This window comes from Toxotes jaculatrix, chromosome 18 (assembly GCF_017976425.1).
Source record: "Toxotes jaculatrix isolate fToxJac2 chromosome 18, fToxJac2.pri, whole genome shotgun sequence".
In the NCBI taxonomy this organism is placed as follows: domain Eukaryota; kingdom Metazoa; phylum Chordata; class Actinopteri; family Toxotidae; genus Toxotes; species Toxotes jaculatrix.
This window is the reverse complement of record NC_054411.1, coordinates 1,611,171-1,755,349: the sequence shown is the minus strand read 5'-3', so window position 1 is coordinate 1,755,349 and position 144,179 is coordinate 1,611,171. Positions and strand designations below refer to the sequence as shown.

At 42.5% G+C, this 144,179-nt stretch overlaps 1 protein-coding gene across 2 annotated transcripts; it reads left to right on the top strand.

Moving 5' to 3' along the window:
- Nucleotides 1-39,645: 39,645 nt before the first annotated feature.
- Nucleotides 39,646-113,498, top strand: LOC121198956 (RNA binding protein fox-1 homolog 3-like). Of its 2 annotated transcripts, XM_041063357.1 has the most exons (12): nucleotides 39,646-39,735; nucleotides 83,356-83,607; nucleotides 91,392-91,535; nucleotides 96,177-96,230; nucleotides 98,598-98,690; nucleotides 99,494-99,554; nucleotides 99,645-99,698; nucleotides 104,841-104,973; nucleotides 105,957-105,996; nucleotides 108,336-108,394; nucleotides 111,097-111,175; nucleotides 113,424-113,498. In XM_041063357.1, the coding sequence occupies exons 1-12, from the start codon at nucleotides 39,646-39,648 to the stop codon at nucleotides 113,466-113,468; spliced, it is 1,104 nt and encodes a 367-aa protein (XP_040919291.1). In that variant the 3' UTR covers nucleotides 113,469-113,498. The 2 variants fall into 2 exon arrangements, with proteins under 2 accessions (XP_040919291.1, XP_040919290.1); XM_041063356.1 differs by lacking the exon at nucleotides 39,646-39,735 and having other exon boundaries at nucleotides 83,374-83,613.
- Nucleotides 113,499-144,179: the final 30,681 nt, after the last annotated feature.

Genomic DNA, 144,179 nt, shown 5'->3' with positions numbered 1-144,179 from the left:
ACAGTACCATCATGCGTCCATCAGTGCCACTGTGAACACTATTATATTACTCAATTTGATTCCATACAAGGTTCATTCCCCACATTTTTTATGCATCGTGGGCTTAGCTCAGGCAGAAAATAATCTGGACACTGAGCGCTCTGTATTACGGTTCAAACAGGATAAAGGGCTGACAAATTTCGGACCAGAGGACTAGTGAGCGGGGAGGACAGGGAGAAAGAGAGATTAAGAGCTACACCATTGTTTACCTCCTCCTCTAAGGTGCAGGATACTCTGTCGTTTATAAATGTTGGTAACTGTTATTGGATACCTCGCAGGCTTTTGGGGAAAGAGGAAAGGAAAATGAAAAAAAAAAAAAAAACTTTGGGAAAGACCCAGGAGGGGGTTCGATACAACTTTAATAATGCGTAGCAGGAGCTAAATGAGCCATTCTGCGGTACTTTAAGACATCTTCCCTCCACCCATCCCCCCACCACCACCCTCCACCTCACCCCCCTCACGGTCTCAGGGCCTGAATTATTAAAAGTGTTGTTTTCCCTTATTGCATTGCAGCAATGTGCCTCGTTGCTAGAAATGAGCTGCACATTCTGGAGTTTGAATGCTTAGAGCCACCCACCTCCAACGGCAGAGCCAGGGGAGGAGGCCGGAGAGCAGGCAGCTGGGGGCACACACACACGCACGCACGCGCGCGCGCGCACACACACACACACGCACGCACACACGCACGCACACACACACACGTATCTAACCACAGTCACCTTTAACGTTGACACCAAAGAGAAGCAGCAAAGACTCACGGGTTAAACATAATGAATATTTGTTAAAATTACTCACATGTTATCAGAACTGTTTACTGTCGACCCACTAACAGATTAATCAACTAATCATTTCAGATTTGATCTTATTTTAATTTCATTTTTTTAATTGTTTTGTTTTGTTTGTTCAGATAACTACATCTCTAACAGCCAGAAAGTTTGTTGTTAGATCAACTTGGATGAACTGGGTCACATTTCAACTCATATTCCAGTAAATTCGGGCTTTCTCTCAGCCTTTTATGTAAAAGAAAAAAAAAACACACACATACTGGCCTCACTGCACAAATCTTATCAAGTTGTTTTTGTCTGTAGTTTAGTTCTCAACTTTTGATTTTTCTAAAACAAGTTAAACGAATGTGCCATCCTGTTCATCTCTGAAGCACATCAAACACTTTCAGCTATTTTCTTAAACCATTTTTCTCTATTCACCGGCAGAAATTTTCTGGATTCTTTTGCGTTTAGATGCCGACTCTTATACATAGAAAGCTCAGTGAAACACAGTGATTTCTATTGGAAACAGGTCAAACTGTTCTCACTGAACTGGCAGATTTTTTTCACTTTTAGAAACTTAAGAAAAAAAAATTATAGACAGAAATTATTTCAATAGATCAAGAGTGTTGCAGTGCAGTCAGTGCATCATAATAGAAATGATGCCTTTTCTTGATTGCACACGCACAGTTTGTGATGCAGAAATAATAAATAGTGCACTGTTTGTGCAAAGGGCTGAACTGATTCTAATTTTACAAGTTCCCATTTATGTTTATATCTTTGGAAAAGTTAGAAAAATGTTGAAGTTTAAGGTTGAATCTTGGCATTTCGAATAATTTATAAGCAGATTCAATCCTGAAATATTGGTAGCAGCATCAGCCTTGAAATCTATGTTGGCCAAACTCCCCATGTACATCTGCACTGAGATAAAAAAAAAAAAAAAAAAAAAAGCAGCTCTGACTCGCAGCCAAAAGAAAACTGAGCCAGACTCAACTAGGCATCACTCACTTAATAAAACAATACCCTCTCCTTCCCTTCTTCTGCTCTTGTTATTGTTGTACATGCCCGATGATTTAGGTATTAAATAATATGATGCCTGTAGTTAAACGCTTTAATCTGAAATGCACGTTTCCAAAAAAAAAACTCTGAATGAAGGAAAAGACGTTTCTTTATTGTCCCACAGGAAATTTGTTTTCACAGACTCTACAGCTGCAAGAACATACGTTCATTCCCACACAGTTTTCCAGCACATATACACAAATACACATGTGCACAAATACACACCTCACACTCCGACGCTAGCATGACATAACAGACATGACAGACTGTGCCAGAGGAGCACGCACCGGAGCGCACAAAAAGTTCGAGTTGGAGCTGTAGATAATGCAAAGTGGAACTGCAGGTTACATTCCCCCAGCCCTCCCTGCAAGCCACACACACACACACACACACACACACACCAACACACAGTTTAATCACACAATTAATAATTAATCAGAGGTTGAGCTCAATACTGTCGAGTCTGCAGATGAGAGAACACCCAACTGCTGAGAAGGGTCCTAAAAAAGCAAGAACGATATCAACAGTTCACTGAGCAAAATGCAATAAGTTTATGTCTGACTTTATGAAATGGAAGAAAAACACAGACGCTGCAGAGGTGCAAACATGCAGCGTCGGATCATCCATTTTTATAACCAAAAATAAAATAATAAATAAATAAAAGCCCACTGGCTCTACAGTGCTGCAGAGTCAGTGAGGGGAAAATTAAGCTGTCTCTTCTATGTGACATTTTCTACATGCAAATATGGGAAATTTGATTATGTGCTCTGCTCACTGCATGTAAACACCATTAATAACACCATAACAAACTGGTTGCAGAGGAATAGGTCAGGGATGTGTCTTTGTTTGTCCACTGCGTTATCCAACAGTAAAAACACACCTTGCATTAATTTTAATGTGTTACATTCCTCTGGAGTTAATCATCATCACAGACACCAATGATCATTTTCTTCAATTTATTTATTCCCAGCGACGTATTAAATATTTTCTGATGCTGTTAAGCAGAGAGTCAGGAGATGTATACTGTTCTGTTTTTCCTTTATTAGCCTGCAGTCCCTCTGCATGCTCTCTGTGTTTCCAGTGTTGCAGCAGAAAGCACAGTGTTTACCCAGCTGTAATTACAACATGCACAATGACCTCATTCTGCTGTGTCAGTAGCGGTAATGTATAGCCCTCGATCTTAAACTGCAAAGAAAAATGGTATGCACTTATTTTCAATATGCTGACTACATTCCCGGCATTTTTTAGACATGGCCGTGACGGCAGATCAGAATTTGATATAAGCACTGGTGCTCCTGTTCGTCTGACAAGGTCTCTCTGCCTTAATATGCATTCAATAATGTGAAATGATATTTGCTGTAGGAGCTCATTGAGTGTGCACTCAGGGTCTTATGGTGTATCTCCGTCTCTGTCTGTATCATGCTCTTTATCTGTTCCTCTTCCTCACACACACATGCACACACACACACACACACACACACACACGCGCGCGCACACACACAGAAGAAATGGAAAAAAGGTTGGAGGCTTGGACCGTGGATAGCAACAGCAGCAGAGCAATCACACCGAAGCAATGCCCCCCACGCCTGGCCCATTAATAACAGTAATACGCACACCGCACCCAAGCCAGCACTGCCGAAAGCACCACTGACACTTTAATGGGCATTTTTTACTTTTGTTTTTAAATAATGCATGTGCTGCTTGTCAGCACTGCTTCGCTCCACCCCTGGTGTGCCTTTGCAGCATTCCTTTGTGCAGAAATTACAATGGGGACCTGTGTTTTCTGTGCTTGCTCCATAAGCTGCATTCATCACATACATGGGGACGTCAGTGCGCAGTACATCACCCTCTTGGGGACGTGTGTGTGTGGGCATGCGTGCATGTGTGTTTTTGTTTGTCGAGGCCGCTCATTGGCACTGAGCTAATTACGAGTGTCTTTGAGAGGATGAGCCGCGTGCTGAGGCGCGGTGGCAGTGGACACCACTTACACAGGAGGGCTGATGCTACACCTTTCACAGCAGGCTGGACAGTATGCCACGGCCGCTGTGTGGTGGTGTGCTACTGTTAGATTTAGTTTGTTAGCTTATCATTTTTGTGGTTAGCACCTTTAAGAAGCACCGTTTCCCACAAACCCCCAAGACCTTTGCAGGTTAAAGGTCTGCTGAAGCCGGCTGAGTGGAGAGCTGTGGGAGTCCAAAGATGTTTGTCTCTGAATATTTATAGTAAACCTCAGAAAAACCAATGTACTGATGACTGATGACTTTATGCATTCAGTGACAGACGTGCGTCCTGACTGAGACAAGCAGCAACAACGAGTTACAGACACAACACAAAACATTTGTAAAATCATAAGTTAATCACGGGGGGGGGGGGGGGTGGGGGGGGGGTGGGGGCATCTTAAATACGGGCAGGAGGGCAGTTTGTTACCTTGTTTGCGGAGGCATCAGGTTAAAACCCTCAGTCAATCCCAGGAAACTACAAATCGTATAATACTCGAAGCCCTGAGATTCTTCCTGCGTAAATAATTTTAAGATCCTAATATCACAGCAGAAACAGTCGCTCCTCTTGTAACATTGAGTGCGTAAAAAACTAAACGATAAAACGTTTTCATGTTAGATTTTTACTGTTGTGTTTGTGCCTCTGTAAAGTTGGTTTACTGTCACTTAGGCTAATTGTGAGTGCGAGTGATGGTAAACCCTGAAGTGTTACTGTCAGTTTTGGGCTTGTTGAGAGGTTTTAAATGATCCAACACTTGTGATGTGACGATGAGGGACGTAAAAAGGTTGAGACACTGTCACATCTGAAGATTCTTTTCTCCCCATCATCTTACTGCATGCCACAGTTTTGCTGTTTGCACTGTGTTGTTAGTGCGGCTTCACTCAGTTGTGCAACTTTATTGATTCCAGACAAGCTACCTATCTGTATTCGTCATTACATGTAAGGTCAATAAACCTCCGAAATCAATATTTATAACAATCGATGCTGCATTCTCTATTATTTCTCTTCCTGTGCAATGATTTCCTTTGATTGAATTTGCCTTTTTTTTTTTTTCTCCTCAGCTCAGAGTGTCTTGCTGCTGGAGTGCATGCACTTGCCCCTTGCTGCTTCCTGTCCGTTTCAATGACGCCCGGCTGTGTTTCTTTGTGTCCCTGCAGGAAACACGTTGTGTAAGTCAGGAAGCATTGCTGTCTTCGGGAACGTGGTGTACAGCGGACTGCTGAACGATCACCTCTGGCATTTGGGAGTGCCCCTCTTTACAAGACTGGTAAGAGCAGCAGGCCCCTCTGTGCACACTTACCTCCATTTTGTCGGAAGTGTTTCGCGCGGTTCTGTTGAACCCAAACAGGGTTCAGGTGCGTTATTCCCCAAAGTCTCTAATGGGCTGCTTTTGATGCCTGCTCTGTTGACATGCGTTGGTTGAAGTTATGCTCAGCGTACAGGATGTGACAGTCGTCTGCTGTGGATGTAAGACGAGGGAATCCCTCCACATCTTAGCATCCTGCTTCATATCAGACTTTTTCTAAAGGTTCCCGTGCTCTCTGAAGGCGTGAGCTTCAGGTAGAAAAGTCCCACGTGAGGCAAACAAAGATGTGTGTTCTTTAGCCCTAAAACACAGGTGAAGTCCTGCTGTTCATGGATTCATTTTTTCCCCGTTGAGGCCGGACTGGTGTCCGGTTTGCACTGGAAAAAAAGGCCGACTAAATAATTCATAAAATTTAGTTTTATGGCAACCGCTTGAAAAAATTACAAGGTTTTAATTTAGCGCTGGATTAGTTGAAGTCTGTGTTAAGAATTAATGATAAATGTCTATCTCTAATTGTCAAAGGGAAACTGAATGTTTGTTTTACATTCCTCTCTTTGAATCCTCCAATAAAAGCCTTTGAATCTCTCTGGTGCTGGAATGTGAGCTGCAGCTCAGCAGAGATTCTTGTGAACGGCATAAACCACAAGGATCACAGAGCAATTTTCCTAAAGAAAAAAGAAATTCAGCACAGCACTTTTTCTTCCTGTTAATTACCCTCTTTCTAAGCGGGTCGCAAGTTTTCATCAATGTTTATTATTGATTAAATCTGTCGCTGTAGCTGTCATTTATGAGTCGGGAATTACTGTTGATTGGTGCACAAGGGTTGCATATAATTGGGTTACATTAAATAGATAATTCAGCTGATCTCATAAATGTCTAATGTGAAGGCTTGTTTGATTATCAATTAATGTCAAACGGAGATGCAAGAGGCTGTTATGGTTTCCAGTTGGGTTTACTTGTGTTGTGTTGTATGTGGCAAAGCAACTGAATCTCTCTCTTCGTGACTGTAACAGCCTGCAGCTTGTACAGTGAAATATATATATAATTTTTTTTTTTTTTGTATAATATATGCACTAATGAATTCAAAGTAAAAGTCAAGCGTGCATGCACCGACACGTATCATACACTGCAGCCAATAAACAAGTCTGTGAAAGATCTAACAAATGATAAAGACATCAGACATGACAGCTCACAGAGATTTCAATTAAAGAGAAATTGTTCTGTTTTTTTTTTTTTCCATGCCCACCTGTGCTCGTGAAGAGCATGCAGAAGCAGGGAGGGAAAAAACAGAACTGATATTTTCATGGTTCAAAAGTCAGCACACTGCAGCTCTTTGAACCTCAGTGCTCAGTGTGTGATATCTCACAGAGCTTTGTCAGGTCTGAGAACATGGCCTTAATGATGTAATCAGGGTTTTAAACACGTGGAGCAGATACTGCAACTTATGTTCAAACTGGTCTCAGAGTTTCTGCTGCACCACGGTGCCAAAATGCAAACAAACATTAAAGGGTTAATATAAACGTGTGCACGAACACATGGACCACACACGCTACTCGTGTTGTGAAGACAGCTAACGACCGCTGTCGAGGCATTAACGTCCTCTGCCTCCCGCCGTGGGCCGCTGAGTAACGCCCGAGCTCGCAGGCTGCCGCCGCGCTTGTCGAAGTGAAAGGTGCGACTTCCTGCTGTGACGAAAAGGTGTGGCCTTGTGTAGCACTCGGCGAGCCTGCTGCTGACACACCGGGTCCGCCCGGCAGTGGTATCAGCGTGATATGCAGCAAGCCTTCACATCCCCAACACACAGCCCCTAATTACTGCACAGCCCTGCCAGTTTGCAGCCCTGGGCCAGTATTGCCTGCTCAGTGCCAAGATGTAAACACTGCATTATTAACACTACATACAGTCTGTGCACACGGCTATGTTTAATACACCCGACGTATGTCTACACGGAGGCGTTACTTTAGTGAGATTCTTTACGTGGAGCCGTACAATAGATTTATTGTTTCCCAGACAGTGAGCTCCAAAATCACCAGATGGGCGATTTGCTGCGTATAGTGTAATGTATGCTTACAAATGATGTTTAATGATGTCTTCCAGGGCTGGGGGAGCAAAACATTACCGTTTTCAAGGCTAAATATGCCGGCTATGTCAGGAAGCTGGAGTTAAATGAAATAAGTAACACTGTGAATTTTTCTGGTTATTTTATGCATATTTAGTGGCTGTCAGGATGTATGACGGTACGGCACACCTTGCTTTCTCAAGAGCAGAACCTGTGAATCCTTTATGGATTTGTCTTGTTGCTTTAAAGATTTGAATATATTGAATCTATAAATACCTAAATACCAGCCATGTTTATTTATTTATTTTTTACTGTGAAACTAGTCCAGGTGGCTAAAACTTTTCGGTTTATGTAGGAATAATAATAATAAGACGTGGCCTTCGTGTTCTCATAGCGCTGGCTATGATATGCGAAATGGAGCTAACATGCAGACAGACACTCATCACTCAGCAGCAGGAAATCATGCCCCAAAATAAAAACGCTGCAAAAAAAAAATTACTATACTTTAACTTTTTATTTTATTCTATTTTTGGTTGTTTTTGTTTTTATGTTAAGCAGCTCGTGACCATTTTTAGCCGAGTGCTACGTATTTAGCCGCAGCAATTCATACAACGTCCTGTCACGTGAAGTTAAACTGAAACATAATCTGAAAAACGCTCTAATTTCATGACCACAAAAATACGCTCATACGCTGTGGGGGTTGCTTCAGACGGGACAGAGAGAGAAGGAAGAGACAAAGCTTACAGGACCTCGCATTCTCCTGTTGTTTGAGTGTCGTATTTCCAGCAGTATCACTCTGCACAGCCTTACTTTCATTATGAGCTGTATTTAGTATTGAAATGTCAATACCTACCTGTGGAGCCGATGAAGACAGATAAAACGAGCAGAGCTGTGGATCCTTGTCAGCCAGTTGTAAAACGGGGTCACTCCATAAACTGAAGTGTGCGATTAAAGAAAACTAACCTGGGAGACTCAGGATGGAGCTGCGTCTCTTCCTGTCTTCAGCCAACCAACCGGGTCTCTCGCCAACTGAGACCAGACAGCATAAAGCCCAGTGTTTTGATGAATGAGGACGAAAGGCCCAACTGGTTATAACTACAGCCCAGAACTCCACGGGGAGATCGAGGGGCTGAGAGCGAGAACTCAGGGGAAGTGCGGCTCATTGTCTCCTCTGGAGTCTTTCTAATGACAAGATCTGAGTGTAGTCTGACAGAGGACGCTCTGTAAGTAGCAGTTCACTACAGAACTGAGGTGAGATCATCATAAAATATTAAGACAACAGATTTCGAGTCAGTGAGGGTCTGAGACAGACGGACATTTTAGGCAGAACAAGCTCTGTGTGAGGCCTTCACTTCCTCATCTCTTTGAAAGCTCTATCTTTATAATGGATGGCAGAGTCTCCGGGGAGTGTCTAGACTATGGTGGGAAATCTAAATGGTCGGGAAAGCCATTCGCATCCTGGGTAAGCAGTGTGGAGCATGGGAGAAATGCCGCTCAACGAGGAGACAGGAAGCTGGGAAGGCTAGGTCTGCACGCTGAGCAACGCCATCTTAACCCGAATTCCATTTTTCATCTCTAATTGAAGGAGATTCCTGGAAAGGAGACGTGGGGATTATATGATGCTAAAATGCCCTCAAATTCTTATTTTCTACCTTCTTTCCTAATCCCTCCAACCCCAAGTGCCCTTAGCTTCAGACCATGATGTTCTCTGTCTACATCCACATCACCCCCGCCTGTCTGCCGCTTCCCCTCCGGTCGCTCCTTCTTATTTTTTTTTTTGCCCCCACCCTTTTTCTTTTCCTCCCTCTCTCCCCTCAGTTATTTATGAGCAGGACTTGAAATAGACTTCAGTATTTGATAAAAGCGTGATCCTTAATCCAAGTTGCCTGAGAAGTGCATTTCATTTTTATTTCCCATCAGAGATTGATGTAGGAATGGGGCGGTTACCCACTCTGTGATTGCTAATGTAAATCCATTGGGTTCTGGTGGACATGTAGAAAGATATGGAGGAGTTGTATGTGCCACCAAAGAAGAGATTGTGTGTGTGCGAAGTAATGGAAAGGCTGGATCGTGGTGTGTGTGTGTGTGTGTGTGTGAGAGAGCTGTAAGGAAAGAGGAGCGGTCCGACACTCACATGATGTATCTCTTGGTTTTAAAGTGCATCGTCCTGATAAAACATCACAATATTTGCAAAATCACCGATTGTGATCCTTTCACTGCCAGTCAGCCGTTTCATATTCCACCGTTCACCTGTGCCTTTCTGAAGGAGGCGGAAAAATAAAATGGGTGATAAATTTAAGATGACAGTTACGCCATATGAATGAGGCCCCTTGTGTATCAATTCGCTCAAAGCCAGCTGCAAATTTAACTCAGCCTCCTTATGTGGCAATTACTGATGGGCAACATAACCTGAATGTATCTGCTCTGTTCATTACGCCAATGTTCTCTATAGCTGGCAAATGTTCTTTAGGATCCTACAGCAAATTAGCTCATCCCCCAGGACGTCTTTTGTTTTATTGGATGATCCAGCACGAGAGGATGCCGCAAAACCACGGAGCTCTCCGCAGCCTGCCCCGGTTGCCACAGGGTTAATATTTAAAAGCGCGAGCTCCCAGTCGTGTATTGATGATATGTTTTGAAAATTGCTGAGGCAGGCTCATTGTTACAGTGCTGTCTAGAATATAGCCAAGACCCCCCCCCCACCCTCTCCTCCCCCTCCCGATTCCCCTCCCCCTTTACAGCCGCCAGATGGAAAACACACTAAAGCATGTAATGTAATATAGCTTGGCACACAAAGGTGTTTCACACCAACTTCATCTGGCCTCTGATCTGCCACAAAAAGGGCTTTTACCAAACACACTCGTGGTCAGCAGCCTGTGAGTCTGGTTGCTTGCACTGAGGGAAAAAAAGAAAATGCACAGGCACACGTGAAGACAGTGAAGCTCAGCAGCTAAAAGTAGAAAACAAGTGGAAAAAATAGGCTGTGCCTCCCAATTGCCTGTGGCATTCTTTAAGGTTTTCTCTGAGATCCCCCAGTTTTCTTTTTTTTTTTTGCATTGTCTTCTTCTTCTTCTTCAATGAACTAAAACTGCCACAACTTCAGTGCAACGTATCAGTCACAGACAGTGAAAAGAAGAAAGAGGAACGATCTGTTAGTCCTCCACTATCACCAGCATCATCACCAACACAAGCTGCCCCCCTCCCACCCCCGCAGAGCTCTCCACCACGACTCCGAGCTTCCTGCCTCCCCCCTTCCTCCCTCACCGCCCCCCCAACCCCCCCCCCCACCCTCCCCAGGACGCTGAATTTTACAGTACCGTCTGCAGGATCCCGGTTTGTTCGGCGCACTCCTCTATGCAGAGCAACACAGCTCCGGTGGAGGAACGCTGGAGGCAGCTGTCAAGCGCAGGCTGCTGCTGCTGCTGCTGCTCTAGTTGAGCCTCGGTGCCGTACCGACTGATTTCACATTCACCAATAAGAGACAGCACAGGGGGGAGAGAGAGGGAGAGAGCAGAGAGACAGAGGGAGAGTCTCGGAGTGAGTGGTGTGGAGAGGCAAGTAGAGTGGAAGAGTGTCAAAAGAAAAAAGAGGTTACAACACCTCCCCAGCTCTTTTTCTTTTTTCCCCCCCATCTGCTTTTTTCCCCCTCTTTCTTGTGTTGGCTCTGAAGAAGAAGAAGAAGAAGAAGAGGAGAGAGAAGGGGGGCTTTTAAAAATTAACTGAAGAACAAGCTGCTTGTAGAGAAAGAAGCGAGAGAAGAAGGGGTGGGGGGGGACCTCAAGTCAAGCCCCATTGAACAGTTTAGAGGGAGGGCTGCCTCAGTGGAACAGGGATCAGTAAAGCTCTCTGTCCAAACGCTCGGACTCTTCTTGACACCCACACTGGCTGGACTGGTCCCGGTGCTCGGCCCCGCTCTCGTCTGTCCGTCTGCCCACACCTGTCCCGCTTCCACCATGATGATGTACTTTTGGGTGAGTACCCGATCACAAAGTGTGGATCTCTGATGTGCTCACGCTGCTCCGGCATGGGCAGAGAGCTGGTGTGTGTGTATGTGTGTGTGTGTGTGTGTGTGTGTGTGTGTGTGTGTGTGTGGGGCATATGCGTCAGAGTGTGTTTCATCCCCTACAGTATGTACAGTGTGAGCTTGTGTGTGTGTGTGTAGTGTTGCACCTCCCACATGCATGAACAGAGCTGATGCTTTTCCACTTCCATGTGTTTTATTGATGCTGGATGCTGCAGCCAGATGCTATAGAGGCCTGCGTGTACGTGTCGGATTTATTCAGCCTTTAAATGAGAGAGGATGTTGGAGTGTGATTATTACCCACACTAATACCTTTACAAGTATTGTTATTCAACTTCCACTGACAGTCAAACTACCCAGCATGCAGTATGTCTGTCATTTGAAACTGCATCTCTCCAGTTTAATGCCGGCATCTCAGAATGAACTGCTCAGGTTCTTCTCGGGACACGTTTTGATTTCCTTGTCTGCGTCTGTGTTTCAAACGCTTTTGTGATGTTGTTGTTTTTGTTGCCCACATATCGAAGTCAGCCAGAATTCCTCCTATTTTTGTCTTTTCATAAATTAAGCGACATTAAGCACAGAATGAGGATGATTACAGACTGTCAACTGGAGCTGCTGATTAATTCTGTTTGAGATCATGTGCGATTAGTCAGATTGGTTTTGTCTCTACAGTGGTTTGTATTCTCACCACAACAATACCCGCCCAGCGCTCGCTGCTTCTGCATTTACACTCTTATTTTTTTTTTATTTCTTACCAGTGCACATCGCAGAGCATTTTACTCCCCCACTGTTTTGCTAACTTGTATTTTGTACCTTCACAGAAATACAAAGTAAATGAAATTATTTTCTAATGCAACACATATTTCCAGCATTGCCACTGTGAACAGTCTGAGCTGTAATGCAGTTACAGAAGTGTCTCCTGCAGACTGTGTGTGTGTGTGTGTGTGTGTATAGCTATTGATCGTGAGTTCAGATTTCTGGGGAGAGAGCATCTTTTTCGGGGGGAAAGTTACTTTACATGGACGACTCCATTATAAATGACTTAATACTTGAACCACATTTTTTCCATATTTTTGGAAGTGAGGGTAAAAGATGAAAAACAAAAGCATGCTAAACATGCTATGAATGAAACAGCGGTGTGTATTGATTTAGAGCTCGGATTTCCGGAGAGAGAGAGAGAGGATGTTTTGGGGCCAAAGTTGCTCTAAGTGGAGAAATGAGCTCATGTTTGAACCACACGAAAAGTTTTCTTTTTGTCTGCAAGTAGAGTGGAAGTGACAGGAAGGTGTACGGTTTCCAAATTATGTCATAACTCAAAGAAAATAATCCAGCGTGTAGTGCTGTGCGATTTTTGAGGCCTCTCTCCAGCACAGGCCTCCCTGCTACTCAAAGCCTTTCTCCTGGGTATTGATGCTTATTGAAGGAGTCTCGTTACTGTCTTCTGGCCTCTTTGAAGGTTTGCTGTGAGGCTGCAGCTCACCTTTCTCCACCCCCAGTTTCATCACTAATTCTCCCTCCAGCCATTCGGAGCGATGACCACACACAGATGTAAGCTGAACAGAGCGGAGCAGTAATGCTGACAGTTTGCAGCCCTGCGGGCTCATCGGTGTAACGCTTAAATATTTAACCACTTTCACTTTTCACTCACATGAGAAGTAACGTTATTATTTTGCTCTCTGCATTAGTTCAATACACGACTCCTTATTCTATCATTCACCTCTAAAACTCCCAAAGTCTGTTTTACCTGACGTATGAGGAGACAAATGTCCAGTGATCATTTTTTACTGAAAAATAAAAGCTGGTCAGTAATTCCACAGCGAAAACAGGGAACTTTTCTGCCATTTTGGATTCTGCCTGGCTACAGTTACATGGAAGATCAGATGCCAGGTAAAAAAAAAAAAGAAGGATGAGAAATACTGCATCAAATTTCAGATAATTCAGTGTGAAAATTAAATGGTCACAGTGTGGAAATTATGAAATGGAGTCAGTTATTAGATTGTGACCGGACATCAGTTTAGGTAAAACAGTTGGGAAATAGATTCTTTGCTAAAGTCAGAAACAGTTGTGATGATCAATAGAAAACAATTCAGATTAATCATCATTTATCAAAAAAAAAAAAAAGAAAGACAAATATTCTCTGGTCAGTTCTGAGTGTTGGTGTGAAAATGCTGTTTGTACCAATCAGATGTCTCAGTTGTCCTGTATTGTTTTTAACTATTTGGACAATAAAGTTCTTAACTAACCAACAAAACAAGCCACATGAACCCAAAGCAGTAGAAACTGGATCTTTTCACAGTTCTCTGACATTTTGTAGATTAAATAATTTATTGATTAAACTGTAAAATGATCATATGCAACAGATTAATAGACCTGAACATTAACTGTTGTTGGTGCTCTGATGTTAAAACAGAGGCGGTAAGCCAGTAAGCCCGGAGGAGCAGGAGTTAGACGATTTTCTCAGAACACTGCAGGAAGTAAAGTTGTAGAAAAATGGAGATCTTCTTACCTTCTCAGGTTTTTATGTTTTTCAGCAAACCCCTAAAATCAACATCTACTCAGCAGCAGAACATTCGCTCGGAAACATGAAAAGTGAAACTGTAAGAGCGTTGTATTGCACTTGTCACTCCTGAGAGAAGTAACATCATAACCGGTGCATGATCAATGATTTACCATCTATCCCTGGTATCTACAGTGTGTGTGCGTGTGTGTGCGTGTGTGTGTGTGTGTGTGTGTTAGCCGGCCAGCGTTTAGCTGCGTGAGGAGGATGGGACCGCCTCCTGTTTGAACTGCAGGTGGTGAGCATTACCTGCGGTCCCTCCGGAGGCCTGTCAGCCGTGCATCAGTCTGGGGAACCTGCAAGCTCACCTCATTAGAATATTTATTCACCAAGCAGATGTTCTTATCCAGGGCAATTACCTTTGGCTTACATTTCCCTGTTGCCCACTGATATAGATGAATGTGTATACAAAGACGTCCCAGGTTATGCATGGGGCCCCTGGGTGCCACCCACCTTTCTCCCCCATATGTACGGCGGGCAAGCCAACGACCGTCTGGTCTGCCACAGTGCGCAACCCAAACCCAACCTCAGCTCCGCTGTGGTAATTGGAGGAAGTGGAGGCACATCTTCTGCGATGGCCACACAGTGATGGAGAGATGGCCTGTATATCATTCTCTCCACCCGGCTGTTCCTTTGTATTAGAGACAGAGAGAAAAAGGGAAGAGGCATGGAGTGGAGAAACCATGCATGCTTCTGTCCTCCCCTCAGTGTGATGAATAATTTAGCAGTGCAGGGCCCTCGCTGTCGAGTGGAGATGGTGGTAATGGGGAGACTGGATATATATGGCATGGCAAGGAGCAATGGTTTACGTTAGACTTCCCCGACCAACGCAGTCAAGTGTGCTGCAGGCTGCTCACATGGTGTGTTTGGCCTGCGTTAATGTTTTGTGGGTTGGTTGTTTTTTGTTTTTTTTTTCAAATAAAAACAGAGACGTCTACAAATACCAGCTTAAAAATGAGGAAGGAGTCACTTTGAGGCTTTGGATCAGGGGTCATTAGCAGGAGTGGATTCCCTGTGGGCACACGCTCAGTCAGAGCTGATGGGATTTGGTCATGTATGGTGCATTATACTGCCGACTGTTTCAGTAGCTTGGATTTTCCTAGATGAAGAATAGCTAGTTATTGCACACACTACATACACACTGACCCCTCCACTTCTGTCACAGTGTTTTGTTGCAGCCTGATGTTAAAGCCCCATAATGACAAAGCAAAATTTAGCTAAATTATAAAAAATAAATAAATAAATAACATGACCAAACTATGATTGAACTGTTTGGCTTCAGTTTTAAGCAACATGTCTGGACGAAACCAGGCATCGCTCCCCACCTGCTCAACACCATCCTCACGGTGAAGCATGGTGGTGGCAGCACGGTGCTGTGGGGGTGTGGAGACTGGCCAGGGTGGAGGGAAAGGTGAACGGAGCACGGTACAGAGATTTCCAAAGCGCTCAGGACCTCAGACTAGGCCGGAAATTCACCTTCCAACAGGATAATGACCACAAGCACGCAGCCAGGACGATGCAGGAGTTGCTTAAGGACGACTCTGATAATGTCCCTGACATGAACCCAATCAAACATCTCTGCAGAGACCTGAAAATGGCTGTCCACCGACGGTCCCCATCCAACCTGAGAGAGATTAAGAGGATCTGCAGAGAAGAAGGGCAGATTTTTTTTTTTGATTCCTAAATTGAAGTGAGGAGAGCGTGTGGCATCATATCCAAGAAGATAGAAGACTCCAAGTGCAAAGGTGCTTCAACTTAGGGGTCCAAATACTTATGTCACTAGAATATTTCAGTTTTTAATTAAACTTTCACTTTGTCACTATGAGGTATTGAGTATGATTTTAACATCAAGCTGCAACATAAAGGAAGGTGAAAGGAGTGAATGCAATGTACGTAGAGCAGGTGTTGTGGTTACAACGCACACACATGGTCTCAGTCTCTGCTGAGACATCACAGAGCCACACAGTGAGGTCTGCAGCCAAACCGGCAGAGGATGTTGAAATTCTTGGCGGTCGGCGTATAGAGGCAGAGCTGATCAGCCATTCTGGGTGGGAGGGCAGCGAGTCCAGGCCGCTGGTTTCATATTGCAAGATGAAGTGCTTGCAATCGTTTGTTAATGTATTAATTGATCTGTGTCCTCAGACGGGCGAATCAGGAGTAGTGTCACGTCGACTCTTTAGTACTCCCCGAGACGCCTTCATTAGATGCTGCTGGCCGGCTCTCCACCCCCATTACAGGGCCGCGTTGCCACACACTTTACCTGACTGCTGTAATAACTTTAGACATTTCTATCTTCCCGGCAAGTCCTCCGACAGCCAGAACAGTTTGGGGGCTTAACATCAAATGTGAGGAGCTTCTTTGAAAGGCTTATACTGCAGGTGATTCACTGTGAGGTGGGGGGGGGGGCACGTGGCGTTGTTTTGTCTGCATTGTTGCTCTCCTTCTCTTACAAGTTTCAGTATTGGCTGTTGCAATCAGTCATTAACTTCCAGTTTAATGTTTTATAATCTGGAAGGCACACGTGCCTTTGTAGCTGAGCTGATGTAACCGCTCAGCTACAAAGCTAAGGAAGCAGCAGAGTTAGTACATCCAGGAAACATGTTATCTGTTGAACCACTAATACCAACCAGATTCAAACAACTTCATCTGGTTGTGAACTGAATATTTTTTTAATGCAAATCTGAAAACATAGAAAATAATTTTTTGTTTTGTTTTGGAAACCCAGTCCCGCCCTTTGCATTCTGTGGGATCATTAAGTACCTTTCACAATAATTCTGTCAGCTTTTGGTTTCTTCCCCTCGGGGCTAATGGGTCTAGAGCCCAGCTAATTGTGATTAGGCTCTGACAGCAGGTTTTACTTGCAGGATTTTCACACCACAGTCCTCTTTGATATTAGCTGCACAGCTGATAAAGAGATTAGATACAGGGAGAGAGAGGATGGAGAGGAGGAGGGAGGAGGGGGGAGGTGTTCTTAAACTACAGAAAGACACCTACACTGGGGAAATCACTGGCGAGTTTAGCAGAGGAAAATAGATCCGGACGCAGTAAAAGCCTTGCGCTCGCTTATTGCACCTGCTATCATTAGCGCTTTTGTACACATGGTCAGCCTCCCAGGGAAAAGTCATTATCCAGCTGTGCCGTTATTTTTCTGCTGTTTTCTCCTAGTGGAGTGTGACTTCAGGGCTATAGCCAGAGCACCATTTAATGCCTCCAACACAATAAAGGACTCTAGCCTTAATGATGTGGGATTGGATGGCCATGCCTCAGGTTGTCCAGGGGCTTGTGAGCTGTTACTACGAGCAGCCATTTTGCCGCGCCGCAGTTGAGGCTCCATGTCAATTCAACTCTAGCCATTCCAGAGGAGGCAAAAATAAAAATCCGATTCAATGATTAACGGCGGCGGCGTTGTTTAAAGGGTTCTCGCTCTCTCCTCAGTGGAATGAGAGAGTAAAGAGGGAGTGCAGCTTGAGCAGCAAAACAATGAGGAGTGGAAGAGCCGGTGGAGTAGTAGGATGGAAAGTTGCCAACGCGCACCAACTTGCCAAAACACGAGGTGATATAGTCTGTTTTTCACTCGTGACTGAGCGAGCAAACCCGAATGAGTGAATCACATGCAGAGGGATGTGTGATTATTCAGAATAATGTTTTAAACTAAAGCAAATCAGACATTTTACATCTTACTGACTCTGAAGATTAAATATTAAGATTATGGCTTCTCCAACAAATGACGAGCCAAAGAAACTGGAGCAAAAGTTCAAAGATTTTGCCCCAAATTTCATGACGTCTTAAACCTAAAAATAGACAAAGACATCATTTGAGCATTGACAGTAGGACCAAAAGTATGTCTCAGGATCATAGCATGTGTCATTTAACCCTGGGAGAAGTGGGAAAAGTGTTTCTTGGCAATTTAAATGCTTTGGCCTAAAAATGTCCTGCTTCAGCTGATCCAAGGAAAGAAAGAGCATCTCTCAGCACTGATTCATTTGCAGAAGTTCCCTTTCCTCTCTCTTTTCAGCTCAAAATCTATTTGAACAAAAGTATCTGTATCTGCCAAACACCTTATTCTGGTAATTATTTTTTGCAGTTATTTATTTATTTTACTTTTTGCAGTCAGCCTGTTGCTCTGCCAGTAAGCTCCAGAAGCCTCTGATGGCAGTGCTTCATCCTCCTTCTGCAGCGTTGCAGCAGAAGGTGTGTGCATCGCTAACACGCCTGTGCCATAGATATGCCCTGAAGTGTCAGCTCTCACATACGGAAAAGATTGGAGGAGCGGCCCCTGTGAGAGCGGCAGCAACGTATCCATCGGCAACCTGCCACGCATGATAAGAAAACCACTTCTGCCCTCTCTCTCAAAGCAACAAATCTAATTTGTGCGCTTTTCACCATTTTATGCTCAGTTATTTAAATAGACTCATCAAGTCGTACTCTTTAAAATTCAGAAACAGAAATTGCTGGCAGTAGGTTTTTGCGGTTCTTACTTTATCCCTCTGACCAACTGTTTTTGAGATTTAGGGCTTTATGGAGTAAAAGGATGATTTTTGCAGCTACATTCATACAAAGGTGGAGGAGAAAATATTTCACTCAACCTAAAACAGAAACAGAGCCGTGGTACCTGTGAGCAGTGTCCAACTCTTGCAAGTACACCAAAATCTTTTGGAATACACGCTGAAATCTTTCCCTCTGTGTAAAATACACGAACACCAGCAACGCTCTTTGTTCAGTGTACAGTGGTCTCAGCAGGTGTATCAGCTGGCTTAGATAAGTGTCCACTGGGACTCCTAATTTTCTACCTACAGATCATGTAACCTTGTGTCCCTGTCCACATAGAAACGTTGGCAATGCTGGCAGCATGTGTTTCATGATACATGGTTCATATGATATATGATGCTTAAAAGTACGACCTGCAGGATCATAGCTACCATTCAGAACACCGAGGTCATGTCCACAGTCGTTTTAACAACCCGAGGGCTTCGAGCACATTCTACAGTACAATTTCAAAAATAACACGGTGGTTATTTGATTTGAGTCCAGCATTTTTTACAGTCAATATAAAAATGAAGTGAGGCCTTCACATTTATCCACCAGAGTCTTAGTATGGAGAAATCTTTAAAGCGTTTACATTAATGCTGAGAGAGAAAATGTTCAGAAAATAGAATGAAACAGTTAAATGAATTTAAAAAAGAGAAAAAGATAAATTGAATGTTGAATGTTAGACTTTGGTGATGGAGTTTGTGTTGGAGACACTTGGACTCAGTGTCATTCCATGTATGAGTAAACACCTTTACATAATATTAACATTTGCTTACATGACCTGTGTGGGAATATAAACAGTTATTCATAACTATGAACCAATATAGTATAAACAAGTCTGTGGTGCGTCTGTGATAATATCAGGGCAAAGCAAAGGTTGTTTAGGTTGTTTCAGAACTGATATTAAAAGTGTATAGGAAATGTGATCTGACCGTACATAGGTGTAATCTCACAGTCACATCCAGTGGCATTTTTTTTTATATGTGTTTATCTTTACGGTTGCAAAGGCTGTATTCAAAGCTCCTTATATACTCCTCTCAATCAATCCCAGTGAGTATAAACCCCCATGTCACGTAAAAGGGTGAAGAAACAGTGTGGCACACAGGCTGTAAAATTAATGGCAGGAGAGTGACATTAGTGTTATAGGTTATTGACCGATTTCATGGAATTTATGACCCTAATCGAGAGGCAGTGTCAAAGGGAATGAAGCAAATAAGAGTGGCGCTGACAGCAGGGCCGCACTGTGGCCACTGGACACCGCAATTTGAGCCTTCCCAGTAAATTGTGGCTGGGACTTTATAAGTCTCGGCGGAGGCCCCTCTCACTCTGGCTGCCCCGGTCCCGAGGCCATGCCCCGGGCCTACCTCCATCCTCCAGGTCAGACACAGCTCAGGCTCAGCGGATGATGAGAAACGCTACTTCATCTCACCTCGTGTCAGGCTTGGCCTCTCTGGGTGTCAGCCAGTGTCTGTGTGTGTGTGTGTGTGTGTATGTGCATCCACACACACACGTGTGCTCCTGTCAGTGTGATTTCTGAGCATGTTTGTTGGGGGGAGGTGTTCGTTCTCATGTAGTTTTCATGATAATTATATCATCTGCTGTATATTTGTGGCCACCGGTGTCTGTTTGCAGGTGTGAGCTGGTCAAAGCTCCTGTTTAAGCTTCGACTAGAAACAGAAATATTCAGCAGCGTGCAAAGGGCCAGCCCATAAAGACGACTGAACTCCTGCTGATAAATAATTCTCAGTGAAAACACTGTATAATGTGACATGGTTGTCATTTTATCCAAAATATATATATATATATATATATATACACATATTAATACAGGTGAGAGGATAACACAATTGTGGCCAAAGAATGAAAACCATGCTTGTCTTTTTTTTTTCCTTTATGTTTTAACCCTAAAAACAGATGGACACAAACTCACACGTCCCCTTAGAGTCAGAAATCTGTAAAACCAGAGCAGAAACAGTGCAGGTAACTAATGCAGGACGACTTTTCACAGGGCAGATTCACCACACTGCAAACATTTTTAGATAAAAACCGGGCTCAGGTGGAAAAAAATCAGGTGTAAAAGAATCTGATTTTTCAGTTTTACACTAGCAGTCCGTTTTTTTTTTACAGCGTTCAGGCAGAGAATGTCCAATCAGCATGGTTCATGTGCAGCGCTCACATCGTATTATGTGCAGCCGAGGTGGAGGAACTGTTCGTGTCAGCCTAATAGTTGTAATTTTGAGTCAGAGATAGTGAGAATTTCTGACAGCTACAGCATCTCCCACTCGGTGAAAAGTACAACCTGAGTGTCACAAAATGGCTGCAGAGTCACCATCCCTGCCACGTGTCACTGCCACGTATCACTGCCTGGAAGATCCCATATCAACAGTAATATAATCAACTCACCTAAAATGACAACAGCTGTACACTGTGTGTTCACAGTCCATTGTTCAGCAGATATTTGTTGTGTGTTTAAAATTTCTGGACATAAAATCAAGACAAAAAAAAAACCAAAAGTGTCCCACGCGAGTGTTCGACCACTCACGTGTTAAACAACAGCACTTGTAAATAGTTCAAGTTACCCTGAAAACAACGGCCTCTGACGTTCGCAGCAAACACCCGTGGTGATGGGGACGTCCTGGGCCTGTAAATAAAGAGAACGAGTTAATGATCATCACATGATCCAACTGAATCCTGACTGCAAATGGCTTTCTTGAATCTTTTGCTCAGGTGCATAGAGATAGAGCTAAATAGAAGCAAGGAATTAATATTTAAAACAGGCTCGGTTCACCCGAAGACGCTTCCATTCATCTAAAAATAGAAGCTGACATTATCTTGTTGTCAACAACTTGGCTTGGACCTCCCAACGAGCGGCAACTCTGTGCTGTTTGTTTACTCGGGGTCCTTCAGGCTGTGTGAGGACGGTCAGCTGTGGCGGCAGTGCCTCCACCGTTCTGCCCCAGTGCTCTGTGGCTTTGTGCAGTGGCTTTTGTTCAGCGCTCTAACCTGCTTTAAAAGCCCTTTAGTGTGGTTCTGACATGCTGTGCTATCACATCGTGGCCTCTGCAGAATGTATAGAGCCATTCAGACATTGTGCAGAGTGAAATGAGTTTTATCCAGCGGTTGACGATTGAATGTAATGGCACCCTCTCCAGGGAGCAGAGTTTTCTATCCACTGATGTTCGCATTGATACGATGCCGCGCTCACTCTGCACCGCCGAGGAACAGCTTGGTCTCAGCTCTTTTAAATTATGCATTTTCATGACTAGAATATGGGAAGAGAGTGTGCCACTTCTGGACGTTTACATTAAACAAAACGGATGCAATGTCTTGCATGTTACATAATCCATGGGCACATTAGTCCTGCCTCTGTTGTTGCATCATTTTCTGGGGAAAATATCAGGATGAGTTTTGCTGTTTGTTTTGCTGTTTGTTTTGCTTTGGTGAAAAATAAATAGAACTGGTAGTTTTTCGAGCTGATGAATGACACGTGCAAAGAATTAATATCCACACGAATGTCATTTGGGTTTGAGAGCATCCATGACAGGTCAATCAGAGAAAAGACGGAGACAAACAGAAAAGAAATTTCTCTGCTGCGCTGATTGATGACGTGCCGACACTGTGGCCGGTGTATTTCAAACAGCCATGAACAAATAAACAAGGACAACCCTCTCCTCTTCTCATCATCAGCCATGCCGTGGTATTTGACAGAGAGCGCAGTAGTATGCTTTTTAATTAAGAAGAAAATTCAATAACCTTATCAAGACTTGCCATTTTAGTTTGAGACGTATTGATTGGCCGTTCAGTTATGCAGATCCTTTCATCTTCTGGGCAATTTTGCATGGCGGCCTCTGGTTACTGAAAAGATCTCATTTCAGAAAATCTATTTCATATATTATTCAGGTTATGTTTAGTTCGGCTTACAAGACAATATTCAAATATGTTGCCGTGTCATGTGCAGTGTGTCTTAATATGAAAGGGCGACAGATTAGAGGTTAAAATGCAGTCAGGTCTGAGGCAGACAAACGATTGTTTTTAACAGACATTCAAGCACAAAAGATGGAGGGTGAGTTTGTCTGTGTGTCTGTGTGAAGGTGAGCGCTGTCACCAGAGATTCAGGACAAGATGGACAAACTCCTGCCAGTGAGAGAAGGGAAACTGTGCCACTGATGATCTGTCGCAGCAGTAGGCTAATTGCCCACACACCTCTGTGTATCTCTCTCTCTTTCTTTTTTTTTTTTTTTCTTTAGTTCAATATGTCTGCTAATGGAATTAAAAACATGTTGCCAGGGGTCTTTGCAATTTGGAAAATAAGTCCATTAAGTTCATTAATTTAATAATGGGCAATAATAATGAATAAAAAGTATTGCTCAATTAGAGGGGAGCGAACGGTTGGCTGTTTCACATTCATTCGAAATCACCTCAGTGTGCAATAGCTTAATGAGATTATAATGGAATTGATATCGCATAGGTAGTGAATTAAACCGTTACCAGAGAACCCATTAGGAATGAAATTCTAATCCTGAAACACTTGTCACAGCTAAAACAGGCTTCTACTTTTGTTATTAGCCGTCAGTAGAAGTGATGAGGAATCAGTCTCAGCTGGAATACAGGGTCTGAAGGTGAATCTCTCGCGGCGATGATGATGAAATAAAGTGATTTTGCTGGATGCGTGTTAATAGGAGCGAATGTCAGGCAGTCCCCTCGGTATTTGTTTGGTATTGTATCATCGCTGTATTGGTGGCATCAGCCCATTGATTCCATCAGCGGTCGCCTCCTCCGGTTTCACAGCCAGTGTTTCCAGACCAGCAAAGCTGCTGAGGACTTCAGTTAAAATTACACAGACAGCACATTCATAGTAATCTAAAAAGGTCAGGATAAATTACACTGCTTATTTCAGTGAAAAAGGCAGGTAATGTGATCTGCTGTGAGTAGTTTTTCATGCCGGCCCCGGTGCATTCTCTCTGGGCTATGGCGCAGATTTGACTCTTTGACTTTTACACGCTTGACACTTGATGTCAATTTACTGTCTCTTTTTTAAGACCAGGAGGAATTGGACGAGATGAACTTTTCCTTTTCATCAGGATATTACAATAATTTGAGGTGTTTTATATTCATAATGGCTTTTTTACAGGAACACTTAAAATAATGTGTCGTTGGAGGATGTTGTTAAAATCAGAAATAGATTGGTTCATAATTTAACTTTTCATTTAATGTGGGCGCAGTGATACACCGTGTAAAGCCACATTATCAGCAATTTGTGCAGCTTCAGCAAGGCAAGCATGTCAAAATGTATTATTAGTGTCAGTCTTAATGTACTATATATAATGTATAATGTGCCATATATAACAGATTCAATCAAAAAATGAGATCTCTGCTGTTTGAAAAATGTGGAAGAAAGGTGTTAATCAGAGGAAAAGAAACTCAAACAATTTACAGTGCTTTTTAAAGGAGCTGGCGTAGCCTTGGCTGACAAAATGAGCACATTTTTTAGCCTGAGTCCTTTTTTATGTTGGAGATATAGGACAATAAAAATGATTCAGATTGTTACTTCTATCCAAAATGGAAATATTGTGTTTTCAGATGGGACAAAATACAAATCTTGTGGCTACACTTTAGACGCTCCACATAATGTGCTTTTATGAATCCACAATGAGCTGTAATCTGAATGGAACATTTTTGAACAAGGGGGAAATACAACCGGAACAAGCCACAGAGTAAATCACACACTGCCCAGAACATGCAGGTGTGCTCTTCCTGTGAGTTTGGTTGCATAAGACTGTGAAATCTCCCGACACACAGCGCTGTACTCTGCAACCAGAGTTTATTTCCTCATCCTGAACCATTGTGGCAAAAAAAAAAAAAAAAAGAGAGAAGTCAAATAAGGATTTTGGGGGATGTGAGAGGAGAGGAGCAGGGAGATGACAGCACTGAGCATCCTAAAAAAAGAATGAAAGGAATTAATCAGTAAGATATGGTTGTCTGCGATATGAAAATAGGCTTGTGTGTGAGTGTCAAGCTCTCTGGGTGTGTGTCTGTGAGAAATGGAGGTTTTAGAGGGAGAGAAAAAGGAGGAGCTGCTTGACAAAATGAGACAAAGAAAGAAGGAAACTCCCGGATATTCAAACTTACTCCTGAGCAAAGGGAGTACGGCCTATACTCTGCTGTATGTCTGTGCATATGGGCGAACATGTGTGTGTGCTTAATTAATATTTAAGCCACCTTCAGCATACCCTGGAAAGGAAGTAAAGGGGATTGTGTTCTCATGGATCCTTTAATCCTCTGAATTAGCAGTTTAATAACAAGAAGCCATTTGTAGATTAGTAAGATCAAGCTTCCAAGACGTGCTTGTGTACAATCTACTTAAATGCTTTGATTTTTGATGTTGGAGAATTCCCCTCACACAACCTGCATATACACTGAGCCTGCAGCTGTGCATGTGCATTTATGGCTGTTATAGGGGGAGGCAGGTACAGCTGTATTACATATATATATATATATTTTATCATATTTTGGATTTGTACCTAACCTATTAGTTGTAAATCGACCAAAGTTGTATCTCTTGTTTGGGTTCGGTTAAGTCGGTTGTGGAGGACAAATATTACACTTTCTCACTTGAAACAACTTAATGTCTGAATTCACACAGTTTCCATTGTTGTGTGCTGAGGTGGTCGTGTAGGAAAACCCCCAGCATGCACCAGAGCGACAAACACTTGGCCATGCGTCTTATTTAAGCAAAGTTCGTGCCTTGTTACTCGTGTTTTACACGATGTTCTGCTCTGCAGATCTGCACGTGCATGGCAGGAAGCTGTGAAAGTACAATTCTTCCATCTTTTATGGGCACAATAAAGAAAGGAAAAGAATGAAAACACTCTAAGAAAACGGTGAAGATGTTTACATAAGCTGACAAACAGAATTCTGTTTCCGTTAGATGAATGATAATGGAGTTATCATTATCTAACACACATTTTAAAGACTAAGCAATTAATCGATTCATCAAAACAGAAGTAAGACAGGTAGCAGTTTCCAGGGTCAGTGCGATGGTTAGCTTGCTGACCACAGTCGCAATAAAACAGTCTGCGATCAATTTTATGCCCATGGACATTTCATTTAATCACTCGATATTTTTTTAAAGTAAATTAAGTCTTTGTTTAAAAGCCCAGAGTTTTCTGTTCTGCTGAACAGGCGGGAGAGTTAAACGGCTAAAGTTTTACTGTTACACAATAATCTTACAGCTAAAAGGCTTCGTTACAACTTCAGTCCAAAAACATCCAAGAGCCTGAGCAGGCTGAAGCTCACATACAGCTCAGTATATGGTTGTATTTTCCATTAACTCGCCTGGATGTTTCCATGTGTGTGGTCCTGCCTCAGTGTGTGTGTGTGTGTGTGTGTGTACAAAGCGTTGCCCTGTTTTGCATCAACACAACCCTTCTGATCCCCACACACACACACACACACACACACACACCTAGATCCCATCTCCTCTATCGGCGCCCGGCGTCATCATTTGCCAGCGATGACAGCCGCCTCTGTTTAACTGCTGCAGATCAGCGTGTCACAGCAGCCGCCGTGTTTCTAATCATCCCCGCACAGAAAATCTCCGTCTTTGTTGGCGTTCGCTGATAGTGTCTGTGTTATCCCCGACTCCTCCACCCAGCCAATATCAGAGATTGATTGCTTTTGTCTTGTTATCGGGGTCGTTCAGGTGAGATTGACATGTGCTCGCAGGATAAGGAGGCTCTAAGGGGCTCTCACACTGTGGATGGGGGGTCTTCGGTACAGTACAGTACAGTGGCTTGCCTTTAAACATGCATGATGACCTGCATGAAATGTTGATGATGAATAATCAGTTGCATCATGGGAGCTGTAAATAGGTCAAAGTGAGTTCTTTGTGCTTCACTTTCTCTTTCGACAGATGTACATATGAGCAAATTCTTTTTTTTTTTTGGTGCAAAATCAGAAAAGAAATCATTTGAATGTTTTGCTCCACTTTAAAATCTGCTCGTCTGTTTCTCTGCCGAAAGCCCAACCTCAGTCTGTCACTCCACCAAAGTGAAATAAAGACCTCAGACGGGCGAATGTTTGTTGCACAATGAATTCTCTGGGCCACTCTGCCTGCCGGTTGCTGGGCGGGGTGGCTTCATGCTCTGCACAGTAGCCACACATTCTAAATAATTCACACTCTACTTGAGAATTCTCCAACGGACTCACTGCCGCCATTAGACACTCTCTGGCTGCCAGTTTTTCTTTTTCTTTTCTTTTTCGAGAGGCTTGTTTTTCACATTCTGACTTCAACATTACAACCTCAGCCGCCGAAAAAATGGAGGAGGGGAAGGCGACGACGGTGTGGTGGAGTGCAAGGGGGAGAAGAAATGAAAAACGAGTAATATCTCGGGTCGATGAGAGTTCATGGACAATCCAATATATAAAGGCGAGTTTACATGCATAACACTTCAACATTAAGATTTTTCACAGAGTTCAGCATATTTTCTAGAACTCTCCCTCTACTATTTTTTTTAATCTGAGACGCCTCTTTGACAATGTCTCCCTCATGCAAAATGCATGAGCTCTTGTGGATCGATACAGGCCCTTTAATCTCTCTACATAGACAGCTCCCGCGCTCAGGTGTTGAACCCACACCCATGGCTGCCACCGCTGCAGCCCAGATCAGAGGCCAGCGAGAGGGAGAGAGATCAGCCTGAGCCAGGAGGGTCACCAGCGCTGAGGCCGTGGCCCTGAGGTGGGCCCGTTAACGGTGTAAGACAAACACTCCACAATATTCTCCAAAAAACACTTTTATGCGGCGTGTCTCTGCTTTAAGCTTCACCCAAACATTACAGTCTGCTTGCAAAACAGGCGCTCGCTGGAGTCCAGGCTTGAAGAAAAGGAAGTTATCTGTAGTTCACAAAAGTCCTTTCTTCTGTCTCTTCAGCCATAGAGGCCGTTATAAAGCATTCTACTACCCAGTTGGTTTTTTGTTTTTCCCCTACATAAAAATTCCAAACACACCACTGTTTCTGCTACTAGATACATGAAACACGCTGTGGTGGAAGACATATTCACCTTTTTACTTAAAAGAAAATACCACAGTGTAGAAGTAGTTCTCCATTTAAAACTCTTCTTATAGTCTGTCTTTTCTTATTGTCAACAAATCCCATGAACATATGAAAACCAGCACTAAATGTGTCCTAACGTCCTCCCAAACCTGGTCCATCTTATTCCTCCATGGCTCCTTTTAAAAACACATCAGTGAATCAGTGGTTCCTTCATTACCACGAACACACACAGTGTAGTTCATTTTCATTCAATCCAAATGAAAATACTCACTAGAGCACCAAATTAATTACTCCCAAAGTATTAATCCGCCACTGAAAATAGTCCCCAACAAACGCACGGAAAGAGTGAGAGTCAGAAAGCGTTGAGAGACGAACTGACACTTTTCATGGGATCTGTGGACAGTAAGGAAATAAAGAGCAGTGCCAGCCTCATCCTTTACGTTTCGAATGTAAAACTATTCATTGGAAAGAACAGCATTATGATATTTGGATTATTGGATTAGTATTTCTGATGCATTGAAATCTTTGCAGCATTTTTATATTGTAGCTGGTCCAGGAGAAGCTAATTTCACCTACTTTATATGCTGTCGGGTTTCATCTGTAAACACGCATCGTGGTTTGTAAGCTGATGCCTTTTGCTCTAATTTGCAAAGTAAATAAAGTCTTACCCAAATTTATCTTTAATATTTTATAACGGACTGATTGCATCAACGATTTAAGATAAGTAAGGAAAAAGTATTGTGTTCTTCCTGTTATGTTTTTGTGTATAACTGTATGTAATCCACCTGCTGGTGGTCAGAACAGTAAACATACAGTGTAAAATAGTTATTTCAGGAGCCGTATTCAGTTTAATTCACTCTTTTGTAAGATCAGTCTGTGACACAGATCATTACAACAGACATTTGTTTGAAACATCACAGCTTATTAGCTGAGTGTAGAGACTCTCCTGATGAGGTGCCTGAGCTGAAACGTTGGGCTGCCACAGAAAAAGAAAGAAAGACCCTTTTTTTTTTTTTTTTGCAAATTTTGCACACAGAAGAAGATTGCCTTGGCATCCTTTTATCAACACTTTTGTTTACTTAGGATGTGCCAAATGCAGGATTTAGTGTCACATTTGTCTGAGTGTCTGGCACTTTCACTGAGCTCGTACTTCAGCGGCTCTTATTATCAGCCATTTTGAAGCCGTTACTCATTTTGCCAGTCATTTAGTTATTTTTGAGGTGTTGTCATTTTCACGTTGAGGTACACTGTCTGCGTGCAGCTTTGATCATATTTTGTACAAACAGATTTAGGAAACAAAGAAGAAGCACTGAAGGTTTCTTTAGAACCTCAGTGTTTGTAAATATTAAATGAGGGAAGAAACATTATTACATTTAACAAAAGTCGAGGTTGTCGAAGGGAAACAAGGCCAAACGGAATAAAACATTATCACCATTTCTGAGGTGTTTGAAATGTTGCTCGTGTAAAGCGGCAAATTCTTCTGATTAAGTGGAAGTTGATCAGTGTAGCTGCATTTTTAAGCTTCCGCACCTCAGACGAGCAAAAAGTTAAACGGTAAACAGCAAGATTTTAAAAACGAGCCCTTTGAGTGGAGACAGAGAGCCATCAGTAAAGTGCAGTATGTCAGGGCCCACCTCCGGATAATGTGTGGCGTTTTAGAAATTATCCAATATGGCTGATGCATCAGCTCTGCCTCCCCATTGTCTTCAACCCTCAACAACCCCCCCCCCTCCCTCCTCCCTCCTCCACCCCCCATAATGCAATGCAGCTTTTGTTCACTCATTCTTTTAACCGTTTCTTTGGCTGCGAGTTGTCACGGTGGGACAAATTAAGGAAGCGGTAATAGGGTTATGCCAAGTAGACGGAGGTGCTGGCTCTGTGTGGATGCCTCCCTCCCTCTGTCTCCATGAAAGGTTACTGCATTCGCCGGGTTTTGTCTCTCCTGCTGTAATGAGAAAGGCAACAGACGAGCCTCTATCAGTCCTGCAACACCTACTGACAGATAGCATTTAGAGACTGGAGAAAAAGAAGCATTAGGGAAAGAGCGAGTGAGCATCACAGGAAGTAATACAGCAACATGAGCATGACTGATCACAATGGACACGCATGACTAGGAAAAACAATCCCTCTCGCCAAGGGTGCTGTGCTCGAACATTTGCCTGTATGACACCTTCACGTGTATATACTGTATGCATGTTTGTAATTTTCTCTCTCGCAGATATGCGCCTCCCTGAGTTTGACACTTTAACATTTTCCATTGGAACCATTGATATTATGCCCTCAAAAGGGCGGCATTAAAACCAGACATCTTTTAAAATATTGAGCAGGGATCGCAGCATTTTGGTTCAGTGTGATATTACATTCATGACTCCCACTCAGAGATATTACGCTCACATTTCTTCCACCTCCTTTGGGCAGAATTTCTTAAACTCTTTCTCTTTGAGCCGCCATCGTTCCGGGGCAGATGTCCGTGGAAAATCTGTATCAGTGCGAGAGTCCCCGAAGCTACGTTATGATGGAGGTGGAATGGAAAGAATGCAGGAGGTGGCAGGGTCGCTGTTGTACGCTGCCGGTGATGTGGTCAGAGGGCAGGGTTGGATCTTAGGTAACAACAGCAGACGCTCCGGGCACTTCATGCTACACAGGAGGGTTTTATAGCCTGGCAGGTGTCTACACACAAAACACATTTACAGCCAGAGACACACCGACTGAGACACAAACACACAAACACTGAGGAAAACACATTGGGACTGGGACAGAGGCACACACCCACACACACTTTATATTTAGAGCCTCTATTTAAGTAGCACTTCTCAAAACACAGGCTTTTACCAAACAGGCATCGTAACAAAAAAAAAAAAGACAGTTATAGAAAAAAAATATGCTACATAAAACATTCAGCAGTCAGATTTATGAAAAGGCCTTTTGGAACAAATGGTATTTGAGAAGCGATTCAAAGGAAGACATTGATTTAGCCGCTGCAACTTCCACAGCCTCAAGGCTCCGATGGAAAAGCTCGGCCACCTTTAGTCTTCAGCCTGCACTGTGACCAAAGTGTTTGAAAAATATTCCTGAAGCTCACAGGGGGTGTAAATGGTCAGAGATGGAGCTGGGGGGGAAAACCTTGATGAGCCCTCAAACTATCCATAAAATACTGAAATCAGCTTTAATACATTCACTCATTCATTCATTCACTCAGTGTTTGGATTGTTTGATCTAAATTCTTAGGCATTTTGCACATAGCACTTTTATTTTATTAAATTATCTGTGCGCCTTTGGTTCAGACATTACAGAAAATGTTTTGGATTGATTACTTGTGATTGACTGATTGATTGATTGATTGATTGATTGATTGATGAATTGATGGATGTAGAGCTGCTTTCAGAGTTTCTGCAACAGCAGATCGATTAATCTGTCGATTTCTTTTTTTAAATAATTAAGAAGTTACTTATTAATGATCTGAGCTGTAAAATGTGGAAGAACAGTGAAAAATTCAAATTCCAAGTTACCGAGGCCTTCAAATCCCACAAAACCCCAAAATGTTTAATTCACGATGCTGGAACCAAAGAATGTTTGGCATCTTTCCCTGATAACAGACTCCTGGTGTCATAGTGAACCAGTAAGACGGAGGAAAAGCAAACACTATTATCCTGCCGTAGTGACCAGCAGTGATTGATGGGAAATATCAGATCAGGTCTTCAGATGGAGAAACATGAACAGCTTGAATTCGAGGCTGCCTATTGTCTCCACAATCGTGTCCAGGTGTTTTTGATGCTAATAGTTGTGCAGTTACAGACACACACATATATTCACACATTCCCTGACACCTCGTGGCCAGGCTGTGGTTTCTCACGCTCCCGTCTGATATGATATGTGTGTTGGAGGCCGCTGTGGCCCTGTGCGTCTGGCAGTATTGATGTAACATTTCTCACCTGCCGCTGCTAAATATGAGAGCATGGTAGCAGCAGCGTGAACCCCTGACCCCTCTGGGAGACACACCAGCATTCACAGTTGTGGGAAATAGGTCTCCGGTTCCCCAACTGCCTGTTTAGAGTAATGGTCAAAGGTATGCCTGCTGGAAGGGAACATTACTGGGTGTGACCAATCTGCTCCCAAATGGAATACACTTTATGTCACCGCGCCAATCTATGTAATTGAGTTCGCTTTGGGCTGCAGCCGTTATGGTCAGGGTCGCGTCAGTGAAACCTGAAATGCATCAGGATGGTAGATTTTGAGAATGATTGCTTTGGATAGATTTGAATTGTGGGACATTTTCGTTGTGACGACCACCTGATATGTGTAACGTGTTCGCCAAGCGGCACGTCCTGTCAGGTGTCTTCGCACTCCGTCCTCAGGGTTTAGAGCACCACTGGCCGTCACTGCTGCCAGGTAGTCTCCACTGTAGTTGTTGAATCAGGGACTGATTTAGGCCCAGGACAACAGGTGAATGCAATTAACTTGGTGGCAGAAGAGAGAAGCAGCAGTACTCTGGACCCTGAGGATTGGATTTGAGAACATTGGCCTGACTTATTGATTGGTACTAAACTTAGCATAGCATGGCTACAGTACTGCTTAGTTGCATGTGTGTGTGTGTATTTGTGTGTGAGTGTTCTTGCTTTTCTAGTTTATAAAAAAATGCTCAGGCAAAGTTGCTGTATATGTTGGGATTCACTCACACAGATAGTTTATGGTTTGGACGTGTGTGTGGCGTTAAGGATAGAAAGGGGATTAGGTTTAAATTAGAGTGTAGTAGTTAGTGCAGTAACCAGAGATCAGCACCACCAGGAAGAAACACACATCTAGTACCAAGAAATGGGCAATATTAATCAAATGTTCTATCATGCTATATGAAATATTAATCCATGTATCATGGAAAAGTACATGTTATGGAAATTCATTTGAAAATCCATTTACAGATGACATAACCAGACAGACATGTCTGCATTTTGGATAATTCAGTTAAATACCTGACACCTTGAAGATGAAATCCTCTGTGGTGAAGCTTTGCAGCCAACCCACACTGTGCTTCACTGTATGTCTGTGGTGTGGCTGTGGTTTTCTTAAAGTGCACATATATTTCAATGTAAAGCATTTTGAGTTTATTTTACTTAAGTCGCCTTGCTTTGCAAAAGTTGTGTGAATCTATAATTGCCACGAGGCTGTTAAGATTTGCAACCTTGCCCACCCTGGTCTGATACTGTGGGGATATTAAAGGGAAAGCTACCTCTGTATCATCTCATGCTATACTATACTATACTATATCATTGAATTTCCAAACTCTACCTGATGCTAAGATCAACACGGGGCAAAAAGGGACGTGTCTATGAAAAAGTCATGAGAAAATGTAGCTAAAACCCTTCAAAGTCTCTAGTCGTGTGCTTTGTGTTCAGACGTTCACTGCAGCCCAGCACCTACACTTCCTGTGGAAATGTAGAGAGAAAATATAGTCCTGGTGGTGGTTTAAAAAAAAAATCAAGAAATCGCACTAACGCTGCGTCCAAAATTCACGTGGATGATTTCGGTTTGCTCTTACTATTTTTGCTGAGAACACCGTTTGTTGTACAGATTGTTAGTCCCGGAGACTAGCTTGTAATTTTAAATACCAACAGACACACACACGTACAAGTATATCTGTGCAAACATGCCCTTTTGTGTCTCGTGTGTTTATTTTCATCCTGCCATTAAGCTCATTTCTAACCAACCGCTCAGCCCCTGGAAGACAAAATGAGCAAATGCATATTTGCTGGGTGACACATTAGCCTCTCCACATACATCCAGTAGTCACACGCTTACATGCACCATGTGACATCATCCCCAAGAGCGACTCTTGCTGCCACTGAATTTTTCATCATTGATCTGATGTGATTTCCATGCTTGGCCGTCCCTCTGCCCTGTCAGCTCTCTCTCTATCATAGCCTCTCTCGGCCTGGAGGGCTAACGGGGCGTGAGCCATCGCCCCCGTTTGTTGTCTCCCACCAAGATTCAGCAAAACCCTCCGCTGTCTTCCACCCACCACATAGGACCATCGCACACCCTCTGGCCTCAGTGCTTCGTAACTGCGAGCAAACCAGACCTTTGGAAAAGAGGGTGGTAAAAAATGTATTGACGTCGACTGTCCACCGCCATAAAGCTCCATCAGCCCCCCCCCCACCCCCGCCCCGTCCTTTCCTTCGTGTCAAAGCAGGAGGAGGAGCAGTGGCGTGTGTGTGTGTGTGTGTGTGTGTTTTTGGTGTAGCCGGTGTGGCGTGAAGGGTTGATATATGACAGTGTGGGAGGCAGAGTCAGTGCCCCTCGGCTTCTGCTCTGCCTCCTCCGATGGAAGCTTTCGAAACGTCCTAACATCTGGCCGGAGCTCGGTGAGCGATGGCCGGAGCCAACCTGCTGATCTTAGCAAAGGGTGCATTAGTTTGCCATAAAGAAGCAGTGATTGTGAGACACAGCAGGCAAAAACATATGAGGATGAATGACACCATATAAAAGCCAAGCTCTGTTTCAAAATCCATTAGAGAAGCAAGTGTCTGAGCTCCAAACGCAGCAAAAGCCAGGGCCCCACATCCTATCCCAGCGTCCAATTGAGGCATGGATTGCAGATCACTCTTGCAGTTCCTCCCTTAACTGTCCATTTAATCAAAATTTTTAATCAATGCATTAGTACATGACAGCTTTGAGGGGAGAAAAAGCATGCTTCACTCGGTGCCAGATATTGGCATCCAAAGATAGGTGGGAGATGAATGCGGCTCATTTGGTGCAAAGATTGAACAACTGCTTTTTTTTTTTTTTTTTTTTTTGCCTGTGTGTGTCTACAGACACACTGTCTTCTGGATTTTATGAGTGCAGACGTGTGATTGTGTGAGTGTTTTTCCTTGTGTGTATGTGCTTCCATGAAATCTCCAGCCCCCCCGTGGCACTGCCTCCTAATTACTCAGATCTGAGCTCAAAGTGAAGAAATAATGAACGAGAGCTTTAATTATGCCTCCAGACAAAGGATCCCTGATGCCTCCACAACACCGCTGGCACGCTGAGATGGGTGAGGGCAGGTTAAACAGGAACCCTTTCCTCTGGGTGCAAAAAGCTGGTCAGCCTTGAATGCAGACCAAGCCTGCAACCTGACATGATGCCGGAAAGCGCAGATATCAGAGGAGAGGAGGGAATTCTGTAAAATGGACTCCCTGATTTAAAAAAAAAAAAGATGAGCTACATAGGTTTGTTATCTCTAACAGATATGACACAACCTTTAATTAGCAGGGATCCCTGAAGCTCTGAGCCTGAGATGTAATCAGTGGACCTTTAGCGAGAGCACAACCCTCCCCTCTCTGACTACCCCCAGGGCTGGCTGATCGAGGCGTCCTCATGCCCCCTCTTCTTCAGCGGGGCTGGCTGGCACTCTGGAGATGCCAGATAATGAGGAAGCCTGTCAGAGGGGCACTTCAAGGGTGCCCCTCCAAAGGCCTCGCTGCTTCTCAACAGGATCCACCAGCACCAAACACTGCTGCTTTGTTTTCTTCAGACTGCGTCTCCAGAGGCCTTGGCCGTGTGTCCGGTGGGGTGGGGGGGGTGGGGGTGGGGGTGGGTGGGAGCAGGGGGACCCAAACTGCTCCCCCTTCGGACTCTACAATCTCTGATCACATCAGCGGCTCAGATGTGCTAATTACACTCAACACTGTGATTAATGAAGAATGTAACAGAGTGCAAGTTCCACATTTACTTTCATACATATTTACAAAGTGTGGGTCTGTGCATAATATTGCATAATCCCCATTCTGGCATGTTTGTGTTGTTCAAACTCTGGTGGTCCTCCTGATGGGGGAGCTGTGTCCATAGTGAAGTGCATGATGCAGTGGTGGGAAGTAACAGAGTACATTTACTCGTCTGCTGCTTCCTGCTTCTTTCATTATATTTCAAAGAGAACTGTTGTGCTTTTACTTCTGTCTTCCACAGGAGACACTAAGGCCATGTCCTCAGTATTTTTTCTGGGAATCTGGAGAGTTTAGCAACCTGAGGTAGTCTACATTCTGAAACATGTTTCAGTATTATTTTATACAGACTTCAGACATTTTAGATTCAGTATATTTTAATTTAACTTTACCTTTAGGCAATAAATACATGTTTAAAAAAAATGAAAGCTTCAGTATTTCCCCATCAGAATTTTATGCGTGGCAGTGTGGAGAGAGCTTTGTTTTTAAAAATAACATTCACAGGAAATATGATTCAGCAGCTGGATGAGACAAATGCAAGCAACTAAAACATTTTAGACTTTTTTTGTTTTGGTGTCTGGTCAAAGTCTCGTTGGGGTTCAGAGGGTTGCTGGAGGGACTTGGACTCCTGGATAGCAGCCCTGATTGAAACCTTTATTAAAATTTTAAATAATAAAATGTGATGCATTTTTATACATTAAACTCTATAACAGAATATAAGTACTTAATATTATCTCCATGTTAACCAGCTACAACATTAAACACACTGTTGCATCAGTAATAATCACAGGGAAACTATATATATCATAACACTTTGCTGTGCATGTTTACTTCCTTTTAATTTTTCTGATAATACTGACGTGAGCTCAGATCAGAACGTTTCTGAATAAAGGGCTTTAGCTTTAATGGATTATTTTACACCGTGTTATCGCTGCTCTTATTTAAGTAAAGGATCTGAATACTTCTTCCTCCACTGTCAGAGTGATGGGAGTTAAGGGAAATAAACAGTCATCTCTTATGATGATTAGTGCAAGTGCGCTATATTGATCAGCGGTCATACGATAAACAGTGGAGAACAGGAATGCACCGCCGATCGTTTTGGCCCCATTAGTCGCTGCTTGTATTGCCTTTGATTATTGCTGACTGAGCTCCCAGTGCATGTGATGGCTTTTTACTGCTGGAACTGCTGCTTTCAACCCTTTTTTTTTTTGAGGAGCACATTAAAATAACACTGGCTCAAAAGACGAACCACTCCATAGCTTCCGTCACACTGAAGCTGTGTCTCATGTACAAAGACGGATGTGTTAGTGGGTGTTTTTTTTTTTGAGAGGAGATTAAAACCGGATTTTAAAGCTTGTAATGCCTCAAATCAGCTGAATCTCGGAGTAGGGACTCGCAAACGCGCACACACCTGCACAAATCCCCACACATGCAGACTCAGTGACAGTCACACACATTTAAGTCCCGCCTCGGAGGGTAAATCCTGTTCTACAGCAGACCAGCAACACGGGCTCAGACGACAGACGTGACAGTCCACAGTGACAGTGATGATGATGGTGATTGTGGTAATAATGATTATGCTGATTATTACGGGGCTGCCACAGCGATGTGGTGATTGCACCGCAAGGAAGAAATAGAGGAAGACAAAGGGCGACAGTGACAAAAATGATGATGGTGATTAGGATCACTTTTTTTGGGGGGTGATCAACTGTGAGCCTTTTGCAGCAGTTGTTGATCTTTCTTTAATTGGCAGAAAAGCAGTGTGGGGAGTTAACTGAGGATATCTCTGCCTGCGTTTGAGGGCTTTGATTTCACATGACAAAAAGAAAAGGAACTGTTGAGAACATTCCAGCAACTCCCTCTGAAGGGAGTGATCTGGCAGTGCTCATTTGAATTATTAACAGAGTGAAAAAGGAGAGCAAAAGAGCGAGAGACAGAAAAACACATAGAGGAGAGACAGGGAGATGGATTCCCATCTTTAGCAGGCAATGCCAAACCGTTCAGCCTAAACCACGTCAGATATCTGTGATGACTGATCTTTGCATCAAACAGTCAGGCCAATTATCCAGGAGCGAGACTGTACACTGGCAATAAAGATGGCTGCCGATAGAGGTGAGCATTTATTTGAATGACTGATGTTTTATTAGTGGGTTTCTTTCTGCAGAGTTCATGAAATACAAGTATGAATGTGTAATTATGGGTCGCCCGTCCCCCTGCTGCCTGCGTGGAAATATTTAATCTGCAGAGGGAGTGTCCCAGAGCAAGTTCATTCTCTCTGTGGTCGTGTTGTGTCTCCCACAGCAGGACCTCGTCCTTACTGTGAGTCTGGCCAAAGCACCGAACTTAGAAGGTGAGACTAAGTTGTACTTTCAGAAAGACAAGGAAGCAGAAAATCTTTTAGTAACCCCTACAACTCAGTAACCTGAAAATCTGACAAAAATCCCTGTGTTGCTTTCACTACTTTATTCATTCTGACATTCAGGCCGTGTTATGTTTGTTGTTGTTGTTTTTCCCCCTAACCAAACAGTAGCATCCGACACATCCTTTCTTTTAACGTGATTTTACTGCAGCCTCTGATGTGCTTGCTAAGGGCAGTTTTATTTTTTTTAAAAGTCCGTGGCAGAAATAAGATTTAAGAGTTGTCACTTCTGTAAATTTGGAAATGAAGTTGAAAATCTTGGCAGATAAGGGAGTCAGGGCGCAGCAATCAAACAAGCTGATTGGTTAATCCATCTCCTAGGATTAAGGTTTGAAAAGAAGACATAGACTCAAAATCCATACAAATATGTAAAAGAAACAGCCACACAAATTTTCCTAAATCACCCCTGTACACATTAGCTCACATAGCTCACAGCCTTAAGCTGACTTAAAACACCCTGTACAGCTGCATCACTCTCATCTTTTCACCATTTTTGTGGCAGTTTTTCCGTTGCCATTATTCTGGCCCTGGCACAGGAAGATAACATCCTTGTTCTTAATCCTGCCTGGAGAGATCTGATTGTCTTAGTTGCGTGTTTTGTTTTGTTTTTTTTAACCTGAGAAAAAGCCATCAATGAGCCAGATCTATTTGAATGGCTGAAAACAATTTGAGATGTTGAGAGCAATTCAGTTAAAAAAAAAAAAAAAAGAACGCTCCCCAAAATATAACAGTCGTCTTCTAAGGACCAGCTTTGGACTTGTAACCCGCTCACTCTCCATCCATCCCTTCCATTCATTTCTCTTCGGTGGCAGGTCACAGCATCAGGCTCAGAGATACAGGCCATCATATACTGTGCAAATTGGGATTTGGGGCTTTATAAATAAAAATTGCCCTGACTTCACCTGATTGTATTAAGAAGAATTCCAAAATCGAGAGAGAGCTTGAGTGGTCCCACCTCGTCATACTCTGGTGATGACCCACGTGCCGCCGATCTCTGCTGAGACATCAGGTTTTGAAGCCAGGGTTTTGTTGGATAAGATTCAAGACAGATTTCTTGCGTTATCCCACAATTTTAAGGTAATGGAGTCTCCATAACCAACTGGCGCCCATGATGTAACAAATACATCATGTGCATTCTCTTTGCCTGCTTCTTTTAAAGCTGTATCAAACAGAATTAATCAAAAAGATCCATTAAAAGGAAGCTCTGAGTTGTTTTTCTTGTACAGTTTAGCGTGCTCTTCAGTACATGCTTGGGTGGATGCATATTTACTGCTCAAGAGCAGATGAAGAAGGATGTCAGACCGGGCCTAATAACAGCCTGTTTTTTAAATGCATTTTCCCCTGGCTTCACACACATATATCTGCTATACATGCTGTACTGTACGTGTCCTTGAGCGTGCACACACACAGGCGGAGGAGCGTGAGGTGGTGCCGGCCACCGGAGGTGTGTGTGTTTATGCATGTGTTTGCGGGGTGGGGGGGCCGCAATTAAAAGGCAGCATGCAGTGTCCCAGGAGGTGCTAATGCCCAGGATCAGCTGTTCTAATGTCATTCACATCCCCTCTGTTATTCAGCCGGCCCCGTTTGATGTATGAATCCACCGGGGACTTCAGTAACCCCCCGCCCCCAAATGCTACCACCACCACCACCTCTTTTATACCCCCACCCTAACCTACCCAACCCTGGCTCTACAACCCCTCCTCCTCCTCCTCGGCTTGCACAGACCCTCCCCTTCTGTGTCTGAATGCTTATGTTGGCTTTTATCGCGCTCAAAGTAAACAGAGTCGCGCCAGGGATAGTGAGCGAGCGAGAGAGAGAGAGAGAGAGAGAGAGAGAGAGAGAGGGAGGGAGAGAGAGAGAGAGAGAGAGAGAGAGTGCAATAGTGATAAAGGTGGAACATGCACATTGTCTGCGCGCTGCTCGCCTTCCTGCTACATCTTCAATAGAGACACAAAAGCCAGCAAAAGGGAAATTTAAAAGGCAAGAGGAGGCAGAGAAAGGGAAGGGATCCAAAGAGAGAGAGAGAGAGAGAGAGAGAGGGGGAGCGTGCGAGCCAGAAAGAGAGAGAGAGAGAGGAAGAAAGAGTAGAGCGAAAGGATCTCCCTGCTAAATGCGCAAAGCGTCCCGTCACCCCACGCTGAGCTCCATGGCCAACTCCGGCTGCCTGCTGCTCTCCGGCTCCGGGATGCTACCTCACTCGCTCCAGTGTCCCCCCGCGTTCCTCTACCTGCCCGAGGTAAGACTGAATGAAGCTCGCTTTGTCGCCCTCGCTCTCTCCCTCCCTCCCTCTCCCCCGCTCACTTGCTCTCTCCATCCCTGCCTTTCATTCCTCTGTGCGCTCTCCGACGGCACGTGATAGCATCGCGCTCGCTTTGTGCTGTTACCCTGAGTACTTTCACCCCCCTAACCCCTGACCCTCACCCTGCCTGTGAGGGGGGAGAAGGGGAAAATGGGAGGGGGCGGGGGGGGTCATCCTTTCCTATTGCCCCCCTCCTTGAATGAAATTAAAGCAGTGACTTGGTGATGACTGTGACGTGGGACCACGCAGTGTTTGTGTTTGGAAATGTTTGTTGTTCTCACACTTCCCATCACTTCTCTGCTGCAGAGATAAGGACAGGTTACAGTCAGGTGTGTGTGTGTGTGTGTGTGTGTTTTTTTTTTTTAATGAAAGACTTAAAAAAAGAAGAAAGAAACAGCTTCTTCATCTTTTTAAACGCACGAGGATGCCAACTTCTTTTTTTAACCGTTCATTTAAAAATCATACAGGAAACAGCTCATTTGCTTTGACTTTGTTCCGGTGCGTGGTGCCTAAATTCTGACGGTGTTACCTAATCTGACCCCAGCCTGGACCCGCTCCACATTCACAAACCAGATTCAGGCTGAATCTTTAAATAACACATTTCAATTTCAGCCCCTGAAATCAGGAAGTTAGAGCTGTGAGGCCTTTAGGATTAATACGCAGCTCATATTACTGCTGTTTAAATGATGTTAAGACATATATCTGTGCTCTGCCTCAGTGTGAGTGCATCTTCGTTTTCTGATGTAAAAACAAATATAAAAGCAGCTCTGAAATATTGAGAGAGGAATTTCATCTCATCTCAGTTCATCACTTTTTTTAAGGCTTATCTTGTCATAACATCCCTGTGATTTTAAGAATGTTTTACACGGTAAAATCATGTGACAAATAAAACAAAACACACTTCATTCTGACACTTACACAAGAAATTACGCTAAAACTTCTTCATTCAATGTGAGAACATTCTCTGTTTATCAAAAGGCCCACAGCGAGCTCTTCAACCTTTCTACACCCCTTCATTTTTCTAATGGTAATCACGACCAAGTGACAACACTTTGAATAATTATATATCTCTCCAAATTAACATTGATTTTCCCCTTTTTTGTTTTTTGTCCTCCTCCTTTGGAAATTGATTCTGTCACTGATCCCCTTGTTTCGTGAAACCTGAAGACTGCAATTTTCTGAAGGGAGGTGAAAAATCAACAACAAGGTGACTCTTAAGAGACCGTGTGCCTGTCTAGCTGCTGAATTATTCACATGTTTTAATTCAGCGAGTTGGAGACGGGGATGCTGTTGGTGCTGGGATGATGGGGGCTGGGTGGGTGGCGGCAGGTGGGGTGTGTGTGTGGGGGGGGGGGGGGTCAAGCGTCCAATTCTGTTTTTACTACCGGCAGCATGTGTTGCAGTAAACAGTGTGTGTTACTGCAGTGACGGAGGCGAAATAACAGTGAGGCTGCTCACGATGGAAACTCCTGCTTTCTCATTTTGAGTCCCGCTCCTCCCCCCTCTCCCCCGCCATCATGGTAATGGCCCTCACCCCCTCCCACCCATCTGTCCATAGCGGGCAAACCCCACCGGCCAGCCAGGGACGAGGTGACGCATGTGAACAACCAGATTCCACCAACACACACCTCCACTCTCCATCCTCCATTTTCATACTAAAATAATTCTCAAAGATTTTTTAATTCTTAAAGTAAAATTGAATCTTGGCTTTGTGTGTGTGTGTGTGTGTGTAGTGATCATATATCACCTCAGGTTGGTGATCTGAAAACAAACATTTTTTTACAGTTTAGTTTAATATAAAAATAAAGATTTTCTTTTAAATGCTTTCATCTTCATTTGCACCATTTTGTGTTTTTATGACCGTTATTTATTTTTTTTTTTTATTGTTCAGTTTTTGTGTCTGGTTGTGAAAAGCTTTCTGTGAGCTCCTGGTAAACATGTGAGTACACTGAGTTTGGACGAGTTTACCTTTCACTACATTTCTGTTACATCCAAATCCTCTGGATGGCCAGTAAGCCTCACGAGTGTGTGTGTGTGTATGTACCTGGTGGTGTGTGTGTGTGTGTGTTTATGTCCGCAGTAGGTTCCTTCAAGAGTTCAAGACAGAGCTGAAATTGAAACTTCCTGTGTGCTGTTTTCATGAAACACTCCTTTTTGTTTCACATCTCTTTAATGTATCAGCAGCTTTTGTTCTTTTTCTTTTCTGTTTTTTTTTTTTTTTTTTGCGGTAAACCCTCGCCCTGCGGTGCTGTGAGGGGAAACAACCCTCTGAATCACACTGTGGCCAGCGTCTTTCCCCCACCATCCCTTTCCTCCCACATCAGCCATCCTTCGCAGGATGCTGCCCGTGTTCCCCGCCTCCCCCCCACCCCCTCACCACCACCGCTGCCACCGCTCTGCTCCTTCCTCCCCTCGCCACAGTGCAGGGCTGCAGCGTCGGCTCGTGTAAGATGACAGCCAGAGAACAGAAGGGGAATAGATTGAGGTGATAGCCTCTGCCTCTCTGTTTGTTTGCATTTCAAATAAGACACTGTATTAAGTTGGGCTCCGAACAGCTTTGCTTATTATGTGTGAACATGGCGCCGCATGATATCACAGGAAGACAGGAGTTTATTACATAAAAGATTAGCAAAGCATACCTTGCCTTTATTTGTGTGCAGCAGTGTTTGGGTGTGTGTTCTCAGGCAGTTTTCTTTGATGCTCTTTGTAGTCAGCTGCGGTGCGTATAAATCCCGGCTAAATGTTTGTTTTCATTAACACAAGGAGAGACTCCCTGTGGTGTGGTGGGAGCACTGTGGGCTTCTGATTACAAAAAAGTGGCAGTATCACGCCACCGCTGAAGGGCCGTTCCTCCTCTCGACACGGGGAGAGTTTCTCTACCACATGGGGTGCCAGCTTCATCCTTCCGCAGGATGATGTCACTTTTCTTCTACCGTCAATTTGTATTGTAGTGGCTCATTTCATGAGTTATGGCGCTGGATATTGAGGGAGTTATGAATTACAGTGTGGGGAGGCTTTTACGGGATGCAATGCTCACCGCTGTAGGCCTGTATTAAAGTATAAATATATTTATGGTACAAGCCGAAGCTGACGGGGTAGCTCAGGTTTGCTCGTGGTAGTTAGTAGCTGTCTTCAGAGCCATAAAAACATGGCATCGCATGGATTTTCTATTTACCAGGCACTGGGTGGGCATATGGCAACACTCGTAAATGTAACTCTATTATCTAAGACGATGAGGTTGGGTGAGAAGCAGGGTGTTACTTATGTCTAAAGAGGGAAAAGCAGCAGTTGTTATTGTCTTCATGTCTCATCTCTCTCTGTGTCTTTGCCTCTGACTTATCTGGAGATCTCCCGTTTTCTAAAATTGCCTTCCTTTGATTTGTAATTGGATTTTCTATCATGGCATTCTGCTGCGCTCATGTCTATTGTTATTGTTGCATCTATTGATTTCTTTTTTGTGGCTTCTTTGGTCGGGCTGTTTTGAATTTCCCCCTTAACTGTACATGGCTTCGGTATCGTTCTAAATGGTTAGGTCACCTAGAAGAGGCGATCCTTTTATGTCGGTGGATCCTGGGAGGAATTGCCCGGGCTCTCTGGTTTCAGCGGCCTCCTCCTCCTCCTCCTCCTTCTCCTGTTCCTACTCGTGCTGATCTCTTTTCTACGACTGTACTGGCACTGACTCTCTCCCTCCTCACACACACACACACACACACACTGATACATCTGGTGAAAGGCGAGGGATGCAGAGGGGAGAGGACTGGGAATACTCGTGACACACTTCCCCCTCGGTTCAGGCCTTGATCCTGCCTCCCAAAGCGCCGCTATTCACAGGGACTTTAGATATCGAAGGATTCAGGTTGGCGGTCTCCCGGGGACGGACTAATGCGAACCGCGCAGAGACGGTTCCTTCCTGGGGGATAATTATTGTAGGCCAAGCTGTACTATTGACAGCTGTAAATGGAGATGCTGTCTGTAACTGGGGAGGCCTAATAGGTTTTTGTCCCTACATGGGCTCTCGTTAGGCCCGTGTGGGTGCATTGGAGATGAGTTTGAGAAATGAGCCTCGGCCTCGCTGGGCTTCAAATGGGGCTCAGAGAGACCACCACCCCCACCACGCCACCTTCGTCCTGACCTCTCGGGAAAAGAGTTAACACATAATAGTTGGTTCGTTTTCGATCTGCTATTAAACTCATGTTCCCATCATCTTTGAAGGAGAAGGCTGTTGCTACGCTGTGTTTCTCTTTCTGTCAATAAATTCCACAAAAAGACCAAAACTAACAAGTGATCTCACCAACACGAACTATGTGTTTGAATCCGAAGCCTAATATATCTTACTCCTCTGAGCCACAGAGCCCCATTGTTGTCCAAAAACTATTAAAAACACATCAGTGAGCCACGCTGTAGCACTGGGTGACATGTTCCTTCATTACCATAAACATGGTAACTGTAATTTATTTACATACGCTGTCCTGCTGCAGGAAACACTCACTGGAGCACCAAATGTGCAATAATCTGCTGCTAAAAATGGTCCTTAACAACTGCACTGTTTCCTTAGGTTTATTTTAAATTTTCTAAAAACTACGGTCTCCAGCTGTTGTTAAATTACGGAGCCTTTTTCAAAAATATATATCCCTGTGTTTGTGAGTCGTTTTAAAAGATTTGTGTTTTTCAGCAGGAGCCAATGAACTTGGGGCAGAGAGCCTCAGACAGGGCGAGGAAGTTAGAAAGTGCTGAGAGACGGGCAAACACATCGTTGGGTTTGGTATTTTTGGAGAATTGTTAGCAGTAAGAGGAATATAGGAAAACACCAGCCTTAAACTTTAACCACTTGCAAGCCAAACTCAGATCTTATGATTTAGGCATTTGCTACATCCGTTTTCACAAGCTATCTGATTTTCCTCTGTTGTGTTGTTATAGATAAACACTGTATTTGAAATATTTCCAATATATCACAAAGCAATGCCAGCTTTGTTGTTTTTCTGACAATTTAGTTGAGCACAATTCGCTCAGATTCAATCAGGCACAAATCAAAAAAACTTAAAACCCAATTTCATGGGCTCTGGAATATACCTCTCAATATGTTCTATGTTTTGGTGTGAAATCATTCAGAGTCTTTCTGTTGCCGCCTTTCAGCTGTTTTGTCCCTTAAACAGCTGATTCATAGCAGCATAACAAAGGCGGAGGGCCTGATTGAAATGTTTTCTCACTTTTCTCTGCCCCCGAGGAGAATTGTAAATCACAGCTCAGTCGTTTATTTTGAAATTTCATTTGGTGTGTGAGCGAGTGCTGCCTTGTTCTTCACAGAGACTTCACAGTCAGGCTGACTTGTGTGTTTTTTTTTTTTTCTTAAGGCTACCCACCGTCTTACTCCACTAGACCTTTGTAAATGGAACAAAATTAAATTTGTTCCCTGTATAGAAGAATGGCACAAACACTGCAATAGATTTACTCACCAACAAAGGTTCTCCTTTGGGGGTCTGGCTGTATTTTTAATGCGAGCATGCATATTTGAGCTTACATATGTATATTTATTTGTCTCCCTGTGAGGAATTCTTGTCATCTGTAGGTGGATGCTTGCAGGGCTTTGCATGCACGGTGCTGTGCAGTGCATCAATAAATGGGTATTTACATTTTGCCAATAATGCTAAATATCCTCCAGTCATTAATGTTGAGCGTTAGCCTGAAGTGCTGCTGTCTATATTCTGGACCTACAGTGTCAGTGAATTAGCATTCACTGTGCTGCTGATGCTAATATACTCCACTTCTGGAAAACAAAGCTGCAGTTGCAGATGTCCTCAACTCACAATAATTACCAACCTTTTTTTTTTTCCCTGAAAGGTGGCACATTTCTAATGACGCTTTTAATTAACATCAGTGTTAAACATTTACTGCTGCTCATCACACAGAATGGAGGAAATATGAATCCACAGTTTCTGTGTTACCTGCTAATCTGCAGCACTGAGAATCAGGTTAGTGGTGATGTGATGCTGCATTTCAGCTCTGACAGAAAAATGAACCTTTTTTTTGATCAATTTAAGGAATTATTAAGTAATATTTTTTAAATTTAACAAAAGATGCCAAAGTTAACATCTGACACGAGCAGCCGTGTGAGAACTCTGCTCAGGTAAAACAAGATTAGAAATCTGAAAAGATATTTAGTGCCAGTTTCCGATACTTTTACAGTTTATTTTTGGTCAGTACTGAAAACACATTGAGCTTGAATATCACGAATCTGTGATGAGCTACTTCACCAAGATGCAAAGGTTCAAATAAAGGCTGCTGGCCACGATGGGCTACTGACACTCACTGATGTCAGTTCTGCATTGCAGTGGCCTTATTTCCCACCCTGGCCGTTTAATACGTCTCAGGAATGTCCACTTGGTTCTGAAATCTCTGCTGCTCGTTTGTTTGAGTGCTCCTTTAGGCCAAACGGAGACCATGAGCGAATGGAGACGGGCGAGAGGGAGAAAGACAAGACATACGACACAACACCTCCCTGTCTTTACACTGCGGGAGCTCTCACTACATCACACACACTTATACACACACTCGCATACTGTTACAGGAGGATAAAGACAGGAGGGTAACCTCACAGTAGAAACCGTTTGTAGCCTTTTTTTTCCCCCTGAGAATATAATCTGTCCTGAGGTTTTCTATTTCTGCAAATGGCACGTTAAAATGCTTAAGCAGCCAGACCAGCTTGAGTCCAATTATTTCTTTACTGCAGTATCTTAGCCAGCTGTGATTATTATGTTTATAATGTAGTGTCACTCTCATACTGTCCTTCAAGCATTCTCCTCTCGGCGGGATCCTCTCAAATGAGACGTATTACCCTGTGTGCTGAGTTAACAGAGTGGCCGTACAAGTGAAAGCAAAAAAAAAAAAAAGCTATCACAAGCCATTAAAAGCACTGCACCTTTTTATCACCAGCGGCTTAATGGCAGTGGTGAACAGCAAAGCATTATTACCGCTTCTCCTTGTGCTTCTGCAAGCCTGTTTTCTCCACCACCAGAAGACAGGCTGCTGCCGCTGCTGCTGACAAACACATCTCCAGGCAAACACTGAAATTTTGTTTTTCAAAAGGTCATTATCTGTCTTCATCGGAGCAGCGGGCATGCTGCATGGGAACCAAGTTTGAGGAAATGATTTCTCATATCAAACGTTCATCAGACGTTCATTTTTTCCCGTGTTGTTGATCTCATTATTTAATTTTTAAAGGATGCAGCTGTACATTGTGTTTGACTAGCAAGAGGCACGCTGGGTCACCCGCTAAAAAAGATCAATATTTGAACTATGCCGTTGTGGGTCAGCATGTACGGGTGTATAAAATTAAATGGGGCTTGAAATTGATTTCAAGTTCTCCTTGAAAAAGTCTACAGGTATTCTGAAATGAAACCAAGAGGAGAAATGCCGCAGAGAGGAGATGACCTCCACCCAGGCAGATTCATAATTGTTTTTGTTTCTCCAAATTAAATGAGCCCTTTTATTATTATTATTATTTCTATATTGAATAGGTGGGGGTCCGAAATTGCCAGTTACGGCACGTTCGTTTTTAGAGACCTAAAGTAATATAAAGTAATGCCCGTGATTCCCAGCACATCTCCACTGGCTGCTCCCTTGAACACTGTGAAACAAATGATTATGGGATGGACTTCAAAATAAAAAACGGGACTTTTGTTTTTGTTAATCTCAGCTCTGCATTGCATGAACAGCAGGAAAGAAAAAAAAAACAGCAAAGACTGAGACTTTATCCTCTTTCCTCGCGGGCAACCAAACAGGTATCCCACTGATTACTCTGCTTCTCTTTGGGTAATCGGTAAGAAAGGAGAGAAGCTCATGTAATTTAGCCCAAATCAGAGCCCTCCTCCTCCTCCTCCTCCTCTTCTTCTTCCTCTTCACTTTTCCTCTCCTCAGATGGAGAGTCTAAATATCACTGCTTTTTCTCGCAGCACTTTGTTAGTGGAGCACGCCTCTGTGTTTTTCTAAAATCATCTATCAAGGTGAGATCTGTGGGAAAGAGCAGCGCCTCGGGCTTCCTCTCCATGTGCTTATGAGGTTTTATTAGGTCCCACAGGACCACTGCTTTGGTGTGTGTTAAAAACAAATGGAACTTACAAATTACAGATTACAGCCTCTGCAGGCTTGCGCGTGTTGGCGCCTCAGAGTGTGTGTCGGTGTGTGTTTGTGTAGAGAGAGAGAGAGAGAGAGAGAGATGCAGGCGTGGCCAGTTGATGAAGGAACATGTTGGTGTGTGTTAGAGAGCAGTGGTGCAAACAGCTCTACATGAATGTGTTTATGTCTGAGCGCTGCGTTAGTGATGATGGGGGGTCCAGGAGGCGGAATCAGGACCAGTTGTCAGGTTGATGATGTTCAGTCTTAAAGAACTGGTTCAAAAAAAAAAAAAAGGAAATTACACATTTTTTCACTTAGCTCTAGTGGTATCCTGCCATCAACTCTGTCCTGAAAATTATGTTTATATGCTACCTAATTGCAATAGCAAATATGTTTTGAAAGAACCAGTGTGTTGTCTGGATCACATTTTTCATCAGCGTAATGAGGAAAGCATCTGCAGAACTTTCACGGACAACACCTTTAATATGTTTTCCTTCAACTAAAGCATAGTTAGCGCATAGTTCTGGCGAACATAACCCATGCAGCACTTATGTTCCCCCAGAAAATATTTGGCAAAAACATTTAGTGTTTATATATAAGCCTGCATTTTAAGAAAAGTTGTCACAACAAAAGTTGTCATGCAGATATTTGTCTTTTAATGTGAACTACATTTTTTTTTTGAGATGATGAATAGAATTTCATTTGTGGCCCCTCAGTGTGAACAGTTTTCAGAGACACTGCTACTGAAGATATAATCCCTACAAAACGTGACATTGTGTTCTGTGAATTATCCAGAGTAACAAGGACGTTATGTCTGGAAAGACAATGCTGGTGATTTTTTTTTATTATTATTATTTCTAATTGATTACTGCTATTGAAAATCCATTCACCATCACTGTACTGAAGGAGGCAGGAATCTCAAAGCCAAACTATCTGCATGGTTAGATACAACTAGAGGTGAGCGAGAAAATTAGTTTTTTTTTGGTCCCTAATTTGGGTGAAACGACCCTTTAAACTTTAACAAACTGTCAAGGCTCAACAGGGAAGAGGATTTTCCATTGCCCACTCCTGCTATTCATCCCCTTCCTTCTAATTTAATGACTTAGAATTGTAACTCCAACATTGTTATCATTCAGCAATAGCGAGTAATGAATAGCAATTAACGTTTTCAAAGGAGGGAGTAAAGCTTGAGAGACGTCGCTTTTCACCCAGAAATGTTGAAACAGCGCAGTCGGGGGAGATACTGTCATGTAGAGAAAGGGCCTAATTTATCCATCCAGCTGTTTTTGGTAAATAACTTTTTTTTTTTCCTCTTTTTCTTCCCGTCACACAGACTGCTATCAGCGCAAACACAAGTAATCATTCTAATATCCAACACATTCTGGCTTCCTCAATGAACTGTAATAAACTGTAATAAATTACTCTGCGCATTTTGTCCAATGATTGCTCTTTCTGGTGCCGGGCGAGGAAGTGCTAATTAACTGGATATGAATGAAATTCTAGGGCAGCGTGGTATCAACGGCAGGGAGACAAATGCGATTTAGTTCTGTCGCGAGCGAGTGGAAAATTGCTGTGTAAATTGGAGGTTGTTGCTGCAGAGCGTTTTTCTGTGTGCTTACATTTCATGGGTGAGAATCCAATCTCACAGGGCAGCATGTGCGGACTGCCCTCTCTGATACACTCCACCGTCCTCTACCTACTCTATGATAGCACTCTAAGAGCTCCCCCAAATCTCTTCACACACACTCACGTACACTCCCACTGACACAGAGAAACACAAACACATATTTCTGAAGGTAAAAGCGGTTGTTGAGCTGAGGAGCTGCGCCAGCTGAGGCAAAGATGTAAGCAGCGTATGCCTGGCAATTTGACTCATCTTCCAATTCACCAAATTCCCCCGACACTTGATTTCACGCGACGTAAACAGAGCAAATTCTAATTGTCACACTTGTCCTCTCCTTTACTCTATTTTTGCATATTTCCTGGTTGCTTTTACCCGGATGTAGAGGGTACTGGAGTCGGAGAAAGACCACAGCCTCCTCATACAGACACACTTATTTCACTTACTTCGCCTTTTCTCGCTTTTTCATCGGTAGCTGCAGTGGCCATTTTTATCTATGGGTTTGGGCAGTTTTGGAGAGAATTACGGTGACAGAGCCATGGAAATGATGGGCCGGCAGTGAGATATCTCTGCCTCATAAATTCTACATTGCTCAAGATAATTTACGAGGGAGGTTTGTGTGCGTAAGACAGACAGTGCTTCGTGGTATCCATCCACTCCACAGCCTCCATTCACTTCAGCCCCGCAAGTGCAGTCGATTTATCGAAACTGAATTTATTTTTACATTCGTTCCGTTCATTCCCAAAGCATCACTTTGAATGATTATGATAATTTTTTTCACCCTTTATTTTTTGCTCAGAATATGCCCGAGTATTATTTGTTCTGTCAGGATTATTACAGATAAAAGATCAAACTAATAGATCTTGCACGGCGTGTCTACTACTTTACGACTGAGGGGCCTTCGCGATGAGGTATTCTGCCATCAGCAAAGGTCATCAGCTCCCCTGATCGTGCTGTGTGAGCATGAGGCCGGGCCAAAAGGCAAGACGGCTCTGACATCAGTGATCATTTTTCATGCGCATTTCTGTTTGAGGGACGTTAACGCTCCGTATGTAGTAAACTAGGAAACTTTTCTTTTTTTTTAATCCCACAAAAAAAATCAAGAAAACATCTTTGGATCCGTTGCTAATGTCAGTTTTTTTTTCCATGCATTTCTACAAAAAAGACTTTCCCAGAAAGTTTCCGAGGCGTTGATATTGCTCCTGAGAGGAGAATCGGATTTTCTTTATTTTTCTCACATATATAGTTTGCATTGTTCGTGATCTCTTACCGTATACCCTGTCTTACTCTGTTTTTTTTTTTTTTGTTTGTTTTCTTGACAAGGTCTGAATTCACTCTCCTACGTTACAGGCTGATTCGATGAGCAGAGTATGACTGCAGCCCCAGGGCAAAAGAAGTTTACAACTCAGTTAGTACTGGGCTCTGTGTCTCTATCCAGTTAGGTTTTTAGGCCTTTATTTTGGTTGCTATAGCGTCTCAACCTTCCACTCCCTGCAAGGCCTTTTTCAATAACACCTTCGCGCTGTCTTCCACCATGTCGATTTACAAAATGGATGTCTTTGCAGGCAGAGACACCCCTCAAGGGACAGAACACAGAGTCCGGTGGGTGCAGTGCGGTACAGTTTGTGCCCTAGTTGCCCTGAAGAATCACTCACTTGATTTTCATGTAAGACGGTTTCTCATGGGGGTAAGAAGTTGCGTGTCAGACGTGTGTTTGTGTTTGAAGAATACTCTATAGGTTTTCCAATCACAGCCAGTATTCCCAACACGACTCTGATGTCAGCACACCTGCTTATTGCCATGGCATACCTGTGTCGTTTTAACTAGACAGGATGCACAATGGAAGCAGACAAGGCTCTTTCACAGGGGAGTTAATCTAATCTACTCCCACTCAACTTGGACATTCGCTGTCACTGACACGCCAGCGTCGTCTCCAATAAAACAGGTGAAGGCAGAGCATGTCGACTGCGGCTCTGCAGGTAACTGGGGCTGGCACTCTGCTGGGCTTTCATGTTAACCATCCCCGGGTTCCTTCCAATCATTATACATGAGCATTCATTCTCAATTTGGGCTGCTCTTCCAATCAGTTATTTTTTCTGTCTCCTCGCGTCAGAGAACCAGCCAATCCCAAAACACCGTTGTCGGGTGTTTTGGGATTTAAAAATCCACCACGAGGCAGACGCTAACACACCTTCTCTTTCTTCTCTCCTTGCCCCTCTCTCGCTGTATCTGTGTAGGTGTGTATGTGCGTATGTGTATGCATCGTGTGCACACAGGTGACGAGTCAGTGATTCAAGTGCTCAGCAGCAGGTTATTTCCTCTGAACCGGGGCCCTTATTTAATGGTAATTGTAGCAATTAGCATGTGAATGAGGTAAGAATTGGATAATAGAACTAAGATAAATATTGATGTTAATTCACAGTGGAGGAGTAGTGTGTGTGTGTGTGTGTGTGTATGTGTGTGTGTACTGGGGGGGGGTTACAGTGGGTTCCTGTAAATTTATCCTGAACTCTCATTTGCATTCATTAACAGAGGGGCAATTACGACCTCAAAAAACATCAATGCTGCTGACGTTAAAAATTAATCAATTACTCTTTGGAGGCAACTCTGTCATATCAAAAGAAAATGGATCCAGGCCCGGAGAGGTGTTTTCAACTTTCCTCCCTCGGCCTTATTTACTTTAGTGTCTAAACCAGTAACCAGCTGCTGGGAAGGTTAAATGACATCCATCACCTGTCAGACAGCTGACCCGGGGATGAGGCTTTTCATTTTGACTTTGTAATAACTGCAGCTTCGCTCGCAAAATGAGACGGATGACCTTGCGTGGTCTGTTTCGTAGGCTCCCCAAAGCTTTCTCATTGCAGGTATATAACAGGTGATGGGACTGTGTCATTTTCTCCACGGAGACATGGTGGTAGTTCTCTTTTTGGAGTTGTAAGGAAGGAAGATGATGGGGAATATAGAGAGATGCAGCGGCCGGTTTCTGACGACTGGAGGCTCCAAAAGGAGAAGTTGCCCAGGATAGATGATGCTAGGAGGTAACTGGGGTCTTGGTGGGCTGCTGTAACTAAGCAGTTGTCGGGGTGGAAGTAAAAAACGCTCTCCCGGAAGGCGACTGCCATCTGGACATCGGCCCATGTCTGCAAATCAGCAACGTGCAGGCGATGGGCCATCTCGGCCCCCACCTCGCACATGTTCGTACGAATCATTATTATCGTACGCCCACTCGAAAATATACGCCAACATTCACATCAGCCACCGCCGTCCTCTTACACCTCCCCTTCTTTCCCCTGTCTGCTGTTTTTGAAAGAAAAATGTGAGAGAAGAAAAAAGCGAGGGAAAGAGTGCAGTGCCAGGGGCGGGCGGTGGAGAAAACCTCATTTCTTCCGGCGTGCTGCAGTGAGTGGGTTATTGAGGTGGCTGTAATTTGATAAGGAGAGGAAACTCAATGGACTGTGAGCAAGTCAGCAGTTTGAGGCCAGTCACATTTCTGATGTGATGTGGAGGTGGCGGTGGTGATAGTGGAAGGAGGGTTCGTGGGGGTGGGGGTGGGGGGGGTACGGAGGAAGTGAGGGAGAGGGCGATAGGCAGGGACGGAAGGAGGGATGGCAAAAAAGGGACTGAGAAAGAAAGGACAGTGGGCTTCCCTGACACCGGCGGCCATGGGAACAGAGAGGAAGGAGGAGCAACTTATCCACCTCAGGTCCAATTGTCTCTCGAACGGAGCCAGAGGCACATTCCCAGGCAGATGGCCCATATACATCGGCCTGATCACTTCTAATCTGGAGATCTCCCCACAGAGCCCCGGCAAACCCTTCCCCCTTCTATTTCAAACGCTCACGCCTTTATCCCTACCTTTCTCTTCGTGCTCTGAATTTCCAGTCTCCTCGCAAAGTCACTTTTTGTTGTTGTGGCTGTTTCTCGCTCGCTAGATAAGAGACACAAGTGTGATCTGCGAACCTTTGAAGTTCCCATAAATAATCGGGCAGCGTGGCCCACTCCGGAGCCCTCAGCTTCCAGTTCAGATCAAAGATTAGCCTCACGTCGGCCCCATCCCTGGAATAAAGCACTTTATTGGATTCCAAAAGCTGGGCAAGCAGGCCCCTTTCTCTCTCACCATGGGTCCATCGTCAGACACAAGGCCCGAAGACTTTCACACGCAGCCTATCGAGCTGTTTGTACTCCCAGGATCCACAAGAAAGAGAAAACAAGAAAGCCTGAACAATGCTGACTTTTTAATCAACACCACGTTCAGAGGCAATCAGCAACCAAGGCCTGATGTCTGAGAAATCTCTTTGTGGAAAAAAAATGGGACGGGGGGGATTTTTGAAGTTACTGTTAAACAGGCTGTAAAATGCTCCCTCAGACCTGCAGGGCATTTGGATCTGGCGAGCCCATGCAGGCAGTCAGGGCTGTTCACACATGAGCAGGCTCTCTCATCTGGCTGAGGGCGAAGACAATCTGGGGCCCGGTGTTTGAGAATGGCAGCCCACCATTCAAAAGGTCGGCACTGGGCTTCTCTGGCTTGTGGTCGCACATCTATCTGGGTACGTTGCTGGACTACACTCCAGGTTAGAAAACTGGCCCGAGCTGATTCTCCCATTGCCTGACTAAAGTGAACGCCGCCAGCATTTAGATATCTGAAGAACTAAAGGGTAGGCTGGTCTGTTGTTAGCTGGTTAAAGACAGGGCTCACTGAGCCTTTTGTGAGGGATGAAAAACGATGTCCCTCTTCATGCTAGACTACTCTGAGTAAGAAATGGCTGATGGGGGTGGGGAGGTGGGGAGTGGGGGGGTTGCAGCTCCTCCGAAACCTCAGAAAAGCAGAATTATCTTCCTTTGTGCGCCTCCCACTCGCCACCTTTCTATAAGTCTCCTGTACCACTCAACACCAAGAGTTACTGTCAAGACTTTACAGGTCTACAGGAGCATCAACAACACTGTGTAAAACATTAACAGGCCTGTTTAATTTCCCCATCCTCCACTGCTGCAGCTCTCCTAACACTGCACATTTTTAACAATAGGTAATACTCAAATCTCTCTTCCAGAGCCTAAATCCCCATAAAAACACATCTCATCGTGGCAGCTGTATTCTCTGGGGATTTGATGTTCGTGTCATGAAAAGCCATACTGTGCAAGCACACCGAAGCACCCACGCACAGATTAGGCTGGTCATACCAGCTCTCTCTCAATTTTTTACATTTCTTTCTTTATTTTTTCCTTTTGAATTATACTTTGTAAACAGCTGAGGATTGTACCAAGGGGAGGGATTTTATGAGCAGGAGAAAATGTAATAATAATAATAATAAAGAAAAACATCATCACTGCAAGATGAAAACTGTTTCAACCTGAGAACCTTTTTAAAGGTGTGCCGTGCAGGGGGAGGCTGACCGAGACAAAGACGAGATGAAAAATAATTCTGTCAGCAGACACTTTCCCCCTACATCACCCCATTGCACTCCTAATTGATAAATGATGTCCATTCATTTCATCAAGGTCAGCGTACAATTAAAACATCCCTGATTTATCAACCAATGAACAGAATCCAAAATCAGCAGGGATTGCAGGCAACAAACCTTGATGTTTGATGACTTGGACACACACTCACTGTAGAGGAGTGTGACCTGAGCAGCTCGTTGGGGATATCAAATAGCTCTCAGTCCAGAGTGACACTCTGGCTCCTGCGGCTCCCAAGTGTGAGAACTCTGGAGGTGATGAGTTATCAGACACACAGGATACATCTCTGTCTCACATCTTCGACAGCCACTATATTTTCCAGCGAATCCTAATATTTGTGTGTGTGCAACTGAAACACTCTGCTGTTTGTTTCCTACACCAGCAAGATAAGAACAGATTTTATAGGAACAGATATTAGTTCTTTAAAATACTGGAAAAGAAAGGTTGCTAACCAATATTTGGTTTCTTGCTTCTTGTCTTTCTTTAGCAAAAATCTTGGGGAAAAAAACAATCTCCACTCTAAATTCCATTAGCTTTGCAGAAATTATTTTTAAAAGCTTTTGTCAATGAGTTTTCAAGTTTGTTGCCAAATTTTTTTACTTAATATTCCCATATTAGTCACGCGTTCTGTTCTATTCACTCATCTTTTCCCCTTTTTTTCCACACAGGCTAGATAACTACCACATCTTAATGTCAGAAATTAAAAGAAGCATTTATGCTTCATGATAGCCTATGAGATAAAGCAGTACCATATCCAGTGTGACATTGAATTAAACATACAGGCAGCTGTGAAATGGAAAACCATGCCATGCCATGCCATGCCATGCCAGTATAGCCATGCTACAGCCTCTTGTGCTTTTTGGTAGATTTTCAGTTTCAGAATCTACATTACCTTTGCATATGAATTAAAAAGGTCATTACAAAGTCTCCTTTTTGATGTCTGAGTGATAAATAATATATATAAGCTTTTGCAAGATATGCTCTTTCAAGTTCTATCTGCGGATCTTTTCTTAATATATGCGCTACATTACTGTGCATGCACACCCTTTGGTGCACATCCCCCCATGCATACTCTAGATGTATGTTAATGACTTTAATGGGCTGTTCTGTTTCCATTTAATCAGAATCTAAGTTCTGGGATACAGCCGCATGCTCAGTGGTGTCGACGTGTCGTGTTCAGGCCCAGCTGAACGCCGCCGCTGCTGCTGCTGCCTGCTTCAGGCCTGTGCTCCAAGCTTCCCCCAGACTGGCCGAGACGCCTGCTTGATTGCACTCTGCGAGGTTGTGTGTGCGTGTGTGTGTGTGCGTGTGTGTGTGTGCGTGTGTGTGTGTAGAGGAGGAGGTGTCATGTGAGGTTTCATGTTCTTAAGAGAGAAATTTCAGTGAGAGAATGAAATATGAGAACCATGCTTGATGTGTGGTGACTGCAGTCTTACAGTTTTACCTCAGATGCTTTTGCCTCCTCACTGGTTCACTGAGGACTTGATAATGGGGCTCGCAGGGCCTTTCCTACCCCCCCCCCCATGTATGCTATGACTTTATGGGCCGAAAAAGAACAAAAGAGATAAACAGGAATGCATTTGGCTGATTTCCTTATCAACTGTAATGAGCTGCTTCACATTTCAGCGTTTACTTCTGTTCGTCTCTCTTTTCCTTTCCCTGCCTCCTCTCTATCCTCCCTGTGGTGCTTCTTTGGCATTCCCTCCCCACTCCAGAGCAGCCCATCTAACTGAACCTGATACTGAGATTTGTGCGGCTAATTCCCTGCACTCACACGGCTCAGTGTGGTGTCATAATTGGCACACCATTGATTTATGTCTCCTCTTACAGCGCCCTGAATGGCTGATGAGTCGAGCTTCCTGTCATAATAGGCCTTGTCCAGGCCTCTTGCCGCTCGGCTGCTCACCACACTTCTTCCTGTCCTCCGCCATTTGTTGTGGCTGAAACCCAGCAGAAACTATGTTAATTTCCTTTTTACATGGGGACAACATGGGACAAGTGCTCCTATTTTACCTTGTAGCTAATAACATTATGTACGTTTCTAATCATTAATGGGCTTTGAAAGCACGTTCAAAGTCCACATTGTTCAGACTCTGTTAGCCAGTAATCACATTGCAGTTTTCTAGTAATGCAGTGCAAGACTGTACTGGAGTGTAATGGCTTGAGCGTGCTGTTTTGTTCATTTGAAAGTGAGACGCACTCTTTATCAGGCTGACCCATGTTAGGACCAGAGAGGGATTTTGATGTGCGCTCCCTTTCTCATATAGGCAACCAGCAGGGGACTGTGGTGCCTGTCGGGAGCTGGGCTCTCCCTGGGGGCTGCTGTAATCTCGTTGTTCCACAGTAGGGAATGAAGAGAGGAGGTGGAGATGAGGGCCACAGCCCTGGGGAGTCCCAGGCTCTGCCGAGAGCACTTGCTCCATCTTCCCACCTTACTCTGCGCCGCCAAAATGCTAAAAGTAAGCAGTAAAGGTGCTCTAGTCATCACTCCCGCTCCCTCGCAAGCTCTGCCCTCATTGATTAGTTTGTTAGATCTGATGAGGAAGGAATTGCGCTTGATGAAATGAATTCGTCCGTGATTTCTGGTGTTTGAACATGTTTTCTCACATGCTGTTATGGTCTGTTTGGCATTTGCCCACATGACCTCTTTAGAACAAACTGCACACAAGCACATAAAATATCACACATACATGCACATCAACAAACAAAACAATCCATATTAAGCCTTTGTGAACTGTCAGATTTATGAAAAATGTATTGAAAGCTTTAAGCTACATGGATGGTAAGAATAACACAATAGTATTTTCTGCCTTGATGTTTTTTTTTTCTTCATGCTTGCATTTCATTAAAGTTTCAGTTGGCTGGCTTTGAGAAATCAGATACCATCACAGAGGCAGTAGATGCACTGAGATCAGACTGAGGAAGACAGGGCAGAGCGAGCGATGGAGCAGAGTCGAGGGTCGGCTGGGTTGGGCTGGTGAGCTGGAGAGCGAGCAAAGCTAAGATCAGTGGAGGGCTTCAGCCCCGGGCGCGGCCCTGCCTCTTCAAACGCCCTGCGTTCACGGAGCTGCCGATCGGACAGGCGGGGCTCAGCCCAGACGAGCTGTCAGGCAGGAGGCTGTGTGAGAGCGGCAGCACGTGGCTAAGGAGGGAAGAAAACAGCGAGGAAGGAGAGGAGGGAAGGAAGGAGTGGCAGGGAGGCAGGCAGAAAAACCCCAGGTCTTGTGTTTCTAAAGCCCAGCTCATACATTGCTAATGCCTGGAGTAATATGGGTCTCATTCATAATGGATAAACCCTTGGCCCCTGCTTGCAAAGTATATCGTGCGCACTGTAAAGAGGTTAAAGATTGGGTTGTGTTTGCCGGGAATGTGGCGACCACTTCTGGCCCACGTATTAGCATATGCTATTGTTGTGAATGCAGGATGCAGGGAGGGGCAACTGCATTACAGGTCTGGAGGCCTGGGTGTCCTGGTACACAGGCAGTCAGAGGTAACCCAGCTGAAGATATCTCAACTCACCCACTGCGTTTTGAGAATTTAGTCAGTTCTCATCTGTCATTGTCTGCGTCTAGCTTGGGTTTTTGTTTTTATGGTACTTACCGGCTGCCGTAACATTTGGTAAACGAGCCAGGAGGGTAAAAAAAAAAAAGGGTGGGGAGGCCTTTTATTTCATAATACCCCGATGACGGTATCACAGGGTTTGTGCATCGTGTTGTGCAGCAGACAGGGAGGCTGTGTTGCTTTCAGCAGCACATGCCACAGATCAGTTAGTGCTACTGGGTGGTACTCTGCAGCCCACCATCTGCTCCTTCACCAAAAAGAGAGCAGTCCCATAGGTGGCTTTTAACTTCAACTTAATCGACAGTTGAGAACTCGCGCAATTAAAAATACAGTAGATACGATTTGGGAGAAGTTTAACCCGAGCACCGTCGGAGCTCTCAGCATCACGAGCACCGAACTGTCGTCGTATGCTGATAGCTGGGCCAAACAAGGTGCAGTGCAGAGGAGGTGAACTGCTTTTGAAGATGGAGCACTGATGAAACACTTCTTCATCCCCTTTTTTTCTGTCCCTCTTTTTCTCTTTTACCTGGGTGACTGTGCACATAAATCAGCACTCCTGTTTGGCCCCATTACCGAGCACTTCCTCCGCCACCATCCGGCCTCCTCCTCCTCCTCCTCCTCCTCTGCTCCGCTGCCTAAACAATGCATGAACCTCTCAAAGGGCAAAATGCTGTACCACTTAGCAAATGAATATTTTATAGTGTGTAAAACTATGTACAGCCTTCCTTTTGACTGGCCCCCTTTTTGCTCCTCCGCCCCCTCCTGCTGGTGAAGGCCTTCGGATGCGTTGATACGGATTGGCTCTCCTATAGGGTCAAAGATCGTCCCAAGTCTTCCACCACATAACATCTGGCGTTCTTTAAGTAGCATTCCAATTGGTTCTTTTGATAAGGCGGAGTGCTTTGGCGCAGTGAATGTGCTGTAATTTCATTTCATGTAATCACATCAGGCCCTTGAAGCCCCTTGTCAGATTACACACAGTACAGTGGAGTCCAAATGGGGGGGCAAGACTGTAAAGAGCCCAATAAAAGCTGAGAGAACTTATGAGAATAATGTATCACAGAACTGTGGTTGTGGCTTCATTTACGCCCACAAACCCGCCTGCCTGTGTTCTGTGGTTCCATAATTCTGAAGCAATCATCCAGAAGCCTCCTTAATGCTCTGCATTTCAGTCAGGGATCACCGAGCATTCTCCTTAGGTCAATGGTCTTTGGGTTAATGATCTGATTACGGCGCCACGGCTTTCAGTATCAGATGTCTTTTTGCCAGGGATTGAGACACAACACGATCTCTCATCCTTTTCACACCTCTGTTTTGTTGCTTTCATCTACCATGTCCACCCTCCCCACCCGCCTTACAACCACTCTTTTACTCATGTCACATGGTTGTGTGTGTGTGTGTGGAATTCACTAAAAAACTTTCTGCCTTCTGCAACTTACCCACATACCTCACCTCTTTGGCCTCCATTTCCGCCTTTCCTCCCTCTCCCCATCCCAGCTCTCCAATTCCCTCCATTCTCTGTTTTTTTTTTGTACCCATCTCTTTCTTTCAATTTCTCTCTCTCTCTCTCTCTCTCTCTCCCCCACTCCCCCCCCCCCCCCCCCCTCTCTCTCTCTCTCTCTGCTGATCGATATTTGGGGCTGAATTGGCTGAAAGGGGAAAAGAGGCCTGTAAAATTGAGGAGACAGGCTGTTGGAGGGCAGCCAGCCTATCTCCCTGGCTTGTTTATGCTTCAGGAATGATTCCCAATACCAGATAACCTGCAGAAACGTCAGCATGTGTCTGTCTTGAGGGATGGCCATTGGATCCGCCAATTTCTAATTATCGGCCAACCGACTACTTATCCAAACAGTATTTATTGTTATTAAAAATGTTAATTGCATTCCAAATTAGGCCGCTTTTCATGTTCAGTTTATATAATACTAATAAAGCAATAGGTTGCACACTAAGAGTAAGATGGAGGAGGCTGTTCGGGTCAGTTGCTGCAATGTTCTGTCCAGTCTTTGCACTGTGGCGCGGTGTATCTGTGTGTGCGTGCTCAAAGGGGCCCCTCGGGGAGTTTGTCTTTCTCTATTTGTGTTTGTCAGGGGATTTTTTGAAGCAAACACACACTTCATCACTTTGACATTGATTAAAAATACATGGCCCTATTCTCGGGGACAGTCAGTGCACAAATCAGCACAGTGTTCAGTTCAGTTCCGTCCAAAGCTCTGCAGCCCCTGCTCCTCGGTCTTAACATCCAGGCCTTTACTCATTTAATTGCAGTGCTGCTCTGGGCAGAGTAACGGCAGCTCACAGGGCTGCGGGCGCACATCCATCCGTCACCGTGCTCCGCCACAGTCCACCGCTCGCACACACACTCCATGCAATCAAGTTTAAGGCAACGTTCGGTGTGATCATCATTTTAAGAGCAGTGAGACAAACCTGCCTGCGATGATCGTCATTTCTTTTGCATCCGCTCGTCGAGCAGTTTCACCTCAAACCCGACACCGACAGCAATGTGTTGCGCTGGCACTTTTTTGTTCTGAGACTTTGTTGTTTTGTCTCTCTCTCCGTCCCTACCTCTTCTTTGTCCCCTCTTCTTCTCTCTTCATTCAGTCCCTGAGTGCCTCTCTTGTTTCCTTTGGCTCATCTGTTAAGTGGGAGATAAACCTCAGTTAGCTTGTGTGGAAGTCTCTTCAGTGGGGACAGTGTTATCTGAGATGCAGCAGTGGTCTGAGAAGCACAGAAAGGTATATGCTTCAGTGTGTGTGTGTGTGTGTGTGTGTGTGTGTGTGTGTGTGTGTGCATGTGCAAATGTGTGGGTTCAAACTTGCGTGCGTACAAGCAGGCATACACTCAGGTGTGTGGTGCCTTTGCGGTTAGTTCACTGTTGCGGTCGTGGGGCCGAGTGGTACCCACTTCCTCCCTCAGCAAATGCAGCCCTTCCCACTCCATGCCAAGACCCCCCCACTCTCGGAGCGTTTGGTGTGGTTATCCGTTCCTAATGGGTTTACGTCGGGGCCCATTTTAAAGCTTTGCCAGCAGAATTGTTGCTCCATCGGTTGGCGTGGGCGCCATTTTGCTGGGATAGTTGGGTGGTGGTAACCCAGGCAGGCAATTAGAGGGTATAGGGAGGGGTATCACATCCCTTTTCCACCTCGCTTCTCATCACGGCACCGGGGTGGTAGTGCTGCCGATCGATGGCTGGACCTGGAGGGGGAGTAGGGCTGCTGATTAGTGAGGGATCGGTGAGAGAGCCCCGGAGAAGCCACAGCCACTTCTCCCTGTTCGTTTCCCTCTGTCGTTCTCACTTCACTATCTCCACCTCGGACGCTCTTGCCCCCATTTGAAAGCAGAGTGTGAGTGTTCCTGTGTGTGTGTGTGCGTGCGCTACCTTTACGCTGACATCAGTGTGACATGGCACTTAATGGACTCTGCCATGTGAAACAAGCACCCTCGGTTAATTACCTTGCCAAGGCCCTGGCCTTTCTGGAGCAGTTCATTCCCACTTGGGCAGAGACTGCTCCTGCATGTGTGTGAGAGACAGTGTGTGTGTGTGTGTGTGTGTGTGTGTGTGTGTGTGTGTATGTACGTGTGAGTGCACAAGCTCCCCATTGTTGCTTTAATCCTCTGAAGTTGAATCAGATTCGGGCTCTTCCCTCTAAAAACAAGTGTTTTTGTTGTCGCTTTTGCACAAATGCAGCTGGCTCAGGCTCGAAGCGAAGCGCTAACAAAGAGCCACAGATACAGTAAAGCTGGAGGCTATTCTGGGAGTGGAGGGCTGCAGTGGTACACTTCCTAAATAAGCTTGCCTCCCTGGCTTCATTCATATGTCGATTAGCAGTGAGTCCGCTCTATAAAATCTCCCATTTGAATGGAACTGACAAGCACTTTGTCAACAGTTGCACAAATGCCCCCTTTTCCAATCTATCTGTGTACTTGAATAAGTTTTTAGTGAAGTACTCCTTGAAATGTTGAATCCTTAGCGGAGGCATGTTTGTTTAAATATGCTCAGGATTTTATACAATTTTTTTTTTCTTTTTCTTTAATTTGCATGCAGTGCTTTAGGATGGGAAATCGCCTCTTTGGTACTTCCTCAGTTTTTTGTACTTGTGTGATACTCTTCAGTCGGACCTGCTGACAGTGCAAACAAATGTCTGTGAAATGTTCGGCAAAACTCTCAGGTTGATTGCCGAAGCAGTCTGCTCTGAAACAGGTGGCGTGAAATAAAATATTTAATGGCATCTCTGAATCTACACATCCCATATAGTATACTGTGCAATCGAGTCCATATGTCGCGGAAGTAAACAAAGGCAGCGATTTCATGAAGCTGTGCAGCTACTTCCCACCACTTATCCATGTATAAAATGCAAATTCATAAAATACAGCTCAAGCATTTTTTTTTTTATTCAAGCAGCCTGTCAGCATCACCACTGAAGGCTTTGAAGGCTTACTAGCAAAGCTTGGCTAACTACTTTTATTGCTAATTGCCTTCTATATGAAAAAAAGGTGTATCCACAAGTGTATAATAAGCTTAATGTGTAAAACCACAAATGAAAATGGAATAATCTGCAGTCAGAATTAACTCCTGCTTCTCATTTGTCTCCCTCCCTTTCTGGCTGTCTCTAAGCCTCGGCCTGTGTTTTTGTATTGTTAAAGTGAAAATTACTGATGAAGACCAAGTCGACGACGGCTGCCGCTTTCCTTGGTGTACTCAGGTATAAACTACGCGGGCAGTACAGACTTTCCTAAGAGTGACGGCCTCGCGCTCATCACTCCACAGACGGTTCAGATAACAGAGCTGACAGGAGTACACTCACATCAGGGAATAATGCCAATGATGATGTTTTATATTAAGAGAAACGACTAAAAAGAGAGAATCTAATTCACACAGTCTGAGTTTAGCAACATGTTAGATTGATAGCAACTCGTTTCCAAAGGTGAATCAAAAAAAAAAAAAACATTCTCCATGGCTCCATGTACACATGCACTTTCTGAACAATGGGAATTCACTTCCTGATGACTGTTAGTATTCGCTGCCTTCTGGCTGGATGGGGAACAAAAGCGAATTTAGTCACTGTTGACAAACTGTAACGCACCGTCAGACCTTGTAGCCTCGCTCGTTGACACCGGGATGTTTCACATTCAGCCTCAGAATGAATGTTCCCTGTCCCCTGTTTCAGATGTTTTAGTGGGGCTGCCCTGTGTTTATCTCTGAATTACAGGTTGGACCTCTAAATACAGTTTATATGTTGTTGTCATCTGCTCGCTGAGATTTCTGAGAAGTGGCAATTTTCAGCTGAAATCAAAAAGAGGTATCGATTGCACCAACAGAGAGTTCAACTCCCAGAGTGAAGTATGGATGTGATTTGAAAGCTTGGAACTGAACTAAGGCACTTTGATCAGGAAATCTGAGGAGGCAACAATTGTGACATGGTTGTCTTCACTGTAGATGAAAGGAGAGTAGAGGTAGTTTTTTCCCTCTCTGTCTGTCTCCATTGTGCATTTTACAGTAAACAGTCTCTGACGGAGCCTCCATCTCTCTTTGAGATGCAAGTTATCCAGGATTCAATCAAACTTGAATTTTGAAAAAAGTGTCTTTTAATTAGTTCATTGTTCTTCGCTGCTCAGCAGAGATTAAATTTCATAGACGTAGACGGCAGCTTTCATGTTCAGAAGTTTTATGTGATGGATTCTTTTTGACTGTGCCTTCCTTATTACTCATAAACTTCATAATGGCGTCCACCGTGTGCCAGCCCAAAGTTAGCCGACCTCTCCATCTCCCGAGCTCTATTCGTCATGGCTGATTATACAGCATGGACTGCCAAAGCAGAGTGAGGCCTGGCTTTACCCCTGTCATTACCATAGTGTGGATATACACTACATCAGCTCTCTTTCAAACTTCCAGGCTGGTAGCAGGCAGGAGAGACTTTGGCTGCTGGGCACTGCTGTACGGGGCGTCAACCGCCTTCATTAATGATGCAGGAGACACTACCTCTTCTCTTGCCAAGACAGACAGAGGGAGAGGAGAAGGGCCCCTGAACTGAACAGCCCCATGGGTTAGCCTCTAACAATGTCCCCCCCCTCTTTGCACATCTAACACCCCCCGCCTGCCTGCAGACTCAGTCCAACTCCCCGTCTACCTCATCCTGTCCGTCTCTGACCGCAGCCAGGTTGAAACTGAGCCGGTCCCAGAGCAGCAAAGGGGGAGGCAGGTGAGGGGGAAAGGGAAGGAGGTAGAGTGACAGATAGCGGTTAAGGATGCTGACCGGAGCCTCAACCGCACTTTACCAGCCAGAGAGATAAGCGACATCCTGCTGGACTGGCGATCGAGAGGGGAGTTGGTTTTTAGCTCTTCCTGTCTGCGCCGCCATTCATCTGTTTTTGTTTTTACGGATCATAGCTCTGCATCTGCAGGATCAACTTGTGCATGTGTAATTTTGTCCACCAGCTTGACTCAAGGTGCAGACAAAAAAAAAAATCACAAGAGCTTAATCTAGGAAGATGGTGCCATTTCTGATTAAAGCACAAAAAAGTTGCTTGTATTTTGTGCCACAAGTGCCCTCTGGCCTTCTTTTATCAAAGCAGCTGAATGTACCAATTTGTAGCTCTGCCATGATTAGATAACAACATGCTGTTATTCAGAAGATGTCATATTTTTATATCTTATGCAACCATATGTAACCCAGTCCCCAGCTGTGAATACCTGTAAGGCTCTCTGGCTGCTAACGACTACCTAAACTTGCAGCATTCATGTTCTTTCAAAAACAGATAATGCTGACATTTTTTTTTTCTGTTTTCAGGAAACTGATCTGCGGCCCTAGCTGTGCTCGCTAGTCTTTTAAATTTCTCTAATATTGCACAGTTCATGAAAATGTAAGCAGAGATCGAATTAAAACTTCAGCTGCTGTGCGGCTGCTTTGTGGTAGATGTAAGGGACGAGATGAATCGCACCCACATCACTGTAATTATTTGGCTGAAGACGATAACCCACTTCAGTTTTGTTGCACTAAGCACAAACTCTATTGTGACTTGTGAGACACATGGTGACATGATTGAAATGTGTACTGTCCTTAGGAGATGGTGTCTTGCCATGCAAACTGTCCCCTTTACTCTTCATCCCTTTCCCACCCACTCTAAGCAAAGTAGCATTTCCATTTTAAAATTGCCTCCCAAGCCCCTTTGTGAATAGAATCGAATTACGCTGAAAAGCACCAATTGATTCTTTCTGAGCACAATAGTTTTCATCATTTAAGCCAATCCCAGCAGGTTTCCCTTTTCTTGAAGTACCTATTGAATCCGGTCCAAGAAGTCATTGTGGCCATTTTATTGTTTCAAAATGGGTAAACGGGTGAATGGGTTCTGGGATCAGCAAACACAGCTCTTAGGAACTGTGTAAGAGGGGACCGATGTGAGATGTAGATGGGATAGGATGGGGGGTGGTGGGGTCAAGAGTTCAGCCACTACATGCTTGAGGTCTAGGGTATGCATTTCGCCACTTTAACACACCAATGGTCTTGTCAATGGTCACAGAGTCTACCTAGGACCCATGGGCCCTTTTTTAATGGCGGTGTTGAGGACTGGATTCCAGCTCATTATAAGCGCTAATTTGCCACAAGGACGGTGCAGAAAGCACAGGTTCAGGCTCAAAGCAAAGCTGGCTGAGAGGCAGGAGAGGCTTTTTTCATGCACGGCACATTTTTGATGGAGGAGAAAGAAAGCGAAGGGAGGTTATCCTGGAGGTGTTTGATAAATGAGCACCCACCATCCAGCTCTTTACCACCACCCACACCCAGGCCACCCTATCCCCACCCACCCTGAGCTTCTGATTACCCTTTGAGGACACTGTAACGTAGCCTTCATGGTCATAATCTCGGTGCATACACAGCACTGCAAAGCAGCTGACACCCCAACCTCCCCACCCCAACAGTGATGAAAGCAGAGCAGGTGAGGAGTTCACATCTGCACCTAGGCTTTAATCAACTTTCCTGCAGACATGCAGTAATGTAAAACAGAGGATGAGAGGCCAATCCCATCCCTTGACACTATAACAAGCCCTGCTTGCCCCCCTCCACCACCCCCAACGTGCCTTATCACAGACTAAGTGAGGATAGGGAGTATAAGGGGGATCACAGCTTTTCTTACCCCACTCGGCGGCTCCTGACGTCAGTTGCCTAGTTTACAGGAGCTGGGTGGTGGTGGTGGGGGGGGGGGCACAGCAGAAAGCCTCCGGACCAGACAGGCTTTTTCTCTCTGTGCTTTGACAAGCTACCTGTGCTGATGGACACAGAGAACAGGGCCACTCTGGGTAGTCAACAAAGGCTTTGAGTTGGATGTGTCTGCAGGAGCCGCTGCAAGTGATGTTCAGCCAGCGATACATGGATCAGATCCATGTGCACTGTCACACCGGCACTGGTGTTGTATATCAGTGAGACACTCCAGTTCTCATCTGGAGGGATGCCAGTCTGATGAGCTGGGAGCTAGGAGGCTTTTTTTTTTTTTTTTTTTGTGCAAATTTTACTTTACTTTTTTTTCTCCCCTCATCTGCAGTGCACTTAGAGAAAGAAAAGAGAATCCTACATGCTCTTTAAGGATTTGCTTTTAAAGCAGATATGAGACAGGGACCGACGAGGCCTTTTTGTTGCATTAAAATGTGTGAAATGTGGATCATTGCGAAATGTCACCGACAGCCATGGTCACGTCCCCTACCTGCTTATGAGCACAGACCTGAATTTTATCCCTTTTCTAAAGGCAACTTCCTCTGGCTGCAACTGAGAAAATTAGACCATTAAATATAAGAAAAAGAACAGTGAGAGTTTTCTGTGTGTGTGTGTGCGTGCGTGTGTGTGTGTGTGTGTGTGCGTGTGTGTAATGTGTGTGCATGCGTGCGTGTGTGAAAATGGCCTACGAACAGCTCTGGTATGTGTTTATGTGGGATGTTTTATTAAAGGTGTCTGTCTATTGTGTTTTAAAATGGAGCTTGCTTGACCTCCACCACACGACCGAGCGCTGCTGAAATATTTACCATCCGCAAAAATTGTCACTTTGCCCGACGTCCCCCGATCAGTCATCTGGCCTGTGTGACCCTCGATTACTTCCACCCCCTGCCTCCCTGTCAGGCCTACATGATCAGGCCCTGGTGGCTGCTTTTGTCCTTTTCCCTCTGTAATGTAGTATTTCATGCTTTCTTGCCCGATCTGCTCGATCAGCAGTATTCCCTCTGTCCCTCTGTACCTCCCCCTAGTTCACCCTGTCCATTTCCTCCCTCCATTGGTTTGACATACACAGCAGAGAGCAGAGAACTTGCTTTTCACCAAGGTGGATTCGGTGGAAGTTTAGATCATGATGCGCTTATTGACTTTCTTTCGCCTCCCGTCTTTGAAACCTGTATTTGAATAATGGTGAATAAAGAGAAATGTCAGAATGGCCAGAAAATGACATTATACTCGGTTCTCCTGTTCATATCTAATTAAAGTCATTCCTGATATTATCTCAGAGCTCGTCGCAGCGCAGATAGAACATAACAATTCCTTCAATGTTGACGAATACTTAACTGTCAGAAAGTAATTATAAAATAGTGTTACTCCCCCAAAAATGGTGAATTAAAGTTTTACTAAAACCGTCAAGAGTAGAAGTTAATATGTAACATGAGGTTCCTGAATGAGATCAGATATAATCCTTCTGCTCTTTCCCTCCATCGTTGGATAAACAGAGACAATCTCCAAGCTCTCTTTATTTATATCCTTAAGACCAAACCCAAACCTTGACTGTATATTTTTCTTTTGAAGATCCCTTCCATGGATTAAGGTGCTCCTAATTGACTCAATTATCCCGTCCAGTCAAAGTTTGAAAAGTGAAGTGTGGGTTGCGAGGATTTTTCTGGCATTAAGTCGTCATTGAGGGGGCATGCGGGCCCAGTGTATTTACTGCCAGAGCCCGCGTTTATCCGACCTGATGCCTCTAATGCGGGTATCAATCTCCACAATGCGTTCTCCCTCCAATATGGGTCGTGTCATCTCTGGTTAGTGGAGTCTCCTGATGAAATTGTCCAAAACTCCACCGATCAATCAGGCTTGCCAGGGGATTGATTTTCTTTCATCTTTCTCGTCTTCTCTTTCTCTTCCTGCCCCTCTCGATTCCGAGGCCTCTGATGTTTCTCGGTGTAAGACGAATGTCGCGCAGAGGGTAAAAGAATGGCTTGATTTGACCCACACCTACAAAACATTTCATGTTTTTTCTTTCTCTTCCCCTTCAGATCCTCTGTTTTCTCTTCAGATTTTGGTAAACGAAGCACCTCTCCCACCCAGATCTTTTCCCCTTCTATCTACATTAGATCTCATCCTGGTCTGTTGAAAAATATTTCTCCAGTCGGTAACTAAGTCATTCATTTATTCTCTCTCTCTAGATAAAATATACATTGTAGGAGGAGAGTAGTGAAAAGGCTGCACGGCAGGCACGCAGACAGGTCTGCCCCTGGTTTTCCTCTCCGGCTTGGGACGGCACCGCTCGGCAGATCAACACCCCCTCTGCCCCCCATTTATATGGGCCTCACGACTTTCCCCATAATGAAATATTCACAGGTCACTGGTTCCCTGAGAAATGATGGGGGTCAGTCAATTGCTTTTCAGCGAGTAATTTTCTCCCCCTTCAGACGGCCCTGCTTGTCGTGTTGACAGTCATTAGCGCAGGAGGAAGGCTGGATCGAAGCGCAAGTGTGACACTTGTCAGACAGTAGCAGTCTTTAGCTCCTCTGCCTTTCTTTTATTTCCCGCCACCTTTTCTTCTTCTATTTTATCTAGCTTTTACGCTCCTTTTTTGTGCACCCAGCTGCTTTTCGCCTGGATAAATCATGCTACTGCAGGGTTTTTGTTTTTTTTTTTCATATTTTTACCAGCCCCTATTTTTTTTTCTCATTTTAGCTTTTCTTGTTGTCTTCTTTTGTAAAGCTGGTTAATTTCATTCAAAGAATTTCCTTCATGCTTCTGTGTAAAAATTAGCTGGCTACCTACTGGTCTTCTGAATGTCCCTTTTTTGTGTAATGATTCACTTTGAAACCAGGCCATCAAAAGCCAATCAAAAGAGACACTTCAGATTTGGTGATTGGTGATTAGACCTCTGGAAATCCCAGGGAAAGTTTAGCCAAGGCTCTTTTTTCTTTATGACTCAGCCTGACCTTTAAAGATATTACCGTTTGACATGATGAATGGTGCACGGAGGAGACAGAGACTTTTCCTATTAACCAGCTGTGGTGGAGGGAGATCACACTCCTTCCTCAATCCCCGCCCTCTCACCACACCTCCGTGTTCTTAAAGGGGGGAAGAGAGAAAGAGAGTCACGTCAAGCGGTGACATAGTGTTAAAAATGATGTTGGGGGTGGTGGTGGGGGGTGGGGGCTGTTGAGTGGGGTTCTTCGGTGGTAAAGGCACCGCAGATGGCTAGCCTGACCCCGAGGAAAACTCCAATTAGCTAACAGTAATGGCTGGGCCCGGTGCCTTGTGTCTGCAGGCAGCCACGGCACTGACCCTTGGGCCTCACGTTCCCTCTATGTGCTGCGATGTGATGGAGAGCTGCAGAGCAACCATGGCAATCTGTTTCCATTGTGTCAGCTGCCACATAGTAGCACTGCATTCAGAGCCTCAGCACGCGCACACACACGGACACACACAGACACACACACACAAATGCCTGCGTACTCGGATTACACCAATATATTCAGCTGATTCTGGCCTTAAAATAACCAGTAGATGTCACCAGACAGGCTCGTCTGATTTGATGCAGGCTTGTTGTGTTTGGACCAAAACTTGTGTTCAATTAAATAAATAAGGGTCCGGACCATTAACTCTGCTGTGGAGAGTTTTTGGTCCAATTTGGTGGTTGTTCTGGTTGTTAGCCACCAGCATAAAGGGTCTGAAAAAACCAGAGGAATTTGGTGAAAGTTTGGGCATCGGCCAGAAACTTGCGTAATTAGTTTTTGGCCCATTAGTTCAGTTAGTTAACAAAAAAAAAAAAAAACTACAACACTTCTGTAAATGAAAAGTAACTGGCAAATGTTTTCCATGACTGTCTATCACCATGATACAGGTGCAGATGAAAACTTTTATTAGAGGAGAGTGTGCAGCCATGGCAGAGGTAAAAATACGTCTTAGAAGTGCTTATGATTGGAAATGAAACTCTGTTTTTTGTTGAATTAAATAAGTGTCCTCCTCGTTAATGGATGCCTGACAGGCCCCTCTGTGGCTGCAGGTGGTATTTTGCAGTATATAAACAGGACTTCAACATCAGTGTGAAATCCAGTTATTGCTTGTCCATCATCAGGACCAGACCAGGACAGCCAGCCTCTGACAGAGAGGAGCAGGATCTCAGCCTTAGTGGCTCACAGAAAGAAAACGGAAATAAAATATCTAGATTTGACTGAGAGGTGACAAATTACAAATAAGGCTCGTCTTAATCACAGTCGTGACAACGATTGTTTGGCCACTTTCACTTCATTTCCTCCTCCTCTCCAGTTGTTCGGCATTCCCTTTTTTTTTTTTTTTTTACATGATCACACTGTTAACGTCTTCTATGCTGCGTCAGAGCTGCACACAAGTGATTCTTTAGTCTCTCTCTTGTCGACTGACGGCAGCATTTCCTTTAGCAACTGGCTCATTTTCTGATTTTCACCGTTCTTAAAAGTCTCAAATCTCTGATTATGTGTCTGAATGAAACAGAATGCAGCTGCCTCTTTTTCCATAATGTAAATCAATGTTTGTAATCCGCTAGTTTTGGGAACAAATTCCTCATACTTGGTCCTCAACTGTAGTAATTTCCCTCTGTATAAAAACATGAAAAGTTTATTTATTTATTTGTTTTGGGGGGTTTTTTTGTTTTTTTTTATTCAACGTGTTTGCTGTGTATGCAGCCTCCTTTTCAGGCTTCGCCCTGCAGTGCTCTCACACAGTCGTGCACGTTAACTCTCAGTGCAGTCTCAGTTTTCTGCTGATGGCTACCAAGCGGCTCAGTTAGGGGATAAGTGCTTTGCTGAAGGGCACGTGGGTTGGAGATAGTAACTTGGAGGAAAGTAATTTACCTGCCAACACTTCATGCTTACAGCCAGTGTGAGGAATTATATTTGGCAGAAGAAATTTCTTTAAATTTCAAGTTTCTGCTCCCACTGATAACAAATGTACCCCTCTTAGAGAATGGTACATTTGGAGTATTACACTGTTAATGAAGTGTATTTGAATGAGGGATCATATATCCGTACAAATATACAGCAAGTTGTGTATCCACATTGATTTGTGTTTCTTGGCCTCTACTTTTGATCTTGTAGCTCTTAAAGAACAAAGCTGCTGTTATTCCATTTTTCTTTTAGTTCCAGTTCTTCGTACTGAAAATGTAAATCTCACACATATATATCATATATGTCTCATTTTTATAAAAGCTTCAGTAACGTCCTGTAACAGTCGGTCGCTGTAGTTGCAGAACGTTACAGAAACAGTGTATCTGTTGGGAACTACTTTCAGTGGCGGATTAATCCACATTTAGTGCTCTGGTGAGTATTTGGGGCAGCAGGACGGTGTGTGTGTGTGTGTGTGTGTGTGAGTGTGTGTGTGTGTGAGTGGGTATGTGTGTGTGGGATTTGTGTGAGTCATAATAAAAAGCACTGTCTGTGGTGATGAAGGAACATGTCACTTAGTGAAGTGTGACAGTGCGTGTTTGTAGGATCGGTTCATCGTCAGTTTTGCTGACGGTTAGAGAATTATAGAATATCACCAGCCTTCTCCTTTAACTGCAACAATGACGCTTATTATTGCTGCCTCATCCTTATTCTGCATTTTGTCTTGAGGATAGCGAATACGGAGAGAAGCTGCCCGCCCGTTCTCATCAAAATGTCACTGCCCTCGTGATGTCGTGAGCAGTGTGGCCCCTGCTGGAGGCCCCATTAATACAAACTTTGTACTTAAAAATGAGTGGTGATTAATTAGGAAGGATAGATCTCTCCTTCCGCCTCTCTATTTCTGTATCTCTCCTTTTCTCTCTCTCTCTCTCTCTCTCTCTCTCTCCGCCCAGGGGGCAGATGTTTATAAAGAGCAGATATTGCAGTGCAGCAAAGCCAAACATACATACAGCCTCGATCAGAGAGCAGAGCTGCTTCAAAGATGGTTTGATGTTGTTTAGATTTTGATAAACATGATCAAAATGTGAGCAATCTTTCACATTACAGTGTGTGTGTGTGTGTGTGTGTGCGTGTGCGTGTGTTTTACATGTAAACAAGGGACCTGCTGTGTATCACTATTACAGCTTGTGTCAACATGTAAACATCGCACGGCATCAATCTTGCACTCAGCACAAGTGGACAGATCTATTATGTAAAAAGCCCATTTGCCCGACATATTCTTACCAAAGATGGCCTCTCGCACTGGGAGGAGTCTCATCCAGCGAGTATTGATAGGCTTATTGATTGATTGATGGTCCCCAGTGATTTATCGATTCATCTCAGTTCCAAATGAGCTGCGAGTGCTTTTCCTGCCCAGAGGAAAACAACCACACTCTCAGACAAGCCCCGTAATGAGAATTCACCGACTTACTTTGAGCCGAGCTGCACCGCGTACACCCCCCCTTCGAATCTGATCTTTTTTTTTGGGGGGGGGGGGGGGGATACGCTATTTGAAATTGAAAATGAAAATTGTTGCGTGGTGTTGTGCTGTGAGATTTAGAGAAAGATTCGCTCAGGCAAAGCACTTTACCCCATCTCTGTACAAAGTCAATCTCCTCCTCGCGAGGTTTTAGGAAGAGTTTCGGGGCGTCCTTAGGTAGTTAAAAGTGCATCGACTGTGGATGGGCTAGTGGGATGTGTAGATTAATGCAGTGGAAAGCCATCCCTCAAAGTGCTTAGAATAATTAGAGTCAGGCTTCCAACAGAATGGGCATGTCACTGGAGGAAATTGTATTTTTATTTACTGTGTCGGGTCTCCCTTGGCCTCTCTCTCGCTCTGTCTCTGCCTCTCTCCATTTGTACAGCGGCGGAGCTCGGTATTCAGGAGCCGGGTGTTTCTCAAAGTGTCTTAAAGATGCTGTCAGCGCGCCGTGATGCATCTCTCGGATTTGTATCTCCGCGTGTTTCCACGTGTGGGCGCGCACCATTTGTATTCTGCGCAGGCATTTGTATTCAGGAGCGGATCCAAGTTCTGTAGGTGTGCATATTCACATATGTATCAGAGCTCGCAACTACGTATGTAAATCTGCTTCATTAGCATGTGTTTGAACTTTCAGATGTGCATATATGTGAAGGCGTGTGTTTGTCTTTATGGTTGAAACTGGAGTACTGTACTCGAGTATTTCTGTTTTATACTTCTAATTCACTACATTTCAGAGGGAAGCCTCGTACTTTTTACTCCAGCACATTTATTTGAGAGCTGTATTTACCAGTTCCTTTACAGATTAAAGCTGTGTCATATCTTTTTTCCCGTGGATCAGTTAATGATCATTGATTGCACAATGCTTTAAACAACACATAGTTGGATTAATCTGACTACAAGAAAATGGAATAATGATTCTCATGATACAGGAAACAGGACAAAATACAGAACACACTTACAGTGAATAATAAATTCAGACACAACCTGAGATATTACTCACAAACATCATCAGCTTTTAGAATATGATGTGTAGTCATAGATTCAGTTACCCAGCAGCACAGATAGTAGTTAAATTAGCTTCATCTCAAACAGCTACAACATCACCTGTAAATCTTGAGTCTTATATTTTGGATTTTTTGTATATTCTGGGTGAATCTGTCTCTGTGCTGCTGTGACGGATGCAATTTCCCCACTGTGGGACTAATAAAGGTGTATCTCACCTTATCTTATCTTATCTTAACACTCACAGAGGCCACGTTTCCTCCAAATGAATAGTTACATAAGCATTTACTGATAATACTCGTATTACCTAAACCATGCTAGGTTTTTTTTAGTCTGTTGTATTGTTACTTTTACTTAAGCTTCATCCACCCCTTCTTGTGTGTGTGTGTGGCTGCATGTCGGCTTGCACATCAAAGTGTAAAGGCATTTCCCATCTCAGTGCAGTGGACGCTGGTGGACAGGAGGCGGGCCATTGATAAATTGATCACAGTGAAATTGTGGAGTAGTGAGACATGCTCTAAATCCCTCCCCCATCACCACACATCCCACGCACGCACACACGCACGCACGCACACACACACACACACACACACACACACCACAGCTCTGGCATCAATTATTGTGGATTGCGTGGTTGACAGAGTGTAAACCAGGTGCCAGCCCTCAATCCAATTAAAGAGATTTAATTGGAGAAAATAAATGGAGTGTGTCCACAAAGTCCTGGCCTACCCACATTTAGTAGAATTTTTTTTTACCTTTTTGAAAACTAAGGTTTTGTTTATGAAAGACTGATTGAATCTAATAAAGCCTCAAGGCTGTTGCTTTTTCCAGACTGGCTTGCTCCACAGGTCAGTAATGCAAACAATCCAATTTCTCCCGTCTGAGAGCTGTACTGGCACGTAGAAATGGGATTATTATCTAAAATGGGCCCAGCAGGTGTTTCTGTGATACAGTGTAATTTTAGGAGGGTGATAGCGTTTCGCGTGGCCCAGGCTTAAATTCCCAGAGGTGCTTTTAAAAGGAACATCTAACAAATAAGTTGGCAAATCTGCCACTCCGGCCTGTTAGCATTATTACCACAGAGCAGGCTTCATAACGGGGCTGTTTCCTGAACGGATTTCCTGTGCCTCCACGAGTGGTTCGTCTGCAGTTGTCTGTGCGAAACGGCAGCCATCACAGTTTGAGGAGTTCGTCGAGCTAAAGAGCGCCGTCTGAAGCGGTCAGGTAGCGCTCGCAGCGGTCCCGACTTCTCCACACCTAGTTCTTTTCTACCCAAATTTGTCCCCGGGGATAAGAGAGTGTGGCTCATCCCCATCACCATCTCCCCCTCGACTCCTTGCAAGGGACAGACATGCATAATTCAGGATTGTTATCTGTCTGCTGGTAACCCCCTTCTTCCCCCATATGCGCGCACACACACACACATACACAGATCTGCAATGAAACAGTCTGACTGCACATCAATGATTCACCAGACAGCAGCCCCCCCCCCCCCCTCCTCCCCGCCTCCCCCTCTCCGTTGAGGGAATCGTATGGAGCCGACAGGGACTCCACAAGCATGCAACTTCCTATAATTGGAATGAAAAAGGGGTGAGTGGGGGAAATGCTGTATCAGGGATCTGGCGAGAGCGGCATAGGTGTTAAAACAGCCATTCAGCAGTGTCAACCAGCAGATGGGCGACTGGGTGTGTGCGTCGGCCCACTCGTTAGCCACCGTGAGAGACAATGGGAGAGGACGAGACGCGTCACAGTGCCAAGGGTTTTAAAAGGGAGAAACACTTCAGAGTTTGGATTCATCTCTATGAAAGCAGATTTTAACTGTCTGAAATACAGCAGCGCTGGCACTGGAGACCAAAAAAAAAAAAAAAATCCCTCCCAGCTTCCTGCTGCGAGCATCTCCGTTTCCCCGGGTTGCCCCTGCCTCTTTATCCTCCCAAGTTCTCTTTCTCTCTTTCTCACTGCGCTCACCTTTTTGTTTCTTAAACATCACAGGAGCAAATCAGCAGACAAGCGATTGTACAAGTTTTCTCAAGCTTTCAAGAATTACCACCATTTCATCATGGATAATCACAGTTAATAACCCTTCTCATTAAGGAGACGAGAATCACGGGTCATTAATATTGTTAATATCTTCTCCCTTTCCTTCTCTTCTATCTCTCTTATTCCCCCTCTCTGTGTGCCAGAGGGAGCGGAAACAAAAGGATGACTAAAAAAGAGCTTAGCGCGACAGTGATTAACCGATCGGGGTAGATGGACTGTGATGAATCAAAGTTATCTCTCAAATCTTAATAACTGGAATTAGCCCCTGATTAGATGAGCTTTGGCTACAGCAGGGAGCAGTCTGCATTTTCACTTCAAAGAATCCCGCCCATGTAAACCTGTCCCTCCTTCCACTGCAGAGCAAAGACAGAAAAAAAAAATCAGTGAGGCAAATAGGCCAATGGAAAGCAGAGCGATAGATTACAAAGGGAGTTACAAGAGAGCAGAGAGAATGAAAAGAAGCAGAGATAACGACATTGTTACACCTGTTTTCCTCCCAGAATTTGGTCATTGTCATGCTTCTTTACCGTTTATCTCTCTCTCTCTCTCCCCCTCTCAGTTTTCCTCTTTCTCCAACATGCTCGAGGTCCAGTGGGAGGTGTCAGAGTCTCTGTGACAGGGTCATAATGAGAGTGGCACTCTCCTTCATTTGCATATGTTTGCCATTGTCACAGCGGTCAAGGAATGTCATGTCGAGATTCCTGCATGCTTAAGTAATGGCATTTTGTCCCCACGAGGAACTCTGGCCCCCGTATCATCACCCCTGCATGCCAGAAAAAGACTGAATTAACATGACAATCAGCTGATTCTAAAGCAAATGTTGGCATTTTTGTCCCCTGTAGAATTACAAAAGACTCATCTGTAATCTGAAGAGCAGTGCGCTGGCATGACAACGCTGTGGAATTGATTTACAGGTTTATATGACCAGAATCACAGAACATCCCACTGTTCACTTATCGGTTTTCATTTTATTCGGGTCTTTATCGTAGTGATCAATAGCAATCTCATTTTTAATAGAATATATGTCAATATCGCTTTGTTCTGACAACGTCAGGAAAACAAAAGCAGAGGAAAAGTAGATGAAAAAGTTCTTTGGTGTGTCTTTGACGGGGTCAAAGCAGCACAGTGTCTGTTCTCGCTAATAAATGAGTCTAAACACCAAACTGGATGCATCCCACAAGTTAATCCAAATTCTGACACCCAGTCTGGAGTAATTAGTCCCAGATGTAAATATCTGTTATGCAACAAAAGAGGCAACAGCACTGAAACAGACAATTATCTCCTCTTATGGCGTTGGCAAAATGCTATGAGTCTAACCATGTGTAACTGATGGCTTTTTCACAGGGCCTCCAGGCTTATTTGGATGTGTTTTTGTTTATTTATTTATTTATTTTTTCCTGGATTTTTGCTGTGCAGCGCCTGAGCCCAGACGGAGCTGTGGCTGAGACAGACAGGTTCATTACATGTCACAGGAGTTCAAAGTGATCCTCTGTCTACTCTGTTTATTAAGTGGCGCTCCAGCGTCTCTGAGGTATAGTAACACTCACAGTTGCACTGCTAAGAGCAGTCCCATCTCGGTGCGAGGCTCCGTGTGCAGCGCCTCCGCTGCAACGTAATGAAGAAATCAGCAAGGGATTGAGGAAAATGAACTCTCTTCCTAATACATCCATCCAAGGACGTGGAGCAAATAAGTGCTCCCAATAACGAGGAAAAATCACGTTAGAGGGGATGAAACATATGTGACATGTGAAAACGATTAAGCCTCTCGGAAAAAGAGCGGCAGAAACATGCACGAAATCTAAATTGACTTGGACCCGGAGCGAAGACACTGAGTGTTTATTTTCATGAATTGATTTTTCCACAAATGAGGTGGAAAAATGGAAAGACGGGAGTTTGCAAGGGAGGAAATGTGAGACAAAACAATAACCCTCTCCCCAGCCTATTTGAAATCATAAACCTACTGTAGTGGTGAGGAAGACCGGGGTTTCGTTGAGGTGGGGGTGTGTTGCGAATCTGCATTAAATTGGGCTGCTTCTCCGCATCTCCCCGCTCTCTCTCCCAACATCGCGCTGTAATTGGTTGACTGGGGGGAGGGGAATAGCCGTTGCACCAAATATGTGCCTCATCATGAGAAACTCAGCTGAAGGTGTTTTGTTGTTGTTGTTTACCTCTTCTGAGTTTCTCTTTTCTGGCTCACCTTGGATTCACTGTGTGGCATGTGGTTGTAATTAACACATGCCGCAGCCTCTGGTGAGTGTTAACAGAGAGAGCTGAAGTAAGATCATGTGGCTCGCCTAATTAAAATGGACCCGGCTAGACAGCCTTTATTTATGCGCCTTCAAGACAAAATGAATGCCAGTTGCCTGTGGAAATCATCTCAGGCCGTCTTTTCTCCTGCCTGCCTGACTGTCTGTGTGCGGGGCTACAATTAACCGAGCATCAGCAGCAGAGCCGGGGACAACAAGAGGCTTTCATGCAGCTGGCTGAAAACCACTCAGTGTTTCGTTTGTGTTGCATCAACTGATTGCTGTACGTTGGCCTCCGCCGAGATGCATTACGCTTTTCACTATAAACTCTGCTCGGGTTTGTGCTGTGACGGCCCAGCGGGATTTGTCACAAGTTTGCCACTGTCACTGTCAGGCGGTCATTAAAACCAAATGAGCGTTGTTCTGGAGAGGAACGCTCCGTGCACGATGCTTTGGATGAGACAGGAACAATTTTCAGGCACAGAAAAGCTTAAGATTCACTTAAAAAATGTTATGTCATCTGTAATCTGACAAAGCAAGTTGCTTGTGTACATTTTTCATGAAGGAATGAGACAGCAATGCTTTATGTTAAGTCAACATTAAACTATTCAGGCTGTTTGGATTATGCAGAAACACTGCAGAGCTCTTCATAAATCTGTTTGAATTGCTTAGTGTATAGAATCAGGGGGAACATTTCTTGCTTCAGACTATTAGTGTCATACAGTAGGAACCATGTAAAGGAGCAAGGTCTTTGCTGAAAAATGATCCAAGCTGCATGTGACTGAGCTGAAGCCATAAAGCTGCCCACTCCATCACGACTCCTATCGCCGAGATTGATCAACCCGCTCCCATTTGAGTGATTTCCCTCCGGATTCAATCCAGCGCAATTAGTCGCCTGCCGTATTTTGCTTTCGCGTCGCTCTTTGACCCTCCATCGCACGTATGAGTCAGTGCAGCACTCTGCTGATATGAGTTCCTCCTAACAGCTCCTGTATTTGCACAGCCCATCTCCTCTTGGCCTCTCAACACAGTCCCTCCCGACGCCGCTAAAGAGGATCACGGATCGCTGGCGAGCGGCCAAGTCGTTGTACCTGCTGAGATGGAATATAGCCTTGACCATCCACACCGGGGTTAGCAGCAGTGGAAGTCTCCGTCTCTCTCTGAGTCTCGGTTCTGTATGCTGGGACTTTCTCTCAGACTGCCAGCCTCAGCAGTGGACATCGTCACACGGCCCTCCTGACCTCTTTGGCTCCTGATGCTGACTGTAAAAACAAAAACTCCGCTCCAAAAGTGATCTCCTTAAGTAAGGGTTTCCAATCCAATTTTACGCAGGGAGAGTGCTTAAGATTAGAGATAGTGTTTTTTATTGTGCTCTTCAGTAATAGGAGTAGAAGGGGTGAAAGGAGAGATAGAGGGAAGGAGGGAAAGAGGAATGGAAAGGATGAGGGATCGATAAAGGCTGCTCTCTCTAGTTGCCTTTATTCTTCGTCGTCATGTCCATGGAGACGAGGTTCAGGCGGCTCATGGCAGCAGGCCATGTAAGGGGGGCATTAAAATGCCGCAAAGGGACCTGTATTTTTCTCATAAACAGGCCTGCAGGTAGAGAAACACTCTCCAGGATCCCAATATAACAACGACTTGTAGCACTCGCTCGCAGACGTAATGAACAGCAATCACTTTCAGCGGAATGAGATGTGCTGTGTACCTGACTGGTTTGTCATGGAGGGCTTTTCATTAGGCACCATGGATTATCTTGACGACGGCAAGTCAGCCCCAGCGAAAAGGGTGCGTGGCCGCCCTGGGACGAGCACAACTCCCCTGATTTGCATGGGCCTTTTTTCTTCTCCCAGTTCATTTCCAGTTGAATAACTCGTTTGTCACATACATCAGAGGAAGGCGAAGATCATACGAGAGCCAGTGTTACTTTGTGTTTCACTAATGAGGCCTGTACTCTCCGCCTCCTTGCTTTTGCCTTGCTGCCCTTTGAAACAGCAGCAGCAGCAGCAGCAGCATGGTGCTACAACACTTTAGTAGTTTTCTTTCTCCGATACCGAGCACCAGGCTGTTATCCTGTTTGTGTGTCACTTGGCTCCGTGTGCCCTGTGAGAGTAACGATTCAGACTCTGACCCGAGCACAGAGAGACACTCAAAGGCAGATGATGATTTAACAAGTTTAGTAGAACATGTCATGACTAATGCAGAACTGAAGAAGAAGGAACAGAACAGTGATCAGTGCTGCATGTGAGGAAAGTAAACTAAATCATGGATTTCCCCAAACTAAGGAACTGTCAAATAAATAACCAAAGATGTAAAAAACAAGAAACTAAAACCAAAAAAAGCTCTTTTGCAACTCTCTCAGCAGAAACAGGAAACAGAACAAAGCACTCAAAACTGTCATGTTCTTAAGGAAATGTGATTTTCATTCATGACCAGACAAGAATCCCTGGAAAACTTTGGAATATAGTCAATATCCGCTGCTCATGAATGTCACAGGCCAAGTCCAGATTCTCTTACAGCGGAGGGCGGGGCCCTCTGCGAATGTGGTTTCTGACGGCCTGAGGTGTCACAGCATCTCGGATGTAACCGGTCAGTAGCCCAGCTGGCGTAAGGAGGTTTCTCAAAACTGGAATAAGGATTTGATGCTTGTATGATGATGTTTTCCCAATTGTAACCTCAGTATTATACGAACACACTCAGTAAAATCCTCAGCAAATCCTTAAAAACACTGATCAGGACCGTGAGCATTGCTCTTGACAGTGACTAACTAAAAGATCAGAACTGGAGCTTTGATCTCCGTCGTGACATGAACAGTGTTTGATGTACAGTCAAACACAGCACCTTCCTGTTTCCAGGCTGCTGAGCTTTCTGTCTCTACTGGACTGTTGAGCACCAATGTGTTGATGCTCAGGCTGGTTAAAAGGAGGACACAGGATCTGGTAGTACTTTCAGCTGTCATACCAGGAGGTGCATCTTTTTTTAGGTAACCAACCCCATTCTCCTTTAAAATGGGTGCTTAGAAGTTGAAAATTGCCAACATCAAGAGCTTCCTTGAATTAGAATGCCCCGCAATGCAAGTGTGTTATATAATGCCATGACTGGAGGGAGAGGAAAAGTAGAGCACAGGGGTAGAGATTAAAAAAGTTTCTGCATAAAAAGAGAGGGGGGAGGAAGAGATGAGCATGAAAGGGAAAGGGTGGAGGAGGGATTGAGGGAGAGACAGAGGAGATAGAAATGTAGTATAATGAAAAAGAGAGGGGGGGGGGGGGATTAGGTCAGGCAGGAGTGAGGGTCCAGCCCTGAAGCCCAGCAGGCTGCAGGAGGCTGGTCAGTCCTTCTCCTCTCTCAAGGCCTCTCTCTTTTTTCATTTAGATAATGGAGCATTTCCTTAATTGGCAGAGCACAGTTTATGCTGAGGTTTGTTTGCCAACACGTCAGAGTAGAATTATTTCCACTACATTTACAGCATAGTGTTGCTCAGCTCTCTCATTAAAACCACAGCCTCCTTCTGCCCAGATAGAGCTTTCTGTGGGAATCTGCAGAAGGAGGCCAAACACCACGGCAACAAAAAAAGAATAAAACACATTTATCTCCTATCTCACCATCCCCAGCCAGCTTGTAAAGGAAGAGACAGAAACTTCTCTATCTGTTTACTGTTATTGTTTTTCTCCAATCATAAACCCTTACTTCTGGCTGCTATTGTTTGCTTTTTCCTCCTTTCTCTCTTATCGAAAGAGTTATGCGTTGAGCTCGCATGATCTGTATCTTTAAATTTGATTGAGGGTATTTGCAGGGGGTGTTATTGGATTTTGGTGTTATTGTCTCACCTTTTCCCTCAGTGTTTTTAATGTCGGGATGGATATCCGCTCCAGCAGCACTGATCTCACTGTTCCGCTCATTAGTCTGGATTCGCAGAGCCCAGTGCTTCGCAACAATAAGACATGCACTTCTGTAGTCCAGCCATTACCGAGTTTAACAATGTGCACCAGCCAGAAAAGTCCATTATTTCTGCAGCTCATCATCTCAAGCATTCACACGAGTAAAAGGGTCTGTGAAACTGCTTCATTGCAAAGGACCATCTATCACTTAAGTCAGGAGCAGAGGGCAAAAAACATATGTGGTGCAGATAACACACGGTGAGAGTCACGCGGATAAGACAAGGCTTGTGTCTCCGGTGAGTTTTTAAAAATGTCAAGTATCAAAAGATGGCATCAGCTGCTTGGTCACATTCTCAGCCTTTCCTGATTTAAATATGAATTTTGCAAGATTTTGATTTTTGTTTTTTTGTTTTTGCCCAGGTTCTTGTAAGGCGACTTAAAATTAAACGTTTGGTGCATTTGAGATTTGAAGAAAAATTTGAAAAAAAACAACAAAACAAAAGTGCTGTCACTGAAACCGGGATATTGTTTTGGCGCCTTTATTCCAAATGATTCTCTGAGACAGACACAGAGGCAGGGATAGTGAGCGGGAAAAGCTCATAAAGCGCAGCAGAGGTTGGTGTTAAAAGTAGGAAAGTGGAGCTTTGAGGGAGCAGCTGCTAGTTTAACAGACCTGTCATGAAATCAAAAGGCCTTATCAAAATTTTATCAATTAATTGATCTTTCCTCTTGTGCTTTGCCACAAGTGCAATTGAGATTCTCCCTGACTCTTGCCCCTCCAACAGCGAGCCATGCTCTACAACATAAACTGTGTTCATTAGCAATGATCAAGGAATTCCCTAATCTAAGATGAGATGTGATATGATGGCTGTTTCCCGCTTACTTAGTTGGTCTGCAGGACAACTCTCCCCAGTTGGCTTCCAAATTACACTGGGGAACTCGCACGTCTTTAATGCTGGTTGTACAACTCCAACAATGTACTTTAACTTTAATCTCAGCTGTAGCTCTAACACTTGCCCCCTGTTGTGCCTTTCTCACAGGGTAACCAAGAGGCCACCAACCCCCCAGAAGCGATGGCCCAGCCGTACACCCCAGCCCAGTACCCACCTCCCCCACAGAATGGCATCCCCGCAGAGTTTGCGGCACCGCACCCGCTTCCAACGCAGGACTACACCGGGCAGAGCCGGGTTCCTGAACACGCCATGACCCTCTACACGCCCACACAGACGCACAGCGAGCCGGCCGGCACTGACAACAGTACGCCCGCCATCACCGCCACCACGACCGCACCGGTCAGTGTCTTTCATCGTTATTTTAACATCAATGTAAAAATGAGTTATGATTGTTGACATTTTTACTACAAATCAACTTGATCGATTGGCAGCTTCTATCTCACACAGTCTGAGAAACGAGAAATTATTTATTATTATTTATTATTTAATTTATAATTCAAGATTTTTTAAACAAGATACGTCAACAGATTATTGCGACTTTAGAAAAGCACTGCACATTAGCGAGTAGCAGCAGACTTTGATGTCACGGCAAAGCTTGGTCCTCGACGGTGGAGGTGAATTTGATTGAAGATATGCTGATGAAATGAAAGTGCGTTTCTGAAGAGCCATTTGGGGCTCCCGAAAAAACACGTGAACCTGATCTGTTTTATTTATTTGCGTGAGGGAGGTTTGACATGCTGTAGACATGAATCATTCAGGACCTTGGAAAGGAGGACACACCCTCCCCTCCTGATCTTTTTGGTCACAGTTGAAGGAGCAAAAGAGAGATGCACTTTTGAACCAGCCAAAACCAAATGCTGTGCAGTCAGATCAGCTAATTATCTGTGAGTGCATCCAAATGTTTGAGACTTTCATGTAAATATAAGATATTATCATCTGAATAACTGTGCCAAGACCTGAGTATATTCCTTATTTCACTTATTTTACACCACTCTCACCATAGAGAGTGCATATGTTTAAAGTACTGACACCTCAACTGGAGACCAAACCCCTGGCAAGTGAGTGAAATTCCAAACTATATATTACACATTTCATTCTTGTGTACCGAGACTCTTATGTGAAGTGCCTTGACCTGGGATTTACTTTCACAAGAGGCAGATGTAGATAAAAGGGAGGACGACTTAGCTCCAAACTTTAGAGGCACGTCTGAAAAGACGGATAATGCCGGCAGAGATGAAAAAATAAGACCTCCGGACCTTCTTTTCTACTTTAGCACGAAAACACCTGCTGGTAGGGGTCACGGCGAGGCCACGGCCCTCCTGAGAGGGATCTGGGTCACTCATAAAGAACACTGTTAATAACTCTATTTTCCCAGCCTCACAATTACCGTACGGCTACGAACATTTGGCGGCAGAAAAGTGCTTACACAGCACAAGCACAGCGATAGAACTGCACAGCGTATTATCATCGGCTTGTAATGTAGCAATGTTTGATTCGAAGATTTGTGTGGCGCTCTCCAACTGCTCCACGGTTATGCACCGCACTTACAGTAATGGCTGGCACACAAGTGAGTTTAAAGTGAGGAGAGACTTGGCAGGAGGTTCAGCCTCCACCTCCTCCTCCTCCTCCTTCCTCCTCCGACACTGCACACCACTCCCACACTCTCTGTCGCTCACCGTCTCCCCTCTCTCCATTTCGCATTTGATTTCATTTCATCTGTTCACCCGCTGTGAAGAAAGCCCAGAGATGGTGGCCATGGAGAGATGAGAGCTCGCCTCGCCTTCCTTCGTGCTCTTCCTCTCTTGTGCTGTTGCCACTTTCCTCCATCTTCATTCTCTGCATCCACATCCACCCATCTTTTCTCAGGGAGGACAGAGAGATGAGATTAGTGGGGTGTAAACACAGTCTCTAATCCTCGGGGGCCGCTGGTGTAGTGTCGCCCACCGCTGTGTTCCCCAGCTTTAATGACAGACTCAGCCTGTTTGCTCTGGGTGCCACAGACGGGCCCAAGTGCCTTTGATTAGGGCACCCTGCAGAAACACAGATTGAGGGAGCAGATCAGCTACTCGCTGTGACTCCCCCCCTCACCCTCCTCCCTTGGCTCGACTCTGCTGTGCTCAGCTCCTCTACCCCACGACGATGCTTTACTCTGCACATCTTCTTGACTTAAAGACTTAAAAAGAGTCAAGAGAGAGTGAAAACTCAGTGAAACGTATGGATTCTGTGTGAATTCCCTGCAGAGAACGGAGGGAGTGTATGTTTTAATGAGGCGCGGGGACTCTCTTCACTTCTCCTCTCTGTTTCTGTCTGTGTCTACCAGTCCCCCGTCTATACTGGGAAGGTGGCGTTGTCCAGAGCCAGACCTCTGGGACCTCGCTCTGTGCCATGTTCAAACAAGCTGACTTGAAAGCAGGCGACTTGAGGAAGAGAGGCAGCCCCCAACTTTTCTCCAAATCCTTAGAGATGAGGGTAGCAGAGGGCTGCCAGGAAGCTGTGCTGGAGAAAAAAACGGAGCTCGTTATCTGGCTCAGTTCAAATAGTCTGAGGTTTGGTTGAATTTCATGAGTAATCATTCTCTTTTCAGATAACAAATTAAGGCAGTGGCGTTAGGGCAGCACTCAATTCCAGATTTTTCACAGCCCGTGTCAGCGGCATGAAGACTTTCCAAAGGGTATTCTGGGGGACTGTGATAACATAGACACACACACACACACACGAGCACACAAGGGCACGCCGAAAACATGGACAAGCACATGCAAACATTCATTACGTACACACACACACTCTCTCTCTCTCATCTCTCATGAGCTGTGTTTAAGGGATTGAGACTCCACTGGGGTGTAGCTTTCAGAGGCGGTGCTGATGGCAGCATGTAGGCCACCATTAAAAGGGGATGTCCGTGTTATCTGTGAGTGGGAGGAGTCACCGATTTTTTTTTCCCCACTTTAAATTCCCGTTTCAAAGATATTATAGATATCCTCAGTGCTCCTAAACATAAAAACTCTCCTGGACAATTCACAGGAAAAGGCTGGTGATATTCTGTGTTCTTCTTACTGCCAACAAATCCCATGAAAAGACCCAAATAACAGTGTATTAGTCCGCCTCTCAAAACTTTCTGACCTTCCATTTGTTTTTACTGAAGACATAAATACTTAACAACAGCTCATAAATATGTAGTTTCGCTTTTGAAAAAGGAAAAGTCTCAGTAATTTACCCAAAAAACAGCTGGACACAGTAGTGAACAAAACAAACAGGAGCAAATTGTGCCTTTGTTAGGAACTATTTTTAGCTGCGGATTAATCCACATTTGGTGCTCTAGTGATTATTTGGGGCAGCAGGATGGTGTGTATGTGGTACTGAGTCAAAATAAACTACAGTGTGCGTGTGTGTGTGTGTGTGTACTGACACAGTACTTGTTAGTTCATTGTTGGTTTCATGTTGTGATAAATGTCGGTGAGTATTAAACAGACGAATCATTTAAAGATCTTATTGTTTAATGGTGTGTGGTTTGACATGAACCTCAGTCACCAAACTAAACTGTTGTTGAATTCATCCAGAAAAACGTGGCACAATTTAATTTTAGCTCAGTGATGCTTCTCACTGAAATGCACCCTCCTTTTTTTTAACGTATCTTTTAATCAAAGATTTAGTCAAAGAACCAGATGTTTTGCTCGTCTTTCAGTCGCTCGTCTTTTGTGCTGATGATTGAATCACCAGAGTTTCGTGTCCATACAAGTGCTCCAACTGCCAGTCACCAAACATTGTCTATGCAGAAAATGAGCAGGATTTTTACTGTCTCTCCCGAACGCCTACAATAACTCCCATACCTCTGCCTTTCACTGCTTTATATGAACCAGGGGAGAAGGTGGGGGCAGCCCCTCTGCTCCACACTCAATCCCTTCCCACCCCCTGCTCTCTCAGGTGATGGAGGGGATATATTTGCAGCTTCTTTAGAAAAAGAAAACAAACAGTGAAGGACCGGGAGAGGAAAATAATGAATTAAAGCTCAGGCATTATAATTCTTGTGAGCGAAGACTCAGTATCCCCCCCCCTTCATTTAATCGGATGTAATCTACCTGCTTGGCAGCATTCCAATCAGATAGTTTCAATTATGCGCTTGTAATGCCACTCTGCGAGGAGGGGGAAAGTGCTGAGCAGAGCACTTTGCAGGCGATTTGCAAATAACAGCAAGGGAGTCTTTTAGAGAAATGACTGAACAGGAAGCCGGAGAGTTGCCGGAGTTGACAGCTCTCTCACTCTCTGGTTTGCTGGATTTGGCGGTGACGGTGTGTTTTGCATCCCACCTCCTCCCCCTTCCTCTGACAGCAGCTGTCGGGACAGTAAAGTGCCACTGAAGGTGGCCTCCTATGGTAATACGGAGGTAATTATTTTCCACTGCAACACCACCATCTCACAACCAGGCAGGCAGTTGGAGCCTCGGGAGCAGCGAGCAGAGGCAGGCATCCCGGATCTCAGTGACACTCCAAGTTATTGAGTTAGTAGGATGCAGTCTGGGGTGCTCGGGAGTCAGCAATTCAGTATTTGTGTTCTCCGTATGTGTATTTGCCCCCGATGTCAGCGTGTTGCCGGCCTGTCTCAGAGCAGACTGAAAGTTAATCTGGATGTTTGCAAACACGCAACTGCGCCTGCCGTGATAAAAAGCCAGACAGACAGAGCTGGAGGACAGCGGTGCTCAGTAGTCTGGCAACATACGCTAAAGGTCGATAGTGTCATGTGTGACCGATGAAACAGATTGACCCGCGGGGCTCTGGTACCTTGTCACCCTCCACGGTCCCAGCATCTGTCTGCAATGTGTCACCCCCAGGGCCCAACATGGCTACTCAGGCTATTAACCTCCAGCGCGCGAGGACACGGCAGAGTTAAGACCCCTCCGCCCGTCTCTCTCTGTCACAAATCCACTCCTCGCCAGCCGGCCGGTCGGCTCAGTGCATTTTCCAGCTCCCGTGTCCTTCGCCACTTGTTAACCTTTGGTCTGGACACCGTCGAGCCCAGGCAGGGCTCAGGAAGCTGCCACCAACCTGCCCTACCTGGATGGCTGCGGGGGAGACAAAGTGGGACCTTGAATCAAACAACTGTCACTGTTAACAATGTATGTCACCGTCTCGGAATGGGCCATAAAAACCAAATAAATGACGGCCATTACAGTGGAGATTGTGATTATGATAATGAGAATAATAAAGGCGATCATCATTACGATCATGATGATAATGATAATACTGTGATGATGAATTATAATGAATAAATCCCTACCCCATTTCCTAAATGGTGGGAAATGTATCACTAAGAGAGGCCTGCAGCCATCTGACAGCCTCAGAGCAGGGTGAGGGTTATCTGTGTGTGTGTGTGTGTGTGTGTGTGTGTGTGTGTGTGTGTGTGTGTGTGTGTGTGTGTGTGTGTATGAGTGTGAGTGTGAGTGTGTGTCATTTGAACTGTTTGTACTCCGGCAACAACCTACTCCCTTTTCACGTCTGTATCTCAGTACGAGAGCGTGTGTGTGTGTGTGTGTGTTTGTGACTTCCCAGCCAGTGTATAGTGTGTTTGCCATGCTCAGAGAGCACTTCCCAGGAGACCTTGCAGTTTACATATCACATTCAAATAGCTTTTGTGCTCAATATCTGCCACTTCCACTCTCTCGTTTCTCATTCTCCCCTCCTCTCTGTATTTCTTTATTTAGTCCTTTCTCAGAGTCACATTCACTAAATCAGGATTCATTTTTGCTCGTTTTGATCAATTGCACAATGGAGACTGCCCCCGCCAGCAAAACAAAACTTTGTTTATGTTTTCCTGATGAGTGACCTCTTGTGGTCACGAGAGCAATTACTGTCCTGTCTCAGAAACGGAGATGGAAGTGGTTGCAGTGTGGTTATAGATTTACAAAACCTCTTAGGGAGGAAATCAGGCAAATGAGTTTGTGTCTGACTTTGACTCCACCTCCTGTCTCCAGCTAACAGTTAGTGCTGGTCCCTTTTAACCATGACTGGATCTCCAAAGTTCAAATACACCCACCATCTCCTATAATGTAAATACTACTACTACTACTACTAATAATAATAATAATAATAATAATGCTGGTACTTCTTGATGAACAGTTTATTCACCTGTGCAGAGTCTCCAGCTTTAGCGAGGGTTTCCAGATACATTAAGTTATTGGTATTATATTATTAAGTCTCAGGCACAATAATTCCAAACCTGGCAACGTCACTGTGACAACAAGACTCCAAGAAGTCACTGCACCCTGCTGTTGTTTGGCAAAAAATAGTTTCAGCACATAACCACACCTAAAACCGCAAACTGTCATTATATCTGTGTTTATGTATAAATTAAACGGGATGTGTTAATTAGTGAGCATTAGAAGTGTTGGTAGGCACATTTTTTCATTTTGGACAGAGGTAGCTGTTTCCCTTCACTCTTTATGCCAAGCTAGTAGGGGTGTGCCTGATTCATCGATTCATAGATTAATCGTGACGCGACACTCAACGATTCAGAATCGATTCATAAATGTTCAAAAATCGATTCTTTTAATAACGGAAGGAAAGTGCAGCGGTCGGAACGAAAAAAAAGTAGCGCGTGTCCTCCCGGACATATTATGGGGCCCTATGATTTCCGCGATCACTGAATCCGCCGACTAAAACGGAATCTATTTTTTAACGCGGAATATCGCGGAATTTGACGTAATTTGAGTGCAATTCTGTTTCCGTGTGGAAGAGGAACGTGTGTCTGGGGAAAAGTGCACGGAGGGAAGCAAATCTGGGTGGCACAACAAACCCCTTCCACAGACTAAGCCCCTCTTCCTTAAAAACAATTTAAGTATGGCGGAGCGGCTGCGTACGGCTCTGTGTTCGTCGGCGAAAAAACTGCGAAACTCGACGCGAACTGCTCGGCTCTGTACTGAGGGGTTAGCGCTGAGTGTCGCATATTCTGTCAACACTCCGTTGACTGGAAACGTAAGAATACGCGCAGTGACCATATAGTGTCCAAAATCCATATGAGAAACAATCTGGCTGACATGCACATACAGTAAGATTTAAAAGGATTACTTTCTGGACAGGTAAATCAAGACATCAGATTGTAATAGAAGTGGAAATATTGTCAATTTCCTTTCCCTATTTTTTCTTTTTTAACATTTTTTCATGTACATGTTCATAGTAAAATAAGCAAATCAGAATCATGTCAGTGCAGCCACACGATATATATTTTTAGTATTATTGTTTTTAATCTACATCAATAAACGAAACAGGCATTACATGTGCGAGCTAATGTTTTTTTCTTCTTTTATCAGAGCAGTTAGAAAAGAGAGATAAACGTGTTTTTAATGGTGTAAACTTAACCACAGAGATGACAGGTCAGAAAACTCTGACATGAACAGTTTGTGCAACAGTCAAGTGCATTTTGATCTTTCCAGGTTCGAGAACTTGTGCAGATAGACTCATCCCATGACAGAGAGGATAAACTGCGCTGTTGACCAATGAGGTTTTGTCCACAGAAAATACATCAGAAAAAGAAACTGCCTCAAAAACAAGGTCCATCTAAACAGACGAGCCACCAGCGCCCTCAGTGAAATCCATCACCGGCGTCACAGTGGGAAACAAGTGAATTTGTCACTGACATCAGACACGTCATTTATATAGAAATGTCAGCATAGCATTCTCATAATGATGGAAACAACAACGCTGAGGGCTTTAGGCCTCGCACTCTGATGCCTGTGTGCAAACGTCACCAATAATGTGTCTTTAGTCTAGACATGTCAGGGCTCTGTGGGATCTATATCCACGCCTTTTTGTCAGCGCCTTCAATCTTCCCTGTTGCTCAAGAGCTAAGTGCAAGAGATTAATAAGTAGATTTGTAATGCACAACCTCAGGTTTGACACTATAAGTCATCGGCTGTTTATCGCTCTGGCTTTCTCGCCAGATTGAAAAATGGCAGACGCTGAGTAAGTTAGTCAGCCAGGCCTCCCAACCCCACCCTGCACGCCACCAGCCTCCTATTTCAACCCCCACCCACCCACCCCACCCTCCTCCCCGTACTTCAGGACCGGGAGGTACAGTATACTGTAGCAGCTAATGAGCAGCTTGTGTCTTTTCTGTTTGTTTCCCTCTGGCAGACAGATGATGTGACGCAAACAGAGGGCTCTCAGCAGCTGCAGCTCCAGCACTCAGACTCTTCAGAGAAGCAGCAGCCTAAAAGGTTACATGTCTCCAACATTCCCTTCCGCTTCCGGGACCCTGACCTAAGGCAAATGTTTGGGGTGAGTACTTACAGGAAAACGCCGCTTTATCACAACCGAGGTCTTATTTTTGTAGGTCTAGCCTGGATATGTTAATGGTTATGGTAGGGCTGTACTTGTAAACTTAATTGCTGTGATCTGAGAATGCAGTTACAACATGACAAAAAAGAACAAGCAGTCAGCCTGTGATCAGACAGGCTGTAAACAAAACAACACATTATAGATTATCTAAAGGCGATCTGAAGCACTTTACCTGGAGGCAAAACTGGAATTTAATAACCTGAAACAATGATAGTGGAGGCACCCCATCTCATCTGACTCAAAGAGCTCCTCTGATAATGTCAGAAGAAATTATTACACTTAATGACTTTTTTGGCTTATTAAGGGACCAGTGTGCAGGAATAAGTGGCATCTAGCGGTGAGGTTGCAGATTGAAACCCTCACCCCTCCCTTTCCATGTGTGGGGGAGAAACTATACGGTGGCCTTCAGATAACATAAAAACATGAAAGGCCCTGAAAGCTGGTGGTACTGTAGAAACACGGCAGTGCAACATGCTATATGAAGGGCTCATTCTGAGTTTGTGGTGATTATACTCTAATGAAAACATATTTATTAAAATTATATTTCATTTCAGACAATAGTTTCTCCCTCAATCCCACACACTGGGCCTTTAAGCGTCATGAAAAATGAGCGTCAGGGCCAAATCACACAACAAAGACCACGTGTTTAATGAGCGCGGCCAGTGCTTAAACCATCATCTGGTAACTGCATTGTCAGGAGGGGAAAAAAATGCCCTCTGAGTTTTTACAAGTCAAGAAAAGAAGAGAAAAACAGTCCAATCGGTCACAATCAGGTGCTGATGTATGAGAAAAAACTCACCGCGGCCACAAGGCTGAAGTTCGTTGAGATATGGAACCCAGCACTGCAATGATTTTACCGTTCATCTTTGTCTTCTGCCCCGTCAAGACCTCTATTTAGCCAGTGGTTCTCAAACTGGGGGGGTGGGGCCCCCTGCAATGGAGGGTAATTAACTTGAGCTTGATGAGGACAGTAGGAAGGATGTCCAAAAACAGGGGACGCACTGGACGCACACACATAAATCAGAGTTTTGTTATCAATGTGGAAAAGCTTCTCAAGTCGCTTTTCGACCATCACAGAACATTAAATTTTCTGCTGAAACTGGTTCTGAGGAAATGATTTTTCCTGATTACCTGTTCAGGAGTTACACACACAGAGCAGTCAGCTGCAGACAAATGTGGTCATATTACATATCAGCATAACAAAGGTCCTCAGCAGAAATTCTCTCTTTCTCTCTCTGTCTCTTACTCAATTAATGAGGCGATGAATATTTCAACAGCTCACCCTTGTGTCTCACAAAAGCCTCAATAAGAATTGAACCAAACAGCCCAAATTCAATAACGATAATGGATCTGAATGGAGACGATGGCCAAAAATGTACTTTAAATGTTATGCGCTAATTAGACCATTAGAACCCAGAGGCGTTAATTCTCATCGTTATGAAGACAACATCCAGCTGATGATATTAATTACAGCCCTGGCTGTGGCTTTATAAATTGCAGACAACATGGCTGCTGCCTCTCTCTTTCTCTCTCTGATTGTTGGCTTTATTGTCCCCAGCTCTGGTGCAGGTCGTGTGGAATCCAAATCGCCTCAGTAATTAGCTCGGAGGCTTTGTGTGCCTGGCCGGTGCGTGCAGATATACGATACAAAATTGATCGCAGCCCACCCAGTCCCCCTCAATCACTCTCCTCACCCACGTGTTGCCCATGCCTTCCTGTTACGTGCCCCCCTTCCCTACTTGGTGGTTGGCATAGTGGAGGATTGTGGGATTGATTGTCTTGGGTAGTGCTTGGCAAGGAGATAGCTGGTCTGCTCCACCCTCTGACATGGCCTCCACAATGGGCCTTTGTGTGATCAGCGTGTGGAAAGCTTCATCCCTCTGGCTCTAATGGCTTCTGGAGCGCCACCGGCTCAATACGCCATTACTGTTACGCATGAGTGAAACCCACAGACATGCAGGCGGGAAGACAGAGGAGGAGGAGAGTGGAGGTGCTGCACGGCCCACTAGAGACTAAGGCTAAGCCCCGCCAGGAGCTCCATCTGCTCCCACACAGCACGGAGAAAGCGTCTCTGGTGATGGCAGCAAAGGTTTCGAAACCAGTAGAAGGCTTTGGATCCAGCACCCTGAAACAAGAAGGGAGGGCTCGAGATTCACCCCTCACACCACAGGGTTATGGGTGTGGAGAAACCTGTGAGCCTTTAACAAGGCGCTGAATGAAGGGCTCATTAGGACGACCACAGCGGACCTTAATCAGTAATTAGAAACTGTGATCTCTGAGAGCTAGCGAGCGCGGGGCAAATGAAAACACTCCAAGTGCGAGCGAGCCCTGCGCGGCACCCATGCCGCACTACTTGAGGGTGCCCTCGTTTATGCAACCGGGTTCTTCAGCAGTGCTTCTCTCAGTGCATGTAAGGGCTCTCACAGCATTTCCCAGAGCAATCAGGACCTCTGCCCTCCCCCCATCCTGCTGTCACACTGACTGCTGTGCCTGAACGTGCTCTGCACTGGCACACCACTGTTTGAATACACAGGGCTGCTGTAGCGTAATTATAGGTTTCTGAAGAGCTTAAAGATATTCAAGCTAATCAACGGTGGAGGCACAGTGGCCTTGATCTTGTTTGTTGCTTCCACACTCGGAGGCTTAAGGCACAGGAAATAGAATGGATCATAATTTCCTTTTTTTTTTTTTTATAGGGAAAAAGGCAGCAAGTCCACACCCGTGTTTTTACAAATTTAGCTTCTTTGCTGAAAGACATGAGTACTTTACATTTTGTCTTTGCATGCATGCTATTTTTTTTGTTGTTGTAATCCAGTTTCTGTTTCTGTTTAAAATGATTTGGAACATCTCTGTTTTCTTAATAACCCAGAGAAATGAATGGAAACCAGTGGACAGCAGCTGGATCAGCTGTAATATAAAAATAACATGGAGAAACCCACTGGTGTGGGTTTAACATGTGGACGCATCTTTTTAGGATTTCATCTTCATGTTGATATTGAGTTGTTTTTAAAGTCTGTGGATCTGACTGCAGCCTCTTAGCTGACGTCAGTTTCCCCCTTGTCTTCCCTCTGGAGACTCCTCCCATTGAAGCTATTGTTTATCGGTGCTGCTGATGCAGCTGTTTCTGTGCGTGTGTGTGCGTGTGTGTGTGTGAGTGGGTGGGTGGGGATAGAAGTGCATGAGATCACTGGTGAGCAACGAGCAGTCCCCAGCGCCATGTGGAAATCCACAAAGACGACTTCCTCTGAAACTAATTAATCGACGCCACAAGCCCATTACGCTCGGTTAAAACAATTAGCATCTGCACATTGCATGGGGGAAGCATTGTCATCTCAGGCGAGAAAGGGGCATCATGCTGGGATATAAATGCCTGTGTGTGTGATTGAGCCAACGCTCCCCGTTCGAATCAGTGGAGCCGAGCGCCATATGAGGCAGATGTGTGGATGAGATCTAAAGAAATTCTTTTCGCGAAGAACAGATATATAGGGAAGAAGAGATGCCCCCTGCTGAAAAGGAGGAGGTTTTAAATAACTAATAAGTCTTTTTTTTTTTCCTCTTTGAACTCGGTGTGGCCAGGTCACAGCATTACCCTTTCAAGTGGGAGGGGACATATGTTTTTCGCTAACCCATAAACCCTCAGCTCCTCGAGCCCACTCACTCCAGCCAGATAATAGCCAGCTCCTCCTAACCCCTATTAGTGGCTCAGTCAAACGATCCATCCATTCCCATTGAGCGTCGACCACATGGAAGGCCCATTTCTTCCCTGTTGTGCCGAAATGAAGGCGACGCGGACCGCTTGACAGGGTAATTACTTTTAATGAAATAATACGGCCATTGTAGACAGCAATTAAAAGTCGCTCTCACTCCACTCATTAGAGGAACTTACAGTTTACTTTCATTCCTCTGTTTTCTAATGATCCGAAGGCAGGCCTGTTAAATCGAAAGGCTGGAGCGTGTTAACCCCCGGGGACCGGCCCTTAGGTCCTGTTGACTGTGAGAGCACACAAACAAAGAGAGGAAGAGAGAATAAAGAATAGAAGAGACAGAGAGAGGCATATAAAAGGATAGAAAGGTAGAGTCAGAACTGATCCACCGCACTCTCCTCAAGTCAGAGCTCAGTTATCCGCTCAGGAGACTTGAAGGAGTGAATTTTCCCCAGGTGATCGCAGAAGTGCAGGGGGTTCCACATCTCAAGACAACATCAAAATATCGTCTGATGCTTCTTCTTTTCTCTTTGTGTTAAAACAAGCAAACAAACAAACATCAGAAATGCTGATATGCAATCAAAGATCCAGTATTTTTACAGATTCTGTGATCTCGTTTTATATGGTGCTGATAGAAATACAAAAACGCATTAAAGCAGCGACTGTGAGTTCTCTTTTTAAAGCATGCCAGCGAGCTTCAAGAAGTGTTTGCCGAGCTAACAAATGCAAATTGACCACCATTTCCTCACAAAAGTAACATTTCCATATTGTCTTAATGGTTTTTCTTTCTCCACTCGCCTTCTCATGAATTCACAGCCAATGAGGCTTTCTAACTCCGTCTCTGCCCCGCTCTTCTCTTTTTCTTTTCTCTCTGCAGCAATTTGGAAAGATTTTAGATGTGGAGATTATCTTTAATGAGCGAGGATCCAAGGTAAGTGAACTAGAACGCCAGCTGCTTCATTACCATGTACTTCTTCTGTTTCCTAATGATGGCATTAGTGTAGTGTGTACATTGGCTGAGAGTAGTGGTCTCTAAGCCTGGTCCTGGAGACATGCATCCACCATGCCTCTCTTCCTCCTTCTCCCTCCCTCCCTAATGTTTTTGTTGTTGCAGCTCTCACCCAAGTTGTGAATCATTAGCCCTGTCAATCAATTTATTATTGAGCTGTTTCACAGGCTGCAGCTCCTCAAGCTTATGGAACTGAAACCACTTGTTTAGGGTCCTGGTTTTTATTAAAACGATTCTACATTATTCAGGTTTATTATTTAGTTTTATCATATTTGTTTAAATATGATATAATTCAGGATAAAAAAATGTTCTCTGGAATGTGCAAATAAATGTTTAGTTGTGTGTTATTGATGGAATAAGATTGATCAGGCTTTTATATTATATTTTAACCATCAGAATACCAGGCGCTGGTCTTTTTTGGGATTTGTTGACATTAATAAAATTAAACAGCCCAATCCTTTAAGGTCAGTTGTACAGTAAATTAAAAATACTGGTAGTAATTAAAATTTTACTTCTCAGAATCTTTTTTTAACCATGTGTTTTGGGGATATCTTTGATCAGGCACATATGTATTTCGAGGATAATTTGAACTCCTAAACCAAATTCACCAACACGCCCACAGAGAAACAGCCACAGCTCTGTTACTGCAGTATCAGTCTCTTAACCACCTACCATGGACAGGTGAAGCCTGCGGAGGTGTGAACAGCCGAGTGCTACTCATCCAGCTGTTCATTTAATAGAGTGTACTAAGCTCCACAGCTTTCCATTCATAAAGGAGACAGGCTCCCTGGCTGGGTGTTGAGGCATGAATGCTATTGATTCCCATTCATACCTGGGAGTAGCTCAGGCTCGTATACAGGCATGCAGGGAGCCCTGGAACCAGGCGACACCGCTGCACTCAGCCCCCTCTGCCAGACAAGATTGAGCACCGGATAAACCTGCCTCCTCCGCCGTAACAAGCATTTATTGTTTGTGCCCTACAAAGCCATTACCCATGATGCCTCTCTCTCTCTCTCTCTCTCCCGCACCCTATGTGCTATATAATGAACCTACCAGGCCATTAATAAACAATCTATTTCCTATGAAGCTTTGGCAATTTGCATTCAATATGTTTGTCTCCTTTGAAAAAATGGTGGCTCCTCCCATTTGTCTCCCCTCTTGTAAGCTAATTATTTGTGCATGATAAAAAAAAAAAAAAAAGATAGAGGGGGTAACCACAGTCGGGTGAATGTCCAAAGGATTAATTTTGCCCTCAATTCCTTTTTTGAATTTATTTCTTTATCTCTCTTTCCCCAAGGACAGGTCCCGTGTTATTTATGCTTGGAATAGCAGCCCGGAGATCCTGTGTATGCATACGAGATCACACTGCTCGCCATCTCTCACATGTATTACATCCTCAAGCAATTATCAGGCAGCGCCGGCCATGCTCCCTCTTCCCCTGCCCATACCTCTATAAGTATATATAGAAACCAAAGGAATGGGACTTGTTTGGCCAGCATATCTTAATGCTTCCGCTACAGAGCTCAGGTCCAGTATCCCAGTCCACATAATTCAAGGAAGTGACAAACCCCCCAGGGGAGCGAGGGAGACAGAGAGTTGGGGGGAGGGGGATGGAAATGAGGGGTTGGGTATATTTTGGTCAGGGTTTAAAGTCAATATCCTCGCTCTTCTCTATCACAGAGGATGGTATTTGCAGTGACACCAATCGCTTTTTTTGCATCAGTGAGCCAGTGTAATTTTGCCTCTATAAAAATGTCCTACTTATTAGTGCAGTGAATTAGAAATAGTCAGAGATCAAGCTAACATCTCGGAGAATTCATCTTCACTCCTTCGCCTGCTGCCCACGTCTTCAAAGGGAGACGGGGCCGTTTGAGCGGCCGCGCTGCTGAAGTTGTGTAGATAATTATACGACTATTATGGCAGCTAACACAGTGTTTTGCATCCGCTGCTTCCTGACATTCACCCATGGCACCGGTGCTGTGCTGTTTAATTGGGTAAAGCAGGCAGGTTTGTTGGTGTTGTTGTGTGAGGTCATGTCACCGTTATCCTCTCCTCCTCGGATCTCTCTGTTTGCTGTTTCCTGACGCCTCACTAACTGCCTCTAATTAATCTGGCTGCTTACAACTCGACTCTGCTGCTCACCTACTCCTGTCTTCTCACCTCTTTCCCTTCTCTCCTCCCTTCCCCTTTCTTTTTCCTCTGTGTGTGTGAATATGTGTGGGTGCGTATGCGTGTGCAACCTTTCCCTCTCCTTTCTCTCTCCGCCGGTGGCTAACGTGGCGCTCTCAGGGCTTTGGGTTTGTAACTTTTGAAACAAGCACAGATGCTGATCGTGCACGGGAGAAACTAAACGGTACAATCGTAGAGGGACGCAAAATAGAGGTGCTTTCATTTTTCCCTTTTTCCCGTCTTTTTCTAATTCCTGCCTGTTGCCTCCTAAACTTACCAACCTCTACCAACCTCATGCATTAGCATGTGGCTGCTGAGTGTGTGTGTGTGTGTGTATGGATATCTGCATGCCTGGATGCATGCATGCATAATGGTGCATATAACTTGTTCTCGGTAGAATGCAGGATCCATATATGTCAACCTGGACACGCCAGTTGTCCATCATTACCTGACAATGCAGAATGAATGCATGCTATCATCCTCTGGGTTCCTGTCAAACCTGAGAAGACCTGCATTCCCCTGTCACCATCGTTTAGTGCTGCCTGCTCTAATTCCGCTCTTGTTTACGACGAGCCGAGCCCCCGCTCAGTCATTCTCATCAGGTCAATAGAAGAAAATCAAAGCACTGTCTGTGTTTTTCTTTTGGAATCCATTTGTTTATCCAACCAATTACTGATTTTGGAGGTTGTTCTTTTTTTTTTTTCATACCTGTGGGTAATTGGTGCATGCCTTCCCCCTCTTTCCAGTAATTTAATCATGTGTAAGAAAATTGAAAAAAAATTGAAATGATGAATAAATTCATGAAAGGGTGAACCAAACTCAATCACACCAAAGTGCTACAAACATATTTACATAATCATTTATTTATTTATTTATTTGTCTGTCTGTCTGTTACTTTATGAATTTGTCTTTGTTTCATCTTGGATTGCTGCTTGCTTTTGGCCCATCCTGGATTTCTGGATAGTAAACGTGAAGGTCGGTAATCATGGGCCATATGTTTTGTCGCTTTTGAACAGGTGAATAACGCAACAGCACGAGTGATGACGAACAAAAAGGTGGCCAACCCGTACACGAACGGTAAGAGCTGAACTGTATCATAAAACCTAAAAGCGATACTACGACTTTTTTTGGTTCTCGTTGTCACTCGAGTTTTTCTCTGTTCCACAGGCTGGAAGCTGAATCCGGTGGTCGGAGCTGTCTATGGTCCTGAACTGTACGCCGGTGAGAGACCTGCAGCTTCTGCTCTGACAATTCTGAGTGTTTTTCTCTCTGCCCTCCACCACATGCACTGCAGCGTACCTGAGGCCACTATCAGCCGCAGCCAATCCCAATCTGACCCCTGAATTTCTACAATCGGGTTCATCCTGAACCTACTGAACATGAAATTCCCCTCAAATCAAAGTGAATCTGAGAGCGGCCCAGATAAGCAGTGGATGATCCAAGCTTCTCTGAGTGGCTGAAGGAGCCTGAGCCATTGTTTGCACGGTGTGCAACTGTAAAGCTGAAAAAAATGATTTCAAGAGCAAGCGCCCCTGCAACTGTTATCAGATTGTGGAGGCTGCTGCTGTGGATGGATTTGCCAAGTGCGCCAGATTGACTTTTACAGAGCTAACCGAATAAGGGAGATTGAGTGAGCGATATTGTTGGCACCTACCCTGTCGAAGACCGCTATTCCTTCTGGTCTCAGTAATGGAGGAATGAGATGAGCTCAGTGGGGTTTTCCCTATCTCTCTGTGCCTCGACATGCCAGCTTTATTGCTGTATGTTATATGAACCCTTTGCATTTTAATGAGGGGGAAATGGTACTATTTCATTTGGAAGAAGTGCTGAGCACATCGCGCCACTTTAACGGCTTTCCTTTCTGCTCATTAGACTAAAATCTGTTCATTCCCCGGACAGCTTTACGGCGAACCTCTAAATAACTGTCCATGACAGAAAGCAGTCATCTATCATTTTTATTTCATCCCCAACCCCTCACCCCCTCCATGCCTCCTCCCCTGCCTCCCACCTACCTCCTCCTCCTCCCCCCACCATTCCCTTGGTTTTGACATCTTCCCTTGATAATTACACACACACAAATATACACACACTCCTCTGTAGGCGCATGCACATTCTCAAACATTTAAATTATACCATGGAACAGGTAGAATTTTCTCTGAATTAAAAATCTGGACATTAACTAAGTTTAACATCTGTTAACAATCATTTCACTGACCCATATACACAACAACACAATCCTCTGCCCTGTTTTTACACTCAGACCAAAGCATTCCAACATACAGAAATAGATAACCTATGTAGAACACAGACACTAATACATGTCGCCTCTTTCTTGCGCACTTTCTTCATATTATACACACACACACACACACACTTCCCAAATCATCTCATAAATCAGAGGGAGTGTGGTCCACCACTCCAGGCAGGGGAAGCAGGAGGGGCTGGGTGATTTATTGGCTGCTAATTTTTCAAGTCGTCTTGACATGGCGCTGGAGTTTGCCAAGCCTAAACGACAACATATGCTTGCCAGCTGGGAAGATGGGAAACATAAATAAGAGATACATTTTTGAAACAAACCGCCCTAACGAGCAGCAAAAGGCCATTTTAGCTATTAAAAAAGGAAAAAAGCGACACTGACCATGCCTTTGACTCTGATTCGCTTCCTCTCCCTGAGAAAAAAAACAACAACAACAAAAAAGAAAAACAAGAACAAGGTTCCAGGAAAATCATCATAGCTACAGTTAATATACTTTTGGTGGGAGTAAAATGGGATATAAAGGCGATTAATCACTGTTTATCAGTCCTCATTTCTGTGCAGGAGATCAGTAAAATTGGGAGCCATAAATCCTGGCTCGGTGACAGCACACTTCGTCTCCATTCGTCCTGGCGCTACAGGTTTATTGTCCTCAAAACCCATTCAGGAGAATGACGGATGAGAGCCTCACGCCGGCTCCCCGCTCTTAACCTCTTCCAGGGTAGATTGGCTCCTCCTACTGATGGGGGGGGGGGGGGGGGGGGGGGGGTAGTTGGTAGGGTACAGGCAGGCAGTGCCAACCCCAGGTCCATGTCCTCTGTTGCCAAATAACATACAAACCTCCCCCAGAGCCCTGTTGGAGTGAGGTGGGGGGTGCAGATGAGGGGGTCTTGGTCCAGGAAAGAGGAGCAAGGTGATTGGTTTCCCAGTCAAATGGAGGAATTGGCAATAAAACATGGCAGTGGCACAAATCATGGTGTGTGGTAGCTGGTAGGCGTCCAGTATCTGTGCTCACCTTTGTCCTGGTTTACTGTCCGTTTTACCCCAGAATCTGTTCTCCACGGCCTCATCCACGCCTAACCAGATATAACATAACCCCCACCTGACTGCCTCTGTCTTTGGTCCACTTCTCTGGCTTAGTCACACATGTGCATGTATCTGTACATACTGTTTATAATCATATATACAGGTACAGTGTGTAGAGATCTGTACATTTATTTAAAGATTTAATTTGTCTTCTGTGCACCAAAGCAGATCCATGTCATCTTGTACATAGGTTTTTAAATTGGCATTAATTTTTCTAATGAATTATTTAAAAAGAATAGTTGTAGATATTAATGTTACATCAAAATGTGGAAAATTCATTTAAATAAATAAGAAAAACGTTCGGGGCAGATCTGTATGCAACACATATTGCACAGTTTAGCTCATCTTACAGTAATTGGCAAACTTTTCTGAAGTACTCATTGTGTTGGATGTTTCCAGCACCATGGACAGCTGCCACTTAGAAATCCCCTCATATGGCCGATGCCCCCCCCCCCCTCTAGCCCCCCCCGGCTCCTCTGCAGCCTAATTCCTAAGGAGACAGGAGATGAGTAGCTTTTCATTCACCAGTTCATATTTTCTGCTCCTAAGTTGGAGTTTTCTTGAGGACTCGTGAAAAGCTACCAGCTGTGTAAATGACAGAAAAGATAGGCTAATTGCCATCTTAATATATGTGGACAGATCCTCTCATTGTTGGAGTGTACGTTAGGGGGATAATTAAGCTCCAGACTCTTGATTAGATTAAGCTGTTTTTGGTCCCCAGCGCGTGGATTAAGTGCTCATCGCCCGATGTATTTGAGCAGGACGTATTAGAGAGATCAACCTTGTGGAAAATCAGATCTTTCTTTATGGGAGCCGGTTATGACCCCCATCATTGGCACAGAGCTGGATTACCTCAGGTCCAACTGGCTCTGCAGGTATTGAGCTTCTCTCAAGTTGACACATATGACATATGAGGTGCAGCGTGACCCCGCCGCCCTCTAGCACATAACTCATATTTTCTCCAGCCCCCCTCCCGGAAAAGGTTTTTGACTTTGGTGGCTAGACCAGGTTTGTGCTCTCGTACACCGTGGCTGTTGTTGCTTTTCACAGGCTTACTAAGGTGTGACAGTGCCTTTGATTTATGGGTTATTATTGAAGCAGTGTAGCCTATCGCCAACTCATTATGAGTTTACATTCACATACATCAGTGCATGCATATTGCATACAAATTTCCAAAAAGAAAGAAAGAAGCCATGGGACTTTCTGGGGCCCAGAAACAGTAGTGATTTGTTAAGAAGGGGAGGGGGGGGCACACACCTCGGAAACTGTCGAAGAGGATTGTTTTTGCCCTTTAGCAACTACGCTCAGATGTCCACTGCTCCAAAAAAAGAGACTAATTTAAATGTCAAGGTCAACATTATAAATCACTTGGGGGAAAGGGGGCACCCTGTGAGTCCAGGCAGTCTATTGGTACGTTGGCAGCAAACAAAGTGCCCTGCACCTTGGTGGGTGTGTGGAGGAGGGGCATGTGGGCGTTACCCGGCCAAATGAGACGCAGAGTTTGAATATGTGTGCGGACCCACTAATGGAGCGTGATGTTAATGGCAGAAGACATTAAACCTGGCTCTCTGTGTTTTTAAAAGCACTACTAATCTGTCTCCCTGTCAGCTTTATTGAAGCAGCCGGGCTAGGGTGTGCATCGTTCATTAGGGTGCTCACTGGTTTCGTCCACCTGCGGGGTTAACGCTGCACACGGCACAGTAACGCCAGACCGTCACTCTCCGGGCAGAAACCTATACGCTGCCGAATAAATGCAAGCTACCATGGATCTTCATTTCGGTGTCGTTTGTCTGCGATTGCGAGGGACTGCCTGCTGTCTCCTTTGTGGCAGCGGGTTCATCTGAAACACAGTGGATACATGTTATTAACCTGTGTTACTCACCCCAACTGAGCCTCCCCCCCCCCCCCCCCACAACCCCACCAACAAGACCAGGCAGGAGCTTCACTGCTCCCCATCACAGAGCTGTCTCTGATTGGAGGAACTGAAGTGGTCTGTGATGAATTCACCCAAAACATGTCATGGAAATGAATAAAGAAGAATAAGGTGAGGGGAGGGTGATGAGGAGGCGTTGCTGGGGATGAAGAATAATGGAGATGACTGTGTTGTGATGGACTAGGCGTTGGGGGAGGGAGAAGGGGTGAAGAACAGAGGGAAGGGGAATGTGAGGGAATTTCGATTGCTGGAAGAGAGGAGGCCAACTTAATCATGTCTCGAGATCGGTGTGTTTGTATGCACCTCCACAGCTTGTAATCAGACCGCCACTGGACTGATTGAAGGTTAAGTAGAGAGCTGAGGATCACATCGTCTGTCCTCTAATCTGTGACCGTGGACATTTTGCCGCACCATCACACCAACCCTTACTACTCACCCTGAAGCCTTTCACCCCAGCCTACCCTTTCCGATTTGCTGGTAGCCATCAGCAGAGGACATATGTAGCTGTGTGATTGGCTAAAGATGGTCCCAGATGGGTTTCGAGATGGGGGTCATACTGAGGTTTGGGCCTTGGCTGTCCAGCCCATCTGCTCCATTTCCCCTTGGGGAAGTTCTGAACATCTAGTCAGGTTGTTCAACAACCTTCACCTCCCATTTGTCTCTACCCAACACCTAGAAACGCCCTCTACCTTTTCCCCGTCCACCCTCCCACTGTTCTCCTCGCTGTTAGACCATTGTGTCTAAACTATGCAAAAGCTGTGGTGCGAAACTAGTGGTATTGCATCCATTACCTGCCTATGCTTCAAGGCTGCCCCTCGCCAGGCACCAGGAAAAGATGCGTACAGCAAATGTGGATCCTTGCTGAGTACGGCACAAAGCAGCGAGCTGGGAAAGGGGAGAGTGCTCGATGAGGCGCACCTAGAAAAGATTAAATCTATTGTTTCCTTGTCTTCCCCATAATGCATTCTGTCATAGGGAAAGCAGTGCCACACGTCTCTCTCTAATGTATTCTGTCATAAGGTAAGCAATGCCAAGTCGAGGATGTTCTCTGAAAGTCATTTTCTCTTCTCTCGTGTGTTTCCTTCCACAGTAACAGGGTTTCCCTACCCTGCCACAGGCGCTACAGTGGCCTATAGGGGTGCCCACTTGCGAGGTCGGGGGCGGGCTGTGTACAACACGTTCCGCACAGCTCCGCCGCCACCACCCATCCCAGCTTACGGAGCGTGAGTATCGAATGTGTTGTATGTTTTTTCAAATTAATTTCAAATGTAATTTCAAAGAATAGCTCCAATAAGGAAGTGGGGTGATGAGTGTTAATATATATTGTTTGTCCTAATTTTGTTGAAAACAAGTTATTACATAGGATTAGTTTTGGAAAACTAATACTGCACATTTCATGTCCCTGTTCGTTTACTTTGTTATTCCTCTTAGAGGGGTCTTTGGGGAGTAAAATCATATTTGGTATCTAGGTATGTACACGCCATAACTCTGCCCATCTATATATTTGTTCGATGTCTGTTGACAAAGGAGGAACTAACAAAGCCACAGGGAGAGCTGTAGAGAGCTGTAGAGAGCTGAGATAGCGTATTACTGGGCAGATCTCACTGGACTGTGACCAGGGCCTATGCTGATCTCCTGGCTTTGTGCAGCCTGCCTCACACTCGTCTCTTATCAGCAGTGGTCTGTGTGGCCGTGGGAGAGGTCTGACGGAGGCCGGCCGAGGGCCCAGTATAGCTGTCTATCTGTGATTAGATCAGGATCCATCTTACTGCAGAGAGACTCACCGCTGAAGCCGGGACTGGAAATCCCATGTCCCCTTTCCCCTCCCTCCCACTCCAGGGCCCTTTGCTACTGATGGCAGCTGGTTGATTTATATAGCGGAGTCATGTGACGGAGCTCCTTCTCTGCCTTCTTTTGTCCTCCCCCCTCTCTCCCCACCACCACCAGCCCTCCTGACAACACTGCAGCAACTGGAAAGACAAACAATTTTACCAGAGCAGAAAATTGGACGGGGATGTGAAACGGTTGCACTTTTCGCTTTAATGTGTCATTCATTATTTGTGGCACAGTACACTAAAGCTGCTAAGAGCTGACCCCACACACCTGCAAATGGCTGAAATAGGAAGGATGTCAAGGGCTGAGATTCAGTAGGGCAGCATGTACTCCAAATGAACTAACACTCCTTTCTCGTTCTCTAATTTCACAGGGTGGTGTACCAAGATGGCTTCTATGGTGCAGAGATCTATGTAAGTACAGTTGGCTGCTTCTTCTTGCCTGCTTAGATGAAACAGAAGTAAAGCAGACAAAAAGCCCAGCCCCGGAGACAAAAACGTGATCTCCTCAGCCCCCAGCATTCTCCCAGCCTTGCTGCCAAGCCAGTGTTGATTAGGTCTCTGTCTGCTGTGCCAAGAAACCCGACAACAAAATTTAAAACCCCCTCAGCTCCTCCCCCCTCTCTCTCGTCTCTCTTCCTATGATCTCAGACTTTGGCAAAGAGGCAGACCCGGGCTCAGTGTCCCGTGTCAAGTTAGGTCATTTCTTCCTTTAGATTTGTCTGGGTTTTTGAGGTGGCTCGTCTTCTGCAGCCGTCCCCCACCTCTTGCTACCTCTTCCCTCCTCTCCCCTGTTTTTGTGTTTGTGTACACTGCAAGGGTTTGGCTGGGATATCCCTGCCTGCCCCAGGGGGTCTGCGCAGGCCCGAGTGGAGCCGGTTCCTCCCAGCCATCACCATGTGGGAGATAAGAGGAGCGGCAGAAGATAAAGGGATTAGCCGTCCCTCTGGATCTGTCCGTGCAGGCAGGGTCACATCAGGGGCTGGCCCTGCTGCACGTCGCCCTTGACAGAGGAAAGCATGGACGCTTGGGAGATAATGCTGAAATTACCACGCTGCCCCACTTTGACATCAGTCCAAACGTTTGCGGGGGGATGTAATTTGTCCCTTTGATTCTACTGCTAGTGAGATGACAGTGGGCACAGCAGCAATGACAGTTGCCTCTCACTTTCACCCCGACGACAACCAGTGCCTGGGAACAAAACGCTGAAACCCAGTGATATATGACTTACACAGCAGCCCACATGATAGGACTGTATTTCACTGGGCTTTTATTGTAGCAGCAACCACCACCATAGACGAGACCCGGACTGTGCTTTGAGTGATACGGTTTGTCTCTCACACTTGTTCTGCCACCTCCAGCTAAGTCCTGCACCCCAGTGTCCCTTGACTAAGGCCTGGCCAGGTTGGTCCATCACTCAACCCGTCAGGCCGGCCCCTGGTGTTTTACTGCCATTAGTTTTGGCACTGGCCACTGCACTGCTTCAGACTGGCTGAGTGTGCGCGAGGGTCTCAGATGACCAAAAGGAAGCTGTCCCTTAGCCCTCAGTGTCCTTCACAATCATTCAGTGGACACTGGCTTGCTGTCAAAGTGCACCAGCTGATGTGTCAAAGCTTCCCTTTGGAAATGAGATGACCTGCTAATACATTAGCAGAAAGGGAAATCGGATGCATGCACGTATAAATATACACTACGTGCATTGCATATGCTAATACATGCATGCATGCGCCGCTATGTAGAAACACACATGAGCGTACGCATAGATGAATGCACAGACGCACACATTCCGCACGACAAAATAACAAATGTGCTGCACTGTTGTGTGCAGGATTTGACAAAGAGGGAGAGTGATTTATTGGGCGTGTTTGTTCAGGCTGTTGCTGTAATCAGCACAGTCCCAAGGCTTGGTCGTCCCACAGGAAGTCATCTGCCTCCAGTACTGTGACTTCCTGTCCCTGTGGAAAATCTTGTGGGGAATTGGGGGAGTGGGATTCAAACGCCGCTCCTGACCTGATTTCATGTGCAGTCGTGGCCTCGACCATCACACCATTGCCTCTCTGCACCGCTCTCCATCGGACGTGTTCCCCCCAGAGTTTAAAAATGAATGAAAACATGCATTATTAAAAGCCACCTATCCACCGTACGGACGCAGATGGGCACACACTCTACTGGCACTAATAGAAAAACAGTGGGAGAACAGCTTCATTTTTCAAAGAGAGTAATAGCAGCACTCCACAATGAGGTCTTTAATTCCTTCCCCACTCTGGCAAATGAATACAGCGGTCCTGACTCCCCAACGGTCCGACCGTCTTCTGCCTTCTTACTTCATTTGTGAGCCAGGGGGGTCGTGTAAAGGAAAAAGGGGCTGTTCAATAATGTAGGAGCAGCGCCTCCTCAATCTAAAAATGGGCTGAATTTGGGAAGTTGGCTTACGTGGCCTCTGTTATGCTGTTGCTGCTCCAGGGATGAGCCTCTAGTATGACAATACCCCCCCCCCCCCCCCCCCCCCGCCCCCCAAATATGCTGCCTCTCAGAACGTCATTCATTCCCCTGTTGCTGCCGCCTGCCTAATATATCAAACAGCACCCTCTGGTGTCTGAGAGGGAGCCTGCAGTTGGGGAATGTGGGGTGATGACTGTGTAGTGCACAATTCAAAGATCTGTGTCTGCATTGTATTTTCTTGTGTCTGTGAGATGTGACTGTCCACTGTGCAGGTTGTGTGTAATCACTGATTAACACTGGTATTTTTACAGGGTGGCTATGCAGCATACAGATTTGCCCAGCCCACCACCACCGCTGCTTACAGTGACAGGTGAGAATCCCTCTCATCGTCTTTTTAATATGCAGGCTGCATTGGGAGACTGTAATTAATCTCAATGTACCACTACGCTGTGATAAAACTACTTAATGTATAAAGTGTTGCATGCTTCAACAGACCCAGATCTTATAGGTGATTCATTATATCAGAAATCAATATGTGAATCATTATGTAAACACAGTGGTGTTAAAGTCCACCGTGAAAAACGTAGGTTGGTGTATTTTGAAGCTCTGCAGCCATTTTCTTATTTTTTGGTCACAGCTCAAATGCAATGGAAAAATCGAATCATCACAAACAGGAGGCTCTTTGCTAAGATACTACTCAGAAATTCTCAGAAAACCCATGGAAAGATCAGGCAGAGATTTCAGGTATAAGAAAGAACGTAAAGCTGATAAAACACATGTTGAGTTCAGAGTGAAATGATAGACACATCCATACTATGTTCAGCAAGCTGCCTTTGTTTGTGTGAACTTTGATTTAAAGCAACAAGTTGATCCTGCAGGCTGTCAAGTAGAGGAAATTACCGACTGAAGTAGAAATAGATGAGGAAGATTGATGGAAAATGTGTTCATCGCAAAAACACTTGGCCGCGGTGAGAATGCAGTGAACATCACAGATTCATATCTAAAGGAGCGGGAGAAGCAAAGGGAGGATTGTTGCTTTAAATAATTAGTGTTTTCCCAACAAAGAGCAAGACGTCTACAGGCCAAACATAGACGGAGGATGTATGTGATGAATGGAGGACTGCTTCACCAGCATTTTATAATGTTCAATATAGGTTATTTTTGGTTTCTTGGGGTTTTTCTTCCCTAGTTATCTCATCTATTAGGCAAACTGCCGCATTCGTTTTAGCTCGGAGCTAAAGAATACAAAAAAGACTAACCTTGTTGGACTCAATGAGAAAAGCAGTGATATATGTCGTGACTCTCTGCTTGTGATGGGAGAGTGGGTATATCACTGCAGTATTTATGAATGGCCTCAGGTCTGTGGAAAGGAGGTAGGCAGACAGAGAGAGGGAGAGACAGACCAGCAGGAACTCTATCACTCCTGAGTGATGTCACTCTGGTTCAGGTGTGCTCCGTTTGAAGAGGCGTCGCTGATTCATTTCGGCCCCTGAAAGCCGTTGTCAGCCGGGATGTGGGCTGGTTTGGGAATCTAATCTGGGAAGGATTGAGCATGTCACTTGTGATAACGTACACCCTGCCTGAGAGCCTGAAGATCATATCGATAATGTAAGATTTATCAGGCCTCGCCGCAGCTCGAATTATGAGCAGCCGTGCTCGGCGAGAGCAGAAATTGGACAGCAGCTTTTTTTTCTCTCGGAGTGATTTAATTCCTGTTTCTCTTGCCTATACTTTTCCCTGAGATTTAATGTAATTCGCCCCCAAGTTGTTTGTTTTGCTTTGTCTGTTTGTTTCCTTTTGAATAAGCGGTCATGCCCATTGGATCAATAGGGGTTTGTCGGTATTGTCTCAGCAATACCTTATCAGATTTATCCGTGGAGCAGTCAGCCAATCATAAAAAGAGGTCACCAGGATTGTGGAAGGGGTGTGAAACCCCTGTAAAATATGAAACATTTATTAGCTGAAAAACCCACAGCGCTCACAGGCTGCATTACCAAAGCCCTTTAAGTAACTAAACAGAGCTCGTAGCAGTGAGTCTGAGGAATCAAAGAGACCTTGTGAAGAGCCAGTCACATCGCGCAGACCCTGCTGGCTTCCAATCAGCTCTGTTGAGGCTGTGTGACATTGCATAGGATGGTTTGACCTGCCGCTCGTCAGCAGTGCCACTCTGGTGAGAGTCATTTTGTAGATGTATTAGCCTTACAGGGCCTGTGGGGTTCGGTGCTCACTGAAGATAAGAGGACCACGGAGACTTCCCCTGACCATCTCGTGGCACCGGCCTCCTCCCCAAGGAGCCGAGACAGCCTTTCTGATTTCACGTCCTGCTCACTGACCTTGGGTGCTGCTGGACTTAAATGGGCCGAGCCATATTTAGATCTTATATAACTCAATGTAGCTCATGTGAAAGGCATGAACGCTGTATGTCTTGTTGTCTCCTTTAGGAGAATTTCTTCCTCTCTCCACTTTTTTTTTTTTTTTATTCCTGGTTGATTTGGTGCCCTCAGTCCTTGGCTGGGTGTGCCTTATCTGCTCCGTGCAGACCCTCATTTGCAAGCAAGCATTGAGAAAAAAAAGGAAAGTAAATAGAGGAATATGTGAAGTCGAATAAATAAATAAATAAGGCAGACACATCTTGTCCTGTCTCAGAAGGAAATTGGAAGGATTAGTTCCAAACCAGTAACAATGAAAAGACAGGGGTGTGAGCCCAGTGTGCAGCCTGGGTAAACAAGAACAGGGTGAGAGACCAAGCCCTCCAGCACCAACTGTGTTTCCTTGTCTGCATTTTTCTTTCTTTCCGTCTCCCCCTCTCTGTGCTCATTACCTATTCCATCCACCTAATCTAGATGACAATGAAAAGACAAGTATAATTCACCAACCTTTGAACTGCCCTTTTTGAACCACCTTGTATAACGCAGGAAGCCCAGGAGGCCGAGGAGGGAAATAACTGATTGTGTTAGAGACTTGAAAGGGTTGACTTGAGGGATTGAGCATTAAACAAGCATGCATAAATGTTCCGCTCTCCTCGTCAATGATAGATCAATGACCGTGTTCTCTGTGCCTCCCGTTGTGCAGCTATGGCAGAGTCTATGCAACAGCAGACCCCTACCACCACACGATTGGCCCTGCTGCCACATACAGCGTGGGGACTATGGTAAGTCTATGAGACCGCCGTCTGTTTCTGTCTGCGCCCTCTCTGAAACATCACGACACGAGCCGGCACACACACAGCTCACACTCCAAAATAAAGACCAGAGACTGTAGTAGTCACTGGTTTTTATTTGTGTATTTATTCATTAATTGATTTAGTTTTTGTCATGCTATGTGGCACACCCTAGTGGAGCTGAGCAGTACTGTAAAACCCCGGCATGTGGAAATTTCTCAGACATTTAGTGCAACAAACTAATGTTATGCCACGCGCGCTCACCTGATGCAACACTGATCTGACACAGGTTCCTCCTGAAACGAGAACGACTGATCACTGCAGTGTTTTTTTTTGTCTTTTTAACACAAACTCTGCATCTTACATAACAGTTACATTTCCAGGCTTTCTGTTCATTCTACATCACTCAGCTCACTACACAGTGAGTTGGATCATCTTTGTTTTTTTCCCATTCAGCCATGCCAAACTTGAAGGGATGAAGTTGAATTGTTAATGTCTGTTTTTAGCTAGCTTTTGCAGCTACTGTAACATCAAAGATGAAAAGTGATGATAAATGAAAGAACATCTTTTTTGGAACAGAGAGAGTTTCTCTTTGCTTTTGTTTTATGATGATGAGGGGATGGGACCGAGCTCACAGACCAAACCTAGAGATTAAGGACCATCAAACGCATGCAGCAGTGTGCCGTGGGACATAAAAGAGAGAGCGAGATGGAGGGGGGGTGTTGTCTCGCCCTCCCCTCCTGCCTACAAGCTTGATCCGAGGGGTGCTCTCTGCTTGAGAAATGACTGAAATTTACCATTCCGGCATGCATGCGATTTTTCAACAACATTAAAAAAAAAACGTACAGTTCCCCGGTGCAGCTGCTAGCTAAAAGCTTTCATTAATTAAGACATTTCTTTTCCCTCTTCATTTACTTAATTAAAAAATGTGCTTGAATGTTTTTTTTTTTTTATTCTTTCTTCTTTTTCCTCCAAATTTCCTTCCATTTCTCTGACGCTTTAATCGTCCTCTTGATGAAAGTAGAAGACAGGATTTGGCCCCTAAAAATATCAGAGCTAATGTTGTGTGTGTTGGGAGCTCAGGGAGCTAACACAGACTCGAGAGGGTGTGTGTGTGTGTGGTGTGTGAGTGTTCCTGTTCGTGTGGTGCTGACCAAATGGCGAGGCTACTGGGAGATGAGCTGTGCTGAGGCCAACATCAAATAAACTCTTGAGCTAAAGAGAAAAGACCAGTTTGGTTCCTAATTCTTTTATCATATTTGATTAACGGTTCTCCAGCAGAGAGGAGTCATTTTTGCATTTAAAAGCTATACAATAATTAGTTCCTCTGAGGTTGAGGTTGGAAATTTTCTTTACTCATTTCCAGCAGAAGTATCTCGTATGGATGAAAGTTTTCTACAAGCAAGAGGGCTCCCCAAAATTCAGCAAAATTAAGCTTTGAAGACATTCGGTAGCCTTTGGAGTTTGTCTGAATTCCTAATTGCAGTAGAGCCACCGAAAGATGAGAGAAGGGACCGTGTGTGTGTGTGTGTGTGCGTGTGCATGTGCAGGTGTGCATGCATAGGCCCACGTGCATGCTTTATGTGTGTGTCTGCCCTAGATATCTTGAGCATGGTGCTAAATCTAAGGGCTAATATCCTGTGGTGGTTTGCCCCTCCAGAAAGGTGCAGACACCTCTGCTAGACTTGAAAAGGAGCTGTGATTAAACCTCTCTGAACTTATTCTGCTTTGCTTGAATCTCTGATATTGTTACAGCCTGAAAAGGAATGGATTTCCTCAAGCGAAGAAGCACAAAGCACAATATTTTCCAATTTATTGCTTAATGTATTGAATTCAAGAAAATACGTAAGTGCAGGCGCCGTGTTTCTATGATTTTCTTTTTCTAGAAGGTGCTCTTTTTTTTTTACTGTGCTACAATATAAAAAAAATTTACAACAATTTCCATCAAATGCACCAGTTAAGCTCCAAATTCACCTTACCTCCTGATGACCCTGTTCCTAACACACACCCGCAGTGTATGCAATTGGGCAATCAATTCAACAAAAACCAATTTTTGGCTCAAATATGTCGAACTATCAGTCCGCCTCCCGATCACACTCGTATCAAAACCATTATTCTGAGATTAAAAATGATATAAAGAACTTGCATGGAAAAAGGAAGGAAATTTGAGGAGAAAGAGAAAGCGACTAAAGCTGTCACTTGAATACTGATTGGTACTTTTTCATCTTTGATGTTGCAGGCTAGCCTATACAGAGGAGGGTACAGTCGCTTCACTCCCTACTAAAAGAAAGAAAAAAAGCGAGAAAAGACAGAGACATTACCCCAACAAACAAACAAAAAAAAACAATATAAAAAAAAAAAAGAAAAGACAAACACAAAACAAGCGGTCCTTGGTGGGGAGCTAAATCAAACTAAAAGCTTCCAGGTCCCCATGCTGAGCCCCTCCCCTGACACCCTGTCAAGCCGATATTTCTACAACAACCTTTTTGATGTCATCATTGGTCTGCTCTTGTTTTGTATTCATTTTGTGCTTTTGGTTTTCTTTTGGAAAGTTTTATGCACATGTGCATTATCTTGATTGCTGTATATGGGTGCTGTGTCACCATAACCAATGTGAGCCTACTGCAGCACGCATGATGCATGCTCAGAGGTGTGTGTATGCAGCCGCTGTCATCTGACTAAGAATATACTGGGGCATTTTTATGATATACATATCATAAGTGATGATAAACATAATATATATTACACACAACAAACAGGAAAGCTACCAGGTCTGATCAGCTTGACACTGATCCATCCCAGTAAATTACCTTTCTATTTTCCACATAGCGTGCAGAAATAAAGAAGTGAGTCCAAACACTGACTAACATGCCTTGGTAATTCTTAGTTCAAAGACGGCACTGCTCTGATTGCTTTTTTTTTTCTTTAAACGTTGGAGTGTCCTACTGTTGTGCACTTGCAGTGGAGTCTTACAGGCTGTACTATGTGGTATGACAGCATGCAGAGTAAAGGGTCACGAAGGTCAGATTTCTGTCTTGGACTCACAATGCTCATATTCCAGCCCAGTCTCCTGCAAATTACTGTGCGTTTACATGAAACTATTCTGCACTGGCGCTTGTGTTTTTGGAGAAATGTAACGCTGACTGGGTTAATGTTGGTTAAGTCCAGCCAAAGGTAAATATGGGGGGTGAGAGCAGGAGCAGGAGCCTGGGTTCGTATCCTGTCTCATGTTTGTAGAATGTTTTGCAGACAGTTAGATCATAGTTCTGTCTGAAGGTTTTGTGTTAGTAGTTGTGTGTGGACTCAGTTCCATGGTACGTTTTGTAGCTACAGTTTGGGATGTCGTATTAGAGCAAATTATACAGGAAGGTGTTTCCAGTACTTTGTTCACACACCAAAACAAAAAAACTCAGTCCTATGTAACATAGCAACAATTTACAATCTCAGTACAGACTTTAGCCTGTAAATACAACTTAGTACAAAACTGTTTCACTGGATTAGTGCAATTAGTTATTATCTGATTAGTCGATCAAAAGAAAATTAAGTTTTTATAATCAAATAATCATTCAAGTCAAACATTAAGGAAAATGCCTGAAGGATTTGCTGCTATTCACTGTTGTGCATCACTGTAAATTCAATATTTATTTGGTTTTTAACTTAGTTGGACGGAACAAGTTCTAGAAAACTGTGGTGGACACTTTCTGTGATTTTACAGATTATGCAATTAGTCAGTCAAAAAAAAAAAAAAAAGCCAAAAAACAGTTGTTCATGAAAATAATCACTAGTTGCAGCACTGAACTAGATTGTGTGACATTATGCATGGCTTTCTGTTTCTCTGGTCGGTCAGCATACGTTTCCCCAAAACGTAATCGTAAACACAAAATAGTTGCATATGAATTTAATTTGCAGTAAATGTGGTTGCATATCCTCACTAATACACCGTGGCAGATAAAGTGTGGCCTCGCACACAGTAATGACACAGCACTGAGGCAGGTGAACCTGACGGGGGGCTGTTCTGCTACTGGCGAGTCACTGGTCTCTTTTTTAAGCATTGCACAAAATGTTTTACCTCAGGATAAACTAACTGAAACTCACAAACTAGAATACAGTGCTATTCACTCCTCAGCAGGCGGGATAGTTTCATTACTAACAAAACCAGCAGGTTTGTCCTCTTTGCAACACGGCTTTCTACAAGAGCTGATTTTTGATTTTTGTTTAAGCAGAGACCCCAGAGAGGATGATAAACTAAGACTGTACTGTTGTTCTTTATTAAAGCTACTGTATTATATATATATGTATATATATATATATACATTTATGTGTGTAGACATATACTGTATAACACAATGTACACTGTATACACACACAAGTACAATAAGATATTATATAAAAGCACCCAGGAGTCAGGAGACGCAGCGTAAATGTGTGTAGAGTGCAGCAGTGCTCGCCTCTTAGTCGACATACAGTCGTTGCATTGGCTTCTATTACTACTTTGTGCTACGTGAGGTGGATTGAAAAGAAAATCTCTGTGTAGCTACAGTTAGCTGTCACGATTTCAGTGCAGCTATGGAAACACAACTCAAAGCTATTGCCAATAATAGTTAATTTATATGTACTCACAACCGTGTTTGTGGTCTCAAAAGAAAAATCTGTTTGTTGCACTTTATTTGATTTTTTTTTGTTGTTGTTTTTTCAATCCTCTCTGAGATGTAACATATTTATAAAAGTATCATATACAGCTAGTTATGTTTAGTCAAGATGTTAAAATGCTATAGCGTAATGTTGTAAATCAAAAAAGAAAATCAGCCCAGTATCTCATGAGTCAAAGAAAATATTAATGTGGGTAAAGAAACGTTGTTCTTCCTTTTATATGCCAGTGTGTACGCACCATTTGGGGTTTTTATATGAGTCCAAACAAACTTTGAATATTATTTTTACCATTTTCAAATGGGAGAACTGGTTTGTGCATTTGTAGGAGTTTCTCATATAAACTCTGCAGCAGAGTTCACATGTGGGTGTTCGGTTAGTGACCACTTTTAGTAAGCTAGACTGGAATGAATTTTATGTTTTCTGATCTGAATGTGTCTATGTGCTATATGTATATATATGTATATATAAGTATATATATACATATATATGCGTTTGAGTGTGTGTGCGTGTGTGTGTGTGTGTGTGTGTGAGTGTGAGTGTGAGAAGAGAGAGAGAGGACGTGAATGCAGTTTGCTAACACACTGTAGTTTGCAGTAAGCTAACAGTTTAACATGACTTCACTCTGAGTCCCTGTAATAACATCACGATAGTTCAACTCTGACCTCACATGTATCAGTGGCAGGAGAAACGAACACAGTCACATGTTCCAGCGTTTCCTCATTTCAAGTACTGAAGCGCGTCTTTGGCTTTTTGGCAGTTTCACCCATTTTGCCCCTTTAACTATCATCTGAGCAGAACATGCTAATGCTTTAGCCTGCAATATTTAAAGTAAACATAACGAGTGAAAAGATTGTGAAGTGAGAAAATGTCTGCGATAAAGTCAAAAAACAAGGTCAAAATGGTGCTATGTCAACGTCGATCTAATTAGTACAGAGCCCACCAGATGGTCATGCAGACTAAAAAAAAAAAAAAAGCAGTATGAGGAGGAGAACAAATTATCGAAAACACCTTACAGCATAATCAAGTCCCGAACAGCATCACCATAAACTACAATCTCAAACGTAATGGTGGAATTTATCACATTACTCATGTGTTAAGTAGCTGATTGCTCAAGTATTAGAACATTTTCAGTATAACTAATCATTTAAGTCATCCGTCAGGCGTTCATCAGCTAATCTGAATTACTCATTTTAATATCAGTTAGTGGGAAAAATACCTTTAATTATTCATTTGCACCCTTGAATTTATAGCTTCTTCTGCTCATAGATTAACAGCATGTAATGTTAAATTAGGAACATATTATATTTTAAGGGATGTCAAAGATGATTGAATGTTTAATAAGTAAACCTTGATTTATTTCCACACATCTCCAATCATAATCAATTGTGCATAATCTTCCCTCAGGTCTTGAGCATAAGTAGCTACATCTGTTGAGCTGATAGTTAAGAATAAACTTAAAAGATTAAAATTTAGATTTTGGTCTCGTAAATCGATTCCAACATTAGATCACTAACAGTTGATCCCAGTGACCTGTGGTCCATGCTGTTCTACTTGACCTGCTGACTTGAATCCTTTAACGTTGTCACCGGTCTGAGTGATGCGAGTTTGCTTTGAGTAATTACACCGTGTATTGAAGCATTAGCACATGCAGTGGCAATAATTTGATCTGCTCACAGATTCGTTTGCAGGGCAGCTGATCAAAGTTAAAGCCAGTAGCCTTTACTCATTTCCATCAGCGTCTGTCACCTTCGTGTTAACCTGCTAAATCCCACAGGCATCTGCAGTTTTATTGTGCTTCCTGATGTTAAAGACCCGTTGGTCGGCTGCTTCACTTAATGTGGACATTAACAAAAAAACAAAACAAAAAAAAAAAAAAGACACAAACCAAAATGGAGACATGTTCGTTCGACAGACTTGTCACGTTTCTACTGTCATGTTATTACAGGGACGAGTCTGAGTATTGTCATCTGGAATTGCTCCTATCTGCACGGGTTTGTCTGCAGTTTACAGAAAAGTTAAAATTAGCATTGTTGAACTGTTTCAGTGTCAGCTTATCAAGGCTTAAATGTTGAAGACGTAACATGTAAATAACTCTGGCAGTCAGTATTGTAGAGGTCTGAGCCGTTTTTATTATGCTTACAGTCAAAAGTCAGAAGTAATTTAAATGTGAATTTATAAAACAAACACTTTGATATTTTTTGGTTTTGTTTGCTTTTGTTGTATTCCATAACCAGCTTAATATGCAACCAGACCTCTATGTGATCCAAACATTTGTTCGTACTTATTAACTGTAGTACTGAGATACGTTTACATATCAGAAGAAAATACTATTTATCCATCATTTATATTTACTACAAGTATTCACTAAGCCCTGATAAGCTGGCAGGTGCATTTATTAATCCACCTAAAAGATTTGTACAAAAAAAAGAACCAAGCAAAAAAGTTACAGTACTTGTAAATACATTTAAATGTATATACACACACACTATATCGCAATTCTCTAAGTAACTGTTTTATATGTATTCCTATATGAAGTGGGGTTATCTGTGTATTTTCAATTCAGCTGAACTTGTTCTTGAATTGTATGTAATTTCTATAATGAGAATATATTGTCTGAAAGGTGTAAAGTAGTTTTCTTTTGGATTAATTTCATAGGTAAAAGTATACTATTATGACTTTTTTTTCTTTATTCATGAATTATTTTTGTTGTCAATATGTGACATAAGTAACCTCTGATTGTTTTGAGTGTCAGAATAAAACAGTTATAAGAAGATTATGTCTGCCTTCACACATGGATGCTGATGTTGGATGATGGCTTTTCCGTCAAAATCTGCATTTGGATTTCTTTTTGTCTCCGTGTGAATCTGCTTTGTTTCTGTAAAAACACTTTCTCACCTCCAGCAGTGTCTGGCGATGCAGATAGTTGTGAGAAGGGACTATTTTGATGGTGGATGAGAGCTCGGTGCAATGCAACTGAACTGACTGACATTAGCACAACGCCAGTGTGGCAATTACCTTACTATCAGGCCACAGTTGCATAGCTCCGAACTCTCTCAGCCATGACATATTTCTGACTTTGTTTCTGGAAGGACGAGGTGTAACTGAGTTCATCGGTTTCAAACTGCAAAGGCTGTGAGCACCACTAAGTTCCACTAACCTTCACTGTACTGGGGCAGCAGAAACTGCATGAACACATAAGTTAAAACCTGCATGGTTTAATACAACTAGGTCTAAGTTTGTTTTTTTTTTTTTTTTTTTGTAATATGGGTGAACTTACCCTTTGATAGACTCAAGTTTTAATTTCTAAAGATAGACTTGTTTTAACAAACTATGACTGAAAGAAGAACAGACTCTAATACCTGAGCTAACCCTCTCCTGAATCCTTCATATCCGTGGGTGATTAATATATTTGTGTCGGCAGCCCCTCCAGTTCTAGGTTGCCTGTCAGTGAGGATTATATGTAGCTCCAGCACTATTGTGCTCCCTCCCTGCTGAGCTATGAGGCTGCATGTGGATATTTTTGTATGGTGGGTCCCTAGCGAGCGCTCAGTAAATCTGAGGTATAGAATAGATATGGGAGGTGGTGAAGCTCAGGCCAGTTCCTCCATGCGAAGCGATAGATACAAGAAGATGCTGATTGAGCATGCCACCTGGTTGACTGTTTGTCTCTCTGGATTAGAAGTTGGGGGGGGGGGGGGGGGGGCAGGTAACGCACTACAAAGCCATTTCAAAATTAAAGCTTCGTCTTCTTTCATTTATTTATTTATTTATTTGTCAGAAGCTCCGTGGAGCTGCTGAAGATCACTCCGAATTAGCAAGCATCTGTCATGACGAGGGTCCTGGGACACCTGCCTTGCCTTGCCTGCCCCCGACCTGCACACACCCCGCCCTCCTCTTCCTCTGCTTCTATCCAGCCCCATTACACTGAGACTTTTCACTTTGCACTGCCAAACTGCCGATCTCCACTCGTATGATTACAGCGCACTCTGATCTTTACTCTGGTGGGAGCAGTAGCACTAGTTCTGGCAGGCGGAAGGCCTCTGCTCCCGCTTCTTTTATGCCACGTTACAAGAGCGGGATGAAAAGCGAATGAAGCTGTTGTCTCTCTGCTCTCAAACTTTTTTGCAGTTGAGTTTTAAACGTTGTTTCCTTTTCGGCTGTTTTGACTCCGTCGATGTGCTTTAACCTTACACCGTGAACTTCTCCTCATTGTAAAAATGTACATTGCACAGATGGAAGAAAGGTTTGCAGCGGCAGGACTTAAAAGAAAGCGTGTGTTGCTTATTCCATACATTATCCCATATGTTTACTTGTATTTTTTTTTTCAAAGAATTACTTTCCAGCCTATATTTTCTGTGACAAGATCCTCACTCCTCAAAACTTGTTTAGAAAGAAAGAAACTTGCACTGAGCTGCTCCACACTGACTTTTCATAGCACCTCTCATTATGTATGCCTATCAGAAACATAACATTCTGCATATTTACCAGTCTCCCCACTTTTCTCCCCTGTTTCAGTAAATACAAAAGGAAGAGCTGTACTCAGTATTGATGGACATCACAGATGAAAACAACGAAGAGAGGAGAACTAGCTTTAAGAAAATAACACAAGAAGAAGAAGACGAGAAGGAGTCCCTCTACTGAGGCTGGCGAGGGAAGACGGGAGGCGTACAAAGTGGCGCCGCGGCAGCGGTGTCAAACCAGCCACAAACTTGACAGACGGAGTGAGCCAGTTTCCACCAGGGACCACCTTTTTGCCGGGTAGAAAAAGACAGAGAGAGAAAGAAAAGTGTCCCGTTATTATAAAACATTTTATTTTTCTATACTTTTGTGATTTACAATGGTAAAAAGTGTGTATAAAGCAGTATATATGTACAAATCTGTTTTTATGTTTTTTGGTAAGGGAGATGAACAGTTGGCCCTTGATGCTGATTCTGTGGTATGCAGGAAGGAGGAGGGAGGAGCCCCCCTCCTCTCTCTATGGCACACTGCTCTGTCGCCGAGGTCGTGTAAACAAAAACATAAACAGAAAGGTGGCAGGGAGAGCTCGGCATCCAGGCAGAAGCACTTTCTACGCTGTACTTCCTGTGGGTGGAGTCAAAGGTCAGCCTCCTGGTCTCACTGCTCCGCCTTCTTCCTTCCAACCTCCCCGACCACCTTCCTTACTTCCTTCCTTAGCGGGCCGGTGATGCCGCTCCCTCCTCCTTGTTGCGGTGTCACTGGCCGGCAGCACCTACTGTTAGCAGCGTCCCCTGTGGATACTGTCGTGATGTCACTTCCTCCTGGCAGCACCATTGGGCATCCCCGCCCTCCCCAATGGGCAGCGTCACTGGTTTACAGCGTTGGGGAGTGGGGGGTTGAGCCACGGCGGGACGGTGAGACGGTATAAAGCCGAGCCTCCCCGGTCTGCCCCTCTCCACGCCCCAGCAGAGGTCAATGACTGAGGACTAGTTAGAGAAAATGGCGCAGAAGTCGCCGACTTTACTCACCTGCCAGACTCCGAGCCCAAGCCTTTGTGTCACTCTGCACCGACGGACTAACTATCAGACCCACATGATGATAAGGTGCGTACAACTACCAAGGATGCACGTTTCCACCTGCCGAGAATAACTCATCAATGTCCATGTAACAAATTGAATTATAATCGAATAATCCCATTGTACTACATCAGCAGGTGCATAACCAAAACACAAGCCTGAGGCATATAGACTATGTCGCTAGATAAAACATATAGAAATACAGTAGTGCCCATCCAACGGTAACAAGGAACGAGGGCTGAAATATGTCTAATCTTTTTTTTTTTTGTCAGTGTATTCTGAAAGTATTTATTTGTGTGTTTTTTGTTTGTTTGTTTGTTTGTTTGTGTTTGTTTCTTTGCAGCACTGAAAACTTTTAGAGGAAAAAAAGTTTTAATTTGGCGGAAGCGAAACCTTAATTCTTTATATCAGGAGAGTCACTGTAAACGTGTTTAAACAAGAATGTTGGTTCAGTTCTTTGAATGTACTTTAATGTCTAGGGTGTCCAATAAGTATGTATTCTTTTTCTGTATATAAATATATATACATATCTATTATATGGGCTGTGGTGATGTCAGGGAGTAGAGGGGGTGGGCAGGAAAGCCTCTGGCCCCCGAACATAGATATCAGACCCCCGTCCAACTAAATATGTCCCTGATATTTACTGTAACATGTGATCATGTGTTATATGATTGAAAGTGTGATGGTGATAGTGTGAACTGATCTCCCCCCGAATCCCCCCTTTACTACGCAAAACAACAAACACACGCACACACACACACACACCGTAAGCAACGAACCATAGATTTACAGCACATTCAGAATTACACACAATCCTAAACAACGTATTTTACCATTCAGAGCAAAACATCACATCCTGCTTTTACCCGACACACGCTTCAGGAAAAGAATTCCATCTGCAGTAATTTCGGCCCTTCAACGGAGCCGCAAAGACTTGCTAATTAGCGCAAGGTGTCAGATAAAAAGTTGATGAATATTGATTTTTCTTTTCTTACTTGAACCAAAGTATGATTTGAACACACAGTCTCAGTGCTCTTTGATCAGGAGACAGCGGGACTCGGTGATGGCGGCGGGGCCCGGATGCGTATTGACGTGACCCAGATTTCATTCGCTCATTACTGCTGAGGAAGAGCTCGCTCCTCTGCTAATGTAACGAGCCCCGCAGACGAAGCCCGGCTCACAGCTTCCTGCAGAGGCCTCGGTTTATGAACTGCTGCTCTCATGCTGACCCTGGTGGGCGGGCGCTTTTTATTGCATATTGGAAATAACCTGCTGACCCTGAGAAGATACTTTATCATCAGAGGCGAGCAGGTACGGGTGAAGCACAACTTTGTTTGAGAGTTCAGGGTACACTACTTGTGTAGTGGTTTTGTGTGAATTGTTCAGAGAGGGTAACACTAGGTTAAGCTCCTGACTTCCTGTACAAAACTGCAGTGTGTACTGTTAATATCCTGTACAGTAAATCTCACCTCACACTTCTTGATTAACTTCATCTTATTTCAGGTTTAAAAAAAAAAAAAAAAAACTTGTTCTGAATCAGGGCTCCTACCCACGCGACCTCTGTTCATCTGTAGACAGCTTCTCATATATTACAAAGAGTATCTATATCATGGCAACTAACTGTTGTGAAGTCTAATTGGGGTAAAGTCGGTCATTTGTTCTCCCATGCAGCGATCATATGCAGGCTTAGCATTTTCATACCTGTAGGTTTGTTTCCGAGAGTCACGTGATTCCTCTGACCCACTTACACAACTACAGACTTGTGGTGGGTCAGAAAAGACTCGGGAGCAGGTTTGAGTTTTAGTTTGACAGGAACTTCGTGGGAGCCAGCGCTGCTCTGGAGGCACAATCAGCTTAGCGGTGGAGTTAATTGGCAAAGATAAAGAACCACAGTTTTTGTTTTGTTTATTTATTTTAGATTACCAACATTAAGGTTTGGTCCCAGGATGTCCACTAATTTATCTATGCACAAAAAAGAAGAAAAAAGACAAAAAAGATGTGATGTCATGTGTGATAGGCACATTTTTTCTACTCATTCTACTGAGCTCCTAGTTCAGAAAGTCTAGATTGGTGTTATTATTATATTTCCATTATGTCAACCAATCCCATGAAAAGCCTAAAACCAGCAACATGCTCGTCCCTCTGTACCTTTCTGTGGAACTCTGCTCCAACTCTACTGGTTCCTACTGGAGACATAAATCTTTAAAAATAAACACCTGGCCAGTGTAGTTTATATCAAACAGGAATAAATAGTAAGGAAACTATCACCCAGTTTAACACTGTAGCTCGCTGATATGTTTTTAAAAGTTTCTGGACATTAATGGAGCTCAGAGGAGTCTCTTCATGGTGTCTGTGCTGTAACTGCTTCTTTTGTCCTCTGTCAGAGCAGTGTTTTCTTAAACTCTATGATAGGAAGCTGCTATTATTCAGTGCTTAATTGTGTTTTATGTTAGAGGTCAGTATGTAGCAGTTCAATGGGACAGTCATGCAGACATTCAGGCCAGATATTTGTGCAAAGTGAAAAACTGAGATTTTCAAACTGGAAGTCGACAGATTTCCCAAGTATCCTGTGTATCCAAATGAGTCTTTTTATTTCCCATTGTTTCTGTAGTTATCACTATTCTATTGTTATTAGCAGTAGTAGTAAAGGGCAGTGTGCAGTGTTGCAGAGTATTGTCCTAAAATTAGCTCATTTTCATCAGCAGGCCTTTAAGTTCATAAATAGAACAAGCATGTACGACACTAATGTAAGACTGGACACAGTAGTAAGTGAGTACTGTTAGTCTTACTGAGCAAGAGCTGATACATTATCAATATAAAAAATATTGATTGATGGAATTTTAATTGATCTAATTGAATTAGGCTGACTGGTCTTCCATGTTAGTAGCTGTACTGGCATCATGGGTCAGTGATGGATGTAAGAAAATCCTTCACATTCTTATTTTCGTTGCTGTTTTTCCAGGTGGTTTTACTTTACTTACGTTCTTATAAAACTGTGGCTGTTTGTCTTTGCTCACTGACGCACAGTTTTAACTTCACCACTGAGAGTATTTCTGCGTCCAGAGAAGCTTTGTCTTCACAAAAACGTTTCTAAAGCTCCAGCCTGCACCTCAGCAGTGGGAAGGAGCGGGGGGGCAGGGTTACAGCAACCCTCTCTTCCTTCCTTCAGATGCCTTGAGTATAAAGAACTAGTCCTGATCTTCCTGAGCACAACTGCTTGAGCTGTGACACTAGCAGGACGTCCCCCTCTAAGAGTCCCCCGCCTCCCCCCTGACCCCCGACATACCCGCCCCATACGACACCCTCCTCCCACCATCCCAGCTCCCCCTAGCCTTCTAGTATGTGAGTTGACTGGCCCCTTTTGTATTCCTGGTGTTCTGTACATAATAACCCTCACCCGTCCTTACCCCTCCCCTCCTCCTCCAGCTGTCCTTTCAGGGGAAAAAGAAAAAAAAAACATCCTCTGACTCCCCGAAATCTTGTATTTTGTTCTAATAATGACAAAATTTATTTATAAGGATTTTTTAAAATCTATCTCTTTCTCCTTTTTGTAAATGTTCCAGTTAAATAAAGTTTAAAAATGTTAAAAAATTAAATGGATATATTGAAAGGTTAAAAAAATGTCTCTAGAAGTCCCTGCCCCCTCCTCTGGCTCTGTACTCTGAACTTTGTGTTTTTGTTTTTTCTCTTTCTGTATGCTTCTCTTTACGTGCTTCAGATGAAGAGTTCTATTTATTATGACATTAACGTTATTATAATTATGACTAATTATTAATATTATCATCATCCTCATTATTATCATTAATAAACTTGTCTACTTCAGCCTCTGCATCTTAGTGCTGTTCTGTGGTGAGTGATGAGTTGCTTTGAGCTCAGGGCAGACTGGGACTCACGGTAAGACTACAAATCCCATGACACAACATCCCTACGACCATATGAGATGAGGCAGGTGGAAAGGGGCGGGGTGACTCTCCCAGACCCATTTGTCTTATGCCAAACCCCCTCCGGGTTTACAAGATGGAGAGCACCTGTCTGTCGTTGAGGCCGCCATTTACACACCCAGAGCAAAGACAAACTCTGAGCATGAAGCCTGCGAGAGGAAAAATATAGACGCACGCCTTCAGGGGGAAGGAGGAGAAGCAAAAAACACAAATGTAAATACTTCAAAAGATCACTGCCTCTCCATCATTGTTGACTTTGTTTAATCCTTTGAGCCTCTACAAACAATAGGAGAAGGGATTTTTTTTGTCACAGCCAAAAAAGAAATTGAAGACACTCTGGAAAACACTATTGTTATTTATGTCACTTCAAAATCACGCCACATGAAAACGAGCAGTATGCGGCCTGTACACACTTTCTTTCAGTAGGTGAATGCGCTACGCTTCCCCTTTTGAATTTTGGAGTGTTTATTAGCCCAAGGCCTCGACTAAAACCCAATTAAATCAGACTTTTAATTCTTTCTTTTATCATTTAGGTTGAACGATCACAATCATTAGAATTAAAAGAAAGGTTCAGGCTGTGTCTCAAAAATGAAAATGAATAGAAGTGGAAGGTAGACTAACACACTCCTCAGTAAACATTAGTTGGTTCAGTGTTTTTCAGTCTTGAGCATCTCGTCCATTTCCTCTGTGTGGACGGTGAGATGAAGAAGATTTAGTGCTGTATGAAGACTGACTGACTGGATACACGACCTTTTCAGAGTGAACACACTCGGTCTCTTTAGAATTAAGTATGTACTTGGGACTCAACTGCTGTATAATGCTATTGGCTGCTGTTGGATGATTTATCAGTTTGTATTCTTCCAGAAGACAGACTTGTTTGTATCAGAGGGAGTGATCAAGTTTCTTTGTTTTACATTTTACATGTAATGTCTATATAAGAATCCAAGGAAAACTTCAAGTAACCTTTGAAATATAAAGAAAAAGAAGAAAAAAAACAAAGTAGATATTAAAAAACAAGTTGTAGTGTTTAATTAAAATCCAACAATTATAGTAAAATGATATTTAGATGGTATAATGTGACTGAACAAACAGCATTCTTCAGTGAAAATACAGTGAAGCTATTTTTTACCTTCTGTTTGAGACTGAATGACTGCATGCAACTTGCTTTCCCACAGAGGAAGTGTAGTGTCATCTGAATCCCACTTGGTGGCACCATCTATCCATCTCATTTAATTCTGCTGTTGGCCTCAGCAGTTGTGTAATTCATTCACTGGGACCAGGTTTCAGCTTTGACCACCACTTATTTGTGTTAAGTGGAGTGTTTCAGCCACAGCCACATGTGTGCTTGGTCACACCGGCTCCTCTCACACACCTGATCCATCTCAAGAGTGAAATATTATCTCCCTGTTTTATTCATACATGTAACGGTTGATTAAGGTCAAATAGGGATCTAAAATATGATAAAAGCATCTGTTGGGCTCAAATAGAATCTGTCACCCCAACCACAGCAATTGACCATAATCACGTAATTATGAAGCGATGAGACACTTTGGCTTTATGGGGAGGGTGCTTTGCTAAAATGGCCCACGTAAAACCCCATCTGTAAAAATGGGCTTTGGATTTGAGCCAAAGCAGAGGCTAAAGGACCCGATATATCAAGTCACGGCACATCTAGCAGAGGAGACCAGAGAGTGGCTGACAAAATGGTGAGTCTGTGTGTGTCAAACACTAACACAGCTCAAGTATTTGTAGGCAGTATCTGTTTTGTTGGTACAGGACTCCCGTGTGTCATTTTGGTACAAAATAATATTAACAAATATGGTTGATGAGCTGAGTAACTACTGAATCTACACCAGCTGAAAACAAATTTGACTCTTCTGTCTGTTCAAGTAATTATATACCAACAACTGGCAGAGTAGAGTGAATAGTGGACACCAGTGTATTACGTAACTAACAATAATGCTTACCTCATAGACTAGTATGACTTTATGTTGTTTTCAGGCCTTACGATGCGTTGACATTGTTTTATGCCTTACTATACTATGACATTTTTCATGAATTCTTTTATGCCTTACTATACTGACATTTTTTGACATATTTTATGCCTTACTATACTATTACATTTTTTGACATTTTTTATTACGTACTATACAATGACATTTGTTGACATTTTTTTAATTCTTACTATACTATGACACTTTTTGACAATTTTTTATGCCTTACTATGCTATGACATTTTTTTTTTAATTTTTTATTCCCAAATACGCCATGACATTTTTTATGATTTTTTTAAACCTTACTATACTATGACATTTTTGACATTTTTTTATGCCTTACTATACTATAACCATTTTTATGACATTTTGAGGCTAAAATTTTTTTTTGACTTTTCTTGGCCAATTTTGATGCCTTACTATACTATGACGTTTTTTATGACATTTTGAGGCCAAAAATTTTTTTGACTTTTTTTGGCCGATTTTGACGCCATACTATACTATGACGTTTTTTATGAAATTTTGAGGCCAAAAAAAGTTTTGACTTTTTGTGCCCGAAAAAAACGCCATACTATACTATGACGTTTTTTATGACATTTTGAGGTCGAAAAAAATTTTGACTTTTTTTGGCCGAAAAAAACGCCTTACTATACTATGACGTTTTTTATGACTTTTGGAGGTCGAAAAAAATTTTGCCTTTTTTTGTCCAATTTTGACGCCTTACTATACTATGACGTTTTTTATGACTTTTGGAGGTCGAAAAAAATTTTGACTTTTTTTGGCCGAAAAAAACGCCTTCCTATACTATGCCGTTTTTTATGACTTTTGGAGGTCGAAAAAAATGTTGACTTTTTTTGGCCGAAAAAAACGCCTTACTATACTATGACGTTTTTTATGACTTTTGGAGGTCGAAAAAAATGTTGACTTTTTTTGCCCGATTTTGACGCCTTACTATACTATGACGTTTTTTATGACTTTTGGAGGTCGAAAAAAATTGTGACTTTTTTCGGCCGAAAAAAACGCCTTACTATACTATGATGTTTTTTATGACTTTTGGAGGTCGAAAAAAATGTTGACTTTTTTTGCCCGAAAAAAACGCCTTACTATACTATGACGTTTTTTATGACTTTTGGAGGTCGAAAAAAATTTTGACTTTTTTTGTCCGATTTTGACGCCTTACTATACTACTCTTCTGTCTGTTCAAGTAATTATATACCAACAACTGGCAGAGTAGAGTGAATAGTGGACACCAGTGTATTACGTAACTAACAATAATGCTTACCTCAAAGACTAGTATGACTTTATGTTGTTTTCAGGCCTTACGATGCGTTGACATTATTTTATGCCTTACTATACTATGACATTTTTCATGAATTCTTTTATGCCTTACTATACTGACATTTTTTGACATATTTTATGCCTTACTATACTATTACATTTTTTGACATTTTTTATTACGTACTATACAATGACATTTGTTGACATTTTTTTAATTCTTACTATACTATGACACTTTTTGACAATTTTTTATGCCTTACTATGCTATGACATTTTTTTTTTTAATTTTTTATTCCCAAATACGCCATGACATTTTTTATGATTTTTTTAAACCTTACTATACTATGACATTTTTGACATTTTTTTATGCCTTACTATACTATAACCATTTTTATGACATTTTGAGGCTAAAATTTTTTTTTGACTTTTCTTGGCCAATTTTGACGCCTTACTATACTATGACGTTTTTTATGACATTTTGAGGCCGAAAAAAGTTTTGACTTTTTGTGCCCGAAAAAAACGGCATACTATACTATGACGTTTTTTATGAAATTTTGAGGTCGAAAAAAATTTTGACTTTTTTTGGCCGAAAAAAACGCCATACTATACTATGAAGTTTTTTATGAAATTTTGAGGTCGAAAAAAATTTTGACTTTTTTTGTCCGATTTTGACGCCTTACTATACTATGACGTTTTTTACGACATTTTGAGGTCGAAAAAAATTTTGACTTTTTTTGGCCGAAAAAAACGCCTTACTATACTATGACGTTTTTTATGAAATTTTGAGGTCGAAAAAAATTTTGACTTTTTTTGGCCGAAAAAAACGCCATACTATACTATGACGTTTTTTATGAAATTTTGAGGTCGAAAAAAATTTTGACTTTTTTTGTCCGATTTTGACGCCTTACTATACTATGACGTTTTTTATGACATTTTGAGGTCGAAAAAAATTTTGACTTTTTTTGGCCGAAAAAAACGCAATACTATACTATGACGTTTTTTATGAAATTTTGAGGTCGAAAAAATTTTTAACTTTTTTTGGCCGAAAAAAACGCCATACTATACTATGACGTTTTTTATGACTTTTGGAGGTCGAAAAAAATTTTGACTTTTTTTGTCCGATTTTGACGCCTTACTATACTATGACGTTTTTTATGACTTTTGGAGGTCGAAAAAATACTTGACTTTTTTTGGCCGAAAAAAACGCCTTACTATACTATGACGTGTTTTATGACTTTTGGAGGTCGAAAAAATTTTTGACTTTTTTTGTCCGAAAAAAACGCCTTACTATACTATGACGTTTTTTATGACTTTTGGAGGTCGAAAAAAATTTTGACTTTTTTTGTCCGATTTTGACGCCTTACTATACTATGACGTTTTTTATGACTTTTGGAGGTCGAAAAAATTTTGACGTTTTTGGCCCGAAAAAAACGCCTTACTATAATATGACGTTTTTTATGACTTTTGGAGGTCGAAAAAAATGTTGACTTTTTTTGTCCAATTTTGACGCCTTACTATACTATGACGTTTTTTATGACTTTTGGAGGTCAGAAAAAATTTTGACTTTTTTTGTCCGATTTTGACGCCTTACTATACTATGACGTTTTTTGACATTTTGAGGTCAAAAATTTTTTTCACTTTTTTTGTCCGATATTGACGCCTTACTATACTATGACGTTTTTTGACATTTTGAGGTCAAAAAAAATTTTTGACTTTTTTTTTCCCGATTTTGACAACATACTATACTATAACGTTTTTTATGACATTTTGAGGTCAAAATTTTTTTTGACTTTTGGCCGATTTTGACGCCTTACTATACTATGACGTTTTTTATGACTTTTGGAGGTCGAAAAAAATTTTGACTTTTTTTGGCCGAAAAAAACGCCTTACTATACTATGACGTTTTTTATGACTTTTGGAGGTCGAAAAAAATTTTGACTTTTTTTGTCCGATTTTGACGCCTTACTATACTATGACGTTTTTTATGACTTTTGGAGGTCGAAAAAATTTTTGACTTTTTTTGGCCGGAAAAAACGCCATACTATACTATGACGTTTTTTATGAAATTTTGAGGTCGAAAAAAATTTTGACTTTTTTTGGCCGATTTTGACGCCTTACTATACTATGACGTTTTTTATGAAATTTTGAGGTCGAAAAAAATTTTGACTTTTTTTGTCCGATTTTGACGCCTTACTATACTATGACGTTTTTTATGAAATTTTGAGGTCGAAAAAAATTTTGACTTTTTTTGGCCGATTTTGACGCCTTACTATACTATGACGTTTTTTATGAAATTTTGAGGTCGAAAAAAATTTTGACTTTTTTTGTCCGATTTTGACGCCTTACTATACTATGACGTTTTATATGACTTTTGGAGGTCGAAAAAAATTTTGACTTTTTTTGTCCGAAAAACACGCCTTACTATACTATGACGTTTTTTATGACTTTTGGAGGTCGAAAAAAATTTTGACTTTTTTTGGCCGAAAAAAACGCCTTACTATACTATGACGTTTTTTATGACTTTTGGAGGTCGAAAAAAATTTTGACTTTTTTTGGCCGAAAAAAACGCCTTACTATACTATGACGTTTTTTATGACTTTTGGAGGTCGAAAAAAATTTTGACTTTTTTTGGCCGAAAAAAACGCCTTACTATACTATGACGTTTTTTATGACTTTTGGAGGTCGAAAAAATTTTGACTTTTTTTGGCCGAAAAAAACGCCTTACTATACTATGACGTTTTTTATGACTTTTGGAGGTCGAAAAAAATTTTGACTTTTTTTGTCCGATTTTGACGCCTTACTATACTATGACGTTTTTTATGACATTTTGAGGTCGAAAAAAATTTTGACTTTTTTTGCCCGAAAAAAACGCCATACTATACTATGACGTTTTTTATGAAATTTTGAGGTCAAAAAATTTTTTGACTTTTTTTGGCCGAAAAAAACGCCATACTATACTATGACGTTTTTTATGACTTTTGGAGGTCGAAAAAAATTTTGACTTTTTTTGTCCGATTTTGACGCCTTACTATACTATGACATTTTTTATGACATTTTGAGGTCGAAAAAAATTTTGACTTTTTTTGGCCGAAAAAAACGCCATACTATACTATGACGTTTTTTATGACTTTTGGAGGTCGAAAAAATTTTTGACTTTTTTTGTCCGATTTTGACGCCTTACTATACTATGACGTTTTTTATGAAATTTTGAGGTCGAAAAAATTTTTGACTTTTTTTGTCCGATTTTGACGCCTTACTATACTATGACGTTTTTTATGAAATTTTGAGGTCGAAAAAAATTTTGACTTTTTTTGGCCGAAAAAAACGCCATACTATACTATGACGTTTTTTATGAAATTTTGAGGTCGAAAAAAATTTTGACTTTTTTTGGCCGAAAAAAACGCCATACTATACTATGACGTTTTTTATGACTTTTGGAGGTCGAAAAAAATTTTGACTTTTTTTGTCCGAAAAAAACGCCTTACTATACTATGACGTTTTTTATGACTTTTGGAGGTCGAAAAAAATTTTGACTTTTTTTGTCCGATTTTGACGCCTTACTATACTATGACGTTTTTTATGAAATTTTGAGGTCGAAAAAAATTTTGACTTTTTTTGGCCGAAAAAAACGCCATACTATACTATGACGTTTTTTATGAAATTTTGAGGTCGAAAAAAATTTTGACTTTTTTTGGCCGAAAAAAACGCCATACTATACTATGACGTTTTTATGAAATTTTGAGGTCGAAAAAAATTTTGACTTTTTTTGGCCGAAAAAAACGCCATACTATACTATGACGTTTTTTATGACTTTTGGAGGTCGAAAAAAATTTTGACTTTTTTTGGCCGAAAAAAACGCCATACTATACTATGACGTTTTTTATGAAATTTTGAGGTCGAAAAAAATTTTGACTTTTTTTGGCCGATTTTGACGCCTTACTATACTATGACGTTTTTTATGAAATTTTGAGGTCGAAAAAAATTTTGACTTTTTTTGGCCGAAAAAAACGCCATACTATACTATGACGTTTTTTATGAAATTTTGAGGTCGAAAAAAATTTTGACTTTTTTTGGCCGAAAAAAACGCCATACTATACTATGACGTTTTTTATGAAATTTTGAGGTCGAAAAAAATTTTGACTTTTTTTGCCCGAAAAAAACGCCATACTATACTATGACGTTTTTTATGACTTTTGGAGGTCGAAAAAAATTTTGACTTTTTTTGTCCGATTTTGACGCCTTACTATACTATGACGTTTTTTATGACATTTTGAGGTCGAAAAAATTTTTGACTTTTTTTGGCCGAAAAAAACGCCATACTATACTATGACGTTTTTTATGACTTTTGGAGGTCGAAAAAAATTTTGACTTTTTTTGGCCGAAAAAAACGCCATACTATACTATGACGTTTTTTATGAAATTTTGAGGTCGAAAAAAATTTTGACTTTTTTTGGCCGAAAAAAACGCCATACTATACTATGACGTTTTTTATGAAATTTTGAGGTCGAAAAAATTTTTGACTTTTTTTGGCCGAAAAAAACGGCATACTATACTATGACGTTTTTTATGAAATTTTGAGGTCGAAAAAAATTTTGACTTTTTTTGGCCGATTTTGACGCCTTACTATACTATGACGGTTTTTATGAAATTTTGAGGTCGAAAAAAATTTTGACTTTTTTTGTCCGATTTTGACGCCTTACTATACTATGACGTTTTTTAGGACATTTTGAGGTCGAAAAAAATTTTGACTTTTTTTGGCCGAAAAAACGCCATACTATACCATGACGTTTTTTATGTAATTTTGAGGTCGAAAAAAATTTTGACTTTTTTTGGCCGAAAAAAACGCCATACTATACTATGACGTTTTTTATGAAATTTTGAGGTCGAAAAAATTTTTGACTTTTTTTGGCCGATTTTGACGCCTTACTATACTATGACGTTTTTTATGAAATTTTGAGGTCGAAAAAAATTTTGACTTTTTTTGGCCGAAAAAAACGCCATACTATACTATGACGTTTTTTATGAAATTTTGAGGTCGAAAAAAATTTTGACTTTTTTTGTCCGATTTTGACGCCTTACTATACTATGACGTTTTTTATGAAATTTTGAGGTCGAAAAAAATTTTGACTTTTTTTGCCCGAAAAAAACGCCATACTATACTATGACGTTTTTTATGAAATTTTGAGGTCGAAAAAATTTTTGACTTTTTTTGGCCGAAAAAAACGCCATACTATACTATGACGTTTTTTATGAAATTTTGAGGTCGAAAAAAATTTTGACTTTTTTTGGCCGAAAAAAACGGCATACTATACTATGACGTTTTTTATGAAATTTTGAGGTCGAAAAAAATTTTGACTTTTTTTGGCCTAAAAAAACGCCATACTATACTATGACGTTTTTTATGACTTTTGGAGGTCGAAAAAAATTTTGACTTTTTTTGTCCGATTTTGACGCCTTACTATACTATGACGTTTTTTATGAAATTTTGAGGTCGAAAAAAATTTTGACTTTTTTTGGCCGAAAAAAACGCCATACTATACTATGACGTTTTTTATGAAATTTTGAGGTCGAAAAAAATGTTGACTTTTTTTGGCCGAAAAAAACGCCTTACTATACTATGACGTTTTTTATGACTTTTGGAGGTCGAAAAAAATTTTGACTTTTTTTGGCCGAAAAAAACGCCATACTATACTATGACGTTTTTTATGAAATTTTGAGGTCGAAAAAAATTTTGACTTTTTTTGTCCGATTTTGACGCCTTACTATACTATGACGTTTTTTATGACATTTTGAGGTCGAAAAAAATTTTGACTTTTTTTGGCCGAAAAAAACGCAATACTATACTATGACGTTTTTTATGAAATTTTGAGGTCGAAAAAATTTTTAACTTTTTTTGGCCGAAAAAAACGCCATACTATACTATGACGTTTTTTATGACTTTTGGAGGTCGAAAAAAATTTTGACTTTTTTTGTCCGATTTTGACGCCTTACTATACTATGACGTTTTTTATGACTTTTGGAGGTCGAAAAAATACTTGACTTTTTTTGGCCGAAAAAAACGCCTTACTATACTATGACGTGTTTTATGACTTTTGGAGGTCGAAAAAATTTTTGACTTTTTTTGTCCGAAAAAAACGCCTTACTATACTATGACGTTTTTTATGACTTTTGGAGGTCGAAAAAAATTTTGACTTTTTTTGTCCGATTTTGACGCCTTACTATACTATGACGTTTTTTATGACTTTTGGAGGTCGAAAAAATTTTGACTTTTTTTGCCCGAAAAAAACGCCTTACTATAATATGACGTTTTTTATGACTTTTGGAGGTCGAAAAAAATGTTGACTTTTTTTGTCCAATTTTGACGCCTTACTATACTATGACGTTTTTTATGACTTTTGGAGGTCAGAAAAAATTTTGACTTTTTTTGTCCGATTTTGACGCCTTACTATACTATGACGTTTTTTGACATTTTGAGGTCAAAAATTTTTTTCACTTTTTTTGTCCGATATTGACGCCTTACTATACTATGACGTTTTTTGACATTTTGAGGTCAAAAAAAATTTTTGACTTTTTTTTTCCCGATTTTGACAACATACTATACTATAACGTTTTTTATGACATTTTGAGGTCAAAATTTTTTTTGACTTTTGGCCGATTTTGACGCCTTACTATACTATGACGTTTTTTATGACTTTTGGAGGTCGAAAAAAATTTTGACTTTTTTTGGCCGAAAAAAACGCCTTACTATACTATGACGTTTTTTATGACTTTTGGAGGTCGAAAAAAATTTTGACTTTTTTTGTCCGATTTTGACGCCTTACTATACTATGACGTTTTTTATGACTTTTGGAGGTCGAAAAAATTTTTGACTTTTTTTGGCCGGAAAAAACGCCATACTATACTATGACGTTTTTTATGAAATTTTGAGGTCGAAAAAAATTTTGACTTTTTTTGGCCGATTTTGACGCCTTACTATACTATGACGTTTTTTATGAAATTTTGAGGTCGAAAAAAATTTTGACTTTTTTTGGCCGATTTTGACGCCTTACTATACTATGACGTTTTTTATTAAATTTTGAGGTCGAAAAAAATTTTGACTTTTTTTGGCCGATTTTGACGCCTTACTATACTATGACGTTTTTTATGAAATTTTGAGGTCGAAAAAAATTTTGACTTTTTTTGTCCGATTTTGACGCCTTACTATACTATGACGTTTTATATGACTTTTGGAGGTCGAAAAAAATTTTGACTTTTTTTGTCCGAAAAACACGCCTTACTATACTATGACGTTTTTTATGACTTTTGGAGGTCGAAAAAAATTTTGACTTTTTTTGGCCGAAAAAAACGCCTTACTATACTATGACGTTTTTTATGACTTTTGGAGGTCGAAAAAAATTTTGACTTTTTTTGGCCGAAAAAAACGCCTTACTATACTATGACGTTTTTTATGACTTTTGGAGGTCGAAAAAAATTTTGACTTTTTTTGGCCGAAAAAAACGCCTTACTATACTATGACGTTTTTTATGACTTTTGGAGGTCGAAAAAAATTTTGACTTTTTTTGGCCGAAAAAAACGCCTTACTATACTATGACGTTTTTTATGACTTTTGGAGGTCGAAAAAATTTTGACTTTTTTTGGCCGAAAAAAACGCCTTACTATACTATGACGTTTTTTATGACTTTTGGAGGTCGAAAAAAATTTTGACTTTTTTTGTCCGATTTTGACGCCTTACTATACTATGACGTTTTTTATGACTTTTGGAGGTCGAAAAAATTTTTGACTTTTTTTGTCCGATTTTGACGCCTTACTATACTATGACGTTTTTTATGAAATTTTGAGGTCGAAAAAAATTTTGACTTTTTTTGTCCGATTTTGACGCCTTACTATACTATGACGTTTTTTATGAAATTTTGAGGTCGAAAAAAATTTTGACTTTTTTTGTCCGATTTTGACGCCTTACTATACTATGACGTTTTTTATGACTTTTGGAGGTCGAAAAATTTTTTGACTTTTTTTGGCCGAAAAAAACGCCATACTATACTATGACGTTTTTTATGACTTTTGGAGGTCGAAAAAAATTTTGACTTTTTTTGTCCGATTTTGACGCCTTACTATACTATGACGTTTTTTATGACATTTGGAGGTCGAAAAAATTTTTGACTTTTTTTGGCCGAAAAAAACGCCATACTATACTATGACGTTTTTTATGAAATTTTGAGGTCGAAAAAAATTTTGACTTTTTTTGTCCGATTTTGACGCCTTACTATACTATGACGTTTTTTATGACTTTTGGAGGTCGAAAAAATTTTTGACTTTTTTTGGCCGAAAAAAACGCCATACTATACTATGACGTTTTTTATGAAATTTTGAGGTCGAAAAAAATTTTGACTTTTTTTGTCCGATTTTGACGCCTTACTATACTATGACGTTTTTTATGAAATTTTGAGGTCGAAAAAAATTTTGACTTTTTTTGGCCGAAAAAAACGCCATACTATACTATGACGTTTTTTATGAAATTTTGAGGTCGAAAAAAATTTTGACTTTTTTTGGCCGAAAAAAACGCCATACTATACTATGACGTTTTTATGAAATTTTGAGGTCGAAAAAAATTTTGACTTTTTTTGGCCGAAAAAAACGCCATACTATACTATGACGTTTTTTATGACTTTTGGAGGTCGAAAAAAATTTTGACTTTTTTTGGACGAAAAAAACGCCATACTATACTATGACGTTTTTTATGAAATTTTGAGGTCGAAAAAAATTTTGACTTTTTTTGGCCGATTTTGACGCCTTACTATACTATGACGTTTTTTATGAAATTTTGAGGTCGAAAAAAATTTTGACTTTTTTTGGCCGAAAAAAACGCCTTACTATACTATGACGTTTTTTATGACTTTTGGAGGTCGAAAAAAATTTTGACTTTTTTTGTCCGATTTTGACGCCTTACTATACTATGACGTTTTTTATGAAATTTTGAGGTCGAAAAAAATTTTGACTTTTTTTGGCCGAAAAAAACGCCATACTATACTATGACGTTTTTTATGAAATTTTGAGGTCGAAAAAAATTTTGACTTTTTTTGGCCGAAAAAAACGCCATACTATACTATGACGTTTTTTATGAAATTTTGAGGTCGAAAAAAATTTTGACTTTTTTTGGCCGAAAAAAACGCCATACTATACTATGACGTTTTTTATGACTTTTGGAGGTCGAAAAAAATTTTGACTTTTTTTGTCCGAAAAAAACGCCTTACTATACTATGACGTTTTTTATGACTTTTGGAGGTCGAAAAAAATTTTGACTTTTTTTGTCCGATTTTGACGCCTTACTATACTATGACGTTTTTTATGAAATTTTGAGGTCGAAAAAAATTTTGACTTTTTTTGGCCGAAAAAAACGCCATACTATACTATGACGTTTTTTATGAAATTTTGAGGTCGAAAAAAATTTTGACTTTTTTTGGCCGAAAAAAACGCCATACTATACTATGACGTTTTTTATGAAATTTTGAGGTCGAAAAAAATTTTGACTTTTTTTGCCCGAAAAAAACGCCATACTATACTATGACGTTTTTTATGACTTTTGGAGGTCGAAAAAAATTTTGACTTTTTTTGTCCGATTTTGACGCCTTACTATACTATGACGTTTTTTATGACATTTTGAGGTCGAAAAAATTTTTGACTTTTTTTGGCCGAAAAAAACGCCATACTATACTATGACGTTTTTTATGAAATTTTGAGGTCGAAAAAAATTTTGACTTTTTTTGGCCAAAAAAAACGCCATACTATACTATGACGTTTTTTATGAAATTTTGAGGTCGAAAAAAATTTTGACTTTTTTTGCCCGAAAAAAACGCCATACTATACTATGACGTTTTTTATGAAATTTTGAGGTCGAAAAAATTTTTGACTTTTTTTGCCCGAAAAAAACGCCATACTATACTATGACGTTTTTTATGAAATTTTGAGGTCGAAAAAAATTTTGACTTTTTTTGGCCGAAAAAAACGCCATACTATACTATGACGTTTTTTATGAAATTTTGAGGTCGAAAAAAATTTTGACTTTTTTTGTCCGATTTTGACGCCTTACTATACTATGACGTTTTTTATGAAATTTTGAGGTCGAAAAAAATTTTGACTTTTTTTGCCCGAAAAAAACGCCATACTATACTATGACGTTTTTTATGAAATTTTGAGGTCGAAAAAATTTTTGACTTTTTTTGGCCGAAAAAAACGCCATACTATACTATGACGTTTTTTATGAAATTTTGAGGTCGAAAAAAATTTTGACTTTTTTTGGCCGAAAAAAACGGCATACTATACTATGACGTTTTTTATGAAATTTTGAGGTCGAAAAAAATTTTGACTTTTTTTGGCCGAAAAAAACGCCATACTATACTATGACGTTTTTTATGACTTTTGGAGGTCGAAAAAAATTTTGACTTTTTTTGTCCGATTTTGACGCCTTACTATACTATGACGTTTTTTATGAAATTTTGAGGTCGAAAAAAATTTTGACTTTTTTTGGCCGAAAAAAACGCCATACTATACTATGACGTTTTTTATGAAATTTTGAGGTCGAAAAAAATGTTGACTTTTTTTGGCCGAAAAAAACGCCTTACTATACTATGACGTTTTTTATGACTTTTGGAGGTCGAAAAAAATTTTGACTTTTTTTGGCCGAAAAAAACGCCATACTATACTATGACGTTTTTTATGAAATTTTGAGGTCGAAAAAAATTTTGACTTTTTTTGCCCGAAAAAAACGCCATACTATACTATGACGTTTTTTATGAAATTTTGAGGTCGAAAAAAATTTTGACTTTTTTTGGCCGAAAAAAACGCCATACTATACTATGACGTTTTTTATGAAATTTTGAGGTCGAAAAAAATTTTGACTTTTTTTGGCCGAAAAAAACGCCATACTATACTATGACGTTTTTTATGAAATTTTGAGGTCGAAAAAAATTTTGACTTTTTTTGGCCGAAAAAAAACGCCATACTATACTATGACGTTTTTTATGACTTTTGGAGGTCGAAAAAAATTTTGACTTTTTTTGGCCGAAAAAAACGCCATACTATACTATACTATGACGTTTTTTATGAAATTTTGAGGTCGAAAAAATTTTTGACTTTTTTTGGCCGAAAAAAACGCCATACTATACTATGACGTTTTTTATGAAATTTTGAGGTCGAAAAAATTTTTGACTTTTTTTGGCCGAAAAAAACGCCATACTATACTATGACGTTTTTTATGAAATTTTGAGGTCGAAAAAAATTTTGACTTTTTTTGGCCGAAAAAAACGCCATACTATACTATGACGTTTTTTATGAAATTTTGAGGTCGAAAAAAATTTTGACTTTTTTTGGCCGAAAAAAACGCCATACTATACTATGACGTTTTTTATGACTTTTGGAGGTCGAAAAAAATTTTGACTTTTTTTGTCCGACTTTGACGCCTTACTATACTATGACGTTTTTTATGACTTTTGGAGGTCGAAAAAAATTTTGACTTTTTTTGGCCGAAAAAAACGCCATACTATACTATGACGTTTTTTATGACTTTTGGAGGTCGAAAAAAATTTTGACTTTTTTTGTCCGACTTTGACGCCTTACTATACTATGACGTTTTTTATGACTTTTGGAGGTCGAAAAAAATTTTGACTTTTTTTGGCCGAAAAAAACGCCATACTATACTATGACGTTTTTTATGAAATTTTGAGGTCGAAAAAATTTTTGACTTTTTTTGGCCGAAAAAAACGCCATACTATACTATGACGTTTTTTATGACTTTTGGAGGTCGAAAAAAATTTTGACTTTTTTTGTCCGATTTTGACGCCTTACTATACTATGACGTTTTTTATGACATTTTGAGGTCGAAAAAAATTTTGACTTTTTTTGGCCGAAAAAAACGCCTTACTATACTATGACGTTTTTTATGAAATTTTGAGGTCGAAAAAAATTTTGACTTTTTTTGGCCGAAAAAAACGCCATACTATACTATGACGTTTTTTATGACTTTTGGAGGTCGAAAAAATTTTTGACTTTTTTTGTCCGATTTTGACGCCTTACTATACTATGACGTTTTTTATGACTTTTGGAGGTCAAAAATTTTTTTGACTTTTTTTGGCCGAAAAAAACGCCATACTATACTATGACGTTTTTTATGAAATTTTGAGGTCGAAAAAAATTTTGACTTTTTTTGGCCGAAAAAAACGCCATACTATACTATGACGTTTTTTATGACTTTTGGAGGTCGAAAAAAATTTTGACTTTTTTTGGCCGATTTTGACGCCTTACTATACTATGACGTTTTTTATGACATTTTGAGGTCGAAAAAATTTTTGACTTTTTTTGGCCGAAAAAAACGCCATACTATACTATGACGTTTTTTATGAAATTTTGAGGTCGAAAAAAATTTTGACTTTTTTTGGCCGAAAAAAACGCCATACTATACTATGACGGTTTTTATGAAATTTTGAGGTCGAAAAAAATTTTGACTTTTTTTGGCCGAAAAAAACGCCATACTATACTATGACGTTTTTATGAAATTTTGAGGTCGAAAAAAATTTTGACTTTTTTTGGCCGAAAAAAACGCCATACTATACTATGACGTTTTTTATGAAATTTTGAGGTCGAAAAAAATTGTGACTTTTTTTGGCCGAAAAAAACGCCATACTATACTATGACGTTTTTATGAAATTTTGAGGTCGAAAAAAATTTTGACTTTTTTTGGCCGAAAAAAACGCCATACTATACTATGACGTTTTTTATGAAATTTTGAGGTCGAAAAAAATTTTGACTTTTTTTGGCCGAAAAAAACGCCATACTATACTATGACGTTTTTTATGAAATTTTGAGGTCGAAAAAAATTTTGACTTTTTTTGGCCGAAAAAAACGCCATACTATACTATGACGTTTTTATGAAATTTTGAGGTCGAAAAAAATTTTGACTTTTTTTGGCCGAAAAAAACGCCATACTATACTATGACGTTTTTTATGACTTTTGGAGGTCGAAAAAAATTTTGACTTTTTTTGGCCAAAAAAAACGCCATACTATACTATGACGTTTTTTATGAAATTTTGAGGTCGAAAAAAATTTTGACTTTTTTTGGCCGAAAAAAACGCCATACTATACTATGACGTTTTTTATGAAATTTTGAGGTCGAAAAAATTTTTGACTTTTTTTGGCCGAAAAAAACGCCATACTATACTATGACGTTTTTTATGAAATTTTGAGGTCGAAAAAAATTTTGACTTTTTTTGGCCGAAAAAAACGCCATACTATACTATGACGTTTTTTATGAAATTTTGAGGTCGAAAAAAATTTTGACTTTTTTTGGCCGAAAAAAACGCCATACTATACTATGACGTTTTTTATGACTTTTGGAGGTCGAAAAAAATTTTGACTTTTTTTGTCCGATTTTGACGCCTTACTATACTATGACGTTTTTTATGACTTTTGGAGGTCGAAAAAAATTTTGACTTTTTTTGGCCGAAAAAAACGCCATACTATACTATGACGTTTTTTATGAAATTTTGAGGTCGAAAAAAATTTTGACTTTTTTTGCCCGAAAAAAACGGCATACTATACTATGACGTTTTTTATGAAATTTTGAGGTCGAAAAAATTTTTGACTTTTTTTGGCCGAAAAAAACGCCATACTATACTATGACGTTTTTTATGAAATTTTGAGGTCGAAAAAAATTTTGACTTTTTTTGGCCGAAAAAAACGCCTTACTATACTATGACGTTTTTTATGAAATTTTGAGGTCGAAAAAAATTTTGACTTTTTTTGGCCGAAAAAAACGCCATACTATACTATGACGTTTTTTATGACTTTTGGAGGTCGAAAAAAATTTTGACTATTTTTGTCCGATTTTGACGCCTTACTATACTATGACGTTTTTTATGACATTTTCAGGTCGAAAAAAATTTTGACTTTTTTTGGCCGAAAAAAACGCCATACTATACTATGACGTTTTTTATGAAATTTTGAGGTCGAAAAAAATTTTGACTTTTTTTGGCCGAAAAAAACGCCATACTATACTATGACGGTTTTTATGAAATTTTGAGGTCGAAAAAAATTTTGACTTTTTTTGGCCGAAAAAAACGCCATACTATACTATGACGTTTTTATGAAATTTTGAGGTCGAAAAAAATTTTGACTTTTTTTGGCCGAAAAAAACGCCTTACTATACTATGACGTTTTTTATGAAATTTTGAGGTCGAAAAAAATTTTGACTTTTTTTGGCCGAAAAAAACGCCATACTATACTATGACGTTTTTTATGACTTTTGGAGGTCGAAAAAAATTTTGACTTTTTTTGTCCGATTTTGACGCCTTACTATACTATGACGTTTTTTATGACATTTTGAGGTCGAAAAAATTTTTGACTTTTTTTGGCCGAAAAAAACGCCATACTATACTATGACGTTTTTTATGAAATTTTGAGGTCGAAAAAAATTTTGACTTTTTTTGGCCGAAAAAAACGCCACACTATACTATGACGGTTTTTATGAAATTTTGAGGTCGAAAAAAATTTTGACTTTTTTTGGCCGAAAAAAACGCCATACTATACTATGACGTTTTTATGAAATTTTGAGGTCGAAAAAAATTTTGACTTTTTTTGGCCGAAAAAAACGCCATACTATACTATGACGTTTTTTATGACTTTTGGAGGTCGAAAAAAATTTTGACTTTTTTTGTCCGAAAAAAACGCCTTACTATACTATGACGTTTTTTATGACTTTTGGAGGTCGAAAAAAATTTTGACTTTTTTTGTCCGATTTTGACGCCTTACTATACTATGACGTTTTTTATGACTTTTGGAGGTCGAAAAAATTTTTGACTTTTTTTGGCCGAAAAAAACGCCATACTATACTATGACGTTTTTTATGAAATTTTGAGGTCGAAAAAAATTTTGACTTTTTTTGGCCGAAAAAAACGCCATACTATACTATGACGTTTTTATGAAATTTTGAGGTCGAAAAAAATTTTGACTTTTTTTGGCCGAAAAAAACGCCATACTATACTATGACGTTTTTTATGACTTTTGGAGGTCGAAAAAAATTTTGACTTTTTTTGGCCAAAAAAAACGCCATACTATACTATGACGTTTTTTATGAAATTTTGAGGTCGAAAAAAATTTTGACTTTTTTTGGCCGAAAAAAACGCCATACTATACTATGACGTTTTTTATGAAATTTTGAGGTCGAAAAAAATTTTGACTTTTTTTGGCCGAAAAAAACGCCATACTATACTATGACGTTTTTATGAAATTTTGAGGTCGAAAAAAATTTTGACTTTTTTTGGCCGAAAAAAACGCCATACTATACTATGACGTTTTTTATGACTTTTGGAGGTCGAAAAAAATTTTGACTTTTTTTGGCCGAAAAAAACGCCATACTATACTATGACGTTTTTTATGAAATTTTGAGGTCGAAAAAATTTTTGACTTTTTTTGGCCGAAAAAAAACGCCATACTATACTATGACGTTTTTTATGAAATTTTGAGGTCGAAAAAAATTTTGACTTTTTTTGGACGAAAAAAACGCCATACTATACTATGACGTTTTTTATGAAATTTTGAGGTCGAAAA

Excerpts from the sequence above, each read along its gene's own strand:
- LOC121198956 (XM_041063357.1), top strand. The coding sequence starts at position 39,646 with ATGGCCAACTCCGGCTGCCTGCTGCTCTCCGGCTCCGGGATGCTACCT. Across the intron at positions 99,699-104,840 it reads TGGTCCTGAACTGTACGCCG|TAACAGGGTTTCCCTACCCT; the intron begins GTGAGAGACCTG and ends TTCCTTCCACAG. Across the intron at positions 105,997-108,335 it reads TCTATGGTGCAGAGATCTAT|GGTGGCTATGCAGCATACAG; the intron begins GTAAGTACAGTT and ends GTATTTTTACAG.